Source organism: Falco biarmicus, chromosome 2, assembly GCF_023638135.1.
Source record: "Falco biarmicus isolate bFalBia1 chromosome 2, bFalBia1.pri, whole genome shotgun sequence".
Classification (NCBI taxonomy): domain Eukaryota; kingdom Metazoa; phylum Chordata; class Aves; order Falconiformes; family Falconidae; genus Falco; species Falco biarmicus.
The window spans coordinates 29,765,325-29,909,503 of record NC_079289.1 but is presented as its reverse complement, the minus strand read 5'-3'; the positions used below and the strand labels follow the sequence as shown (position 1 = coordinate 29,909,503).

The 144,179-nt window shown below is 41.6% G+C and overlaps 3 protein-coding genes across 7 annotated transcripts in view; 2 read left to right on the top strand and 1 right to left on the bottom strand.

Annotated features, from left to right (window-relative positions):
- Positions 1 to 48,608, top strand: part of FAM124A (family with sequence similarity 124 member A) — a 56,034-nt gene extending 7,426 nt beyond the window's left edge. The window contains exons 1-4 of one of the 2 annotated variants that reach the window (XM_056329661.1): positions 2,587 to 2,713; positions 13,312 to 13,343; positions 31,777 to 32,516; positions 44,547 to 48,608. In XM_056329661.1, coding sequence (XP_056185636.1) covers positions 2,655 to 2,713; positions 13,312 to 13,343; positions 31,777 to 32,516; positions 44,547 to 45,350 — 1,635 coding nt within the window. In that variant the 5' untranslated portion in view covers positions 2,587 to 2,654 and the 3' untranslated portion in view covers positions 45,351 to 48,608. Of the gene's footprint in view, positions 1 to 2,586; positions 2,714 to 13,311; positions 13,344 to 31,776; positions 32,517 to 44,546 lie in introns of those variants that run through there. The other variant, XM_056329662.1, reaches the window with a different exon arrangement.
- A 24,774-nt stretch (positions 48,609 to 73,382) lies between these two features.
- On the top strand, positions 73,383 to 95,818 carry SERPINE3 (serpin family E member 3). The gene is made up of 8 exons (XM_056327586.1): positions 73,383 to 73,656; positions 77,942 to 78,175; positions 79,477 to 79,674; positions 84,841 to 85,039; positions 86,107 to 86,207; positions 89,600 to 89,686; positions 92,052 to 92,135; positions 94,560 to 95,818. The coding sequence occupies exons 1-8, from the start codon at positions 73,398 to 73,400 to the stop codon at positions 94,598 to 94,600; spliced, it is 1,203 nt and encodes a 400-aa protein (XP_056183561.1). The 5' UTR covers positions 73,383 to 73,397; the 3' UTR covers positions 94,601 to 95,818.
- A 133-nt stretch (positions 95,819 to 95,951) lies between these two features.
- On the bottom strand, positions 95,952 to 141,562 carry INTS6 (integrator complex subunit 6). Of its 4 annotated transcripts, none has more exons than XM_056327578.1 (19): positions 141,491 to 141,562; positions 141,014 to 141,174; positions 140,693 to 140,770; positions 139,745 to 139,894; positions 121,259 to 121,348; positions 113,136 to 113,319; positions 112,024 to 112,149; positions 111,007 to 111,161; positions 108,097 to 108,249; positions 107,825 to 107,957; positions 107,236 to 107,330; positions 106,710 to 106,820; positions 104,838 to 105,053; positions 104,603 to 104,729; positions 103,170 to 103,312; positions 102,301 to 102,535; positions 101,212 to 101,583; positions 100,649 to 100,742; positions 95,952 to 96,531 (listed from the first exon to the last, which is right to left on the bottom strand). In XM_056327578.1, exons 2-19 carry the CDS (start codon positions 141,122 to 141,124, stop codon positions 96,438 to 96,440), a joined length of 2,667 nt encoding a protein of 888 aa, XP_056183553.1. In that variant the 5' UTR covers positions 141,125 to 141,174; positions 141,491 to 141,562; the 3' UTR covers positions 95,952 to 96,437. The 4 variants fall into 4 exon arrangements, with proteins under 4 accessions (XP_056183553.1, XP_056183554.1, XP_056183556.1 ...); XM_056327579.1 differs by having other exon boundaries at positions 141,014 to 141,099; positions 141,491 to 141,534; XM_056327580.1 differs by lacking the exon at positions 141,491 to 141,562 and having other exon boundaries at positions 96,388 to 97,834; positions 141,014 to 141,453.
- Positions 141,563 to 144,179: the final 2,617 nt, after the last annotated feature.

Sequence of the window (144,179 nt, the reverse complement as noted above, 5' to 3'; positions counted from 1 at the left end):
AGCACAACTGCAGTAACTAAATAAATGCATGTGTGTAGACTAAGAATCAGAGAGACAGCAAGGTCTGGTAACACAGACTGCTGATACCTCCTCTGGGGGGCTCAGGGTCCTCCATGGCTGTGGCTGTCAATGGAGAATAAATATTTACCCAAAACAGAGGCCCAAGCTGGGAATAAGGACATACTGAATCATTGTCTCAGATTTGCCTCTCTCTAGCCTTGGGCAAATCTCTTAATGACACACCATGTCTGAAAGCACATTAATGCCTCTTACCTGAGGAAGACGATTCAAATATTAGCAGCAGAGAACCAGCTCATGCCACGGTTCCTTTCACAGCCAGGCTCAGCATTTTGGTTCCAGTCCTAAAAGAAATGGTATGCATTTCATTTTGTGAGTAAATGGTTTGGATGGCAGTTTACCAGTTACAAAGGATAGAAGAGTTTGTTTCTGTACGTTCTGAACTGCTGTGTAGGTGTCTGCATAGGACTGTTCCGTTCTATAGAGTACTTTTTATAGCATTTCATCTAAACTAGCTTTTAGTAATTTGCTGGGGGAAAGATGGAAGAAGGATTGGTATTAAAGGGGTTTATTCGATACCTAAAGCCTTAGATTTGTGAGAATGTCTATGTGAAATCTTCAACATAAACTGAAAAATCTGCTTTCAAAATGACACCCATGCAAACCTAGCTAGATATTCAAAACAGATTAAATACCAGCTTTCCTATCCAATGATTTTTTTTTCCCAATTCTTGATGAATAGTAAAGTCTGCAAATTTCTTCTGAAGATCATTGAAGACACACAGTGGACTGACCTGTGATGCTGAGCAGCTGCAGGACTGCATGCAAGCCCGGTGTCTTTCCATGGTAGAGCAGCAGGAATTCACTGGTTTCACAATAAGCATTTCTGTGTTTGGTGCCTGCTCGATGTTCCTACAGTATGCTAACGCCACCCTGACAGCTCCTCCCAAGGTGTTCTCTCCTTTCTTTTGATTTCACAGCAGTCCTGCCTACATCCAGCTTATTTTAGAGAACCAGAGCCATATACTATTGGAGACAACAGTGGCATGAGCTACACCCAGCATAAGCCTCTTAAACAACGTTAGATGTTACTATGAATTCGTGCTGCTATACACAGCTGTACTACTGTCTGGCAAGCATGGGTATCCTGAAATGAAGGACGTCAATGCCATGCAATGTAGACTACCTAAAAAAGTGTTGGTGGCAAGCTAAACCAGTTTAGCAGTTTTTATGCCAGTGTAAGATTGTCTTGTGCAGTATATTTTTATGGTTTTCTCTATTTTATGTCTCAAATGTTGAGATTTTCTCTATTTTTCTTCTTTCTTGTAAGGCACAGATAATGAAAGAAAATATTAAAAAAAACCAAACAAACAAACCACAACCTTTTTTTTTCACTTCTGATCACTTTCTACAAGTGGCCATCTCCTGCAGCTGGTAGAAACTTGGTGGATGGTAGAGATTTTTGAAGAGAAAATTCCAATTCATCAAAGATCACATTTGCCATAAAATATTAATGGAAGAGGTTCCCCAGTTCTGTGGTAGATTTATTTTTTTAAATTGTCCCACAGTACCTAGATTGTAGGGAACAGAGAACACATTGCAGTTTTGTGCCTGAACCAGATCCAGAAGAGACAGAGAGCTGGTCTGCCAGCTCAGAGGCACAAGCTAACAACATATCAGTGCTGCCCTCTCCTCTTGTAACCCACCACAGCCTGAATGACCAAGTGGATAAAGGAAAGACTGACTTTTATCTTTTATTTTTTAGCAAAGTGAGATCTCGGTTCAGACTTACGTGAGCGAATATCTGCATTTATGTAGGCAATGGAGAGGTGTTCACCTCCAAATCCAAACCAGTCAGACACGCCTGCCACGTGCAACGTACAGGAGCTAGCCCACAACTTTTCCCTGCACTCCCATCTTACTGAACACGACTGCCCCGCTACCAGTAGGTTTCCCTACATCAGCATTTCTTCACAGGCAGCATTCAAAATGCTCTTTTTGCATCACATCGGTTTTTGTCATCGTTACAGAAATTCTCAGGGGGCTGGGAAACCATACCCTACCCGCTTCTGTGTGCAGTTTCAAAATAATCGTGTTCGGTGTAATGAGCAAGTGCCAAGCAGCGCTAAGGGAGACCACAGGGCTGTAATAGCGGATACTCCAAAGCCAGGTGGAGAGTGAGGATGTCCCTCCAGCAGGCTCTCGTAACGTTCACTGGATATGGGGCACCGCACCTTCCAGCCCTTCTTCCTGCTGGAAACCCAAAAGTGATACACTGAAGGTGCTGAAGTAGTTTCTAAGACAGGAGCCCCCCACCACGGCGGCCCGCCGGCGAGCGCGGAGGAAAGGTGTCCCCTGCGGGCCGGGGGTAGCCGGAGGGGACCGGCGGCCCCTGCCCCTCCCAGCGGGCTGCCCCGGCGCGGGGCGGCGGGAGAGGGGAAGGGGGGCCCGGCGCCCGCCACGGTGGGGGGGGGGAGGCCGGGCGGGGGAGCGGCTCCGAGCCCCGGGCAGGCGGGCCGGGGCGGGCCGGGCGGCAGCCGCTGCCTGTCGCACACGGCGGAGCGGCAGCGGCAGAGGCAGGTCGCGGCAGCCGCCGCTCCCCCGCGGGAGGGCGGCCGTGGAGCCCCGCCGCCGCCATGGAGAAGCCGCCCGGCGGCGAGGACGACTGCGTGGACTCGGGAGCCGAGACGGGCGGGTGAGTGGCGGGGGGCCCTTACCGCCCCCCCGGGCCGCGCCGGCGCTGGGGGCGAAGCCGCCCCCGGGCCCCAGGGGCTGCACTTGTTGCCGGCGGCCGCCGCCGAGCGCGTCCCGGCAGCGGCGGGGCTGGGGCTGGGGCGGCTCCGTGCCCTGGGCAGAGCCTGCCTGCGGCTGCCGGCCCTGCACCCTGGGGAGCCCCCCGCTCGGCACCCCGCTCAGCGCCGGGTGCCCCTTCCCCCTCCCGCCGGGCTGGGGGCCCGGGCGGGCGCGAGCGGCGGCACCGCGCTCGGAGCGCCCCGCCGCCTTTACCTGCTCCTCCGGGCTGAGCGGGGGAAGGCTCCCCATCATCCTCCTCCGCCGTGCGGGGAGGAAGATACTAAGAGACCCTGGCCGGGGGCTGTAAGTTTGAGCTCCGAAGCACGTTGTGCTGCCTCAGCGGTGGGGCCCAGCGCGGGGCTGGACGGGCTGTAGACAACATTAGTCAGGGCTTGGTGCCGCATCATCCCTGTATCCCAGGATAACTTGTGTCCAGGATGGTCTGGAAGCATGCCCAGCTACCTGTACTGTCCCTGTGGCAGTGACACCGGTGGACAGCATCAGGCAGGTGGAGCTGGCTCCTTGGACTGTCAGAGAGCCACCCGCAAAAGCAGGTTAGATTTTTAGGCACCCTGAAATGGGTCGCTGTTGGCACGGTGCTGGCAGGGCTGACCTGGGAAGTGCCATAAAGTTTGCTAGTAGTTGTCCAGCTTGTGTCATACCAAAGTCAAGGAGAATGACTTTATTTTCTGACTTCATAACCCCACTGCGAGGCATGGACTGTGTTCATTAGTTGAATGGATGACTTCTCTTCAGATCGTGGAGCTGCAGGGATGATCCATGGGATCCCCCATTCAGCTCCCACCTTCAGCCCCTCTCTGCGGGAAAGAGAGTGAAGTGTTTTCCAGCCCAGCCTACACGTTGCTGCTGTGGCATCTTGTTGGGAACGACAGGGAGCCTTTGCTCCTTCTCTGGCTCCAGAAGGGCAAAAGGAGGTTGCCCACTCCTGTAAACACTCTTCTTTCCTAGGTCTTCATTCTCCTCCCTCCTGCTTTCCCAATTGTTTTCCTCCCAGCTCCTTGTCTGGTGTATCTCCTTTGGTCTCTAGTCTGACTGTGGCAAAATTGTAATGCTAATTCTTCTTTGCAAAGTGGTATCAGGGCCGCAGCACCAAAACTGAAGTAGCATTATTAGAAATTTTAAAAGAGATGGAAATGGAATATGGTAGTCTTTTTCATGCATCCAGATATTAATTAAAATTACTTTTTTTATCTCTTCTGTGGTCTGAGAAGTTAAGGACATTTTCCATCACTTTGTATTGTGGGCACACCTAACGATTAAAGTTTGAAAATATTTGATGTGACATGAGCTTGAAGGAAAAAAATCCAGGCCTCCTTTCCAGATATTGGGAAAACAGGGTTTTAGTCTTCTTTGGGGAACGTAGATAAAAGGAAAACAAAATAACCAGTGGATTCACGACCGGTTCAAAGCTCAAAAACTCCTTGTCAAGTCACTCTTAATTTGCTGTGTTTATCTAGAATAGAAAAAGGGGTTTCCTTGGGAGGGACACTTGGAAGGATTTGACCCCAACTGGTGACATTAGCCTTTGGACCTCAGTGACCAGCATGACAGCTGCCTGTGTCCAGTGTCAATGAGGTGCCAAAGCTGATGATTTTATGAAGCATCCCTGTCCCAGACTTGACACTGGAGAGCGTAGGTTAGTGGGAGAGTCTATCTGAGGAATCTGAACAATGACATATGGCAATTAATAACTACAGTGCTTTGCACCGAAGTTTATTTTGAAAAGCAATGGGTCTCTGCATTTCAATTATTATTTTTAGTTCTGTTTAGCAGCTATTTTAGTCTGATAAACACGTTGCGTATGTCTCTTTCACAATGTTTATATTTCAGCTTTCTCACCAAACCAACTGTTCACAGCACTTGCTTTTCCCTCTTACAAGAAGATCTGCTTTTTGCTTTGTCTTGTAGTCTCATCATAGCTAAACTGAGCTGTTTTCTCGATTCTCCGATTACTCAACAGTAAATAAAGAAGAAAAAAAAAGTAACTGTTTTGAAGTTCAACTGTCATCCTCTGAAAGCATGGAGACAACTCTAAGAGTAATTCAGTTACAGTTTTACACCAAGTGGTTCCTTTTCTGTTACACAGGGAGCAATAGTGGATAGTGACTGTGGTAAATCCAAGCGCTGCAAGCCTTTGACATCTTGATGATCATATGTAATGATGTGTGAGCTCTTATATGGAGCCTGTACCGCTGAAGCTGCTTATAGCAGCTACCTAATCAAATACATACAGTACTCGATGGGGCATATGTTCCTTAAGGTTTTGCTGCAGCTTCCAGCTACAAAAGCAGGCAAAATTCTGTGCTACAGGCAAGATCAGTTACAGTTTGAAGACTTAATTTTCCTAATCTGTTGGAAAATATGTTACTCTCTCTGTATTTGCCTCAGTAAATAGGGTTGGCAAAGAGGCTGCTAAACAAAAACAGTGTATTTCAAGCTCCTGAATCCAATCAGAATGGATTGAGCTGGTGTTGTCAAGTTCCTAAATAAAGGGAGCAGAACATATAAGCCAATTAATTTATACTATTTATTAATGAGATTTGAAATAGTTTGACCATCCTTGGTCTGAGAGACTTTCCCTGTACAAATTGTATCTTCTCAGGAAACGTATTTTTGGGCTTATCAGTAAATAAAAAACTTATTTCATCTGCTGCTGAAACCTTTTAGCCCAGAAGTATGGGAGACAGAGAGCTTTCTCTGGTAATAATTTTAGTAGTGGATTTGTGCTATAAAACCTGAGATTTTAGGAAGAAGAAAATGATCTTTCTTTGGTCTTTGATAAGAAAGCAAACAGAGGGAAAAACAAGAGGTGGAAAGATATTGAAGGGAGGACAAATAGGTATGTTTAAAGAACTGTAGACAAATTGTAAAGAAAGCAAAAAAATACAGAATTTAATACTAAGTTACTTAAAATGAGTTGTAGAAATGTTCATTTTCAAGTTTTATTGGTTTTACAAGCCATGCAAATGCTTGCTATTTCACTATCCTTACTCTGAATAGCAAAGCAAAGATTTTTGGGGCTAAAACACCCAAAAAGACAAACTAAGACAATTTTAGAAGTTTTTAGGCATTTAATTTTTAAGCAATGAGACAGATTATTGCTGCCACTGATGTTAAGGGCAAAGCATCAGCTGAATTCATTGTATTCAGGACTGATATCCCAAGTGACGCATGACAAATGTGGAAAACAGGTAGTTTCTCAGACCTAAAGTCTTGAATTTTTTATTCCTAAACTTTTTTTTGATCATTGTAGCTGTGTTCAAGGATTACTGCTATGCTGTCTCCTATCTATCAAGCATATATGCCTTAACTGAGCATAACACTTCAGTGAGACAGCTGGCATTAGTGAATATTTCAATATATGTGACAACTCCCAGCAGAACTTCACTTGTTCCCTTAGACAGCTGTAAGAGCCCACGTCTTCAAGGGTTCACACCTTCATCGTTAGCTTACTAATAGCACCAAAGTTTGCCTAAACCCTTAGTTTTCTCCTTCCTCACTTAAAAGTCATGTAAAGTTTTGAAGAGTTATAACTTTTAACTTCAATTATTTGAATTTGCAAATTTTCCACTTATATATTTCAAATAATTTATTAGTATTTTAAGAGAAAGTGGGGAGACATTATCAAACTACAAGGGGTTTTTTTTCCATATAAGTTTAAAATCTAAATATTGATGATGTAAACTGAATTAATTAGTAGTTAACTGCTGAGTGTTTGATGAATTTTAGGTAGAAGGAAAATTATAGTGTTTCTTTGGTAGCAGGCAACTGTGAAGGAACAGTTCAACGATATATAGAGAAATCCATTGTAAAACAGAAAAAGAAAAGATATTTGAAGCTTAGGACACTGTACCATACAGCAGCTATTTTTACCGTACTTTTAGAAAAATCCATTACTGTCTTGTTTGTTATTATTCAGGGGGGTTGTTTCCCCCTTTACATTTTCTCTGGTGATGCTGTCCCTCAAATTAATTTTTCAGAAGTTATGTTAATTTTTTGACTGTGCTATACTTGTTTGTTGGTTTTCCTTGTGGCTCTCACTAGCTGCATGTGTGATCCTGGCCAAAACACAAATTATTTGAGCCTCTGTTAAGTAATCTGTTAAGCAGATAAAACCCCCCTTTCTCTACTTGCTGCAGTTCTGTAAAATGTGTGAGATTCCTAAGCAGAAAATACAGTTGTTAACAAGAGACAAGGCAGCCCATAAAAAAGACGGTGTACCCCACTTAAAGGTAAAAGTTTTAGGAATATCATAATTCATGTGTGTCCTCGGTCGGATGGGTTGCCTAAATTATCGAATGAATAGCTAAATGGTTTGTTGTGGTGAGAAGTTGCTTTCATGTCACACGTTTCTGGCTTAAAGGGATTCAACACTTATGACTGTGTCATTTGTATGGTTGTTCTTCAATATGACATGTCAGCCTCTTGTCACATATTTCATCGATCTATGAGAAACTCTCAGAAATACATATCACTCACTGCTGCTGAAACCTATTTTAAGGCCTATTTTTACCTTGGGGGTTCTTTTTTTTTTTTTTTTTTCTGGGACTTTCACTTCCTATATATCCATCATTCCAGATGTGTCAAGGTAGAGAGCTTGTCTCTAATTTGACATTCAGATAACATAAAGTTGAGCTATTTGTCACCAACTGGGGTTGAGGCACCATTTGTAACCAGATTTACTTGGTGTTTGTTGTTGAACTTCAGGGTTTGGTGGAACTTCAGGGTAGGCAGGCCTGCCGGCACATGGCACTGGGACTAGGCACTGAAAGCAAGATTGAAACATTCCAGTGGCCAGGAGGTCTGTGCTGACACCTGTGACAACTAGGTCCCAGCAGGCAGTGAGGGTCACCTCAGCTAACTGTGTGAAGGTTAGACGTTTGGTATAAATTAGCTTCTCCTGTTGTTAGTTGAGAGCGCCATGCCCTCAGGAGGGTGATTAACTCGCTGGCTTTGGATGGGTAGGTACATGCCACCTGAGTCCTGATGCATCCCTCCGGGGAGTGCTTTGAGAGTGAGTAGTGAGCGGGATGTGCAGGCAGGTGTGCTCACTACAGCCCTGTGGTCCTGCTTCAACAGGTGCTTTTTGGAAGATTACAAACAACCTTTCATCCTTATACAAGAATGATGATGGTGATATCTCTCCCATGGGGCCTCAAACACTACTGTTGGCAATAAGGTCCTGAGTGTAGTAGTTATCAAGGTGCGTGATGGGGATCCATCATCTGACTCCATTGCTCCACTAGAAATCCAGAGCAAGGCATTTTGAGACAAGTGGCACTGAGTTATTCCGCTGCAGCCATCTTGACTACACAAATAGAAGTACCGTGAAGGTAATGGATTTGCATTAGACTGATATTAGTGAAACAGACTGTAACCTGACTCACGGGGTCTGGTGAGAAGAAACCCAGGAAAGAGCTACAAAGCTAAATCTTCTGACTCGCCCATTGTGCTTACGCTGCTATAAAATCCTTCTGTGTGCCCTGTGGAGTGCTTTCTAGGGGAGAGAAGGCAAAGAAGCTGTTAAATACAGTTCTTAATACAAAACAATGAAATCTGAAACAACACTGGGTAGAGAAGGCAGGGGAAAAGTGAATCCAGCAGGTGCCATTCTGGCAGTCTTACACAACAGAAGGATGCAGACAGCAGAAGAGCTAGTAAACTTTACACGATTTTATTTTTTGGGGTGGGGGCAGGGTCCTGGCAATGGAGACCTTGGGCATATCGTGGTGTAGTATTGTGTTAGACTAACTTGAGAGATGTGTGTTCATTTTACACAGCAGACTGCCTTGTGGAGGTGCTGTCTGGCTCAGAAACCCTAGTTACAGCCATGCCAGTGCATTAAACAGCATATGGGGGTGTCCCTGAGCACTGTTGTCCATATTGTTGAATACTTAAATGGCTGATGGCATCAGTTTGGGTGGGGCCATCTAGCTCTTTGCCATGTGGTTCTTGGGTGTGTTTTACCGTGGGCCAGGGGACTTGTTTTACCACATTACTGTGGCCCAGGGACCGTTCCCAGTAGACCACTTGCCAGCGTGTTTTGGAATGCAAGATGTTTTAATGGTACAGGTGCAGACTGTTTCATGGCAGTTGGCCTTGCTCCCAGACAGTTCTCTTTAGCGTATTTGTTTATTACTGTAGAAATCACTGCTGTAGCTATGTTATCGTGATGCTGTGCCATGGCTGATCAGCGTGCCAAAGTAACCCAAGCACAGTGCGACGCTGGTGTAGCTACATTGGTTGTGTGATTCAGAGATGTAACGTAGCTTACCCAAAGAAACAGGTTTAGTGTCCTTACATACTGTATTCAGTAACTGCAAGTCGCACTAGCAGCTACTTACTGGTATTCCGTGGGCTATTTCCCTGTCCTGGGTATTTTGAGGCTCTGCATTACCCATCAGCAATGAGTATAGCGCATGCTGATCTCAGAGGATTGCTCAGGATCTTTTGTGCTTCTGATGGTCTTATGATGTCTGGTAACACACCGTCTTGATTCTTCAACAGTGCTAATGGGAATCGAGGTCCCACATTTATCTCAAGCTTCTACATTCCTATTTTAATGTCTCTTGACATCTTCACAGCTTCTCTTTGCTGGTGGGCTGACCATTGAGCACAAATTCTTTGCAGACTGGTGTGCCTTTTGACTGAGCAATGAGCCTTCCTTTTCAGTACCTCCAACTGCTTCAGTACCCTTTTTGATCATTTTTTTCTTCATTATGTGCCTATAAAGGGAACAGTCCTCCATTTGTTCAGTTTCTGTCCTGAATGTCTCTTTCCTTTTATCTATAATATAATATCTATCAGAGGAAATAGCTTGCTGCAAGACCATGTAATTGGTCTGGAAACTCTAAGCCCCAGTATGGCCTCAGTCTGTCACCATTAAAGCCCATGAGTGCTTTACTCTTGAGTTATCCTAATGGGGAAAACCTCTTCCAAGGGAACTGATAACAGCTGATACTCGGGGATGTTGAAAACAGGGATGGAAAGCATGGGAAGGAATAAAGTTGCTTGATGTCCAGAGAATCTACAGGAGATGTTTATTTCGGTACTTATTTTTTCTAATGCATGATCTTGTCAAAGGGAATATTCGTTGTATATACTAGTCTAAAAAGCTTAGAAGACTTACAGAAACTTCAGAATTTAGTATCCTAAATAGCTGACTACAAGGAAAAAAATATATATTTTATAAACCACTTACCAGAGTGTGTCATGAATCTGAATCTTTTGCGCTAATGTTTTGAAAATGTTAAGGATTTTCCTAACACTGTTGTTTTTGTTCTTAAGGACTAGATTCAAGACAAAGAAATTCTAAGAAAGAAAGTAGTCAGAGGGAGGACAAAAGGTGTTTTAGGTTGGCCCTCAGAGCACGTAGAGAGACTCATATTCATCCCATTTAGTTTGAGGCATGTAGCCGAGAGTCCTGCATTAGGAATGTGGTTTCTGTAGGCTGCATCTCTAGACAACAGCTAGAGAGAGGCCCACTTCAGACCTCAGGGTTTTTTTTCATTATAGAGGGAGCTTAGGGAGGGTACAGTCCTCAATTCGGCATCTGAGGTTGACATAAGCCTTTGAGTTTAATTATCCTTTTTTTAATTCTGTGTATGCCAGTTGTGCAACAAACATGAATTAAATATTAGCTTGAACCATATTAGAATTACAAAAAAAACCCCAATACAATTCTAAAGCCTATTAAAATGTGTCTGTGCAATTAGTCTCCAAGCACTCTGTCGTCTCCTCCTTTCTCACTCCCTATCTTTTTATTTTTCCTCTTGTCTCATTTTTCATGTCCTGCCTGTACATAGACTGCCACTTCCTCAGTTCAGGACTCATTAATTCTCCATGTCCTATAATGTGCCTGCAGCACTTTGGGATAATAAAATAACAGTGTGAAGTAATAGAAAGCTGCCTCTACTTGCAGTAAGCAAAAGGCAAAATGTTGTCTCGCTTCCATCCGAAACACAAGCAGTGCAGATTCATATTGAATTAGCCACCAGCTGCCGAAGACAGATACACTGAAGGACAGCCCCAGGCTGTTTTCAAACAGAAGTGCAGCCTAAATGAGTCCTTGCCTGGGATGCTTGGAGGCAGCTGGATGTATATTGCTTGCCTCTGGGCTTGTGAAGAGTGACATGATACACAGTTTTCACACCCTTCCAAATATACATGGTGCCAAATGATAGCGGCATGATCTGCTGGTGAAAATGCCATGCAGCTTTATGGCCTGCACAGCACTACTTAGCCAGCCCCTGGGGTCGCTTCCCCTTGGTCCCTGCCCAGAGGTGGGCCAGCGGTGCGTATGTGGCCCAGCAGTAGGAAGGAGGAGGTGTCCTTCTCAGCTCATGTCATCGCTGCCTTTACCATTCCCAGCTACACAAGGGTCCTGGGGGAGGTTGGTTGAGGGACAGCAATTTATTCATGGAGGAAGTGCTATGTAGTGTAGAGGAATTCTAGAGGACTGTATGAAAAATTTATTTGTAAAAGGTTGTAATGTTTGTTAAAAACATAAGAAAAAAAGTGGGGGCGGGGAAGTGCAGTGGAATGAAGCTGTGTTAATTACCATTGATAATATACAACTGTGGGTTGGCCAATGTAGATAAGGTGCAGCTGTGGCTGGTGAAGTAGTTGAGAGCCAAGGAAGAGAGAGTAGCTGAGGAAGAAGCAGAGAGAACACGTGCCCTGGATGAGGTGAGACAAGGAGAAGGCAGCAGAGGGACTGGCATGAAGAGTATGTTGGTATGAGATGGTAAAGCCCTTGTTGCAGCTTGATGGTTTTGAGAGTGCTGTGACAATGTAGCAGGTACATATGAGGTGACTGAGGGGGGGTTACTAATGACCTGATCCTGTGGTCTCTGCCATGTGTGATAAAGATATGCCCTTGCTCCTTGTTGTTATTGAAGTGGTTGGGGGTGCAGGTTTTAGCAAAGGAGAAAGCAAGAGAGAGATGCAAGCCCCCATCCGCAACTCTCTCCCCAGAACTGCACAGACCTTTTTCCAAAACTACAATAACCTCATAGTACTTGACAGTATTTGTGGCAATATTTCCATAGTATTGTGAAAAATTCAGTTTGTGTCATCTTTCACTAGTCCAGCAGGATTGGCAAGAAGAGTTGAGGGTAGTTTCTCATGGTCTGTTTCACCTAAAGTAGCAGTCTTAGCATATGATCTGCAGAACACTGAGTGCTAAGCACGGGGTTGTGAAATACGGGGATGACTGTAATTGCTTAAGCTTCTTCTGCAGAGAGATATCCATATTAAAATCAAAAGTGGCCGCTACAGTTATATGGAGTTGATGTCCTTTATTCCCTTGGATGCCTGAGAGCCTAGAGTATGAAGCATCCTGAGAACATGCTTAGGATGGTATCTATTTCCAGACCAATATCTTGGGAGTCAAGGCTCACATGTTTTGTTTGGTTTTTATTTAAAGCAATATTGCAAACTTGTTGCAATTATTTATATAAAACAAGCATTTAGGTTTGGATCCAAGAACTGTTACGGCTCCCTGAATGGTTTGCCTGTTATATTCAGGGCACTGCAGGGCTTACATGTGAGTCATTAATTGTGGCAGAGAGCTCCGTTGAGTGGGGTCTGTTCTGGGGAGCCAGCACGTGGAGGGGTGGGGGCTGTGTGACTGTGAGCTCCAAACCCAAACACTCAGAAGTCAGACATAGGGCCTCAGAAGTGGAAATTATTATTTTTTTTTTTAATATTCAGTGAGGGCATATTTGTTTTACCTTAGTATTTCTGAGCCTTTAGGATGTAAACGGGCCATGTCTTAATCAGCCCAGAATCAGGTTTTCAGGAGTTTGGGCTTATATGCAACTGCAAAGTTAATTGCACTGTTGCTGAAAATACTTAACTGCTCTGTATTTCTCATGGGTTATCCAGAATGCTCTGTAGTAGAACCAGTTTTACTGAGAGTTGTCTTGAAGAGGAAAAGTCATTCCTAAAGCAAAAAGCTTTGTCATCTAGATGTTTATATTTGGTAGTCATTTTGTGTCTTCACTGCTAGATGTGACCAAAGAACAATAAAAGCTCTGCTCTTTGAGTAGGGTTCTCTTAAAAAAAAAAAAAAAAAAAAAAAAAAAAGTCTGCAAAACAGCATTTAGAGGACATGAAGTGGGGAAGATGAGGAGCAGAGTCAAAATGTAGTAATTTCTGCTCCTAACCTATGTCTGAAGCAGCCTGTTTTGTTCTTGTAGAGAGCATTCTGAGGTTTAATTTTTACACCTAAAGTTAGGTAGCCTGAATATCGCTTAAATAAAACCCTAATTGCTTTACTCACTCTATGTAGGTGTTTTCAAAATCCATGAGATGCCGGGTTTTCTCTTCAAAACCTGTTCCAGTTATTATCTTAGCACAAAAATAATGCTAAATGGTTGTTGAACTGTTTTAATATGCAATGTGAGTTAGATTTGGTATGTTTTTCATTATCTCTTTTAGATTTAATATGGTCTAACTGAAATCTTTGTCTTGCAGGTCTGAGTACAGCCGTATGTCCTCTACCAGCAGTGAGTATAACTTTGAGAATTTTTTTGAAATTGATTTTCATATTTTCTTTTTTCTAGCTGCTAATATTTATTAACATCAACCTAGTGTTATGATGGAGTTCACTCTGACACAGTAAAGCCCCTGTTCATTCTTTTCTTGGATCTATGTCTAGGAACAGTATGGAAAATTAAACTGGTTGGATGTTTATGACCAAAATACAAGACACGTGTAAAGTCACAAATATTGGAGCTCACAAGAATGCAAGGCAAAATGAGAACAAAATCTGTAAACACGTGGCCAATGTAAATGGGTCCTCCAGCCAAATGAGTTTGCAGTGATGAATGTCATTAGAGCTGGGGGATGCAGGAATACTTGAACACTTATTGTAAGTTGATGCCAAGGAAGCACTTGAGTGCAAATTCTGTGAAGCATTTCTTTGATTTCAGATATGATAGATGCTCTAGTAAATGTCATAATCTTTCTAGATGTTTACTATAGCCAGTTGAATTTCAGGTTATCCAACTGATAAAATGTGAATCCTGGTGTCTGGATTATTTTTTTCTTTTTTTCAGCAATGCAAAATGGCAGTTTTTTAAGGAACAAGGAGTGCTTTTTCAGTCCTTTATCTACCCACTCCAACCATCTTCTCAGTTGTAGGACATACTGTATCCAATGCACTTGGAAATGCAATAGTGCTTATTCATGCACAGCTACTAGTATCTCTGTCTCGTCAAAGTGCAAGGTGATGCCTGTCTCCCTGATTCACATGTAGACGTGAGCTTTATTTATGCCAAGCAGGCAGATCAAAAATTCACAGATGACAAATTGTGTTTTATAATCTGGATCTTTAAGCGCCATGAAAATCAGAGGGGAAGAAAGCTGTCAGTTTTTTCCTCATTCACACATTCTGGCTGAAGCGTGGAGAGGGTTATTTTCCATCTCCCATGGTCTTCAGCGGTGGGCTTTTATTGATTTCAACAAGAGCTGAATCAGACAGTGTTCGTAATGTCTGGCTCCTGAGCTGATGTGACTAGCAGGGAGCTCGCTGTCTTTCCTCCATCTGCTCAGAGTGTGTGTGTGTCTGAGAAAGGAAAATGCTGAACTAAATTCTCTATGAATTCTGTTGTTCAAATAGATTTCTGGATTCCCACTGTCAGACATAATTTTTTAAATGATTGGGAGGCAAAATCCAGGCAATCGACTTTTCTGGGATAGTAAAAGCATATTGGATTTCACTGGTTACACCAGATGTGTGCCCCACCACGCCCTCAGCTCGCAATTTTGGGTGATGGCTTGTGGAGTACGCTGCCAGCTTCCTGTGTTTTTTGGGTGGGGACCCGTAGTTATTTTCCTAGTAGAAATGCTTATTTGGCAGAGAAGTTCAGAAGACAAGGTGTAAGTAGAGTATTTCTCATCTAAAAATCTGGTTTTGGTCCCTTACCAACTTTGCATGACTACTGCCTTCACCTTTTACAAATAAAGGTAACAAATTACATTTGTAAGTCTTTGTTTTTATTACATGAACTGTTTGTAAGCGTAAATTTGGGTTGTGTGGCAGCTACACTGTGTCACATTAACTGTGGTCACCTCAGTGTCTTGCTGACCAGGGCTGTCCAGAATATGTGGGGGTTACAGGGGTATTTCAGCACCAGTAATTTGTCAGTACAAGGAGGTATTATCATTCCAGCAAAGACACAGAAGTTCAGGGGGCAGGACAGTCATCTTCTTTCTCTTTTCTGCTTCCAAGGCAAGTTATATTGATACAGCTTCACAAGTGGCAGCATTTAACTTTGCATTTTGTGGGGTTTGCGTGGTTGGTTTGGTTAGACAGTGCAAGATAACAGAAACAGCTGCGTAAAAGAATTTCAGCAAAATAGAAATGCTTTCGTGTTGGAGGCTGACAGTCAGGGGGTGCATAATGCATTTGAAGAAAATATTGTTGGGGAAGAGATACTAGGGGGGAAAAAAGGTGATTTGGCCATTTTAATTTCTCTGAGGGAAAGATTCAGCAAGTGATATCATCCATAATACAGAAAGCAGTCTAATCAATGATGCTGTTAGTCCCTAATATAATACAAAGTAAGCTGTTGTAAATTACAAAGCAAAGAATCTCTGTTACCTACAGCTGCTTCATCTGAAGCTCCTGTTCTAATGAAGTGGAGTTTATCTAAACCAGAGGGATCATGGGCTAATTTGGTTTTATAGGGGTCTTATTCAGTGGTATCGATGAGGCTTCAATTTCAGCTTTTAATAAAAGAACAACCTTCTAAATTTCTGGATGAACTCCACCGGACGATGGTTTTCCATAGACATGCCAAGAAAATGATAAGAGAGATTTCACAGGTGAATTAAATACAGCTGCCTATATCACTTGCTGCGATGCCAACAGCCGAACAAACTGCAGGAATTTACACCACTGCAAAAGTAGACGGGAATTCTAGACCCCCCCCAGTCAGAAGTAAAATCTTATTGGGTGCTTTAGGGCTGTCATGGGTTAACCCCAGATGACAATTAAGCACCACACAGCCCCTTGCTCGCTCCCCACCCCCCTCCCTGCAGCAGGGTGGGGGACACAATCGAAAAAGTAAAACTGAGCAAACACATGGCTTGAGATAATGACAGTTTAATGGGACAGAAAAGGAGGAAAACAATAGCTATGATCAAAGATTTAGAATATAGAGACAAGTGATGCACAATGCAGTTGCCCACCACCCGCTGACCGATGCCCGGCCAGCTTTGCCCCTGGTTTATATGCTGAGCATGGCACCGTATGGTATGGAATAGCCCTGGGGTCAGCTGGGGCCAGCTGTCCTGGCTGTGTCCCCTCCCAGCTTCTTGTGCCCCCCAGCATGCTCACTGGCAGGGCATGACAAACTGAAAAGTCTTTGACTTATAAAATAACACTTTCTAGCAACAACTAAAAACATCAGTGTGTTATCAACGTGACTGTGCTACTAAATCACTATACCAGCTACTAGGAAGAAATTTAACCCTCTCCCAGCCAAAACCAGGGCAATGCCAATGGAAGGATCATTTTGTACATGCGTTATTTCTAGTACTTATTTTCCCTAAGCATGTGGCAGCAGTTATCATGGGCAGCGTATGCTTCAGCAGTTCAAAGCCCTGCCTGGTGGGTTGATTGGACCTTGGGTCTTATGCCGCATCTCAATTCTTTTCTTCTTTGCTTTTGTGTCCTGGCTGTGGGTAATCCAAAAATGTTTTTTCCTGGCAGCGTTCATCTAATGTTTGTGGCTTTATACAGCAAGTACTTTGAGAGAGAGTACCAAAGTTTGCTGAGTGTGTTTATTTCTGCAAGAAAATGCAGTGGCTATCTGCTGTGAGGGCTCTGCCTATTGTCAGGGTGACTGTGTGCCATTTTGCCTTTTCATATTGGGCAGAGTAAGCAGGCCATGCAAACCTGTCTGCTGGATGCTGGGGTCTGAGGTGGTACATTTTGAAAGGTTCAGCAGTGTGATTCCAAGGAAGAGAAACGCTAAATTTATTTTGACTTCCCCGCCCCGCCTCCCCTGAATTCTGTTGCGTATAGCCACTTTTCCCTTTGTTCTTTAGCAGGAGGTGTGCTTTGTCTTACTAGGATGTTTTGCCTGTTGGTGTGCTCCTCATTAATCTAGGAAATGTATTAAGCTTCTTTTTGCTCATGTTCTCAATTACATTTTCAATTACAGTTTTCAATTACTATTAGGGATCCCTGTTCATACATGAGAGGGAATTGTGCTAGGCACTTTACACACACAGAAGAGACCTTTACCCAAAGTACATAATCCCAAAATATAAAGACCATAGGTGGCATATGGATACAGGCAGTTGGAATCACAAAGAAATAATTAATTGGTGTTGGTCAGCACAATAAGCAACAGTCTCTGCATATCAACATTTTAATTATCTTCAAATTGCTTTGAGCTATGTATTTCAAGGATGATTTTCGACCAGGGAGGAGGAGTTTTAATGGGGACTGCTTATTTCCGCCTCTGCATAATCTTTGCATTTATGATAATGGCTCTTCAGAAAGGCTCAAACCAGGAGTGGGCATTGTGAAGCAAGACTTTTGTGATTTGTAACATTTGAAATATTCCGTACTTTGTTAGGCTCCATACCTCTGGAGCCAGTTGAACCAGGTTGTCTTAGAAATGGTTGTGGAGGTGATTATTCTGCCACCCCCACCCCCCCGACACTTTTCAGCTAGGCAATCAGTAGGGAGCTGTCTAGATACATGTTCGTACCATTCCAGCTACATTGGTAAATGAAACATAAAAGTGGCATTATGGGATAAGATACAAGTTTGTGGCAGACTTTAGAGCATTTGAGACAGTAAAAGTGTGTAGCTTGTAGTGGTTCATGTTGTGCTTCTCAATGAAGTAAAGGGCTTGTCACTCACCTGCTTTGCAGTCGGAAAGCTGGTAATTCGCCTTCCCCTGCTCCCCTGCCTTTCATTTAGCAGCTGGGAAACGATCGAGTCCTGCTAGGGTGCTTTTAAGTTGTTTGTATTCTTCGATGGTAAACCTGAGAGCTGGGATATTAAGATTTTTGTGCATGCTTCCTAACCCATGGAATTTTACCCACTTTCTGGTTCTAAAAATGAAGCGCAAGACAGTTTCTTTTGGCAGATTTAAAAATATGTGAGTTACGGAGCATGTTTCTTTTTAATACATTTTTTTCAGTTTGGCATTCCGTTCCTGTGCTAGTATAAACTCAGATCTTTGTTTTGGGATTTGGTCAGTGTTTTGTCAGTGTTATCTGCATCAGCTCCCTGGGCTGGTTTCGGACTCTGTTTTCTCTGCCAGCGTTAAGAGCCCTCATGTGCAAAACTTGCAGTCTTTATGGAGGGCTAGTAAGGGCAAAGTTTCTCTTATTCTTGATTCCAGAAGCAGGGTGAGGTACTAAGGCTGCATCTTACCTCCATGCACTAGCTGTGTGTTGAAATAGGCTGCCCTAATGGCTCTTTGGATGGTAGATTTTATATCCTGAGTGGTGTTTGCTCTTTGTGATGGATCTGGCCATGGGGAATGGGAAATCACCAGCACTACAGTACTTGCTGCTTATGAAAAGCCCCTTGAAACCTGGTGTTTGTGTATGCACCCTGAACTAGTCCAAGATGACATACCCTAATCGATGTCCTTTTTCTTTCAGAGTTATTCCCACTCTTTTTTTAGACGCCTAGCAATCCTCATTAAAGACAGTTAGGGTAAGTTAATGGCATGTAGCCAAGTGACAATATTCAAATAAGAAAAAAACCGTTGCCCAAAACCTAGTGCTGTCCTGAACTTGAGGTAAATCTTTGTTTTCTTGGAGCTGCATTACCTTTCTTTGCTGATTCAGTGCTGTATTTACCTGCTCTCATTTTGAGTAACTGTGTTTACTTTGAAGCCAGCTGTGAAATTAAGGCCTCATTAGAAGTAGAGATTATGTTTTTGTATGCACTGTCATTTTGAGGACCCATCAAAAGCTACTTGAGTACCAATGCAGTCCATCAGGTAGGTTGGGAGGGGTCAGCATTAGGCCACCTTGCCCATTGATGCTCAGAGCTTGCCAAGGCACAGTTACATGACAGTTTTCACACCACTTCCATGCTGTGTGCATGTGACAATGTGCTGCTGCTCTCTTTTGCTCTGTTTTGTCTCTTTTTTTTTTCTCTCTCTCTTTTTTTCCCTCTCACCATGGCATCTGCTTCTTGATGTTACCTGCCAAGAGTCTTCCTCTTCCCTCTTGTTAGATTGTAAGTGTTGTTGGAGGGAAATGTGAAAAGGAAAATGTATCCGTGAATAAAAGAGTCAGATCCAGCCTGAGCACTAGGTCCTTTATAGAGGGGAGCAAAGTCAGTGTCTCTAGAAGTTCTCCCATTTCTAACTTGTAAGAATTTTTGTTACCAAACACTCAGAGATTGAGGGATTGTGTCTCAGAATGAGCACTAACGGAGGTTTTGACAAAAAACAGAAGATGAAGCCTTCCTGGTTGCAGAGGTAATGGGAGCTACTGGAGTGTAAGGATCTATAGTATTAAGCAGACTTATAGGTGCCTTGTAACAATAGCATATGGAAAAATTGCTTCCTGTTACTTGTGTATCATTTCAAAATCTGGCTGCCTTCCCTTTACTGTTAAAGGTGATGGAAACTAACCAGGAGCAGGAAGGGGGCTGGGTTTGATTTGGGCTTTTAAAAATCTGTCAAAAAGCTAAAATTTTGTAATACAATCACCTACTTTAAGTTAGTTTAGTTAAAACTGGTTCTGACCCAGGCACTGCTGGACTGGGTGTCATCTAAGTATATTTCTCCAAACAATGTAATTTAATAAGTGCAAGGATATATTTATATTCTTTTACTGCAATACAAAGGTATAGTGTAGTTTATTGTTTCTTATTTCCACAGAGAACTGAGATGCTTTTACAATGGCTGGCAACAAGCTGTATTAAATACAATTGTAAAAACAATTTACAGTGGGCTTGCCAGCATCATGCTATATTTCCAGAAGGTGTTATTATAAAAGGGAGACTAATTAAAGTATGAGGAAAAATGGAAGAGGAAATTGGACCCAAATCATGTGGAGCTCTTAGCCTGCAGCATCTGTCAATGTTGCAAATTCGGGTATTTTTTATAGCAGTGAAATCTAAAGTGTCAGCTCCTGTGGAAAATACAGTAAACATCTTCTGTATATCTTGCCTGGCCTGTGTTATGCTGCTAGAGGTAAAGAGCAGTGCTGTTTCCTACTGTGGCTGTGTGAAGAAGGAAAATGTTATTGATACATACCGCCCAGCAGTCTTTGGCTGTGCAAAACATGTTTACGGAGCTGCTTGTGATCATGCTGCACCGTGATGAAGGAGCAAAGCTTGCGTACAGGATAGAAAAGTATAGTACCGAACCACAGAAAGTTGAGGTTGGAAGGCACCTTTGGAGACTGTCTAGTCCCAAAAGCTCTGCTGAAAGCAGGGGCAGTGAGAGTGGGTTGCTCAGGGCGATATCCCATTCTGTTCTGAATATCCCCACCGCCTGTCTGGGCAACCTCTTCCAGTAAGTGACCAGCCTCACAGTAAAAAAGGCATTTTCTTGTTTAAAAAGAATTTCCTGTATTTCAGTTTGAATCATCAGCCGAGAGCAACATCAGCAGGCCTTGCTGCTTTCCAGTCCCTAATTTCTCTCTAGGTTGAAGAATTTTTATTCAACTTCCTCCTGTTTCACTATGGTATTTGATCACACAGCACCATTCCCTCTCCCAGCCCCATCAGCATCCCAGTCTAATCCACAAGCATCCACAGATGATGCATCCTGATTTTCAGGAGCTGATTTTCAGGACCCTTGCCTATGTCAGGAACAGCACGGAGTTATCACTGCTGACAAGCACCATTGCCTGGAAACTGTGCTAGAGAGCTTGATAGTGAGTTGACATTGTTATTTGCACTTTTACCTTTCAAGAAGTTGAGGTTAGGATGCTGTTCTAGTAGGGAGACAGTGTGTTGAGGTTGGTCTTGCTGCATATGGTTGCCCAGGAGCATAAATGTAGAGAGGAAATATCTCCCTAAAGACATGACTAAAGATGGCCAGTGGCCAGAAAGAGAAGATAAAAAAGAAATGAAGCACAGACATGTGTAAGGACATGCACAAATGAATGTGTAACTGTGCTTGAAATCAAATTTAGGTTTGATTTTTGCATGTCAAGTGCGTGGCATTAACCACAAACATGCCCTTCCCCTTGTGAAGGCTGAAGTTCCTGTTTAAATGTATTGTAGCCCACGTTTCTGTTCTTTGTTAAAATCAGAGTTTCACTCTTCGGGATCATTTAGCCTGCACCAAACTGTGTCCCCTATGGTTAAATTACTTCCTACTGGCTTAGTGCTAGCTTGGCATTTCTGTATCAAAGGGGTGTAACTGTACTCTAAACGGTTACTGGATCAGAACTATCAAAAATCTGGGCTTGTTGTTTTGTATATTGTTTTCTGACCACATGCGGTCAGGGTTTTTTCCTGTTATGTAGACAAAGCAGGTAAAAACTGGAATAGTAATTAAAAAAAAATAATTGTGTATGAATGACAATCTGAATGCTTTTCTAGCTCCTTTTTAAAGCACACATAGTCATAATCAAAACCACAGAGGGCAAATATTTCATCTCTCTCATTACCAAACAGATTCAGAAACAGGAAAACTTTGGTAGACACTGAGCTATCGAGTCCCACAGAATTGTAGCAAAAATTTACAGGAAAGATTTTAGAGAAAGTTAAATTGGATTATTAGGTGATGTGGATTGAATTTCCCTCTGTGGAAGTATTATTGCTGCTGTCCCAGAAAACCACAAGGAGCTAGGCAGTCATTTAGTGGGTCTTCTACTTTAGGCAGTAGATTGCAGGAAAGATGTTGGCATTCCAAGTTCAGCTGGTACAGTGACGAGAATGATGTGGAAAGTGTTGAGACGTCTGTCTGAATTGTTAAAGGCCAGACAGCAAAGCTAAAAAAAAACCTGTCCCATGGCAACTCCTGACTTGGAGGCAGTAGTTGTGGTAGAATGGGAAAAGCCATCTGACTCACTGAGTCAAACGACAAAACACTTGTAAAGGCTGAAGCTATTAAGGCAGTTTCTACTAAATGCATGCTGTCTTGACAGTGCCGACAATTAGTTTCCTCACTTTATGGCTGCAGTACATTATGGTGGTGCATTTTCTTTAGTTTCAACTTTTAAAAATAAATAAATAGAATTTATTTATGCAAGCTCAGTGGGGAACTGGGACATTTAATAGTTGGTGTGTGCCACATTTTAGAGCAATAGATGTCCACTGCCTGCTTCATTTTTGTTGGTACCACATATTTTTTGATCAGTAGTTTAGGAAAAAAATCTTGCATCTGTAATTTCTAAAAGGTTCAGGAAATGTTTACCAGGCAGCTTCTGTCTGCCACCTTATGGGATCAGGATGAAGCACCAAAGACAAAGCATGCTTTCTATTACCACTTCCCTTTTCCATCAGCTGGGGTGAGGTGGGTCTTTTGAACCACACACTTCTGTCAGCTGAAAGGATTATGAGATACAAAATAGTGTTCCACTACGGTCAAGTCCAAGTGGGTCCTTTGCTGTGTGTTTTTAATTGTCTACAGAGAAACAACCAGGGCAATGCTTGACCATCCCTCATGGTTTGATCCCATTTTTTCTTCAGATGTGTCGAGTATGGATGCTTTGTTGTGGCTTCAGTGTTCCCTCTGGCTGGGTTTCCCTGCCACCTCTTCGTGATACCAGGAAGGTTTGTGCAAAAGTGCAAACTGATTAAAAGAAGTCTACCTGAAAATTAACGTTTTTAGCCAGATCAGTTCTCTGACTGCCACCAGAAGTCACAATCCTTCTCTGAGGGCTTCTTTTCAGCCTGTTCAGCAAGCGGTTTCAACTTGCCCCTAGACCTGACACATGGGAAGCACTGGAAACACTTAGCTGGGAATACTAGGGGGGAAGAGTGCCAGCAATGAAGCCTTGAATTGTCTTAAGCCCATCATAAAATCACACTCTCGGTTGAGTATATTGTGTGAGGTATGGACCATTGCTGGACCAAATTTGTCAGCTGCTCAAGTGTACAATGTTTCTTGGTTTCTTTTAAGGCAATGTTCTTTCTGCCCTTTTATAAAAAATGCATTTTTTAGAATCTCAGTTTTACAAGGACAAGGTTCAAAGGTCTTTGAACAGTATGGTGGTGGATGCAGTTTGAATGCTGACACACGTTGTACAGCTTTTGATTTACTGGTGATTGCTGATAGCAGTTTTACTGAGTCACTACACATTGCAACTGTACAATATGATGTTAATAGCAAAGAATGGTATCTAGGTTCTTGCCAAGTACAATGATCCACGTCTGTCTTTACGAAAATTTTATGATTGGGAAGGGCATGCAACTTGGCAAAGCTTAAACTCTTCTAAAGTGGAAATCTGCAGCCATTTGGAATACTGCTCTGTCAGTGTTTCAGTTTCAGGTCCTCTTGTCTTCCTTACCCTCCCTAAAAGGTAAGGCAACTTTTTTTTTTTTTTTAATTCTACATACAATACAAAGCAACGATAAAGCAAATTAATCTAGTAGTTGAGCATTAATAATTAATGCACCTTCCCTGTTTTTCTCTGCTGGACTGAATTTAGCTGCAATATAGGCTGTTATACAAAGTCCTGTGCCTTACCCTGATGGCCCAGGCTAATTCATGCCAGTAGCTTCACTAAACTCACCAAGGCAAATCCTGCAAGCAGCAGCTCACCATTGTGCTTCAGTTCCCTGCTCAGGGGGCTGTGATTACTCTGTCTTCCGAAAGACACAGAATGACAGTTGCCGACTGTTTTCCACAGATCAGGAATATTTTTCATGGCATCAAAAAAAAAAAAAGTCCTTACTGTTTCTCTTATGGGTATTGGGTTTCCCGTGAAAATTAATCTCCATGCGAAGAAGCCATTTGGGCCTCTAGATGGCAAATAGAGGTAGATTGTGGCTTTTGAGTGAAAGCAGGTGGGACAGCGAAGGCAGTTTGAAGATACCAAATGATGTGGGTCTGTTTCATTTAGGGACACATGCAGACTGAGAATCAAGACAGTTCTTGAATTGTGGTGAACTGTGTGGGAGGGAAGAGAGGACATGAGAACAGCTGACATCCAGAAGAGTATCCCTGAAGGGTGTAGGATCACACCAGCATTTGGGGGTTCTTGCTTTTCAGCAAATCAGTAGCTAAATCTGTGGTTGAGGAGAGTATTGAAGTAAGACTTCAGCACTCTCTGGAGGGTAAGTAGATTATAAGGAATCTTTTTTTTTAATTTGAAATTCTGATTGTTTTTAACACTTCAAGAGCACCATGCAGCAAGACTAAAGAGCTCATGGAGAAGACCACAGCACTGATGGAAAAATCCATATCATCGGGGGTGTTTGTGAGGAGTTGCCAAACAGTTTGCTTGCTTGTAACCATGGTGTAAAAGCACCCACCATGGGTTCCTACAGTTTGTCTGCATGAAGATTCCATATACCTTCTTCTCAGACATGGGTGTCTTTTTTTTTTTTTTTTTCTGGGTGCTTAATATACAGTAGAGCACAGCCCCTGCTTTGGCATGTCTACAGGCTTCATAAAGCCAAGATAGAACACACAGACACAGCAAGAAGGCTCTCCTGTCAGGGACATGGAATTGCACAGCCAGAAACACAATGTGGTGCTCCCATCCCTTTCTTTTTAGCATTTTTTTTTTTTTTTTTTGAAGGGAAACATGAAGTGAATGTGTCCCGTCTTTCTTTACAGAGACACTAACTTCACACAGGTTTCATCAGAGCTGGGTGAAAGGCAGCAGGACAAACTGTTGTCTCCATGGAGAAAAAAGGCTGTAATGTGAGTTCAAGTTACCTCTTCTCCTGACCTACAGCTGGACAGTCAGCCCACAGGCAACGCACCCAGACCTTTACACCAAGTGTGAACTACTTCTTGTCAGCCATGCAGTTAGGGGATAAGTAAGAAAGCTGCAGTACTGCGAATGAGGAGATGAGGGAAATAGGGATGGAGAGTTTATCTACGACCTAAGGAGTCCGTGACTCTTTGCCTTGCTATGGGCAGTCAGCAGCCTGACTAAAGAATTCAAAGAAGTTGGTTTTCTAGGGTGTAATGGAAAACATGGCAACTTTCTTCCGTAATGCACATCACAAAAGCACGCCTCGTTTGTTGACAAGGTGGTACAGTAAGATACTAGAACAAGAATAATCTTCATGATAAGCATGTAGGCCCGCAAACTTTACCTCCAGTTTTAGTTGCATAGCTGAAGTGCCCAAGATGGAAGTGGAGTTGCTTGGTTCCCACTACACTTGTGGACAGTGGAGAGTGATGTGCCTTATCTGAGGTTTGATTCTGTCTCTCACCATGGACTACAAAAGGAGCCCAGGACAGCTAGCCTCCAGGACAGACAGGAGGGACATCTGTCAGGTACCTAACTTTCTGTGGGATGAATCTGGGCCACAATAGCTTTTGTGTTTCCTATGAAGATGATGTGGGTCCGTCATATGTTTCTGAAAGCAAGCCAAGATGGCAATCTTGGCACCATAGACTATATGACTGCAAATGGGAGAGCGAGGGTCAGGGTGCAGTGGCATGATCAGCTTAAGATGTGTAGCTACACGAGTACCCAGGCCAGCGTAAGGGAGTGGCCAGGAGTGCATGGAGAGGTAAAGGATGTGAAATGGAGTGAGATGGCCCCTTTCAACAGCAGCTTAAGCTGATCATGAAAGGCTACCCTTGGGCAGGTCATGGGAATGTAGCTAGTGGGGGAGGGATGAGAGTTCACTTTGGGCTGTAGCACAGTGGGGAGTTTCAGCAATCACTGCACCATCTAACAGCAAAGGTACCACATGATGAGATCTGCCATTGCCTTTGCTTGATCATGCAAGGCCTCTGTGGGCATTAAGTATCACTTTTTGATAAGATTCATTCTCGCAGGGTTGGCTGCGTGCTGTATACTAAGGGCAATGACACCTCGTTAGACTGTTCATATGAATATACCAAAGAAAGCTTTTTATCTCTGTCAGGCAGATAATGGGCTTCATTTCCCAGCTTTATTTTTCACTCAATACTTTTTTTTTTTTGGTTCTTCAGCAACTGAATAACAGCACAGAGAGCCTGTATCATGTGCCTGTCTGGAAGAGCAGGTTGACCGTTTTGCCACACTTGTCAGTATGCTGGTCTGCTGTGTCTATACTATCTTAGCACGGATGGAGGAGTGGGCATCCTGGCACCATTATCTCCATTCAACTGCAGCACCACAGGAAAATGCTGCTCTGATGGGAGTGTGAAAGAGGTTTCTCTTGTCGCTGTGCTGTGCAGAATATCCCCTTTCTTATTGCTTCTGAACACCCTTCATAAGTTTGAGGTGGTGTGCAAAGCAGGGCATGCTGAGAAGCACATTATCCTGCAGCCCTGCATTTGTCAGATGCTATTAAACAGCAGGGAAAGAGAATGGAGGAGCTGGTGAATCTGTCACATCCTGCTTGTTCAAAAGTTTATTGATGCTGCATAATTCATCAAAGCATGACCTGGCAGTGGGTTCTGCTGTCAGAGGTGTCCAGTTACGGCTGCTGTTGCAGCTGCCCATAAGTTGATGCTCCTTGTTTATGAAAATAGCTTTGTCTTTGTGTCTGCCCATGAGCCATTCAGTTAATATACCTAAAATGGTTGGTCTTGCCTTGGACTCGGATGAAATGTGAAGGTCCTGTTCAGTGAGAAATGCTACCATTTTGACATTTCTTTGTGTTTTGTAATGGGACTGAAATAGGGAAATATTGACATTTTCTGCGCAACAGAAATCCCAGGAAGTTTCAACTGGGAAATCTTATAGTGCTTTTTTTCTGACGTTATTTATACAGTGATTTTTTTATATAGATACTTTTTTTTTTTTACGTTCCCGCAGTTGAAATATTTTGACTTATGAACAGTGAACAAAATATGCTGATCTGTAATGTTTGGGTTTGAATTATTTCATTAGTCCCTGATAGCAAGTATTTCCTGATAATGAACTCGATGGGAGCTGCAGTTCAGAAGCTTGGTGCGCTCACTCTGACCCTCTCCCGTTGCCTGATTTACATCTCCTGCAGGGCATTGTGCAGTTTGGTCAGGCTGAAATGTGAAATCTTACTGCCTGATGTAGTGATAAAGGAATCTAGTCTGTACAGTGTATAAGACAGGTTCAGGCGCTGGTTCCCATGGAGCAGCGTACCGCAGCAGGAAAATGGAAGTTCACGTTCCAGTGTTCAGTTTCTCAATGCAATATTATGGGTCAGCTAAAAAAGTGATTTATGTCAAGTATTTATGGGTTGAATACTTTCTCTGAGTTTCCTGGATAGAAGATTGAAAATGTAGGTGGCTGGAAAATTGAAAATATCTGCCACAGTTTGGAAATGCACTTTCCCATGCACAAATTGGGGCCAGGGTCCAGTCTGCCTAAAATCTCTCTTTGCCACAGACTCCATCCTAGCTCGCATGCTTACCGGGTTTGCCTAACCCCATAGGCAACTCTTCATTAAATATCTCCTGGTGAGTTTGAGAGGTCTTTAGGTCCATATCTTGATTCACCAGCACAGGGTTAGGAGAGACATTTCAGGGAAGCGGGTACTTACCTCCTTCCTAAGTTCTGCTACAGGTTGGTTTTAGGCAGTCGGTGGATTTCCAGCCAAGTCCCTTGGAGAAGCCTGGAAAATCAGATGTTATCAGGACTGCTGAAGGTGGTGACTTCTCCTGAGATAAAAACGTGGTTGGAACACTGCCCTGAACAGGGACAGGTCTTTGTGCAGGGCAGCTGTGGGTGGAATGCAACCTGGGCCTCTCATAGCATGAAGGAGGGACCAGACTGCCAGGTCATGGCCAGAGAACCCAGTAACCACCCTGCTGGAGCCAGGGGTGCAAGAGTCCTGGGCCAAAAAGCAAATGCAAGAGGGAGACTATTCTAACCTAAGGTTATTCAGGTGCCATGGGAGAAAACTCTTGCTCAGTTTTTCTAGGGATGTTTTGCCTCCGGTGTGGTTTGATGAGAAATGTATACATACTCCAGGGAGAAGGAGCTGTAGCTCCAGTTCCCGGTACCTCCAGGTGAGGCTAGCTGCTTCCCAGCTGCTAGGGTTGCTGAGCTGAAGTCATACCTGCTTGTGCCTGCTTTGGGCCAGGAGCCCTGCCCTCCTGGCCAGCTGCAACAAGGGTGGTGTTACCAGATACCCCAGTCTTTATGGCACCTCTCAGGGGTGGTGGCTAGCCCCCCAACCCTCCACCCCAAGGAGGCAGAGCACCATTGCCTCCCACATCAGCCGTGGGTCTTCGTGTCACTAGGTGGCCACTGTTGTCACAGGTGTCCAGTTAGGACCTCTGGCCAGGGGAGGGCTGGGCAGCTCTGGGGCCAAGAGGATTGTCCTCTGCAGGCACCACTGTTCCCTGCAGAGTGAGGAGGGAGGAAACCCAGGGAGGTGGTGGAATCACCATCATGGATGCGGTGCTTGGGGACTAGTTTAGTGGTGACCTTGGCAGTTCTGTATTAACGGCTGGACTTTATGATCTTAAAGGTCTTTTCCAACCTGAATGATTCTATGAAAGGAATTAGGAAGGCAAGATCATCCTCTGCAGGTTTTTCAGAGCCAGCAGCCCCTCTCTCCATGCACTCAGCAGGGGACACAGGCGACCAGGCTAGACAGACAGGTACCTGTCCCATCTGTCCCCAAGACAAGGCAGCTTGAACTTAAGTGAAGTTGTACTGAAATGAGGCAGCTGGCACAGACGGACTTGACAGCACCCACTGCTTTCTGTCAGATTGTCTTTCTGATGAAAAAATACTGGTTTCTGGGCAGGGAAAGGAGGGGAGGAAGAACCACAGGGCAAGACTGCCATTCTGCTTTGCAGGGGTTTCTTTTTTTCTCCATTCAGCAACACTGCATCAGCAACAAAATAAAAATAATACATAGAGAAGGACCCATCCAAAGCTCAATCATAAAATATCAGGCGACCTTTAGCTCCTAGCTTTAGGACATCAAGTGTGACAGTCCCGCAGCATTTGGGCTGGGTGTTTGCTTTAACCTCTCGTGGACAGTTAATGCTACCTAACAGAGGAGTAAAAAGTTTAGAATTGTAAAATACTCTTTAAATCCTGGTAGTAATTACCTCTTAGCAATATTAGAGCTTTGCCAACTCGAAGAGAACTAATCCCCTTCTGTCACAGGAAAGAAAAAAAATGTAATAGCTGTGAGAACTGTGGAGCTTATTTCCAAATAGATGCCTCAGCATTTTGATATTTTCTGTGGGATTAACTAGTAACACAGGAAGGGTAATACATATGCAGAGCTTTCATTTGCTTCTGTGACAATTTGCCGGGGGCAAATTGAACTGTGTCATGAGAAATGCTGTCGTTTCCTTCCCTTCCTTGCCAGTTGAAGCAAAAAAATCTTGTTAGTAACATAGAAACAATTTGCAACTTATCATCAGTTCAGGGGAAGTTTCTCCTAGCTCCTTGCCTCATATTTCTGCTTTTCTTATGTTTCTCTTTCACTTACCAAAACAGAAATGGCTGCCACTTCATAAACACAGAAGCCTCGTAATGGAAGGTGTAAAGGTGTTGCAGTAAAAGCATCGTTGCTGGCATAAAACAGATACTGAAGCTCTCTGTACTGATTTGTTAGGTTTCCCCCCTTCAGCATAGTTGCTTCTAGCTCAAAAAAAGGTGATATGCTCTGCTGTATGTATAATCCTAGCTCCTAATGATGGCTTTGTGCCGTGCTTTGGTGGTCTTCTGAGGCAGGCGCTGCGAGCATCTGGTGCTGATGGGCACAGGCAGTGATGGCTGCAGAATACTAATGCTGGGGCTGGCTCCCACAAGGCTCCACTTCTGAAAAATGCTTTAGCCATTCAGCATCCATGCACCATGCTGAGCAACAGGAGGGCAGAAAAGCCATGCTCAGAGATATTTTTTTTTTCAATGCAGAGCAAGAAGCCGACAGGAATGATAGCTCTTTGCTTCACATTGTTGTGCCCAGGCTTCTTTCAGAGCTGCAGTCATTTACATGCATAAATATCAAGCCTTTCACTTGTTGCAGGCTTTGCTAGCATTTGTGTAACAAAGGAAACAGAGGGAGAAAAGAGCTGAACATCTTCTATTCCAGTCTTAGAAAATGAATGACTGCGTAGCTATGGTGATTACTTTTTTCTGGTTTTATTAGATCACTGTCCTCTGCAATTTGTTTTCCTTCCTGTCCTGCTGCCACATGTAAAGGACCATGAGAGGACCTCCCCCCACCCCCCCTTTGTCTTTCTCCCACACTGTGACTATCCATAGGGGATATCTCAAAAAATTACCTACCAGTAACAATTGTCACAGCAAAGCCTCTTGCCATGTACTGACACAGATATTTTTCTTTTTTTGCTTCATATTTTTTTCTTCCATTAAGCATCTGACAAAGCCACTCCACATCACCCATTTCTTGCAGAGGTATGAGAACTCTGCTGTAATTGTATTTTTTGGTTTTTTACTTGATTTTTCTATATCTCCCCCAGGCAAAATGTATGCTTGCTATTTGCTCTGCATACCATATCTTTCTGCAGCTTCTAAACTGAGGCTGGTGGTGTATTTACCAGTCATGTCTGGAAAATGATGCAGTTGCATCCAGCTTTTCTCAGGGTCCTGCAGCTACTGTGTATTGAAAGACAACTAAAATGCACTAATTGAGTAATACTGCTTTTCCATTAAAGCAATTGCTGAAGTATCACAGGAATGTTATTCTGATGCCAGGAGGGAGGAGGGAGAGGTTAGTACTGATTACCAATAGGAGGGGAAGCAGCCTGTGAGACAGTCTCCCTATTAAATGTAGTCTGCACAATGAAAAGCTTGGGAAGCCTTTCTAAGGCTTCACACATTTAGGCTTTGTGCCCAGGCTCAGGGTCACAGACATGGAGGTGGTTTCAGAACACCGCACAGGGGGAACCATTTCTGCAAAAGTATCCAGATTACCTGGATAATTTATTAAATTGTCTTGGATCTTCATTCACATGCATCTCTGTTGGCATGCAACTCCAGCAAAGCAGAAGTGACAGTTTCTCCCCAGCCCTCCAACCAGCCCTTGCTGCGTTTCTGAGCTTTCAAGGAGGTTTCAGGGATAACAACAGATAGAGCCCCTGTGAAGATTCCCAAGGCTAACTACAGGTTTCTTTTTTCCCCCTGAGTTAGTGTAATTTTTTGTGCTTCCTTCTCTTACCACTCTTCCCTAATCTTATAAAAACCTTGAAGCAGTAGTATTATGGTCTTGATGGTCTGAAGATATAAACAGTGCAGGATTTGTAGGGACAAGTAATATCTTTTCCTGAAGAAGGACTTGTGTGCCTGAAGGCTTGTCTGGTTTTTTTCACAACTATATCAGTTGGTCTAATAAAAGATATTACCTCTCCCTACAAACTTTGCCTTTACTTATTAAAACAGTTGCCTCCAGGACACAGAACACTCTTAACTGGGTGAAAAACTCCAACGTCAAGGTGATGGAGTGGAGTTCAATGGTGTGATTTCCATGCCCTGAGCCAACTGGCACAAATTAAAACAAGATGGGATGAACACTCTCCACCCTGATCATTCTGCACATCATTAGTGCCACTTTCACCCCTACTCTATGTCCATACTTTTGTCTTTCCTACCTCTCAGCTGTATGGGGCAGCTCTTACCGAACACAGAAACACATGTTGGGTAATGTCTTTCGGATTCTACCTCAGTAGAAACAGCAACCCTTATGGTATGCTCGATGGAACTTCTCTGTCTTCTGGTTATTTTCTTGGCTGCTATATCTCTGTACATCAGTTCTAGTTTGTTGTAGGTTAGCTTGAAAGAGATGGGGGGGGGGGGGGGGGAAGCCCAGTGTGACTGAGTAGACTGTTCCTCCTTTAAGGATCACCTAAATATTGACAACCTGGTTACAAATCTTAAAGGTTGCTTTTCTTTTTATACTTTCAGGTGAACTTTCTGTGGAAGGCATACAAGACCCATTCCTTGTTAGTGTACATATTATCACAGATCCGGGTGAATCCAAGACTCTTCAGCAAGCCATTGATAAGCTTCTAGCCTGGATCCATCCAGACCTCCAGCTGTTTCGAGTCTCAGAAAGGCGAGTGCCCAAGGAGCGCAGGAAGCCAAGTAAGGCTGGTGTTTCTCAGCCAGCCCTTGCCATCATTCTGTTTCTGCAGGAAGAATATGGAGAAGAACCCATCTTGCAGCTCCACGAAACCTTTCAGCGGCCACCTTGGCATTACCACCACACGGAGCGAGTGCATGGGAAGTTCCTCCCTTACATGCCATGCAGCCAGGACTTTTACACCTTGGCTCCAGAGACTCCTCTCTGGGCCATTCGCCCAGTGCACTACGGGAAAGAAATTATCCGCTTCACTATATACTGCAGGAGTGAAAACTTTGTTGACATTCTGAAACTGTACGAATTAATACTGAAAAGACCAGTATGTCAGAAAAAAGTGGATTTCTGTGTTTTTCCTGTCTATTCTAACATGGAAATAGACATTCAGTTTTCTTTAAAAAAACTTCCGAAGGGCCAGGTGCCAATGCCAACAGAGTCAGCAGTGCTGGAGTTCAGAGTGAAAGATGTGGGGCAGCTTGTGCCTCTCTTGCCCAACCCTTGCAGCCCCATCAGTGAAGGCAGGTGGCAGACGGAAGACCACGATGGAAATAGGATACTTTTGCAGGTAAGTTCAGTACCCAGAGAAACAGAAACACATTTACTGGTTTTGTGCAGGAGAGCTTAAGCTGCAATGGCAGCCAGGAGAGGAGGCTTTTCTTTTTGCTCTATCCTAGATGAAAGAGCCAGGACAGTACTGCTAAAGAAAGAACCTGAAACCCCTTGCTGTGTGTATAACTGATCAGGAAAGCAGTTGGTGATACTCACCAGATACCCGTCAACCTCAGCTTATGCAAAGAGCAGTGCGAGATGAGGTAGCTGTTTAAAACAATGAGGAGGCAAGGAATTATGAGCCTGAGTGGAGAAATGATGGCTAGTGGGTGTAGTGTTATAAGAAATACAGGCACAGAACCAACAGAGGTTTATAAGATAGCTCTCTGTTATTAGGTTTTTATGGAAGACAAACAGAATTTCTGATGGTACTCATTATTTTATATATGTGATAGTACTCATATATATGTAGCATCACAGGGTGACAAACTGATTCTCTTTCGCACAGTGATTGTCAGGTGGTGAAGGAAAAGAAATGCACCCTGAAGAGCAGCCCGAGAGAGACATTCCCACAGACGCTCTTCTTGAACTAATCTCAAGTGCTTGTAACCAAGTGCTGAAAGAGAGTTTATTCGTTAGGACATCCGTAGGCACGATATCTGGGCAATGTATCAGCATGCTCTGCTTCACTACGCCATATCCAAGGGAGATAAAGGGGATAACAACCAGCAAGCTTTTAATAGCTGCCTGCCCTGCAAAGGGGGTATCTGTGGCAATCCAGAGCCAGGCTAATGTGCATTCCTGCGCTGCAGAGGTATTTACTGCTGCTTAACATTTGAATCATGTTGCACCTTTGGAAAGTTGTTGTTCAGATTTCAAAGAAGAGTGTTTTGTTAGAGTGAATTGCATTTATGAAGCTTATCAAATTGCCTGACCTTGTTTCTGTGTGCCATCCTTCCACTGTACAGACCTCCCGGTGTGCACAGAGGTATGTACCACCCCACCCCCAGCACAGTGCCTCTGGGTTTGTAGCTCCTGGGACTGAAAATCCAGGTACATGGGGCTTCTGTGTGCTGGTAAGTCACGTCCAGGTGGTGGTAAAAACTTTTGTGCCACTTTGCAGATGCCACCCGCAGAGGAACCCCATGCCAGAGGTGAACAGAATGTGTCCAGGACTCGGGAGGCAATTCAGCTTCCCTGCCCATCTGCCAAGACAGTCACCGGTTTGTCACGGTTGTTGCTCGCACTGTAGGCATACCTGTGCTAGCCTGAGATAACCTGTAAACTCAAGCTTACAAGAGCCATCACAAACCTTTTACAGAGAAACCACATGCACTTGTGGCCTTTTTCCCTGTTCTTTTTCAGGAGGTTTCTGCTATGTTATATAACTTTGGTTTATGGCATCTTGCATTGGCTTCAAGTAAATTGAAGGGAAGGGTAAAAAAAAATAAATAAATAGGGCTTCTAAATAAGGCTTTCAATTTCAAAACAGGGAATTTTCAGAAATAACAGGTGCCAGACAGTAGGGAGGTGAAACAAGACTTGCTGAACAGCAGGCTGAAGTAAACCCTTCAAAGAAAATTGGAATAAGATTTTAGCCATATGCACTAAAAGAGTGAAAGCCTGCTAAGCATGACCTCCAAGTGAAATTAATTTTTACTTCTGTTTTCGCTGAGGATGTTGATGCTGAACAGGAAGGCAAAATGGCAAATGGGAATGAAGTTACAGAAGTGGAAATTATCACACTGGAAGTGTGGCAGAGCAAAAGAAGTTTAATGTATGCAAAATGGGGGGAAACCAGAAACTTTGGATCTAACTTATGCTATTGTAAGTCATGAAGACTAGGTCTTGGTATACAGGTTTTAAACAAGTCTGTACAGTCAGAAGTAGAGCTCTGTAACTAAACCAAAGGGAAAATGTCCTGTTTGTACTCAGATGACTACAAGCCACCAGTGCAATATGGACATGAAAAGAGATGTGCAGTCTCTGGTGTGTTAGTATCCCTTAAGGAGTATGGGAAGTGCTTGTGCTATTGCACAAGGTCCCACAGGCCTCACCTGTCTTCAGCCCTGGGCTCCAGAGAGGGGTGGGTGCAGGGAAAGGCTCTCCCCCCATGCAGAGGAACGGAGAGACAGTCTTACAAATGGAAACTGGAAGATAGGGTCATCTGAGCCTAACCAAAGGAAGTCTGCAGGGAGCTCTGACTGTGCTTGGAAACTATACCAGAAGGCAAATGACAGGAATGAGAAAAAACGGTCGTTTCACTAAATGATTCTTCTGGCACAGGAACAAAAAGCTGTGGATAAACAGATCTGAGTTGGCAGTTGTACATACTGATGGCCAACTACGTAACAGCCTCCCAGCAGATGCAAACAGGTTAATACCTAATTCAAGACAGGATGGTCACTTAAGGAAAAGGGATTATACAGCAGAGCACAGGTGTAAGAAACACTGGATTTGGTGATCCATGGACTCATATTCTTTTAACTTGTTCTGAGTTCAAAACAATTATAGTAGCTACCTTTTAAAGTAACAGGACTACCTTTTCACTTCTCACAGAGTTCTGCTATTAACAGTGTCATCACTGCCACAGCATTGGTCATAACTTTCACTTCTTCCCAGTTATATGAAACCACACAATGTCCTCCTAGTATTTTTCAGCCTGCACATCAGTGCTTAGTAATGATCCCAATATTTCTATTTGCTTCATATGGATACTGCAGCTTTTTACAGACTAAAATTATCAATTATACCCAAAATGGTAGATTAACATCCCTGTTAAATTACAGGCAGTTTAATGTCTGAAGTTTGAATATACCTCCATGGTTAGACTGATAAGATGTGACCTCTTTATTTTTCTTGGTGTGTTTACAAGGACTTGGATACTTGCCAGCCAGATTGATCCATGCTCTTAACCCATTTTACAAATGCAATTACCAAGGGGCTTAGATAAAGTCAGTGCAAGAGAAAAAGTTATTCATGGGCAGGATAAATCTGTTTAATGCCACAGAAACTATTTGTTCATTTGCAAGGAAGCCTTTCAAAATTATTCTGTCACAGTAGCTTTTCCACATTGGCACGTTAGCTCCAAGGGTGCAGCTATATACCAGCTGAGGCAAAGGGTAAGCTTCAGTTGGCTTTAGCAGGAGCAAGGCTTAAGGGCACGTTTGCATCCTGTGGGAAGACACCCAGACTGCTTCACCAGTGCTATGCCCAGAAGCAGGACCTCTGGGAAGCTCTTGTCAGTGCAGTGGGAAGAATATGTAAATAATGTAACTAAGAATATACCATATACCGGTATACCGAATATACTGCCAGTTTTATAGGTCACGTCCATATTCCTGGCAGCCTCTGGGTATAATCCGCACAGAGACAGCTGAAGTGCTAATGAACTTGCACTCCTGGCAGCGCAATGCGGGAAGCAGGAGAGGTTAATAACTATGAGACCAGCTTGGCCGTGTGTGTTTGGGAAGCACGGATAGTGAGCAGAGAGAAGAAGGTGCACAGATGGCTTCTTTAAGTTATGAGAATGTCTTTGGAGAGGGTAGGAAAGGCAACATAACATTTTGGCAGAATTTCCTAGCTGCTCTACGTGGGGGAGTGGGGGGACACAACATGCAGACATACCTGGGAGGAAGACAGGTGACAGTAAATGAGTAATCTCACCTAGGTAGTGGCTTGGTGTTTAAGCGTAAGACCTACTGCCATTTTACATGCCAAAGGGTGCCTCAGCTGCCCAGAAGGGGTGTCTTGGCAGATTAGTCTCAGGACCTACAGGAGGGCTGTGTCCTCCTGGAATGCCAGGCGGGCACCCTAGGAGATACCAGAATGGACCAAGCGTCTATGTTCAGGTACCTGATTCACCCTGTAATAACCAATTTCTTGCTGAAAGCCCTCCTCCTCCCCCATCTTCAGCACCAAGAAGCAAACAACATTGTCGGAAAGCCAAGACAAATAAAAATCCTGAGAAATGCATGGTTTGTTACCAGTCTATGCTAATCCTGCCTGAAACAAGGTAGCCAGATAGTAGTTGTAAGGCTTTTATGCCAGTTATTGTGTTAATGAACCTATACGGTTTATGGGGTGGCTATTTTCTGTCTAGTGTTGCTATATAAACCATTGAAGTAACAGTGCAAATGTTAACTGATCACAGCTTTCTTTAGAGGGGGGTTTATAGCTGATTTACTGAGTTAATCGGCCAATGCTCTTCTTACCTATACCAGGCAACCATGACATTGAGTTCAGGAGTGGTATAATCATATTTAGGAAATATGGTTTATTACCTGAAGCCTTGGTTCTGAGAAAAGATTGCTTGTGGACCCAACCATTAAAAAATATGAACCTGTTGCTGTGCTACCTGCAAGCTCAGGTGTCTGCTGCCTTGGAGATTTCTCCCTCACTGGGTGTACAAAACAAGTACTCGAGATCTGCAGTCAGGCAGTAGTTACCCCCCTATTGGTTTTGTGAAGTCAGCTGCAGTTGTTTATGTACAAGGTCAGTATGTTACTGTTGAATACATCCTTGGAGTTGCCAGAAGTCAGCCTGGCGGTGCAGGTGTCTGCCAGCTGCATACATAAAGGCATTCTGTGCTGGGCATTTGCAGTGCAAAATGCCTGAAGATGGGAAGCAGCATGAGGGTTACATGCATGCATGGACAACAGCAAATATGTTATACAGCAAAAAGAATCAATATCTTATAGCTAAAACCTCTGTGTTTATTCAGTGTATTATATAATACGGGTGTCTGTGAGACTCGTGAACACATCTCTTTATGCCCTTTTATCTGAGGCCATGAGGAGGAGAAAAGGGCCTATATTTGCCTCAGCTTATTTAAAACATGTACGTTATCTGCATGAAAAAGTATGGTTGTAGTTGGACTTCACACTCAAGATAGCTGAACGCAGAAATCTGGAAGAGAGATTTTTCTATGATGCATAACTGACCCAATGGGTATTGGGGAGCAGAGACAGTGCCTTCTTACAGGGTGCTGGAGACCAGCTGCACCTGAAGCAAGGAGCTGGGAATGCAGAAAATACCCTGTCTTAGATATATGGGTAGCAAGGATGGGTGTTACTGAGCTGCTGAGTCAAAATAATTACAGGATCTGAGGTTAGGACAAAGTTTTTCCTTTTCCCCTTCCAGCCCCAACTCAGATGAAAAGAAACATTTTCTCTGCAGCATGAGGACTGGTTTGCCTTTCAAACTTATCTTGGCCAAGGAGAGTCAAATCTTGGAGGCTCAGGGTTCGCTTCTGTTTTTGCTGAGAGGTTTAGGACGCAGATCAGTGTGGTCATGGTCACTTCAGCTGACCCAGCAAATGCATCTGGATCTGCATTTCCTCTCGCCAGCACAAAGCAGTGTTCCTTCTCCTTCCCATAGTTTCCAGTTTGGGTACCTTGTTGGTCATCCAGTGTTCATATGATCTTGATAAAACATGTAAATAGTCCAGGAGCATTAATCTGCTACCATTTTAGGGGCCTTGGGCTTAGTGGGACCTCTGTCTGATGCCCCTGCCTGAAGCATACGGCAATTTAGTCTCCTGAAAATTGAAATGCTTTTGTCTGCCTAAAGTGTCAGCAGGCTCAGTAAAGAAATGGCTTAATGATTTGTAAAATGGTGAACACAAGGTCAGACTGGGTGATATAATGTACCCCTGTAGTCTTAAATGTAGTTAAATCATCTGGTCTCTGGTACTCAAAGCATTACTAACTGCAAATTCTGGGAAATAAAGGAAAGAAAGCACAGTCCCACTGCTACAGTCAAGTCACTACGGTTAAGTACAAATAGAAGAAAGATGAGCACGTAAACCAGGAAGCAGAGAAGGCAAAAAGGAAAGACAGAACAAGCAAAGAGAGGACACTTTTGCAGGGAACAGTTTAGTCTGCAGGAAGGAAAATGGAGGTGAGAAAAGAGCTTCAAGCTTGCTTGAATTAATAATGCAGGTAGAGCAGATCTGAACATAAAAAGGAAGAAAGGCAAAGAAAAGCATCAAGTACAGGCAAGGATGTAGACTGGGAACCTTTACAAAAATTGCTTTTAGTTTCTGTTGAAACTGGTGAAAGGGAGACTTTTGGAGTAAAAATTGACTTGGTCAAGGAGGTGTCATAAGCTGATTTAATTAATCTGGAAGTCTAATACTAGCCTCCTGTTTTTAAAGATATTCTACTCTATTTTTCCTTTCATTTTAGTGCCATAGCTGTTTGGTTCTTCTTAGTGCTTCTAATTGGTTTGGGGGGGAACACAGCAAATCGGTCACTAACTCAGATAGGAGGAGATATTGTAGTTGTTCTTCTTCATTCTAAGGTACTTTGTCTTTTCTGTTAGTGCAGTTATGTTTCATGGCATAGTAAGATCCCTGATGACTCTATACACCATACAGCAAAAAGTCTTGAGAGTGAATATATTTAGTGTTACAAGGCACCCGCCTGTTCTAGTTTTGTGTACACAGTACATGCCACTTTTCAAATATGTTCAATTTTAAGTCAAATTTGTCCATTTTGCCTTTTGATATGCTGTCCTTCTGAAGACATTTTGCTTTTCAAGTAAGACTTATTATGATAATACTGAGGACTAACCTCTGCCGCTTTTTCATGTTTTGTTTTGTTTTGTTTCCCTGGACCAATCCCACTGGTTTTAATACAATTAAACAAACACCGTTGCACTCCTATTGAGCACACCAGGCAAAATCTGGGCTCGAGATGGTGATGTCATTGCCATGCTGGCTGGGTTCTGACCTCAGCGGAGCCTTGCTGGCAGTGCTTAATACAGATAATGCGTAATGAGATCACTATCTGCTTTCTTAAAAAGATTACTTAAAATAGACTGCAGGAACACTGATGGATTTTTTGTGTCAGGTATAAGCAGCCCAAGTGAATTCAAAAGTGCATTTCTGCGAGGTTCACCCCAAGTTGTTTATGGCATTCCCAGATATTCATCATTAAATTCTTCTGCAGCCCATTGTAATACACAAAGACTCTAAATCCCTCCAGGCTTCACAAAGATCTGTGCAGAGATTATATATGAGCAGCAGATTAGCACCAGATGAAAAAATCTGTCCTGTTAGAGAGCTAATCTGTTCAGTCAATGGCCGGGTTTGTTGTGCATCTTTGTGGCGAGGTCTGACAAATCTCTTTCCCTGTATTTGGAATTTCAGTCATAATCAGCGTGTCAGTTTGGATCAAGTCTTTGTCCTCTCAGATGGCTGACCCACTCGCTGGCATCTCTGCTGTGCTTGGGCCTGATGCAGACAGCATGGCCGTACCAGGCAGGGCTCTGCCAGGCTGCAGCAAGCTAACAGGTGATGCAGAAAGCAAGCTGTGAGAAGGCTGAAAATAAGGACTTAAAAAAGAAAGGAATTCAGAAATTAAAGCAGATGCAACTGCTTCCAAAGCCAAGGGCAGTGTTGAGGAGGCGGGGGAAGGCTGTTCTGCAGAAAAGAGTAGCTGCATCTGCTTCACACTGTCCTCAAGGTACAAAAATAGGGTTTGCTGTTTTCAGCATCCCATGGCATGAAGGGCAGTGGAAGACTGGCGTCTCCTTGCTTGTCGTGGTTTCTCCTGCGAGCAATCACACCTGGAAATCCAGTTTGAACTTTGTGGGACTGTTAGGTGCTGTAAGGTTAAAACAAAGAGGCGCAATCACATGAACACACAGGCTGCATGCAGGTCTCCGTATGGCATGACAGGGGTGGTGCAAGGGAGCACAGTCAATGGCCTTGGAATGGGACTAGGAACTAGTTTTGCCTGAATTTTAATCCTGACTAAATCATGGAATCCTCTCTGTGATCTCTGAAAGTTACAGAATGTAGATATAGAAAAGTCTTATTAGTCCACATAATCCAGTTCTCTACAATATAGGATTAGTCTGTAATCTTTATTCACTAGTGTTTCATAAGATGGAGCTTGTGACGCTCTACCTGTAGCACAGTTGTGCAGTCCAGTATTCTCACAGTCAAGAAAGTCTTCGGATATGTTGCTTTAAGATGAAAGTATTAAAAAAAATCTCCTCCTATTATTTCCTCCTTTTGCCCATATCATGAAGAGCAGCATTGGAAAACAGGTCTTCTAAATCATAACACATCTGAAAAAAAGATTGAGGTCAACAATTCCTCCTGTAAACAGAGCTGTTCAGAAATGAGCTGTGTTAATGACATCTCTTGGCATGCCCTGCAGGCAGCCATCCTAAGGGCAGACTGTACTTGTCCCCTTCTCCTTGTTGATCCACCATTGCCTCCTGCCAGGTCAGCTGGGCTTCACCAGGAGCTGTGACCCAGTCGCAGAAATAACAGCAAATACCTTGTATAAAATGAAATGCTCTTATTTGTCCACAGAAACATGAAAATAGCTAGGAAAAAATGTTTAAAATAACAAACCCCTAAAAGTAATGCCTTACCTAAAGTAGATTTTTCTTGTTAGTGTAAGCATGTTCCAGTTACACCAGGTACTTAAAGCTGTTCAGCTGCACGGGCCAGGCTGCCCCCTCCAAGTGGTCCCACTTAGAAGGGCACGTCTCCTTTCCTTTGAGTTTCTACTTTTTTGTCTGTATTTCGGTTAGAAAGTTTTTATGTGAGAGCCCCAGCGTTTCTAGCAGGGATGTTTAATCCCACCCCATCCACTTACTCTGGTGTTGCCCTCCAGCCCATACCCTTGTGGGTGATACCTGGGGTAAGCATCCTTTTGAGTACTGGCAATTTGGTTGCAGCTGTAGTCATTGTCTACATCCTACATATGTCTACATATCTACAATCCAAAACTAACACAAGCTGATTTAAACTGGAGAGTTTGTAAATATTGGAAGGAGCTCAAAACAGCTATTCTTGTGCCTGTGCTTTATTCCCAAAATGCTTAAGACTTTACCTGTATCAATAAATTAAACATGCCTGGGAACATTCCCAGGCGCTGAAATCCCTGGTGTGGAGTGGCCTGTGCTTGCAGGCCAGGCAGGATCCAGCCGATACCTGCAATTACACAACTGAAACAGACACAGTGACTCTCACTAATGGTGACCTGAGAGACCAAATTAAATTACTTTTTCTTTGGAACATGTGTCAAAAGTTATGTCAACAAATAAGTATAACAAATTATTACCGTCATCTAAATGCATGAAACTTCTACTAGTGTGCGAAATAGCTCCTCTATACACCAAAGAAAAATTAACACATGGGAGTTATCTCTGCAGGATTAGGTTCAGCTCCAGATTGTACGTACCTAAAACAGACATCTAACTGCAAGTATTTTTGTGTGAGCTACAGCCTGTGTTCTCACTGTAGTCGATGGGTATGTACTCAGTGCAGCCCAAGGACCTAGAAAGCAATTCAGCTAACAAGACACAGGAATTTTCTGCAGGGAAAGCCGCATGGCTCTCTATACTCCATGAGCTGTATTAACTAGGCAATTAAATCCTACCTGTGATGTCTGAGGGCTCTGTCTTATATGCGTATAGACAGATGGTGTGGGCTGTGCAAGGTAAAGGCTAGGCTTTCATACTGCCCACAGAACTCTCCCTGGTGCAAGTGTCAGATCTGTTCCAAAAATCCTTGTTTCCAGGTGCATCTTTGTCCTAGTTGTTATCAGTGCTTGTGGGGCCAAAGACCTCCTTTCCTTTTCACAAGTAAGACCACTGCACTCGCTTGGATCCTTGGTTTCTTTGGATGCTTGATCTGCCAAATTATCAGTTAAGTCTACAAAAACACAAGAATACAGCATAAAACCAAGCTGTGGTCAGGCAGTTCGTGATTTTCCCCCTGAGCAGTAGGAAAAGTGTTCTGGACTTCTGTTGGCTCACCAGGCGTGGTGGTTGAGTCCATGTAGTGTAGCTGATATCGGAGCTACTGCAGAGAAAAAAAGAGTAACTTTGGTTAATGCAAACAAAATATAATGAGGAGTGTTTTCTTGGACAAACCCATCAAAAGAGTGCAGTGATTTGGTTGTGGACTTTCAGCGTGTCAGATTGTTATTGCTGGGTTTCCCAAAAAGGTCTTCAGTTAAGAAACAGATGGTATTTTCTTCATAGGCACAAGCCTTTTATCTTGCTGAGTAATTTTTTAAACAAATTAACTCACATGTTGCGTAAATAAAATAATGTTGTGTGTAGAGGTCTAAACTGATTTCTGGTTAATGTTTTGTTGACAACTTGACTCCTTTTATTTGATTCTCTCGTACTCATTTTCTTACCAGTTAATGAAACTGCTACACTACTGTGGTTAATTTCCCCATTACTTCATTTAATTCTTTATGGCATTAAGGAAAACAGCTTATTATATTATACAGAAATAGGTTGTGAATTAACATACCTCATTACGGATACATTTGTACCTATATTCATCTACAATGCCTAAGTGAACCCCTATGATCTAGCTGTCCTGTAAATCACCTCTAGCCATGCAGTCACAAATAAACAAACCATTTTTTGCAAATGTAAAAATCCTTTTTTGCCTATAAAATCACTGCAATAAAACCCAGAAGATGGTTATGACAGATCTGGGTCACTAAGACAATGTGACGTGCACTAGCAAGATGTTAGAAGCAGCAATGTATGGAGTTCTTTCAGAGACAGGGGATACAAAGGACCTCCTTGGCTGCCAGGTCTTATCCCTTTCTGTCATGTCATATAATCTCTTTGGTCAAATGATTGAGCTCCATCTCCATCCATTAGTCACCCCAGAAGACTCTTCTACTTCTGTTGTGATTAGAAACCTTTTATTAGCTTGTGGTTCAGGTTTTTTAATGGACAGTTAATCTTATGGTGGGTTTTTTTTCCTTGTGGCTGCATCATTTTCAGTTTGGTTTTATTCTTTTTCACATAGGCATGATTTGAGTCACGTGCAGCATGCTGGATGAGGCCTTAGCAGTGTTGTCCGCAATGCATTAATACTTTTTTAACTCGCTTGAGACTGCCCAGGGTCATGGTTGTCACAGCCTTGCCATTTTAGTAGCACATACTGGCCAAGATACCTAGTCCTTTCTTCTCTGTTGTTTCCAACTGGCAAGTCCCATAGCTAAGATCATTGTTTATTCTGAAGGCTATGATCTTGCACTTTGTCCCATTAGTCCCTGTCCCTTTTGGGACAGAAATCTAGCCTTTTGTATTATGCAAGAAACTACAGTAAGAATTTAAATTAAACTTTTAAAAATGCAAACCTCTGAAAGCCTTACTGAGATAAGTGGGATGATGAAAATCCTTGATTGCTCAAACACTAGGGCCTCAGTTCAGTTACCCACGCAACAGTGTCTAATCCCATAGGAAGGCCACCTGCCCTCCAGCTGCTTTTTGAGAAGGATGTTGGCTCCCCATTTGTCACAGCTGCTGTTCCTGTTCAAATGCTCGAGTATCTGGCAGGTAGGCAACTGAATCCTGCCGTGGGGCTGAGGTTCAGGTCCAGATTCAGATCGTAACCATCAGGTTAGGTCTTCAGTCTAGGTGTCTACAAGCGAATTAGATGTCTGTGCTTAAAGTCATTTGGAACCAGTTAATAGAGCAAGCGGGTTCCAGAGCATACTGCTCAGCTAACCAGAGATGAAAAAGAAAATGTGAAAGAGTTGAAAGAAGTAGTAAATTCCCACTGAGAAGACTAGAGAATGACGTTGCTTGCTAAAGGCATTTTGATGTTTCAGAGGAAAAAACCAAAAATATTTGCAACACACAGTAAGGAAGAAATGAGAAATAATAATGATGGCAGCATACATCTCCCATTTTTTCAGTTTTATTCTTTGGCTGTCCACTAAGGCAGTAACTCTGGAAGACAGAATATGAATGAATCTCAACAAGTCAATAGGAAGTGAGGATTCTGAGCTAGTGTAATTTAGCCCACAAGGCAGGGCTCCTTTACCATTTATACTTGTTGTCTTCAAGGCTCCTTATGTAAATATTTGGGATTTTGGCAGGGCATGCTTTCTTTGTTATTGAAGTGAAACATTTGCTGCAAGCATACTGAATGAAGTCTGCTTCATAATTATTTGCAGTAACAACTCAGCAACAGAGGCTTACATTTGTAAGACTGCCAATTCTGTATTAATGTGATCTTCTTTCCTCCCTTTCCCGGCTGCAGCAAGCACGCAGTTGGTGTAGGAAGTCTGCAAAGCAGAACAAGCAACCATATCCATCTGTGTCAACATATTCCCGCTCCACCACTCTGCCAGCCTTTCTTCCTCAGAGCCACCGATCTGTTCCTGAGCAACCAAAAGAAATGGATCAAAACAAGGTACATCAGGCAAATGGCCTTGGTCATTATCTTGGTTTCTCCCAGCAGGACTTGAGACACAATGATCGAGGAGACTTCACACGCAGATCCAGCAGCGCCTCCAGCATTTCACGGTCGTTTCAACGAAGCAAGTCTCTGTTCTGCTTGCCCACAGTGAACTGCTCTTCAGCCTCAGAGACTTCTCATTTCAGTGAACCATCTCAGTTTTTTAATACTGGGTCACCTGCAACCAGGTTAAAAACATGGAGATGCAGCCCCAGGCTTAACATTGATGACTTGGAGGGTGCCCAGGAGACTGATGTAGACACGGGGATGAAGCTGTCCTTCTCAGACTTGTCTGTGGTCTCTGCGTATTCTGCCCTTAATGGATTTTGCAGTGACTTGGAAGCTTCTCTTCCCCCCCAGAAACAAACTGTTGGTAAGGCTAAACAGGCAGCCACCGGCGCGAGGCCTGTACCAGCCATGTGCAATACCTTTGAGTCAGTTGATGGTTCACTGCCTTCTCTTTCCGAATGGTCTTCCAGCTCATTCACATCAGCATCTCTCTCCAAGCAGCACAAACAGTCCTCGAGAGCAGCTCCTTGTTCTCTGGATGATCATGGTAGTGTTTGCCCAGCTTTACCAGTTAATGAAGAAGAGTTTTACATCTGAGGTTTCTCTGTCTTACACCTTCCAGGGCAAACATGTTCTCCTTGTGAATGACAGCAGTGGGCCCACTTTGAGTGTGCAGAAGGTTCCTCGCTGGGGAGAAGGTGATGCAGCAGAGCATGCTAAATATTTGAAGAGAACAGTCAGATCCCTCAGAAATGGGTGCCCCCAAATTATGTACAGTAAAGCGGTCTAGGTTTGCACCCGTTACCTTTGCACTGGAGAAGGTGACCAGCACAGAGACATTTCCACTGCAGCGCAAGGTGGATGGTTTCTATGACTGACCCTTGGACTGGTGGTGAAGGAAATTCTGGAAGAGGCACATAATAACCTGTTTTTCTTTGGCAGACAATGAAGAGTAATTTGTGACACTAAACTGCTTTAACTTTTCTGAGAAACACCCTTAACTCAGGAAAGATGGGAAGAGCAAGGGGTCTTCTTTCCCTTTCACAAGTTCCAAAGGCAGCTCTAAGCACAGCAGGTCCGGGTAGCATGGTTACAGTGAAGTCAACCAAGAATTTTCCTGTGAGGACACACGTGGTTCCTTGTAACCTCTGAGAGCTGGCAGTGGTGAGGTGGGGGAAAAGCTTCACTCCTTCCCCAGGGAAGAGGAGGCTCCACTGTATCTCTTACTCTGATAGTCCAGGATTCAGAAAGTGCCAAAAGGGAAACCTTACAGAACATTTTCAACCCGTTCCCTCAAAAAGCCCATCCTTTCCCATTGGAAAGAAGCCATCCAGGCTGCTGTCCAAACCACTTGTGTAGACAGTGGTAACCCAAGTAAACCATGTTTGCGACTTCTAACTCAGGCAATACAGGGCTTACCTTTTTGGAATACAAAACAAGGAAGATTACCCAGCATTTTTATATATTGCTACACCACTAGTTCCAAATGCATGGCAGCTCCCTATTTTTTAAGGGGTCATTATTTTTCTGTTAAAAATAAATAATGCAGAAACTTACTCTTCATATTTCCAGTGCAAGCATACTTCTCTCTGGGGAAAACACATTTCTTCTCAAATACCTCTCTCCAAAGGGAGAACAAGTCAAATTTTACCGGCTTTTCAAGCAATGTTTTTAAAAAATGCATACTTGATACCCTGTTTTGCTCCAACTAATTTGTTACTTTTTAAAAAAAAAAAAGGTAAGAAGCTGATAGTACGACAGCCAAGTACCTTCACCAGATTTAAGTCATGTGAACAGGTTGCATCATGCATGTTCTGAAAAGTTACATTTTTGGCAGAGAAGTAGTACTGATTGCAGCTCTGATCTAGCCAGTGAGAAAATGACCATGTTAAAATGTGTATGTATAATGCTCAATGTAATCTATACACAGGTACAGATGCTGAAGACCTACCATGATGGCATTGTGGTGGATGGAATAAAAATACATTTGTGGAGAAAAATGTTTGCTATATTATCAGGTAGTTTTAATCAGAAGAATTGCTGCTTTGAGGGGGGGGGGGAGGGGGGAGAGGGGAAGCACACAAAAAAAAAAGAAAAAGTACACACACACTCCAAATAAGAGTTATTATAAAAAGTGGATCAGCTTCCCTGGCCCATTTAAGTAAACGCACAGTTTATACAAACAATTCTGGGAGAAAGCCTGGGAAATTTGAGTATAGATTTATAGGGGAGGGGGGAGATTCCATTAAACCTGCACCCCCAAGCCAGAAGAGGCAAGAGGGATAGTCAAGAGTCAGGATGCTACTCCTCAAGGCTTTTTCCATTTGCCGTCATTTTCTCCACACAGGGAAAGAGGCATCCAGCTGAAGTCCGAGTCTGCTCTCTGTGAGATGCTATCATAGCACATACCAGAGGTAGACCTTTTCTTCTGTGCTAAACACCATGTATATATAAATAGGAAAATCTGTCCAAGCTCTGAGAGTGCAGGAGATTATCAGACTTCTCCTGCCCTCCAAAACTATTTAGGCTTACTGAAGTCTTGGGTAAACTGTTCTCTTAAGAAATGTCTGGGGCCAGAAATAGTGCCAATGAAGGATTTGTCATGGTGTGCATGTGTTTACCTACTCTGTACTCCTTCAGAGTCCACACAGTCTTTGCTCTGACTTCTGTGGCCTTTATAGCAAACCCACTCTGAACGCAGTGGACCCGATTTATCCACAGCTGTGCTTTATGTTATTGTTTGCACACTGTCAAAATACATGTAAAACACTGTGAGGTCAGACCACCTTTTTTTTTCCATCAGCTTGCATTTCACCATACGAGCAGTGATGCCTAGGACAGTCAGGCTCCACAAGTTTAAACTTATGATTCGTTATATTCTGTCATATTTGTTGCAGTACAAAAATAAATGATGAAATAGCGTTGTATGTTTATGGGACAGCCATTGTATCAACACTAGCCATTTCCAGATATGACAACCAACAGGACAAATTTGGTTCAAATCTGTTAACAATTTTAGTATTCATTATTTGAAACAGGAAAAAAAAAGGGGGCCTTTTCACAATATTTTAATAACATAGATAACATTTGATCTGAACGTGAAATCAAAAACTGGTTTGAGCTGATGTGTCTGCCTGATCCTGGATTCATGCCGACATCCAGACTCCTGACAAGAGCTGACTGGGGCTTTTAACGAAGAGGAGGCTTTGAAATGTCTTTCCAGTTAGGATGTTCCTCTGCAAGAAAGGGGTTCAGCGCATCTGGGGTCCATCTCCCGATGTGGCAGGAGCCACTGGTACTGGAGCTCTGCAAACAAGCACAGGACAGCTCAGGTGCCAGTCGCGAGGCTCATGCGTGGCATTAACTGGCAGTTCCTTGAGCAGCTCAGCTCCAGATTTTACCACGTTAATCTTAATGGGCACAAAGCCAAACGACCTTCCGTGGATTCTGAACTTACGCTGTCTCCACTGGTTCTGTCTCCAAGTATTTCTGTTCTGTTTACTGATTCTTAACTAGAAATGAAAGATTCAAGTGTTTACATTGATGGTGCTTGTAACCAAATTCTGGAATATCTGAGTGTCCTACTGTCAGGAAAAAGAGATGGTAGTGTACAGAAAACTTTTTGTCTGTAATAAAGAAAGCCAGATTTTGTTTCACTGGAGGTAGGCTTCATTAATTAAGAAGGGGCTGATCTCTTCAGAGAGTTGAATATGCACAAGTGTCACGGCATTTACTTATTGTTTTGGTTAAATTATGAAAAATGTCATTTAAGAACTGCAGGTTTCCCCTGAACTTTCTCTCCTTCTTACCCCAGAATTCATTGCTTCTGTGAAATAAAATAGAGATGAAAAGTCAGTTGTGCTTAACCTTCTGCGTGTTCGTTTATGAAGTATTGCAAACTCACTGACTGGTTTAACTAGGCTTCAAAATGATGGCAGTGACACAAGCTCTCCCGCTCTTGGCAGTGTGTGTCAGTGGGATGATGACAAAATAAACATAGCAAAAATATTTTTATGTTGGACTCAGCTTTGCCTCTGCAGACCGGATCTTTTAATTCTCATTGTGGTGTTGTAAATCATTTGCTTCAGTAAAGCTGAATGATAAAGTAGGAACTGTGACACATATTGGTAATCTTGCAGGCTTAAATCCCATCTTGGTTTGTTTCATGTACGTTGGTCTTCATAATAGTCTTTCCCTCTTATTTCCATCAGTGTGTTGTGTTACCTATTAAACATTTCTTTATTCTTGATAGGACATGTCTGCATGTCAAGATTACATTGTATATGCAAAGCTATGTATGTTTGGCTTTGTTTAGTTTTTATGGTTTTATGGTTTAACATTGTGGGTTTTATATGTATTTATGTGGCAGTTATAGAGTCATAGAAACATCAGGAGGTGGAAGAGGCCTCTGGAGGTTGTCTAGTCCAAAGTGTCTGCTGAAAGCAGGCATAAAGCTGCTCAGACCTCGGAGCTTTCAAGTTAAATCAGATTGTTCAGGACCTTGTCCAGTCAGGTTTGAAAATATCCAAATGTGACAACTTCACGGTGTCTCTGGACAATGTGTGCCAGTGCTTAACCCCCATCATGGTGAAGAATTACTTCCTAATCTGCAGTCAGAATTTCCCACATTCAAACTTGTGATCTTTCCATCTTTTTTTCTCAGTGTACCTCTGAGAAACTCTGGTTCTGTCTTCTCTATAATACTCCTTTATGTGATGGAAGACTGCAGTTGCTTCTGCACTCTTCTTGCACATTGTATGCTCTAGCTCCCTGACCACCTGAACTCTCTCCAGTTTGTCAATATCTCTTTTGTACTGGGGAGCCCCAAACCGTACGCACCCCTCTGGATGTGGTTTGAGGAATGCTTAGCAGGCAGGAAGAATTATTTCCGTCAACCTGATGGCAAATCCCTGGCTTATACCCACCCAGTATGCTGCTGGCCTTATCACTGCAAGGGTGGCCTGCTTAATCACGCTCAGCTTGCTATTCACTGGGACGCCACGAGCCTTTTCTGCAGAGCTGCTCCTTAGCCAGCAGGTGCTTAGCCTGTGCTGGCATACCAGATTAGTCCTTGACAGGTGCAGGACTTACGTTTGTCTTCACTGAACTTTATGAGGTTCTCGTTGGCACCTTCCTCCAGCTAGTAAAGGTCTCTCAATGGTAGCTCTCCCCTTCAGTGTATCAGTCACTTCCCCCTAGTTGGGGGTCATCTGCAAACTCACTGAGGGTACATTTCATCCCTTTATGCAAGGCATAGATGAAAATGTTAAACAGCACTGGACCCAGTGTTGACCTCAGAAGATTGCCACTTGCAGTGGCTACCAGTTAGACTTTAAACTGTTGTCCAGTACTCTTTGAGCCTGGCAGTCCAGTTAGTTATTCACCCACACTGTAGTTCACCCATCTAATCCATGTTTCCTTGATTTGACTACAAGGGTACTGTGGGAGACTATGTTGAAAGCCTTGCTAAAGTCAAGGAAAATTGCTTTCACTGTTCTTTCTCCATCCACCAGGAACTCATCTCATCAAAGGTATCAATCAGGTTAGTTAGGCATGATTGACAGTTGGTAAATACCTGCTGGCTTTTCCAAATCACCTTCTTGTCCATCTTGAGCATGGATTTGAGGGTTTCTTAATAATCTTCCAGGGGACGGGACTGAGATGAGACTGCTCAGACTGTAGCTCACCAGATCACCCTCCTTGCCCTTCTTGAAGTGGGTTATGACATTTTCTTTTTTCCAGCCATCTGGAACTTCACCAGTCACCGCAGCCTTTCAAAACTGATAGAGAGCAGTTTCACAATGACATCAGCCATTTCCTTTAGCACTGTCAGACGCAGCCCATTCAGCCCCATGGACTTGTGTATGTCCCGCTTATTGCATCCCTGACTCAGTCTTCTAGTGTTATTAGTAATTTTCTCCTCCAAACTTTTCTGCTAGATACAGACATGTAGCAGGCCTGACAGCACACCTTGTGAGTGAAGCCAGAGGTTTTTCCAGTTACAGAAGACAGGAACTGATGTAGCCTGTTACGAACTGGTTTCCAGTTGTTCAAAGGCTTTGTCTATCTTCTCTTCTTGATTGAGTGGGTTGTAAGAGACGCCCACAACAATAACCCTTTCGTTAGCTTCTCCTGACCCATCAGCTCTTGACTGTCTCGTCCTCTGTTCCCTCGCAAATGTGCATTAATTCATGCCCCTCAGTTGACTAGAGCACAAACTCCACCACCCTCTCAAACCACACCACCATCTGTCGTCCTTTCCTAAAGAACCTGTGTCCAGCCACAGCAGCTCTAGTTATGCAACCGTCCCATCACAGCTCTAATTACCTGGGTTTATATCCTGAGTGCTGAGGTCTTTCAGGAGTGATTTTCAGGTTCAGCAGCCTGAGCATTGGCACTGGCCTTCCCATCTGCCCAGCAGAATGGAGCTACCCTAGTCTTGGTAAGACAGTCCCATCTCACAAAGGGCTTTGAAAACAGAGTAAAATCGTGGATGCATTAACTATTGAAGAAATCAGAATACTGGAAAAAGAAAAAAAAGGGGGAATTATAGAGGACTGTATGAAGTTTATTTGCAAAAAAAAAAGAAAAAAAAGACAAGGGGGAATTGTAGAGGAATTATAGAGGATTGTATGAAAAGTTTATTTGTAAAAAGTTTGTGATGATTGGTAAAAACGAGGTATGAAATATTAAAAAGAAAAAAAAAAAGGGGGGGGAATTGTAGAAAAATAAAGCTGAGTTAATTAGCAATGATAATATACAGCTGTGGGCTGGCTTCAGGGGCGGTGGGTTGGCCGATGTAGATAAGGTGCAGCTGTGGCTACTTCCTGCTAAGGGGTTGGGCAGCCAAGGAAGGGAGAGCAGCCAAGGAAGAGAGATGAGGAAGAAGCAGAGAGAAGAGAAGAGAGAGCATGCCCCGGATGGGGAGAGACACTAGGAGAAGGCATCAGAGGGACTGGCATGAAGAGTATGTTGGTATGAGATGGTAAAAGACCTTGTTGCAGCTTGATAGTTTGGGGAGTGCTGCGACACTGGAACACATCTGTGTTTTCAGTGGCTGGTGTCAGCAAGAAGATGAGCTTTTGTGATCCTGTACAGAAGCTTTTTGAAGCCTGCGGTTTCATGCCTAGGTAGCAAGCACTGCAGTTGCTTAGCTTGGACACCTGAGCTGCCTTCAGAAGAACATATCAAAAGGCTATACAAATGACTGTGTGGCTCAAGAAGGCCTGAGGTGCTATAGATGGCACTTCCATAAATGGTTTTCCTCTCTTTAATTTGTTCATTTGCTTTCTGAGCCCATTTATCATCTGCAGTGTCCTGTGGCAGGGAGTTTCATTGCTACACGTGGAACTGTGACATGTTGTACAGGAAGGGTTATATGCCAAACCTGCCACCTACTAACTCCATTTCATACACCCTAGGTTTGCTCTAGGGAGAGACAGTCAATAACCTTTTCTTGTTCACTATTTTCAGACCACTCATGGTTTTATAGACTTCTATATAACTTCCCTCTGTTCTGTTTTTCTCTTTCAAGCTGAGAGGTTGTAATCTAGTTATTCTTCATAGGAAAACCATTCCATGGGTTTGTTCATTCTTGTTACCCTTCTGCATTTTCTTCTATTCTGCTATGTGCTTTCTGAGCTAGGGGGTCCAAAAGCACACATGGAGATGTAGATGCACTGTGAATTTACAGAATGGCTTGAAGGTGTTATCCATTTTATTCTCTTGTTCCTTTCCTAGTAATGTGACTTGCTGGTTTGGTTGTGGCTAAGCACTGACCTACCCCTTTCATAGGTCTTTAAATAGCCCCAAGATCCAATTCCCAGGCAGTACAAGTCAGTTCAGGGCCTACTATCAGTATGTATGTAAAATTAGATTTATTTTTTGATGTAATTATTTTTAGAATTAACTACATTGAATTTCATCTGCCTCTTTATTGCCCAGTTGCTGTGTATTGTGAGACTCTTCTGTAACTTCCCCAGTCGTCTGTCATTTTTACTATCTTGGAAGCTTAATAACCTCAACAAACTCCCATCCTACAAAGCCCTCCTTTTTCCAGATTTAAGTCATGCTGAACAATATAAGCTTGAGTACAAATCCCTGCATGACTCCACTGCCAGCCCCCTTCCACTGTCAGAACTGGCTATTTATTTCCACCTTCTGTTTCCTGCCTTTTAATCGGTCCTTTATTCACATAACCTTACCTCTGAAACCATCACAGCGTGGCTTCTTTAGGAAGCTTTGATGAAGGGCTTTGGAAAACCATCCTTAGCTGTACACCTATTTGTTGATGCCTTCTGAAGCCTCTAATAGATTTATAAGGTGTGATTTCCCTTTATAAAACCATGTTGACTCTTCTCCAAACTAACTCAAAATTATTTCTGTTCAGATAACGTGTTGTCTCTCATCTGAACCTAAATGTCATTCTAGTACAGAGCAATCCTCCCTGTGGCATCCTTGCCCAGCTTCCAGGACTCAGTGTAGTGTAAATTGTTAAATTCTCACAGATTCCAGACTTCCTGAGCCAAAAACTGTGTTCAGATCACTGTGTGACCAACTGCTACCTTGTGCTAACAATGGATTTATCCTCTGTCCACTTGTCAAACTCCTCGTTGAATTGCTTTTCTTTCCTTGCATTTCCGCAGCAGTTCATGGCAATGAACATCACTGAATTCATGCCCTACAGAAGACAGTCACTTTTACGTGCAGCCTTCACCCAGCTGATTTCACTGAGTGCTTCCTGTTCCAGGAGAGGTCACAGCAGAGTACGGGACAATGTACCCGGTAAACATTGCTTCGCCCTGAGCCAGGGAGGAATGGGTTGAACAAGTAACTGGGAGGAAATGTCCTGCACATGCGCGTGTGTGGGAGCAATCCGACTGCTCAATGTGGAAAGCCTGGCAAGGTCTTGTAAGTCCTGTGATGGGAAACGTCTACAGTGTCGAACGGAAGAGGGACAGGGAGAAGGTTCAGACACTGGGTCATGTGGTTGCTTGTTGGCTCTGGTTTGGAGCTCTTCAAGATTTCTCCAAGATGCTGCTTGGTGCCCTTCACCCCAAGGACTGTTCCTGCTATGGAAGAGTCTACATCAAGCCTGGGCCCCTCTGTCTCCAACACTGTCCCACCAGACACTGCATCCTCCTGTCCTCCCACAGGGCTTGAAACTCAGCCCCTCAGGGTCATGCTGTAAGAACACCTCTCAGCTGGGCTCCAAGGCAGTCCTTGCTTTATATTGGATAACAACCTCCCTTGCAAAATGGGATAATTGCGTCCTAGAGCTGGAAGGATCCCCCAGCATCCCAGAAGGGAAGCTGGGCCAGCTGCTGTGTGGCATGTCTGTGACCGATGGGACAGCTGTGAAGGGTGTGGACACCAGTCAAACAGGGCTGGCCTGGGCTGGGAGCTGGAGATCAGTGTCCAGCCTGCTTTTATTTAGCAGTTTACAGATAGACAGTGTTGCTTCAATTTGGCCACAAAAAAGGCATCTGGAGTTTTAGAGAGCCTCACAACTGAACAGGCGCACCCTGTCTCTGCTTTGACTCAGCCTTCTGCATTAAGCACTGTTCGCTTTAGAATCAGCTGTCATTTTTAATCACTTCTCCTGAATATACGAGGCATAAAATGCAAAATATCTTGGTAGGTGGAGGCCATTAATCCAATCTGCCTATTAGAAAGAAAAACTGCTGACCATTAGTACGTAATGAAATGGATTTAGCTAAGCTGACCAGTCAGTAAGAGAAATGTCCCTCTCGCATCTCTGTGACTGCAGAGCACCTGTATTTTGACGGGAGCATAGCAATGCAGTGTGCTAATATTTTTGTGTTGCTCACTGGGAAGCCACCAGCCTGCAAAAGTTGCTAGTGCCATCTCGTGGTTTTCATGCACACGAGTGTCAGCGCAAGGAGCTGCCAGCCCGGGCGGGTGAGACCTTGCAGGGCATCGGGCGGGGGACCCGGGGACCCTGCCCTCTGTACCCTGCAGCACTGCCTGGCACGGCTAGAGACCTGTCCCCGTCCCCATGGGCCACCGGGCGCTTTGCAGCAGGCACCCCCGAAGGGAATGGGGTGAAGGCCGTGGTGTTCGCTTTACAGCGCGGCAGAAAGCAAGCGTTGCTCCAGCCGTCTTTGCCAACGAGACGTGCCTGCCCTCCCACCTTCCGTGCCCTGCATTTCAGCATTAGCTGCTGGCACCGCCTGCCCTGGGCTCCCACCCCACTGCTGGGCTTTACCGCCCTCCCTTCCACCAGAAAGCTGGGGAGCAGAAGAACCCAGACCCAAATGGTTCTGCCATCTCTTTTTGCTGCACCGCAGCAGCTCAGGGCTGTGCTGGGGACAGAGCCAAGTGTCCGCTGCAAACAAGCCCTGGAGCACAGCACAGTAAGCTGGCTGGCTGTCACAAATTCCACTATTTACTTGGACGAAAATTTTTGCCCTCCTGGTACGGAGATAATCTGCTAAGTATGACCCAAGTCCTGCCAAGACAATGCTTCTTGTGAGGTTAGGAGTGCCACCAGGGTGCTCCTGCTTCTTAGGTGTAATGAACTCGGGGACAGGGCCTCCCACAACAGATACAGTTTAAGAATGCAATGCATAATACCAATTTTATAATTCCTTCTACTCTGGTAAATTAACAAGCGTCTTTTTGCAATTCACATGTGCTATTGCATGGAAAGATTTTTTTTTTTTAACTGGATTGTGATTAGGGGCAGGTGTTTGTTTCACATGGTTTGCCATGACATGGATGTGAGTCCCACTTTTTCCTACTCTTGTTTGGGTTTTTTTGGTTGCAAGAAATCAAAGCTTTAATTAATTAATCTGTGGCTCTGCTCATGGATTTTCACTAGTTGCCAGTGTTCCCTTGTGCTACATAAAGCCACAGAAACGCAGCCTCTGCCTTTAAGTTTCTCTCCCCAGCACTTTGCTGCCTTGCTTTCTTTCAAGAGCTGATTGCTCTGTGGCTTTCCCACAGGAAGGGTGAGGATGCTCGTTCCCATCCTGCCACGTGTGTAAAGACTGTGCAGAAATGTTGAAGATAGGAGGTGTGTGCCTGCCTATGGCAGCAATAGGAACAACCACTGCTGGGGCTGCTGCTGCTGCCACCCACCTGGGCGGGAGATGGGGAAGTGAGAACAGGCAATGAGATCAGGGGAGTGCTGGGATGAGTCAAAGGGCAGGAAAGGAGCAGAAAAATAGGATCCAGCTGTGATCTTCCTCCCTTTTTCTAGCCCCAGATGGTGCACCAGCTCCAGGCATACAGGGCCATGCAAAACCCTGCTCTTCAAGGCATTGGGGTGAGATATGGGGATGGTGGGGGGTCACTGTCAGCCCCGAGGGCTAAGGATGCTGAAGCTGCCAGGTTGCCAACAGGGCCCGAGTGCACAGAGTGTTTTCCAGGTTTCCAGGACGACCTTTGCTCTGAACTAATGGGCTGATTTGCTGTTTCAGCCCCTTCCTTTGCAAATGAGTTTCCTTGGATTCAGTGCTGCCTGTTCCCACAGACACGCCTCTTCTCTGTCCTTCCCTTCTTTCCCTTAATCTTCCCTTTTCTTTTCTTTCTCTTCCCATGCAGCTCATCCCTCTCCTTCACAAAATCCTAGACCCATAAAAATCACACTCAGTCAGTGCAGCACTAACCCCTGCTTGGCCAACATGAGCCTGGCGTGCTCCTGCCCTGCCGGCTCCCCCAGTTTCCCAGCACATGCCACGTCTCATCTCTTCAGGCAGGGCTCAAGTCTGGGGCTGCACCTGCAGCTCTGTGCCCAGAACAAAGCAGGGCAGCGCCCGGGCTCCTCTCCTCTTGCCCACTCCTATCTCCAGTGTCTCCTGATGAAATCAATGGGATTCAGTTCTTACCTTATCCCTAGCACACTGCAGGGTACAAAACTCTGCTTTCAGCTGAAGTGGGAATTGTTCAGTGACACCAGAAGGATGCAGCTGCAGGTGTTCTCTGCTCTTCTCTGTGCGTGGAGGTTCATTGGCCGTTAGCCATGCCAGGACACCAGAACCTTTTCTGATGCTGTGATTTTTGGTAGATGGCCCAAAGGAAACCTGGCTGCAGTCTGGAGTGACAGCTAGCTTGCAGCCTGACACGAATGAAGAGCATAGCAAGATGGAACAGATTTTTGCCCCAGGCCTTCTCCACTGATGTGTTAGGTTTGGCAGCATCATTTAGAGAAGTAGTGAATTAATCTTACTGGAGCTGTGTACAAGAGACTGGGAGGGGGCAGGGGGGAAGGAGAAAAAACAAGGATATGTGAATCCATGTTGATTATTTTCAAGTCATAAACAAGTGCCATCAGAAAAGAATTTGACAACCATATGGACTTTCAGAAGTGTGAAATCTTCTGAAAATGATATGCAATCATGTAAGGACTGGCATGAAAAAAAAAAAGACAAGATATGGATAGATGAGAAGTAAAGACAGGGGACTGCAATCTATGATACAGGAGTTAAGAATCTGGGTACATTGCAAGAATGCTATATAAAAATATATATATAAATTAAACAATTACATAAGAGAATTGTCCCAAAGGTGATAGGAATAGCAATCAGTCCTACTTCTTATTGCTGGTTCTTAGAACTAGACTTTTTGGGGAATTGCAGTCTCAGAGGCTGAGCAACAACTTATCTATTAAAATAATCTTGTTTTCCTGGGAAGCTTCACTGAAGAAGCCACATGCAATCTGGATTTTACACAGGGCAAAAAAAACATGTACAAGAGTGCAGGTCCTGCTGAAGGGCATCAGCTGCTTCTGCTGAGTTCAGTAACTAATATGACAGTGCTAGGTTTCTCCCCTGATGTCCCTAGGGGGACACTACTCATCCCAGAGCTTGGGAGGTGCTGGCATTGCCCCTGAGAGGCAAGTAGGATGACAGGAAAGCAGATTTTTAAATTTTGTACGTTCAGTGTAGCACATCTTCATATGTACTATATGTTCATATGGCAGGGACAACTCCATGGGCCACAGGGCCTGAGAGATGAAGGTGCATGATATGAAGTCATTCATCACCAGGAAAGGGGTTAAGTGCTGCTCTGCTGTCTTGGGGAGATGGGGACTACTGGCAGGGGCAACTCATCAGATGTGGAAAAGGGCCACCACACCACGTGAGGTCTTACCTGCCAAGAGGAAAGAAACTTGAGAAGTCTGGACTCTGGGGGACTAATGCTGACACTCTGAGCCTCTTTACAACCTGCATGTTTGATGCCTTTACCCTTCAAGTTATCACAGTGCACAATACTGTGAGAGACAAATTGCAGCAAAAATCTATTCAGGTTTGATTTATAAATGGCTCTGAGTTGCCTCTGATTTCCAGGTTCCCCTTTGGCAGCAGTTCAGGTCCGCATACTGGTATGTAATGCTCAACACACTGTAGGAGAATGGGAAAAGCGGGTGAACGGTGAAAAACTGAAAGTGGAAAACCAACCAGCTGTGCCATCCTAAAAAAGCAGGAACAAAAGTAGGCTGAATGCTCAGAGGAGAAATGATCTATCATGAGAAAACACAGATCAGGGCAAAAGCTGTCTTTCATGTATCAGTGGAGATGTATGATGGGATGTACGTGAAATATATCTATTGGCATAGTTTGGACATTGGATCTGATACATCAGCAGAACTTTGGCTGTGAAGTTACTGTTGTTTGGAAAGAGGAAAATGGTGTTACCCTTGCACACTGCAATGCACGTTACTGCAGCTCACCAAAACACTGGGGTCTTGAACCAAAGAAATGCAAAGATGGCCCATAGAGGGGAACCCAGAAGCAACTTATAGGTCCTAGCTGACCTCTCAAGCGAGCACTTGGGTGATTTTGGAAGCCCTGTAAAATGTGTGTTTGTTTAGCTCAGCAAAGGTGCGTGAAAGTTAGTAATGATCGTCTCTTCCCCCTTCCAGCTGACAATGGCTTCTTACCTGCGTTGCAGTGACTGCTCTTTCTCCATCAGCAACAGATATTCCCTGAGCTGCAGAGAAAGCAAAACGCCCCTCTGTGATGTGATGTATAACCAGACACTCCATATGGCAGCTCCAGGATGCAGATCTCCAAGAAGCAGTTAAAAATTTCTGAAGCAGAAATTTTTTGTTCATTGCTACAGCCACCGCAGTCCGAAAAGGGCTGGTGTGCCCAGCAGCCCCTCTTGGCTGCATCCATTAACAGATACCCTGCCTCCCTACAGACTTCACTGGTCTCGCACATCGGAATTTTCAGCAGGAGGACTTCAAAACAAAAAAGCTGCCCAGGGAAAGTGGTGGGAGGCAGAGGAGGAGCTCCTGGAAGGTCCAGGCTTTACGACTGCACAGCAGATCAGACAGGGGAGGGGGGGCGTGTGTGTCCCTCATAGCCCAGCTAGGGTGTCCCATCACAGGAAACCTGGCTTGGAAGAAGCTGAAGAGCAGTGAGGGGAATCCCAGCCTTGTTCTGTCATTGCACGGGGTCAGTGTTGAGGAGACCACGTGAGTCATGCTGAGCACTGAGAGAGCAGCTGGGACGTGGGGGGTCGGACAGGTTGTTCCACACCGAGCACCAGTAACAAGGTGGTGGTGGCGGGGAATATCTTAACTTTTTTTAGCCTTCAAGCCATTTCCCGTCTCAGCCATGATGCTCAAAGGCATTTTCTGCTTTTCTCCAGCGTGGTTTGTATCTCAGCAGGGTCCACACTCCAGAATTGCCTACCTCTTCTTTCCTTTGCACCCATAATGAAGAAAGCACAGAATCTGGGGTGTACACTGCTGTAGTCTGATATTATGACTCACTCTTTCCATTTTGCAATATACCAATTAGACCAAAATGTCTTTAAGAAGTCAGTACACACACAAAAATATTCACACATCTTACATGTTTCCATATGTGTCTGCTAATTACACCCTTTCTCTCCCCTTGCCTTTCCACTAGGCCATTGCAACACCCAACAGTCTGTTGTTGCTTGGTGACATTAGCACAGTCACCAGTAAATTTAATGTCCTGTGGTCTCCTTCCACTGCTGAAGGTGATGCTTGAAGCTAGTCCTAAGAGGGACCAGCAAGAAAGCATCACTGATGAGAATGTGATGAACCATATGAAGAAACATAAGGATCTTTTGTTATTTAAAAATGAAACTCCTAAGAATTCTTTAAGATGCCATGATTTGTATTTTCAGAGAGTGGACTGACAAGCCTAAAGAAAAGCATATCAAAACCCTCCTTATTTCGTTATTTAACGAGGTACGGGGTTTAGTTGAGGAATTTAAATGATTGACTGATAAGTATTTGGAATTCTTGAGCGTCATAAAGATCAAGGCAAATGGATCAATCCAAAATAATTAATTTCGACACTCTGACAACCGCTAGCTGTTTCTTTTTTCCTCTAAACAAACTATGAATATTTTTTCTCTTCTTGAAACACCAAAGTAAAAGAAGAGCTATTTTCCAGGGAACTGCAATATTAAATGTCCCCATATTTGACAAGAACACTTTCAGACAGATGTAGTTGTTCTCTTTCTAAAAGAAAAAAACATTGAAAACCAGCAATTTCTTAATTTCATGATTCATTCATTCATCAGCTGCTCCTTTGACACTTTTTCTTAATTAATAGAGTTGTTATGAGACAAAGCAGCAACAGAGACACATTAAGCAAGAAGAAAAAAATCCATTGAGAAATAAATGTTTTACATTTAATTACAACAGTCACGCAGTGAGCATATGTGCTATGCCACATCTCAAGCAGAATCAGCGCATCCTTGTGTCCTTGAAGAACTGACCTTCAGGAAGAGCAATTAGCTTTTTAACACTTTTTCTTTTCTATTACTAGTTATGTTTCTGATGAAACAAGATAATTTAACAGTTTCATTTTGTCTTCTTCCAAACACAGATTTGCCATTTTCAAACAAAGAAACTCAAGGGCTGAGAATATAACAGCGCTGAGGGTCCTGGCTTGAAAGGTATCTCGGGACAAAAGTGCACAGAGATCAACTCCTGATGAAACACCAGCAGCCCTCCTGTAGTGAACGGCTCATGCCTCTGTATGGCTTCACACAAGACCCTCAACCATGTGCTGCCCCGGTCTTCCCAAAGGAAAATTGAGAATAATATTGTGTTACCAAACCAAGGCCTAATGTTGTGCTACTTACTACAGAGAAACCTAAACAAAACAATATTTTTTTGTTAGATGGCTATTCAAGAGGAGTTCAGTTTAAAGGAGGAGAAGGCAGTGCATGTTTTCTGTAAGAGCTAGTCTTGCATCAGAGCCCTGAAAGCTCAGCTTGGAGCCAGCTTTCTTCTCCTGCCAGGCTCCGACTGCGTCAGAAAGAGCTCATGGCTAGATACGTAGCAGGCTGCACGCTGATATAAGAGAGGGCAGCTTCCCAAAATTACTGCCACTCTGAGGATTATTTAACTCTCTTGATCTCCAGGAACTGCTGTGGCTCAGAAAGGAATGGTTCAGAGTTAAGGGGAAAAAAGAATGAGTACAGAAAGCAAACAAACTGTGCTGGAAACCAGCGCTTGTTCAGGCGAGTACGTGCTCACCTACATCTATGGCCTGAGCTGGCTTTTGGCTCTCCCATCTGGAGCAGTCTGAGCAAAGGCAAACCCCACGCAGTGGATCACACTGTGCTCAGAGGATTGGAGGTGCCGCGGTCACTATGGTGTCTGAAGAAGGTCCAGGTAGCTCCTTGGTGAATTTGTCTAACATTAGCCACTTCAGGATCAGCAAGTTACTTTTCAGGATCCTGTTCCTGGGAGATTCTTCTCCCCTGACCTTTGTTCCAGTGCTTCCTCCCTTTTTCCATCTGTAGAAACATTTGCAGCAATATAGAAAAAAATTTTCAATATTAAAGTTCAGCAGGGCTGTGGGTCTGTGAAGAGCCTGCAGGCAGCAAACCCTGGAGTGCCCTTCTGAGAAAAATATTTTAATGTCTTGGCTTCTTATTCAAGTGCTGATCTGGCCATGCCACTGTAACAAAGATGAAGAGCCAAAGCTGCTAACATCCAGCATTAACTGGGTAGGGCTCAGTTTGGCTCTGCAGCAAGCTTTTCCTTTCACCTCACGTACCCAGTTTTCTCTGTTGCCTTAGCAGACAGTGACCAACCCTGGCAGAACTGAACACTACCACCTCCTGACACCAGCGGGTTGGAGGGGGCAACTGCAAATTTCCACTTATTCCTGTTCCTGTGGGACTGAGATCCATGAGACAGCTTCAGCTCTCACCTTGCATTGCACATTCACCCTTGCATCCTCTTTCACGCCTGGGAGCGGAGAAATGCAGCTGCCGTGGGCAAGATCTGGATGCTGGAGCCTGAGACAGCTGCCCAAGGCTCCAGGTTGTGGTAGGGGTGGGAGGGAGCAGATCTGGGGAACGGGGAACAGCCAGCAGACAGCTCCAGGCCATCACAGGAGAGGGGAAATGGGTGACACAGGGCTAGCCCCTGGCAGGGGAACCAGGTGGGTGATCTCCAGAGCTCTTCCCTGAAGAGTAATCTGCTTTGCCTCCTAGTGGGAAACCCCCCCTGGCTTATTCTTAGCAGCTAGCTCACTCTCAAGCACAGTGGAGAGAGATGGGAGACTTCCTTCCAGAAGACCAATGGTACCCCCAGGTACTCCATCAGGAAAGAAAGGACAATCTGGCCTCAGCTGCTGTACCTCCTATTTCAGGAACCAAATGCCAGGTCCAGGTCTGAGTTGGAAGGCTTGCTCAGGCCTGTGAAGGATATATGCTATGGCATTTTCCTTGTTGGAAAAAGAAAAAAAAGACGTGCTGTAAATGCATACATTTTTGCAGAAGACTGTCAGCAGGATAACAATGGTGCATAACTGGGGGGAACATGTTCACACAAAATCGTCCATTTCTGAGCCAAATCAGCCAGGCCACATAACTGGACATCAGCAACAAATGCAGTTCATCCACCCTGTTGTAAATCAACCCCTTAATGCTCTCTTCTGCACTGACTTTGACTAATTTCAATTACCATATCCTCATGCTACTATGAATGTATTTATTGATTCATCTTTGGATCTCCTGCTTTCCCCCTGCCCTTATCCTTACCGCTGTAAACTAACCTTGCATATATTCTCCAGCAGGATCTTTCATCCCTGTGCATGGCTGTCCCTTCAGGTCTCCTTAGCTGTCGCTCACAGCAGTCACAAGGAGGGGATGAGCCTGTCATCTGGACCGCTACGTAGGAGTACTTGACATAGTTCTTCTACAGGGATAGTAAGCCAAAGGCTTTGCTTTTCCTGGTGCAGGACACCGAGGGCTATGCTCGATCCCGCATCAGGGGGGAGAGGAGAGCAGGAGTCTCATCTCAGGGAGGTTGTTTTGAGCTTTTGGGTTGCACCAGGACACCTGGACCATGGCAGCCTGAGAGCTTTGTTGTGGTCTCTGTGCTTCCCACGTGTCTCTGTTGTATGTCCTCCTCAAGCACCATGAGCAGACACATCCCTCTCCCCCCAGGTGCTTTATGGGCTACCAGGAGTTGGGGAAGACCTTCAGTGCTTTGCTTGCTGTGTGGCGTGAGGAGGGCAGTGCTCAGCTGCTGGCTAAGGGAAGACAAGAGCCACAGTGGGCAGCGTGCAAGTAAAGACACACACAGGCTTGCTTGCGCCTTGCTGAGGCTCCGTCAGACATCGGTGCTTGAACATAGGAAAGAAAGAGAGAGAGAGAACTTGCATCCACAAAACCAGCTCCTTTGCTGCTGACAAAGAAGAAACTGCCCTGCTCTTTGGATTTTCATGCTTTTCACTTTCTGCCCTGTTGTAGTGCTGCACTGACATATGCTATCTGTAAAAAGGAAACCTCGACAGAGAGCCATTAGGAAGAGGCCTTCTAACTAGTGTTTTCCCCTCTCCTTACAACTCCAGCTTCATCCAGCAGTCTCCCCACGGTGTTTAAAGCTGTATCTGCCTGTAACTCACCCGCAACGCAGAGCACTAGACCTCCCTCAGTGAAGCACATGCACCAGCAGATAATCCAGATCAGTTTACCTCTGTGTACCTGGTAGCATGCTACTGTGCAGTGACCAAATATCAGAAGAGTTTGTGGTTAATTAGGATCAGATTAATCCCTGCTGACTGCCTGTCTCTGTGTAAAAAGGGCACTAGAGGTTAGAAAGTATTAAGTATCTTAAATGTCTACTTGCATAATGTGAAAACTTGCTGAAGATCCAGACTTTGTGCTTGAAAGTGTTGATGTGAAATTATTTACCCCAGAGGCATTTAATCATGCTTCTTATCCTATCAAAGCAAGAAAATCCATTTAAAAATTTCCAGAAGGAAATGTAACAAATATTTGGCCATTGAAAATAATAAACCGGCAGCACAATGGAGACAAGACATCTACAAAAAAAAAAGCCTTAAAGATTCTGAACATTATTTCCAACTTCCAAGAATTCAGTTCAGCATATGAAGTATATTTTTTATAGCTGCAATAAAGCTTTTCCTGAGATACAATTATACCTATTTTTCCATTTTATTAGTTCCTATTTGTAATAAAAATACAACAGCTAATAATCAGATAGCTTCAGATTTACTCCCAGTCTATGGCATTCCCCACAGAGCCCAGGGGGCTTCACAGAAGACACATTTCCTTGCTGTTCTATGTTCAAATTATTCAATGCATTCTTGACACTACAATGTAGATTATATTTTGTTGAGATGCATAGCATCCCTAAGAATGTAAGTGGCTACTGGACACATCAAAATATGGAGAACTGTAGTGCTTTTCTCTTAATTTTAAATGTAATAGTATTTTTAAGTTGGGAAAGCGCCTGAGGTTCATTTGAAAAGCTGAGCAGCTATGAAATGGAGATAACAGTAGAAAGATTTTTAGAGGCAAGACAGACTAATAAAGGACCTACAGGTCTGTGAGAAAATGCTAAATTTACACACATCTTCACATACACTGATAGACCACCAGGCCTTTTTTCATTATTGGCACATTTATATAAGTATTAGGGACATTTATGTAATAACAGGATATTGGATCTTTTTGAGGTCATCTGTTCTTGTGACTTATTCCCCATTTACAGTCATGCTTCTCATTGTGACATCACCTTGGCGGCCACAGCAATACCTGTGATGTCACCAATGGAGATTATAACCTGAAGTGGGGAGTAAGCTGCAAGAGCAGATCAGCTCCTAAGGAATAAAAGTTTTGGTTTGCCCTGCTAGTAGAGGAACAAGGAAGCACCCCACCCACTCTTTCTCCTCCACCTGTCATGGTGGAGCAGGACCATTTTTCCACACACTGATGGCGAGACACTGGCAGGAGTGGCCCAGAGAAGCTGTGGATGCCCCATCCCTGGCAGTGCTCAAGGCCAGGCTGGATGGAGCTTTGAGCAACCTGGTCTAGTGGAAGGTGTCCCTGCCCACAGGGGGCAGGGTGGGTTGGGAGTAGATGGTCTTTAAGGTCCCTTCCAGCCCAAACCACTCTATGACTCTATGACCCTTGCTGCTGCCACCAAACCCCCCCAAGGTTCTGCCATGAGCTCTGGTGAAGCAAGGCTGGTGAGGGAGCTAGACCAGGCCCTCCAGAGCTGGGACCCCCACCTACACTGCCGCTCTTCGGTGCTGCTATGCCAGTGTTGGGATAGCACAAATACAGAAATCCGCTTAGGAAAGAAGCAGCCAAGATTGTCAGGGGAAATGTCTGACAGTAGGGACATCTGTGAACTGCATTTGAACTTTCCCACAACTATTTATGTGTGGGACACTCTGGTGAAGAAGCATTGAATACCAGGGAGCAAAATCCTCCAGGGAGGGAGATTGGGACTGGCTGGGTAGGAGGCTTGGTTAGCTTTGGTGACCTTTGGTGCAGCAAAGCTGGTGCATGAGAAAGTATGCGCAACATGTGCAAATACATGCACCCTTGCTTCTCTGCCCAGCTCAGGGGTACATCACAAGCTGGGATGAGAGGGTAGGACAACAGCTCACTGCAAAACTGCAGCAAGCACAGGGAGGTACACATGAAATCCACAACGGGACACATTGCAGATCTGCTGTTCCTGCTGCATGGGCCCAGTGGTCCCAGAGGTCAGTCACATGTAGCTCACTCAGGCCCAGTTGGTTTTCTAACCCAATCCCCCGGCTGAAGGAAAGGTATTTATGGGATGACAGGCAGGATATAAAAGCTGTGGCTCAGTACTAAGCCAGTTTGGCAATGTGGCTTTCAGTGCGGATCCACCTGGTCGGTTCAGGCCACAGGAGAGGTAAAACTGCAGCTGATGAGCTGCTCTGTAAACAACATTTTTCCATGTTTTTCACTCTGTAAGTTTCCATTTGATCTCACCTCATTTGATCTCACCTCTCTTGCCTACGCAGCCAGATCCCTCTTTCTGAAAACCAGGCTTCTTCCAGGAAGTCAGCTCTGCCACTTCATAAACATCTTCATGTTTTCATCTTCTGTTTGGTTCCCTGTCATTACAGCCAGATCAGTAGCAGAAATTGCAGCTGGCAACTTGCTCATATGAGGACCTCTTCCAATGTCACTTACTTGGCATCATTTCTCTGGTACTGTAGGAGACTGTGATAGTCAGTTAGGTAAGCATTTGGGGGGGTAGCTGAATTAAAATCAGTTTTTAACATACTTTATATTCCCTGTCAACAGTAGATGTATTTAAATTGTCAGTTCATGTAGTCATCTGAGAGGAAAATGTGTTGCCACAGAGCTGCTCCCCACTCATGCTTTTGGCTCACTGGTGTGCCTTGCCTGAGTGTGAATTTCCATCAGGCAGGGTACTGACTCTCTCCCAGAAGCATTTTAAATCTGCAGAATCCAAAAGGGTGATTTTTTGGGGCAGAGGTGGCATTTCACAGACCAGCTAGTCAACTCTGAACGTGCTGATGCAGCACCTCTAAGCTACTGCAGGCAGCAAAGTAGCTGATCTGTGACACCAGCTGTCACAGGTCAGCTGTGCACCGAGGAAGGCTCTTATCGTACATTCAGAGTTCACAGGGAAGAGGCTTTACTGTTAAGTTCTTCATATAACACTGCAGGAAATAGATACACAGCTGAGATTATCTCTTTGGAGCTCATGCATCATTTTTCCTGGAGTTTTTTAAGCCCCTACGAGACATGCATAGGAGAACTAGTTGGATTACAATGAGGATGTACAAAATCTACACTCTCCTCAATAAGCTTTTCTTCCTTTTTTTTTTTTTTTAATTCAGGTAAGTTTCATCAACCTAAAAAAAGAAGTCATCTTGTCCTTTTGGTTTCTCAGCCCATTTGAATTCTGTCTATTGAAAACTGTACCATGAGAATGGTCACCATCAGTTAGAAGACCAACGTAATTTGGGCTCTTATTCAGCCCACACTTCTGCACGTGGAAACATGTTGCTTCATCAGTGTTATAATGTTAACTTCATCCAGTGAAAGTGGAATTCCTGTTTGCTTTGCTTTCCACCAAAGAAAGGCACCGTTCTGCCCTCTGCAGAAGACAACACACAACACATTAGAAATATCTACCCTGCAACTTGAAAAAATACATGATCCCAGCACTGGTATCACACTGCTTGTTAACTTACTGCCTCACTAAGGTTGGGATTGTTCCTGCTACCTGTCTCCAAAACTGCCCCGGGTGCAGTTCAGGGCTCGTTTATTCCAGAACTCACCCCAAAAGCCCCCATGGCAGATCCTGGCCCAAGCCTGTGCCCCACACAGTCCTCCAACACCAGCCCATAAGCCCTTGCATCCCCATGGATGCCCATGGGCCCTTGGGCATCTCACAGGGCAGGAAACACTGATTCCCAGTGTGATGCTGTAAAATCACTGCTCTGCTATTCCACTTGCAGCATTAGACATACGCAAAAACATTACAGTCATGTTTTAGAGCCATGGGGGCTGAAGGGGATGGAGGACCAAGCGCTGCACAGTTTTGTCACAGCCAGCCTGGGCTACTGGGCTACCTCCAGCTGTCAAAAAGCCTTTACCGCTGCTAACAGCAATTCTTTCCACCTGGATCTGGCCAGGAGGGTGTGAGGGAAGTGGTCTGGGGGCTCCTGCAGGATGGAGCTCCATTGTCATCCCCAGCAGGTCCCAGCTGGCTAGGCACTGGCAACTAAGCCCATCTGTTCAGCGAGGCTGTGCCCTGTGGAGGAGTTTGTTGCCACACCAGCACATTGAGTTTGGTTTGAGACACCCTCACAAGGTCAGCTGGCTGGTTTTTCTTTTAATAAAGCCCTACAGAAATTACTCACTTCACCGGACTTCTTTGAAGGTGATCCTCTACAATGGTCAGCCTTTGAAGAATGAGATTTTGTCCTCGCGCCCCAGCAGGAGGCAGAGGCAGTGGTGATTTTTACATGGCATGTGGATAGCAAGTAAGCAAATTCGCTTGAACTTGCTCAGCTGGGTGTTTTGCTGCTCCACAGCCAACTGCCTCCCCCGCAGAATAAGCTCTGTATGAAATGATGATGCCAATTTTTCTTATCCTGAAATTTAGCAGAACCACCTTCCTGACTGAGCAAATGTGCTGGTATCTTGCAGTGCGGGCTCTCTCCTGGTGGAGAGATGTAAGCAGGAAGGAAGCTGGTTTGGATTCAGTTTAATTTCCCCAGGGTTATATATGTTAAAGAGAGCAAGCAAACAAAACCCAGATGCAAATAGAAGGTTAAATTCTCTTCTCATTTTTGAAGGGGTAAATGTACAGTAATCCTGCTGACAACAGGGCTGTTCTCGGGTAAAAGGAAGATTGCTGGAAACCAACCTGACACAGGAAAGCAAACAAGAGGGTTCTGAAGAGGAAAACCTGCTTCATAACTCTCCTCTCACCTTTTTCTCTTCCAGCCTTTCCCTGGGCCAAATTCTGCTCCAGATTGCTGCTGTAAAGTTCATGCAGCCGGAGCCCAAACTGGCCAGAGCCTAAAAGCAAAACTGTTCCCCCTCTCCTCTCAGCAGCCACACCAAACCAGGGCTTACTTTTATTAAAACACAGATAAATAAATGGGAGAAAGCTCCAATCTCCTGAAAGAAATATTTGCGGGGAAGAAAGGTTTCCAAAGAAATCTCCCTCTCCCCACAGGCTGTGCCTTTCCCTCTGGCTTCTGATGTCAGTTCTGTCACTTCTAGCTGCTTCCAGGACTGACAAGCTCCTCACCTTCCTCCCCAATGCCACCACCGTGGAGACTCAACCCTAAGTCTGTTTTCCACAGTCAGGGAGTACCCTGTCCCCCAGAGCAGCCTCCCGGCCCATATGCCCCCAGCAGCTCCCCATTTGCTCCAGGACCCAAGCTGATGTCGATGGTTTGCATTCACAGTTCTGTACCTGAAAGCAGAATCTGGCGCATGAAGAGCTTGAAGATGAAGTTCTGGAGAACAGCTGCCTCTGACCATTTCTCTTTCCCTCATCTCTCCTTTCTGCTCCTGCATATTTTTCACACCTGGCATTGCAGAGCCACCTATGGTGGCATCTGTCAGTGCTGAGCAGCAGGGGATGCTCCATCAGCCTGTCCCCTTGCCCACCACAATGGTCACACAGGAGAACATCGAGGGCCCATACCGCAACAGCACTTGGCACGCTGCAGGCGCAGACAGGATCTAATCCCTTGGTGAAAACAGCCACCACTTACTGCTTCTCTACAGCGCTTTCCACCAGTTTTGCTCCCTGTTTGAAGGTTTGCTCACACATCAGGAAGCTCTTTGCTGTTTTCCTTCCCAGAGTGTAGAGGAATGAAGCTGGGTTAATTGTCATTGATAATATAGAGCTGTGGGCTGGCTTCAGGGGCGGTGGGTTGGCTGATGTGGATAAGGTGCAGCTGTGCCTGGTTCTGTTAAGTGGTTGAGAGCCAGTAAAGAGAGAGCAGCCGAGGAAGAAGCAAAAGAAGCAGCAGCAGCAGCAAGAGAAGAGAGAGCAGGCCCTGGATGAGGTGAGGAGAAGGCAGCAGAGGGACTAGGTTGAAGAGTGTGCTGGTATGAGATGGTAAAATACCTTGTTGCAGCCTGATAGTTTGGAGAGTGCTGTGATATTAGAGTGGTGGCTTCCTCTACTCAGTGAGGGGACAGAGAGGTTGGACTCCCTCTGAAGTTTCTAGAGCTGCTCCTGTAGATGTCTAGAGGAGCTCTGTGGAGACACAGCACTCTGTGCTCCAGCCTCCTACCCACACACCCCTGTACAGTATTTTCTCCAGACATCCTTGGGTTTTGCCTTTCCTCACTTCCCTCACAGACAGGCAAAGTTATCTCAATGTCAAGGAGCATTTCCCAAAATGCAGCTTCTACCTCTGCCCCTTTCTGTCTTTGAAGAGTTATCTTGAGGACCAATCAGTTGCATTCCTTTTAAAATGCATTTCCAATGTGTCTGAAAAATAAAATGATTGCCAACAAATTTATCAGTACTTTCCTCGCTACCTTGTGATGCATAGCCAGATTAAGACCCAACAAAGGATGTGATGCCTAAACTAGGACACAGGCAAGTATAAAGGCTCTTACAAAAAAAAAAAAAAATCTTAGAAAAAGAGCCAGAAACTTTCTTTCTCCACAGCGGCTCAATTCTAACACTTTGGTAGGTCCAGGGTACCTCTTTTGTTCCTGGAATTTCTGTAATTGACCTATTTGGTTTGCAGCCCCTGGGTTATGTTCCAAGCTACCCTCACTTGGACAATCCAGCTCCTGGGGCTCACTGGGCAGGCTCATTTTCCAACTCACCCCCACGTGGCACCAGCTTCTCCTTGGACACTCAGTTCTTGGCTTTGGATCCCAGTTTGGGGAAGAGAAACTTAAAAGTTAAGCTGCTAAACTGAAGGGGTGTGAATATTTTGGGTCTGTCCTTCACTATGATAAATGTTCATACTCTCCCCCAGTATTTTATCGCTTGTTTTTTAGCCACAGCTGGTTTCACTGGCTGTTACTTCTTTCTTACTCTACTGGCTTTTATCTTTCTAATCATTCACTAATGGATTTTCTTTTCTATTCATTATTTGTAACACACATTTCTTATTCCCCATGGCTGCTTTCGACACCATTGATTCATTTTTAGTTTTCTGATGTCCTCTCTCCTTGTCTGCAAACACTGCTTTTGCTGCTAAGATTCTGCCACAGCTTTCCTTTCTTAAATCAGAGGCAGAGGGAGGGTTTGAAACAGACACCCCAATTTCTAAGTCCTCTCTGTGATAAGACATGACCCGGAATGTTTTTTCCCCCCTTTCCCACAGAAGCTATGCTGTCCTACACCACATTTATACTAGGTCCAATTTTTAATTACATCTTCCATAAGTACTTACCCTGAATCAGAATAGCAACTTTTTTGCCAGGTGGGAATTGAATGTCAGTTTTTGACAGTAATGCCCAAAACCTTCAGGGGTTCCCTATCTTTCTTCCAAATCTTAATAAATCCACAGGAAAGTATCAAGCGGAGCACAGAGAAAGTGTCTTATCAGGTCTGGAGGCCCTGGGAACATCACATCAAATCCAGCTGTACAGTCCTCACCAGTGACCAGAGTTAATTTTTCTATCGACAGCTCTGAGCCCTTCGAGAAATCCCTTGGTGGCCTCCATTTCATTCCCTCTGCATACGTCTTCAGTCCAGTGGACACTGTTAATGATAACTTCAGCAGAGAGGTTCTCATTCTGCAAAGCACTTAAGCCCAAATGTAATTTTCAGTGTGAGGATACTGCCATTAAAATCCACGGCAAAAGGTACATCCCTGCCTGTTGTACTAGACTGGGGGTGACCAAACTCTCACCTTTCATCTACCTGTCCTAGCAGGAACCCCAGGATCCTGAGAGGGGGACCCAGTATCAGTGTCTGTCGTCTTCTCAAAACAGCAGAACATGAGGAACAGCACAAGTGCAGATGAAGGGAGGCCCGTTGCCTCATTCTCTTCTGGGCCCTAATTCCATTGTGTGGCTGCTCCTTCCCTGCACGGGAGGAAACAGCAGCACCTAAACACTACTGCTTGATCATAGTGACCTTTTTTTCCCCTCTGTCTTCTTTCCCAGTTGCAACAGGAATGTATGCTGTAAAATAACTAAGTTTATATATAATGTGAGACTCTATGAAGACCAATAAGCTGCAGTTTTACACTCACTTTGAAGCCAAAACCTTGCTTGCCATTGTGAAGCTGGCGAGGCTTAAACAGGTGAATACGATGGGCAGGGTTTGATCCTGTCACATGGAGAAAGCCATGAACGGCTGCAACTGCTTTTAAAGCGGTCACAACCACAGCTCTTCTGCCTCTGGCTCACTCAAAATGACCTCTTCCCCATCTGATCTCCTTTAAGTGCACCACTTTATTTTTTCTTTCCTACTGGAAACTAAAGAGTGAATGAAAACCTTGCTATTTGGGATGGCATTAAAAAAAAAAAAAAGGCAAATAAAGACATTTTAATTACATGGGATTTCTGAATAAGGTTTCAAAGTGGGGGGGAAAAAGTAGCTGTGTGCCTGGTACACAGAGAGCTCTTTCTCTTCCCCTTTGTGGCAGAGGAATCAATGGAATTCATATAAAAGAAGGAGGAGGGGTGGGAAGAGAGATAGGAGATGCCTTGCTCGGTACCAGCAGGTCACAAGTCTCATGAGTCTCAAGCAGGGCTTGCAAGGAAGTTGCTGACTGTATCTCCATGTGTACCTTTTTGTTCTTTGCCTTGGATTTGCTGGTCAGTGGCATGCTGCTTTGCCTGGCTCTCCATAGAGCTTGTAGCCTACAGGAATTTGGACAGAGTGGTACAGACATCGCCGACAGAGACTCTGATCACTGACTATCCCTTTAAACGCAGTCTCATGACTTAGTCTTTACTCCACTACCTATTAAAGAAGGAGACGAGACGTACATAGGCAGCTTCCATTCAGACACCCAGAAGGACACAGAAAGGCAAGACAATTTAACAGAGCTAACTGTGAGTAAATAAGAGGCATTAGAGGTGCTCTCTAGAGCAAAGGGCATGGAGAAAGATTTGTAGGAAATCCTGCAGTGAAAGAAGGTGCAGTATTTTTTTTAAATATACTTGCATACAATGTTCAAAAGGCGAAATTCTGTAAGGAAATGTCATTTTAGCATTATACCTTTAAATATGAATCTAAGTGTCTCTTAATATAACGTTGACCAATGCCTGATTTCCCATAAAAATCCGCAGCACTGATTTTGTGCTGCAAGCACTGGTGCCTTTTGCAAATACAACCTTTTTTCACTGGGATAAATTTCATAGAAGGAAAATCTGGGGGGAAATTTGAAGCCAGCCTTTTGCAAATTTGGATCTAAAGCCCAGCCCGGAGCCTCCAGTTAGACACCTGCACTTCACGAGGGGTGGCCTTCCTTCTGAGAGTGACGGATGTGATCCCCTTTCTGCTGGGGACAGAAGGGGGCTGTGGGTGCTCAGCAGCATGGAGACTGCACTAAGGTGTCCCAGCATGCATGCGGGGAGCTAACTTTTTAACCAAGGGGCTCTGTGGCTCCATGCATTGTAATGGCCAGTCATCCTATATGGTACAGCATTTGGAAAACTCAGCCCTTGTTAGTCAACAGAGTCATCAGCATGTCCCTACATCTTTTTTTTTTAAATGACAATAGCTACTGGGTAGACCTGGACAAGTATTTTAACAGTGATCATTACTATTGCAAGTGATATCTTAAACTGATGGGAAGAGGAAGTTCCTCTGTCAGCTCAGCCTGTTGCTTTCCTAAATATCTCTGTATTATTAATCTCAGGTGTGATCAGCTGGTGGAGTGTTCCCAGTGTGCCTTCATGTTGCCCATTTCCTTCCCTGCACTGATCCTGTTTGCTTGCTGCTTAACCAAAGGAAACTGCATCTCCTATGATGAGCTGAAAGAGCTGAAGACTGAATTTGCTATCAATCTCTACCGGCATGTGTCCGAAGCAGAGAACAGAACCAATGTGGTAGTCTCTCCAGCAAGCGTGGCTGTCTCCTTGGAGCTGCTGCAGTTTGGAGCTCAAGGAAATACCTTTATGGAGCTGCGGGATGCCCTAGGATACAACATTCACGGTAATGTACTGCTTAAAGAAAATACTTCTCGTCTTACATTTTGCACTGAATTCACAGATTTACTAAGGAGGCAGCAACTGCACACATCATACTAAACTTCTGTCTCACTTGCAAGATGTAGTTTAGGAGTGTTTTCTCCATCTTCGATAGCCAGGTATCAGCTGGACAAAGGAAACTCAAGGGAGTAGTTGATACACATGTTGTTATTGTTCCTTTTTTCTGGATCAGTGCTTATGCTTTTACTGCACTGAAATACAACCATATCTAGAAAAGCTACTTCCACAAACAGCAGAATTGCTCCTGGTTTCCCAGAGGTTCATTGTGTCCTGGCCTCCCCTGTGTCCTCTGCAAGGAGGTGCCAGGCAGAGGAAAAATTTTACGAGGCCTATAGAAATAGAATTATCTTTAAGACTTTGCACCTTTTTCTAATGTTTTTACAACTGGCCAAAAAGATGCAAAGTTATTAGAAGCAGGCTGGCAGAGATATACATTGACAGATGGATGGTGCAATTGCATCTTTCCCTGAAAGCAGGCTAAAATAAAACTCAATGGGAATCTGGAAGGGATATGGAAAAGGCAGATGTCTTAAAATCCAGCATTAAGTCAGCTGAATCTAAGGATGCTGTTTTCATTTTAGCTCTGGATTATCCTACCATCTCACATCACACGTCAAAAACTATTTTACACTATGGGCACAATGTTTATGAAAAGCAGATGCCTGCCTCATCTTCAAAATTTGCAGCTTACATACAAGACTTTTGTATAGAGATGACACCGCTATTTCTCAGCATAAAATTTACTTTCAGTGTATGAACACTAAAAATAAAACACTACAGCAATTTAATCATCCTGCGCGGTAACCTGCCTTCGTCACCATTACCATTCTCTGTAGCATTGATATTCAGAACCATCACAGCAGTAAGGGCTCACTCTGGCTGATACATACAGATACAGCTGCAGGTACTGGCATAAGGACAGTGCATCTATATTATAAGCAGCTGATACAATGAAGTCTTGCCTACAAGGCTCCTGTTCCTGTAATTCCAGTAGGGTAATTTTAAACAACATTAATTCATACAAGGATTATACTTTGTTTGACGCTTCTGGTCATTAGGGGCTCAGTTATTAAGAACCAACCTTAAGAACAGTATTGCGCAGTGACATTCAGGCACAGATCTCCACACAAAACACAGCCAAGCGCAGAGGTTGTTAAGGACCTGGTAGCTATTTTGCACTGCCTTACTTCTCACGTGGCACATCATATTAAGCAGACATTTTATCTGCATTTCAGTTGTCTGTGGCACAAGCCACATGAGCTTTGACTTTCAGTAATATTAATGCATGAATGTGAAAATAAAGTAGGATGGGATCTACTGCTATAGGTTACAACAGTGCATTTCCAGTGGTGGAGAAGGAAACCACTTCCTCAAATGGTTTAAATCAAATAAATAAATCAAATACTTAGATCAAATTTCCTATTAGACAAGTAAAACCAAATCACATATGTATGCATATATGATAAAATTCCTTTTTTCCATTAGACGTTTGCATTAATATTTCTGTTGGTCTGTCTTAAACAATAATGAAGGATGTGGTTAAAACCTTAGAAGGCTGAAAACAATGAAAACATTGATGGTTCGTTCACTATTCACAGAGAACCTGCACTTGTAATCTTCTTTTAATGTTTGGAAGATTTATTCACCTTTATTCTAGTACTAAGAAAAACAATGTATAAAGGGATGTCTCTCTAGACAGCACAGACAAAATTACGTGCTTTAAAATGCTTTCTTCTTGCTGTTTTATCAACAGTAGAGTATTTTAAAGTAAATTCGAACTGCTCTCCAAGTACAAATTCAGGACTTTGGTTAGCTAAGCACTTTGAGATGACTGAAGTTATAGGCTCAGGGTACCACACCTTACATTAACATCTGCTTCCAATTTACATCTTTGATTTCTCACATCCTCCAGAGCGCTTGCCAAACGCTCCCACACTAATGCAAAACACACAAGAAAAGCACTTTACACTTCAGACCGCATGAGTTTTCTTGACATCTGTTCTGGGAGTTCAATATTTCATACCTTAGAAAGTAACAGATCTAAATTTTAATACCAAACTTGCCATAGGTTATTAGTCTTACTGCAGGTTATTGAAGGAGCACTATTAGGTCAGAAAACGCCCTGGATTCTCAGGTGGTCAAAATCGGTAGATGTGAAACTCTCCCTTTACTCCATCAAGAATCTGAACTGATGCAGTAAAAGTCTCCTGATAGCCTGGCTGGCAGCTGGAGGCTCACCAGTATCCTGCCCTTGACCTGACACTCAGCCTGGGACAGGTCAGTGCAGGCAGGATGGTCTTCCCCAGTTAGCCGCCCCAAATTACCCGTGTCCCAGGTGGCAGCCCACCCTCTCTTCTCTCCAGCGCTGCCTACACCCACAGCTGTCTGTAGAAACTTGGGGGTTCTTCCCTTTATCTAAGGTTTCCTTTGAGTCAAAACAAAGATTTCTAGCCAGCCCACAATGGTGAGCCCAGCCACGGCCATGGGGAGCCAGATACCTGTGAGCTGCCTGGGGCATCCCAGGGTTTCAGGCCAAGGCAGAGGAATACCTGTGCCAAATTCAGCAGCCCAGAGAAGGAAAGGGCACGATATTGAACCCTCCCTTGGAGATGGTGGCCAGCAATTTGTATACAACAGTGAGCTGCTGAGATTTCACACAGAAATATAGGGACACTTGGTAGGGAAACCAGAAAGGTCCTGGTGGTCCTGCAGAGCCAAGAGACACTGATATCTTGTTGAAGAACAGCAGTGCTCCAGACTTTTCTCAGTCCTTATGGAAAATTTACTTATAAAAGGAGGAACCAGCTGAAAACGTCTCAAAGGCAAGTAACAATCTCAATAAGACTTTTAATGGCTAGGCATAGGCAAGCCTCCTTCAAAGCACAACAAGGGATATGGGAAAGGGGCCGAACTGTGAACACCGGAAGTTTGAGATTTGACCCAGCGCCCATCAGCACTGTTCAGACATGGTGCAAGTCCCAGGCCTCAGGAGGTCACCTCAGCATGAACCACGCCATCACAAACCATTATAGTGTGCGACATAATGACAGCCAGAAATGGCTGCTAAATCACACCTCAGGGGAGCCTACTGAAAACTTCGTGATTTTAAAATCACGAGATCCTCTATGTTTGCAGTACTTCTGTTCCTGTTGGGCCCACATCTCATCCCTGCATCCATCACAGAAGCTGCCGCCATTGACCTACCACGAGCTCCCCAGGAGCAAGAGACCAAGGCACTATTCAACAATTTTCATTAGTAGACAACAAGCTAGAGAATACAATACTGAATTTTTGAATGGTATTGAGCTTGTAATTGGTGTAAGCATTTTGGAAGACCAGAACAGCATTTAAAAGGATCCTGGAAGATCAGAGAAATGCGTGAAATGAATAGGACACAATTTAATAAGGGCAGGTACGTAATTCTACATTTAGAAGGAATAATCAGCTGTTCAAATCGAGGAACAATGAGCCAAAGAATAGTGTTTTTAGGAAAGGATCTGAGGGCTCTTAGGAATTAAAACAAGGAATATTGAATGGGAAATAAAATCGTACTTCAAAAAAAAGGAGACACTGTTGTGGCTTGTATAAAGAGTTGCTTGTAACACACATGAAGTAACTATCAGCTCTATTTAGCATTGCCAGAGCTGATCTGCAATACTGGGCCAGTTTGGGGCACCATCCTTTCAAGAAACAAAACACCACATAAAGGCCAAGGGTAGAAGAGACAGGCCTGGGGCAGTCAGGAAGAAGCCTTTCCTGGAATGGGTGGCATTGATAATGGCAGGAGAAGGAGACGGCGGTACTGTGGCATATGCAGCTCAGCCAGTCATAGAATCATAGAATCATTTAGGTTGGAAAGACCTTTAAGATCAAGTCCAACCTCACTACCGGGAACTCAGAGAGTGCCCAAGAAAAAATAATGTACCTTATGAACTGTAAGAGCTGTGTTTGCACAGAGGTGTGAACCTGATGTGACACCAGCCTCTTGACATATCTGTGCTAGTGATTTCTACAGCAATATGAAGAGTACTTTCCTATGCCCAGAGCATCACCGGTCCTTGAGAGTAGTGCTTGACAGTAATACCCCATAAAGTCAAGAGTGCTTCAGCTCTTATAGCGCATTAACTTTCAGAGGACACCAGTGTTAGCACTGGAGTTGAGAGCTGCAGAGCCCGGTGCTATCCTTAGCCTCCACATGGTAATTGCAGTTTCTCCCTCTTGCCTGGCAGATCAAAGTGTGCAGGATTTCTTGCATGCAGTGTACGAAGGAGTGTCCGACTCCAGCCAAGGCACCGTGGTTCAGCTGGCATGTTCCTTCTTTGTGGACGCCGGCGTGCAGCTTTTGCCCCACTTCACTGCACATGCTGCACGCTGGGCAAACAGCAGCCTGCAGCAAACCAACTTCACTGACCCCAACAGAACCGCAGCCCAAATACAGGAATGGATCACCGGTAACCTTGGAGGTAACATAACAACCCATGAGAATGATTGCACATGAATATAATGTAAAATAAGAGCAATGAGAAAAATTGCATTTCACCAAACATAATTTTTTTTGCCCCACTCTGTGTTGTACAAACCAAGGTTGAGAGCCAGGAAATCAAGTTCTTGTGCTGATGCTCATTTCTAACATGAAAAGCGAGCTGGAATAGGTCTGAATCTGTGAGTGTGAGTTTGCAGTGTCAAGCTGGCAACCGCTTGGCCTTGTTCCTCTAATTTTTAAAATAGCAATCTTTTGCAGCATTTTCAGTTTTAATGAGGAGCAGCCAAGTTCCCCAGGGACTTAGTTTTCTGCATTGAATGCTTTCATGCTGCTGTGGGGAATACACAGGGCCATAATCTCAGCAGTCAGACTCTGAGTTTAAAAAGTCAAAATGGGAAGTAAAAAGAATTTACTTTCCACACAAGCAAGAAAAGTAATGAAATTAAATTCTGTGTTAATGAAAAAAAAATATTGAAACAGCAAGTCCTTAGAAGCAGCAGAGCAAACCAGTCCCTGATTTGCTCCACCAGTTTAAGTTACATGAGTGTTAAATTGGCCATCAACATGTGAGGCGATGTTAAAGACACACATTAAAGATACTACTGAAAAAAAAGATTTCTGTCCTTCTCATATGAACTGCAATAAGTGATCCAGTTTCATGTTAGAAAAATATCGTCCTAGAAGCAGATACTGAAATGGGAGTTCATATTGCGGGGCTCACACGCGTATCGATGAATTAAAAATGGGTCACATTTTCAAAAATCTTTGAGGTACCCAAAGCAGGGTCAGCTGAACTGCCAAGTAATCAGGAGATGGGGAGAATTAGGATATGAGTTAGTTGACTTAGTTACTTCATAAAGTGGTCTGTAATAGTGAATCCATTTCATGTGGGATTTCTGGTGCTAACAATGAACCGCTCCAAGATATGTGTAGGCAAATTTAATCCAGAAAACCACTTGGACCCAGGGCATGGTGCCAAGAACTGGGCTGCTGTCATCCATGCGGTTCAGTGAGTAGCGTAGTCCTGGCACAGCTTGGGCCTTCAACATTCACCAACTCGAGCTCAGTTCTGGAGAGAGCATGGACCAACAGGCAACCCCGACGAGGTCCACGTACAGGTGGGGAGGGAAAGGCAGACAGCTTAACAGTGCCTTTTGTGCCTCTTGCCCTTAGGGATGGAGAGTGGTTGTGATTTGCTTTATTTACTCACACAGACCTGGCCTTTAGGCCTGGGCAAGTAGAGTGGTGTGTGTCCTCCTCCCTGCCTCTTTTTCCATGCAGATGGGGATGTGCTTGGCATGCTGTTGGAGAACGTTGGGTCACCGCTTAGCCAGGTCGCCTTGGTGAGCACCATGTACTTCAAAAGCACGTGGCAAAAGAAGTTTTCCTTTTTGGATACCCAGATGTTGCCTTTCACCACAGCAGAGGGCTCAACCCTGAAAGTGCCCACAATGCATCACACAGCTGAAGTTAACTACGGTAACTGTCCTTGATCCAGATTTGCTCTGTTGTAGAACATGGAACAGTTTCATTTATTTACTTTCCACAGATACCACACTAAGATATGTTGCTTTGCCAGCTTAGAGAAGTCTCGGAAGGAATCCCATCACATGAAGAGACCACCTGAGTGACCGAATTGACTCCATATAATCCCAGGCAATCACGAAACAGAACCTGGGTTCAAAACGGTTCCTAAAATGTCTGCTGTCCATGCCCCATCCCTAAAAGACCAACACTGCCCAGCACTCCATAATGAACTTGTCAGCTGTAGCAAACAACCGAAAGGCACCAAAATAACACTCCAGGAGAAGGGAACAGGAGAAACTGCGGGTACCACAGCATACAAAGTCCATTGCAATCACATGGAGCTTGTTAAATAAAGCTGCCTAGGAAGGGAGGGCTGTAAGAAACACATCTGACCTCATGACAGAGGGGCAGTTAAGAAAAGAAACTATATCAAGCCCCTACTGATTTGATTTGTGAGATGGGTGAGAAATTTCTTGGTCCTCAGCCTAATCACTCTTTGGCTCTTGAGTGCATAAACACCAGACAGAGGATAGTATGACTGGTCACACCAGCACTGCGCACCCATCCCTCCTGCCTGTGGTCACAGCCTGTCTCCAAGGCTTTAGGGTAAAACTGCAAATCTTCGGGGCCAAATTCTGAAACAAAGGGGAGATATTTTTTTAATGGCCTTTATATCAAATCAGTGGATGGTCTCAGCATGGGCTTAAAATTATAAATACAGGTTAAACTTTTATTTGTATAACATATGAACACAGTGTATGTTCCTTTCAAAGGCTTGGAGTATGTGGGTTGCTGACAGAAGGACTCCTGCTGCAGGCTTAATTTTTTACCACCACGAATTCTGCCAATTAGCTCTTTCAAAAATATAAAAAGCTCCTTTCCCTTCTACCTTAAATTTCAGAACTGCACTTGGGTAAAAACCTTCCTAATTCAAAGGCTAATTTTTTTTGAGACCGATTTATATCTCTTTTCATCACACCAGCTTTATCCTTTAAGTAAATAGTTTCTCTTCAGCTCTGATATTTACTCACAATACAGTCGGTACTGGCGATTTACCAAGCTGCCTCTCAGTTTCCTCTTAACTAAGCTGAAGACACCAGGCTCTTCTAAACTATTTAAAAAACATACTCCAAAACACTATTAGTCCTTTCCTGCACTTTTCCAATTCAAATTAATCTTTCTTGAAAATAAATGACCAGGAACGTACATAAGGCTTCTGATGAGGCCATATACCTGCTCAATAAAACGCTCTTCGTATTTCTATGACTTGCTAAAAACACCTTGTGTAGTGCACTGCAGAATCAGCTCAGGGTAGTTGCCCAAGGTTGAATCCACCTGGGCCTTTTTTCTTTCTCCATTTTTTTCCAGCTGATGAGTCCCAGGTAAACCAAGGGGAAGGAAATCCCCACAGGGACATGACTTTTTGAACTGTCAGTTTCCACCACTCCAGTCATCACGGTAACCTCACTGCTCGACTTTCTTCGATGGAAGCTTTGAGTGTTGGCCATACTTTGGAAAGCCCCTGGAAACCTCTTTTCAGTCTGGGAGCCCCTCTTCTAACTTGGCTCATTGTAGTTTTGCCTTCAAGCGGCTGCTTGCTGCCTTCAATTTCTCACTTTAATTGCCATTGCTTCTACCTGTAAATAATGCCACAGTAAAGCTATGCTTAACATTTTACTTAAAACTAGATTGTTGGATCTATCCCTTTTTATCGAATTAGCTATTAAGTAAAAAAAGCTTAGAGATTTGTTTGTTAGGGTCTACCTGATATTGCAGTTTATCTCACTTCCTATTTCTCTCTGTGGCTTGATTATTCTTTTCTCCAGAGTATGTTCTCTCAAGCAAAGACCTAAAATTTCCCAGATTACTTTCTTTTTCTTATAAATGTACTACTGTTTTCCAGTCATGGGAAACAACTGAATCCACAGTCCATTAAAAATCTTTGCTGACCCATTTGCAATTCCACATCCAAGTTCTTTTCATGTTCTGGTGTGGTGATCATCCAGATCCCCATATTACTATTTGTCTCTTTCAAGCAGTGTAAACTCTGTTTCTGTCTCTGGTGTTGTAATACCTCGTGTTCTTTCCTCATTTCCATTAGGAAGCTCACCATTATCCTTTGCTATATCATCAGATTCTTTCTTTCCCAGCAGTTCCAGAAAATAATTGGGATGAATCTAAAAAAAAATTTAATTCACAGTGTTCAGCAGCACCAGTCTTTGTCTTTCTCTTGTTTATATGGCTAAAACTTTTTCCTTTTCTGTGCAGGTCACATCAAGCAGGCAGTTGGCAGCTTGTTATTTCTATGCCTTTTTATATCTGAACCATAATTCACCTGGCTAAGGAATTACATTTTCCTGCTTTTTGCAAGTTTGTCTTTACATCTTTCTTTGTGGTGTTTCCTCTTCCAGGACATCCATGGTGTGTCTGCCACGCTTCTTCCTCCTGCTGGGACTGCCAGCTCCTAAGTGCATTCACACCTCTCACTTGGAGCCCTCCCATCCTCCTTACGCTTCAATCTTTTATAAGTTAATTGACTTTACTAAGGAGTGCAGTTTCCCTTTCCAAAACCCAACACCTCATCAACCTCATTGTTGAGCAACATAAATCACTACATCAACCCGTGATCTTTCAGCCCTAGGTGATTTTGTACCGCCAGCTCACTGCGGGGGCTTTGCTACTCCTGGTGTCTGGGATAGCTTCACCTTTCCTTGCTTCGCAAGCTATTCAGGCAAACAAACAGGTTTCTTGGGACTAACATACACCTGTTAGTTCAGGAACAGAACTTTTCTCTGAGCTTTCTCTTTTAGTAGAATGAGATAAAGAAACGAGAGGTCTAACATGATGGAAGGCAGGAAGGAAAGGGGCTGCCAGTGCTTCTACAAGTGAAGTTCTCAGGTAAAAACCAGTGACCAGAAATTTAGCAGCTGAGTTGCATTGACTGACCATATGTTTTTGCTCCCGATCCCTTGCAAACTTGATGAAATCAAGTTAGTTGTGCTTGTCTGACCACTTGGCTAAACACAAGAACTCCACCCTATCATCCTTAAGTAGGCAGCTGAAGCATTAAGTATTTGCCCAGAAAAATAAAGTTAGCCAAAATACTGGGGTTACCTTCTCATCCAGTCTGAAATGTGTGAGTTCTCCACAGCTAGAGAGAGACTTATGAAGAAAGTTGAAATTAAAAAGACCATTTAAAGATTGATGATTGTCAGATTTGATAGGACCAACTCAGTTTTTATCACTAGAAATGCTAGAAACTCTTCTAACAAATCAGTTATAAATCAATATAAAAGATTGGTTCAGTACAACAAAACAGAGGCATGAGATAACTTTCCTTCATTATTAAATGATAGCAGCTGTCTCCCATCGGGATACAACACACAGAGTGAGAAAGAGTCGCTGTGGTCTGCTATCAATTGCAACATTTACAACATTTGTTATCTTTTTAATATCACTACAGAGAACAAATCAGCCTGGGGACAATTAACACTGCTCTAAGAAAATGTCAACATTACTGTTTACACATGCCTTTTAAACACTGCGGCTATTTTACATATTCATTTTTCCAAGCAATTTGTTAACTATACTTGAATACTGATTTAGCATATATATAATCCTTATGGGATGCTCAAATTCAGTTCAAGTAAGTAACACTAAATGTTATGAGTCAATAATCTCAAATTTTATTATTTTTTTCTAATTAACAAATAAGGACTGTATAACCTTTGTGCAGAATGTGCTGACTTCAAAATATCAGCGTGCCCCCAAATTAAACCATTCACGACCAGTCCATCTTTCCTGCTTGCCCATTATAAACCAGAAGGTCTTATCCCAGCAAATGATCCACAAGCTGGAAGGTGTTTTTAACAGCATAATTCCCTCCCCACATTGCATGGTGGGAGGGCTAATCTAAGAGCCTAAAATTGAATCTAGCAGAATAATCAACACTTAATGAATCCTATATAGTCCATATCTGCAAAATTAATGAATGTTGTGGACTACACAGTTGAGACACCCTATTACTATATATTTATTGGCAAATATTTAGATATTATGAACATGAGCTACCTATATTCTGTTGTTTATAACCCTTGACTCAAAAAGAGTATCTACCCTTGAAGATACAACTACCACAGCTGGATGAAGGAGCAGATTCAGTATTTGGATGGCCTGCAGCAAAGGCACCAAGTCGTTGGCTTGCAACTTGTATTTAACTCCTGGCCTGCTAGGTATTGCTGAGTGTTCCTGAAATGCTATTTATTGGATTAACAGTTAAAAAAAAAAAAAGTAAAATTATAATAATTGAATCTGTTCTACTGTATAACAGAGTGCATTAGAAATGCCTGGATTAATTTTTCTTTGAAATATGGAACTAAAAGGGTACTTTTAAATAGCTATTACAAACCATTGCAAACCTAATTATGAGTTTGGAAGCCGACCAGCTTGTACTTTTGAGACTAGTTTTTCTAACTTTCATCTGATTTTGCTAAATCTTTGTGCCTAGATTTTAAAAAATAAGGAATTTGGTGCTTAAATAAGCATAAACCTAACTAATATATTGTTTAATGTAACTTTGTTTCTTTAAACAAAGTTTAAACTGATTTTTAAAGGTAGTGAAGATGGAAACATGAGGCAAAGTACACTTCAGTTAATTAAATAGGACACTCAATTTTGGTTTTGTAATTTCTATCAGCAGCAAATTTTTAATGAGAGATATTAGAAAACTGTAAGTTTATTCCAAAAACACGCATTAGAGGAACAGTTGCCATAAAGCTACTGTCGTTACCTCAATAATGTTTTTAAACTCTGAGCAAGGACTACAGCTATATGAGAAAGCAATAAAATATCCGTGCTCTGCTGAGACAGTACTTCAGGTACTATTACTAGCATTTTTCTGACGAGGAATTTATAATCACACAATCAGTTCTGTTCGGAGGAGCCGCTGCTGCAAGTTAATAACCCGAGCTGGCTGCAAGAGCCCATGTGTTAGAGACAACCCCTTATATCCCATCCCTGCCGTTTTGAACCACCTGCTGACCCAGGGTTGGGTTGTGCGTTTGGGGCTTTTTTCCCCACTTGAATGATGAAATCAGATCTGCATCTGCCCACCCACAGGCCAGTTCCAGACTGCAGCTCTAGAGGCTTTCAGCGTGGTTGAGTTACCCTACCTGGGGGAGAAACTCAGCATGTTCCTAGTGCTTCCCAGCCACAAAAGAACATCTTTGTCCCAGATTGAGTCTCACCTTTCTGCCAAAACCATAACCCTCTGGGCCAACAGCTTAAAGAGAATGAAGATGGACATTTTTCTGCCTAGGTAAGCAATCTTAGAACTCCAAGATGGCTTCACTACTTCAGTTGCCAGAATTCTGTGTGATAGTGCTGACATGAGCAATATGTGAGGCAAAATCCTAATGAGATGCTTTTGTTTCTTTTATTCATCACATGACCAGAAAAGCTCTAACCCTTTCTTAAGTCATGAAGAGGTGGGCTGAGAACACCAAAACTTTCTGGTATGCTCTGTAGTATTTTAAAAACACAAGTATTTCTGTTGATCCTACAGCTTTTACTTAAAATTTATTTGGGGTATAACAATTCTTGAAGGATCTAAAACAGAAAAGTTTCTGGCCCTTTCCCACACTCAATTTTTCCTCTTTGCTTAAGAAAGAATAAAAATATAACCTTTAAAAAAATTAAGACACAATAGCTTATTTTTACAACTTGCTAGCATACTACAAAAGTACTCTACAAAGAACTTGGGTCCCCCAGCAGTCATACCCATCTTTCTGTGCACAAAGCAAGTTTCAGCCATCCATTTTCCACATTAGTCATTTGCCATTGCTAGCAAATGCACTTGTCCTGGAGGTGTTTTCTATCATCTATTTAAATAAAATTGCACAGCAGGAGGAATTAGGTGCAGAAGGGCCTTTTGCGGCTGTACCTATTGTATGGATCAGCACAGAAGGGCTTCATTACACATCTCTTACAACACATTCCTTGTGTTAACGAAGCACTGAAAAACAATTTGTACATTCATAATTTTTTCTCCAAGCTAATCTTTGGCAAATATTTCAAGAGGCCCTTTGTTACAGCCAAAAAGATTGTTAAAAAGAGGACAATTGGGGAAACACAGAGTTCATGTGTCAAGAAGACTGAGAGGCAGTCTGATTGCAATAGATGGAGGCAAGGGATTCCTTCTGTTAAGGTCTTCACATGAAGAGAAGTTGCTTTTCTGCAAAGTACACTTAATCAGATGGAACATATTGTGCTCATACAGAAATAGATGGCTGAAATGCAAAGGCTTGAAATAAATTGCATCTGTTCCACTTTTTAGCTCTGTGAGACTACAAATCCTGCATTTAAATAAAATCTGTCTTATTTCAGGTTCAGTATTCAAAGCCTTTTTGACCTAAAGACAGTTTTTTCTGCCTTGGGAATTAGAGATGCATTTGATCCCATCACTGCTAATTTTAAAGGCATTTCAGGTAAGAGGCTTGACTGACAGAAAAACGATCACTAACCCAATAGTTGTAGACTCTTACAAGTGAAGGATTCAATAGAGCTGGATCTTCTGCACTGATCACACTTCTTCCTCTGTGAAACTCTAAAACACAATTCACACCCAACTGTTCTAATTTATTATTGGCAATTGTATTTTGAACTGCTGTTTTATAGGAAAAAGGAATCTGAAAGGGACAGGGTTAGTTTTGGTCTTGCTTTTTCCACCCTCCTTTCTTTAAGATTAAAATCATGAAGTCAGTGTAGGCCTGGGAAATGGATATTTATTCAGAAACCTGGGATGCTTTAGTACAACTTGGATTCATATTTGTGTTTTTAAAAGTCATTTCACAGTTAGGGATGCTGGCCTAACAAGTCTGTAATTCCAGCTCCTGACGCCACAAACAATATTGACATATGCCCATGCTACATTGTCTTGTTAATCCAGTGACCAGTGGACTAAATTATACTTTTTCTTTGCTAAAATACTAGTGCTATGATTGTAACCTGTCGCTATTTTGGAAGTTTGAAATTATTCTGTTCTCTGGAAAATTTTTATTCTTATTTAATATTAAATAAAAAACCCTCAAAATTATCTATTTTCTTTTGACTACTTCCAGCAATACAAATTATTTAAACTTAAGTAATTTCTACTCATAGCAAAGAGTCAGAGGGGAAGTTGCCCAGAGAGATGCAGAGTACATGCAATTCTTGTGCATGTGATTGAATAAAATGAAATTCCTCCAATTCAGACAAATCTCCTTTTACAGAAAAGTTGCTTTCCTGGAATGAACCTCAGAAGGCACGTTACTCAGGGTTTTTTTGATTCTGCTTTTAAAATTGAATACAGCGTAGTTCTATTGCAATATATATCTCAAACTGCAGAAATGCACATTAAAATAATTTGTTACTGCCCACTCTTTTGTTAAAGCCTGTTGCTTTGTTGCAAACAATTGTTGATATACCGATAAAGTGCATAAGGATGTATTTTATAAATTTAACATCTTTTTAAACAAGATAAACACTCTGAGAAAATGAACTCCACCATAAACATTATCATTTAGCAGCTTCTTTCCTACGTAGGCAACTTTGTGGCTTTTGTCGTACAGGGTAAGGCTTGTAGAAGTATTTGACCCTGCCTGTGGCCGTTATGGATTACACGATATGTTGAGGCCCTTCTGAGTTCTACTCTTATACTACTCAGTTGTGTCATAGTAGTAGGGTTAAAGCTATGACAGTCTAAGTTACACGAAGCAGAGTTTATAAGGAAGGTTTATCTTCTATTTAACCAATAGATACAGTTGGGAAAAGAACAGGCAAGTTTTCAGTTCCTCCTCCATATGAAGCAGAAGCCATAATCTTCAGAATATTTATTCTCCAATCACATTTAGCAAACAAATGTGTTACTCCATTTTAAACCTGGAATAGCTTCCTTATGCCTGAAAGCTTCTATTTTTTTCCCCTCCAAAGTATGTTAGATATATCTAATTTAAAAAATTCTGCCTCTCCCCAGTTGTGTCTTGTTTCCATCCCAGATTTTTGACTGGACAAAATTCAGATAGAAACAGATAAAATGCTCTTTCAGTATTTCCTTGTTTTCACCTATATGTCAGATTCTATTCCCAGATTCAGACAAGAAAGAAAAAAACTCTCAATCTTGCTGATTTCTGCCCTCCGCAGTCAGCCGGGAAGAAGGAGACTTGTGACACTTCTTAGTGTCTTGCTGAAATTCTTTCCAAGTTCCATTTTATGTCACAGTCCCATCATTTCTTCCTGAAGAGAATTTTTTTCTACAATTTGCCTTCCAATGGTTCCTCAATTCATACATTGTCCTATCTTAGTTTCTACTCTCACCATGTAGCCTTGCTTTCCACTACAGCCTGGAAACTTCTCCAGGTAGCAATTCTCATTCAGCACTCAGTTGTTCGTATAGTGGGAAAACAGTCATAAAAATGAAAAAATAGGTAAATGTGGGTAGAACTGAGGGAAAAGAGGATATTAAAATTGGCGACTTAAGGTTCCCTCTGTAGTCAGGGCCAGTCAGATGTGTGCATTCATACGCTCACTCTCCAGGGACCTGCTTCCCTCTGGCAGCAGTACAGAGAGGCAGCATGCTGTCTTCCCTGAAGTAACCCAATTTTCCCTTTCTCATGCATTATCTCACTCTAAAGATGTTCCCGCATTGTGGCAAAGAGATGCTCTTCTGTAGCCTGACCCCAAATCCCACCGTTGGACATCAGTGGAAATGGGCCAGATTGTAGTGGGCACCATTAGCAAAAATATGAAGACACCTCACAGCTCTTCCAGGTTTACACTGATACATTTGCAGTCAAAATTTTGTTGTTTCCCCTCCCTCAGACTAGAAAGAAAATCTGAATGAGTAGCCAATAGCAGAAATGCCCTTACGCAGAAAAATACCTCGACTTTGCATTCACAGTAGTCAACCTTTAAGAATTTCACTGCTTGCCTGAAAGCAGTCTCACATGAAAGTCAAGAGGCATTTGGGCCACCAAGCAAGCTGTGCTCTGTGACAGAGGAAATGTTTAGGCAGGTAAGTTCAAGGCACACGAGTGTTTTAGCTTATTCTCCAAGTTCCCTGCATATAAGAACATGCTGTTACAAGAACAAAGTAGTCATACTATCTCAGCTACATGCTGAGCTAAAAAGCCCATAACATTAAGACAGCTTAGGTGTTCAGGCTGTCTATGCTCATTCATATCAGGCACAGGTATGAAAAAAATCTGTATTTGCATCAGAACTAGAACTGAGGATCTTCTAACATGGAAGCCAGATACAGAAAGAGCAACTAAAAGGCAGGTTTATACTGTGCTGTCTTTCTGAACGTGATGTGCTGAGGATACCAATGGAATGAATTTGACAGAAGAAAAGCTAATAACATGACATGTATTGTTTTCAGCATCAGTTCACATGTAGAAAGGTGCAAAGCATGTACTCCATATTATTGAAGCAAATTCCTGGAATGCTACACAGTCTAAAATTATATCCTTTCTAAGAATTAAGTATTTTGTAGCAGTGCTAGCTTAAGAATAATATTTTAGAAAATGTAGATTCATTTTTTTAAAATGGAATAGAGTAGGGGCCAGGCATACACTGCTATTTGTCTAGCAACATCAGGTGATGATGCAATTACTGCTGCTCCAGCTAAATGCCAAGGGACTGGAATTCTTTGGCCTAGCCAACCTGCAGGGCAGTTCACTTTCAGCCATTTAATTAGTTGCCCCTCTGAAACATCTAACAGTTATGTGATCCTTAGATTCTCAGAAAAAAGTAAAAGCATTCTGGATCAAAAAAATTAAAAAGGCATTCACAATGAAATTCAGAAAATAACTATTAATATTAATTTCTGTTTTTTTTGAAGAGCAAGACAGTCTTTATATTTCAGAAGCTATTCACAAAGCAGAGATTGAAATAACAGAAGATGGTACAAAGGCATCAGGAGCTACAGGTAAATCAAATATACAGACTTTATTTCTCACTTCTGGAGTTTATCACTACAGAAACTACCACCAGCCTTTTATCTAAAAAAAAAAAAAAAGCATGGTAGTGTTTAAATGCATGCCTAACCTAAATTTAAATGTTTATATTTAACACAGTTTCACTTTACCTTTCTATTTGTTTATAAGAACCTGATGAATCTTTTTATCTCAGACTAACATGCAAAGGCTCAAGTGAAAACCAGCTCTGCCAGCCCATGGAAAATCCAGTTTGAGAAAATAAACCACTTATTTTTCTGTTGGATAAGTCTGGTTGCTCAGATCATAAAAGCAAAGAATGAAAAGAGAATTACTAACCTATCTATAGCTCCTGAAATCTTACAGTGGTTGTTTTTTGAAGATGATCTCTTTGATAGTATTAAAGGTAATTATGGGAAAGTTTTGTCTTCATGAAGACGAAGACAGGCTTGTTTCTTACATACCTCAAAGCGTGACCTCTGTGTACAGGCGCTTCTGCCGACATCGTTTCTCCACAAGCAGCTGGGGCTGGCTGAGTGGGGAGATTCAGAGTAAAATCTCAGCTGTGGACTAGAAAGTCAATAAATGACCTTCATAAACTAACTGCATGACATGCCAATAGAAATCCTCAATCACAATTTACATAAAACAGGGGGACTAAAATTATTGAGTCACGCAATCCCCATTTTTCTGTCACTTGAACCTTATCAAAGGTTGGCCCTGCTTTTTTTATTTCCCTTTTGGAAGCCTCAGATGCTCCAGAGATGCTACAAATCGGTGTGAAAGGCAACAGCAACCCTAGAACCCTGCATGGATTTCATAGGCATTACTGCCACTTGGTTGCTTCTCTTGAGAGGCTGAACATGTCCTCAAGCTGTTCAAACATAGCACAGAAGGGTGATCATTACCCACATCTTGCCTTTCTGCTTCTCTGGGCTGTGCCAGCTGTAGATGTGCTCCACATGCACATTGCAAATGCTGCTGGTCCTTGACTGCAGATCAGGTCAAGATCTGGGTGTCTCTCATATCTCGCCCTTCCCCTCCTTGCTTCCAGGAAGAAATCCAAGGGGCATGTAAGGAGAACACTTCTGTGCATCTCACTGCGGTGCCCACGATGTTGGGCTGCTCTGCCAGGTGTACCTCCCCTCACTCCAGACATCCCACCACCACAATGCCAAAAGAAACCTGAGCACACCTGATTTGGTGTAGTACTCCTCCAGCAACAACTTTAAATAAGACACATGCTGTACATATGTGGGTGTACAGTGAAAATTTGATGTAACTAAGTTAATCTTTCTGCAGAGCTGTACATTTTTAAATTTTAGGACCATTTTCTTCTCTATTGAGGTATTAGTATTTTTGGTAATTTTTCTGCTAATTCCCATACAGAATAAAAATTTTAGATGGCTTCAATTACATACCAACAACTAAAGAGTGATAGTAATCAGACATCAGACCTTTACCTCATTGAAACAAATGCCCAAACTCCCCCTAACTCCAGTCAGATCAAGCTAAGCAGCTGATTTTAAAAGATATCATTATGTTTATTGTTTGCTTTAAGAGATCTGGCTCTAGTCACATGGTGGCTTGAAAGCTAAAGTGGCAATTTTTTTAAGGAGTACTGAAATATTGCCACTCAAACTAGTTTTACTGAGTTACTTGACTTTTCAAGTGAATTCCATTGTTTTAACTGCTCATTAAAAAAATAATCCAAATCTGGAGGGCTTAGATGTTGTGGGGTTTTTTGACAATGTATTGTTAATACTATATAGCTTCAAGGCAGAATTTATTTAAACAAGATGTATTTTAGTGATAGCTGAGCTGTCGTAATTCTTAAGGACTCTATTTAATCTAATTAACCCACAACCAGAGAGGGGACAGACAGTCATAAATTGAGATCAAGGATACTTAGGTTTTGATGAGATCTCCGACAAAGAAATTCCAGGACAACGTAGATAGTTCTCTGCTCTTTGTCTCCCATTTAGAAAAGCGATTACATTGTGCCTTTTTATCTTTTTTACCAGAACAGCATAGCTAGGAATAGCAAACAGGGATAGCATGGTGTGACTTCAGCAGATAGGGCTGTGATAACAACAAAAATTACATTACCTTTGAAATCCAGACAGACCCACTTGAGCAATGTGAAATACACACAAATCACCTGCACGTAGTCTCACAACACTTCAGTTGTTCACTCATCAAGACTGATTTCACTGTTGGATAAAATTGTTGTTTTATTCTTAAAGCAGAAGAGCAACTCAAAACTCAAGGTACTAAACATCAAAGCTTGAGGGCACAGTACAGAAGATGGGGAAAAAATGGGCACATTTTACTAATGTTTTCTTTGTTGCATTACAGTAATGGTATTACTAAAAAGATCTCGAACACCTATTTTCAAAGCAGACAGACCTTTCACATTTTTCCTGAGACAAGCTAATACAGGTACGCATGCTTTATGTTTCAGTAGCAGAATTCTTCACAAGCACCACTGAAATCAGTAACAAGTTCTTTGTAATCAGCATGCCATTCTTCAGTCCAGGAAATTTCAACCACCACGGAAACAGCGAGTTTAGGGTTTTTAAAGCATAAAGAATACAGTTCAGTTCTTTAAAAAGAATGCATAATAGTCATAGAAGTCGGGGAAGCCCGATTAGCCTCTCCTACATATATGCAGTACGTGCTCAAATAGATTTCTACCATAATTACAGGCACTAGAAAAATTTTCTAGATCTTAAATGTCCCAGGCTTAGGAACCAACCTCTACAGGACAATTCAAATTACAAATGGGCTGGATCAGCTAGATTAATAGGAAGGAAGTTAAGACAGAAATCTTTCCCTGTAAATGAAATTCACTCATGCCCCCACAGATGGCACACAGCAAACAGCCCTCTGCCTGTAGGCACCAGGACTCCAGGGCCTGAAACTGTGGTGTTAATTCCTACCTCAGCAGTTTCCAGGGGGATAGCTCAGAAATTCTGAAGACCAACAATCTTTTGCCCAGCTACAGCTTGGAATATGCAGAAGCAAGTTTCTCCTCTCTCTTATCTTGAATATCCACACCTTCAAGGAGCCAGTTTTACACATCTGGACCCTTCACCACTTAGTATCCTCGGAGACATTCAGGTTATCAAAAGCCATGGATATTCACTGTATGTCATCAGGTAACTCAGCTCTGCAAAAAGCCCGACCCTGTATCTTCGCTTCTGCAAAGAACTGCCAAGAAATGCATGTTTCTTTTGAAAGTAAACTTTTTTTTCTTGCAAATTAAACCCACCCACCCCCCCCAGCCTTCAAAACAAAACCCACAAAAAAGCGAACAAAATTGCTGAACATGTCTGAAAGAGTGAAGCACCACAGGGCTCCTTTGGCTTCAGTATTAAGACTATACATCTCATTTCAGATATCCAATCACGGAAGTTACTGCAGAATCTCTGCCAAAGGAAACCACCACATAGCTCATTAGCAATAATAAAGAAATACATTATGCACCATCTAGCAGGTTTGCTCCTTAGAAGCATCAGGCCACCTCCAACAACTCTTATCATTCTTCACAGTGCAGTACATTTGCACCTTAAGCATTTTCCTAAAAATCCTTCAAACCACCAAATTTCTCTCGTAACCGGGGTCACGTGTAGTTCAATTTCCAGGGAACATACAGCCATGTATAGAGTTCAGTAAAACACTGGGGCCTGGCATGAAGACAGAAGAGAAATCTTTTTCATTATCTGCTTCCAAGCAACACACACTGTTCTTAGCTGGTGAATACCTGCATATGTAACATTTTGCTTTAAAACCCTGTATCTTACATTTTGACCAAAATGCAAACACATCTTTAAAAAGATAAAAGCTCTAACTTGGTGGGGGTTTTATTTTAAATATGCTTTGGCAACCATTACCATTCAATAAATAGAAGTATTTTTACTTGGCAAACACAGAATTAAAAAAATTAAAAAGGCACTAAAAGCTGATCTGTGAAACCTGAGCCACAGACTCTTCAGGATTAAGAACTGATTTCAGTGAATAAAATTGCTTAGCTTACGGTTTGTATATATATATAGGAAGGAAATCAGATTGCAGAACAGAGCATAGCAAAATACATACATTCCAATGCACTCAAAATCAGAAGTACATTTCTGTAACTTAAGCTTTTTAATGCAAAAAGTGAAAACACTTAGTCATTTTGTTTGCTCAGACTTAGTGACTGAAGTTGTTCAGGTATGCAAAGGGGAAAGGGTAAACAAGATCTGCTTTTTATATATTTTATTCACCTAACTAGAGGTACATAAAAATTAGTATCCCCATAAAATTCACAATGAATATTTATTTAGAACAAAAGCCTTCATAGCATCAGTCCTCTAGTAACAGCAGAAATATATTTACCAAGACTTAAAATTTAAAATTAAAAAGTTTGGGGTTGTTTTAATCTGAACTTCAGGTTTGAATGCATCCCATTTGAAGGGCAGGCAAGGTAACAGCAATACAAACAACTGAAACAAATTCAAAGAATCTGAGGCAGTGATTTAATTCAAGAGGTTGTAATAATCTGTTCTGTAACTACATCGTCAACACAAAGGAATGAATTTAGGCTCTGTTTCGCTTAGTTCAAAAGTGATTCTTTAGCCAATAGTGTGGATAAGTTTTAGGTTTTGGCAAATTTTTGGTCTGGGCTACCAACTATTTGGAAAGGCCTTTTTGTTTTTAATATAATAATTTAGACACTTCTGTTTAAGCAGGCAATTGCAGTCGATTTTTCCATACAAGCAATGAATGATCACAAACCTTTTAGTTCTGTGCTCAATTAGCGTATTTAAACTGCACTATTTGAAAATGTTGTCCTGACTCAAATAATATTGTTTTCATTTACAGGTTCAGTACTCTTTATAGGAAGAGTTACAAACCCTTCATAATAAACATTAGAGCAATACACTGTCTTCTATTCCTCCTATGGTGAACTTTCCTTCAATGAAATTAAAGGCTACATTATGTGTATTTATTAAAACACTGTTTTAAACAACATCACTTTTGCAAGAATACAAGTAAGGAAGCCCTCCGCTCTCTTACTACATTGTATACACTGTTGGAAACTTACAGCTCTCTAGGAATCATGAGCACCACAACCACAAAGACAGTAAGCATATAAACATTTGAGGAAAAAACCCAGATTTTGCCACCTAAATGTTTAAGAATATGGACCAACAGCTTCTGCTTAACTTCATCAAGGCTAAAGTCAGTTTGACTGATGCCAAGCATCCCACAAGAAAGCTTTGTGATACATGTTATTTTTCAAGCACAACTTTACTTCCCTGTCCTGAAGTCAAAAACTTAAGAACACAACTGAAATTCAGTCTGGTCCCAGATTCAGATACAATCCAGCTGAGAACATAAAATAACAAGCAAACAGCAAAATGCTTTTAAAAGGAAATCAAATTGAGAGGCTGTTTCAAAACTGATGGAACAAATAGGAAGCAGAAATACCTGCTCAGTGACCAAACATTATTGCCAAGAGGTAGTAGCACAACCTTTACTACCTTTTATTTTACTTTAAGTGAACACAATATAGAATGGACAATTCCTGAAGAACACTGAATGAGGCTAAAAGCATCCAGAAAAACGCTTTCCTTCAGCACCCTGACAAAAGTTGGGATACAGCGAGTTTTTAGTACAAGATTCAGCAACTCATCACACAAGCACCAGTAACTCAGGCCCATAAAGATTTTGGGTGAGGACTGCAAGCCACCAACTCCTAGGAAAAGCACCAGAGGGGAGCTGCTCCCACTGAATCAAAGTTTTCCAGAAGTTACAAGTATCTAGTACAGATGAAAGACATGGCTAATAAAGCATTCAGTAATACTTTGTGTCCACGCAGCAGCGCCTTCTGGCTGTTCCCGCATTTGTAAACATGTAAAAAACAGCACACAAAAACTTTGGTCAGCTTTCCTCAAAGGCTGCTGACCTCTGCTTCTTACTATACTGTATCCTCATAAAACCGGGGGTTTGCCATTGCTGTGGATGTGCATATAGGACACCAGTCTATCATGCTAGTCACCAGATGAAGTACAACGTACACAAGGCCACGAGGTATCATTCTACCACAGATGTGATTCAGTATTAGTTTCCTTTCACTTGTTTTCTGACTAAGAATATCCAGTGATACAAAACCACTCTTCGTTCTGTAACACTGATACTAGAACATATAAAGCTCTGGAAGGGGAAGGCATAGTGAACCATTCCAATAAAAACTGTACTCAATCCTACACAAAGATTAAAATAGAGCTTTTATTGATGGAATAACAAAAGTGCTTTTCTTAAATATTTTTCAAAATACATTTATACAACTTACAATAATATATCCAAAATAACTGTATATACAAAACATTACCTTGTTTAATGTATGTGCTTTTTTCTTTTGAAAATTACAAAGCAACTTTTTGGCAAAGTTCAACCTTAAGAGGTGATAGTTTTGAAGGTTGGATTAAGAAAATAGAACCTGAGGGAAAGTGACACTTAAGTCCATGACAAGCAAGAAGTTCTCCATTTAGTTAAATAAAAATGTTTTTGCAATATTTTTCACATTACAAAAATAACAGAAGTGAAAAAAAAATGATGGATATTTTTCTCATCATTTTATAGAGCAGCTTCTCATTCTTTCAGGTACAAGAACTTGAGATAAGAGTGCATGTCAAAAATGAATGCAAGTAAGGACAGCAGTGCCCTGCTGTGGCTTTCTCTTCTGTGCAGTGTTTCTTAGCTGCTGTTGATATGGTTGACCTGATTGGATCTGCGATGGATTTCTTCCAGAAAGCTCTCAAGCTGTTCTATCAGCATTCGTTTTTTAAACCTGCATTTAAAAGAAAGCATAATAATGGATGTAAACAGTAATACATCAATCGTTGTTCACAAAACTTTTACTGAACCCTGGACATTTCAGTTATTTTAGGTCCAGTGCATGATGAGGTGATATATACCTCATATGTATATGCTGTCTCCTAAAGTTCTGGTAAACTACTAACTTGGTTTTCCATTTCATGAAAAGAATACAAAACTATGCTTACTACAGTCTATTCTAGCATGCTGCTGAACATCACTTAGCCCTCAGAAAGCCAGGAAAAAGGAAGTTGCTGTTTCCAGAAGTAAAGTTCTGAAGTACAGAAATAAAATACATGTCAAAAGAACTATACTCCTGAAGCTGGCAACAGCATTTACGAATTATTTGCATGACTTCATGATGTATTCACAAAAGTTAAGTGTAGTTGGTACTGGTGCCATTACACATGCAGAAGAGTTTTCCTGACAAGAAAATAAAAAAATCATGTAAGTTTGAGAAAGAAATGCAAGAAAATTCAAGCAGTATTCCATACCTGGAGTCTCTGCAGTTCTATTCCGTTTTGATTAAATAAATTTGAACAGCAGACCATTTTGTCACCTTTGCTTACACCCCAGCCTCAGTGCACACAGCTCCTTGCTGTTTCCAGCTAGCCCTCCCCCCCTTGCAACACTCCTGCACCTGAAAGGTCACTTCTGACCAATGCTTTGGCAGCTGCACACCTGCTCAAAAGTAAGCAGCAATTAAAAGATCACACACTTTCTTAACCCAGTGCTATGATGAACTATACACCCAGTTCAGTCCTCTGAGCTTACTAAAGCCCGGCAAAGTCCTCTAGTCCTGGCCAGGCCTCCCACTCCATGTACTTGGCTCATGGAAACATGGCATCTGCCCTAACTCCTGGACCACAGACCGCCCCACAATCCCAGTCTGACTACGGGGGAATCAGCTCCCATTCCCAACCATTCACTATCTCTTTGAATACCCATGCTTTGGGCCCTTACCCATCCTTCTCATCACAGTTCTCAGTAACCCCACAATTCAAGTACTGCTTCCTCTCCACTCTTCCTCATTGCTTTCACAACTGCTCCCAGCTTGCTTAAAAGTATTAAGTGAGAAATAATTATTCCTTCTCATTCCCTCTAGTAAAAGTCTAATTATTTAAGTTAATAGCTAAGTACTTTACTATAATACAATGCTAGTGAAAATTTAACGTGCTTATTGTTCTGTGCAAGTGACTGGCCAATGTTACTTTCCAGAATACCTTCAAGCCCCTCTGAACAGCTGTACAAGTAAACAGCAGACATTTCCTAGAAACCTGGTAGAAGGGGCAGAAAAAACACATTGCTAACTAATCTCGCATTACTGTTGACACAAGAATTCAGGTTAACAGTGCACTGTGTTAAGCCCTTCAGTACATCTCACTAAAAGTTCTTTTCCAAATGCTAAGCCCTACAGCAAGCAATTCTTTTCAAGGCAACAGAAACAATTTACCACATTAGCTAATATTGTAATTAACAGCAATAAGCATTGACTTAATTAAACTGTTCACTCTGCTAGGAATATTAGTACCTTTATTAATAAAACTTCTTTGAGTAGTTCTAGCTACTGAGCTTCAAGCTTCATTAGGATTTTGAAATTGGTTGTATTAATTCTTGCCAGCATTGGATATCACTCATCATTTTGTCAGGCACACGCTTTGGGCTTTGCTATGTGTATTAATAGCTTAAAGCTCCTGATTTGGAGAATAACTAAAAGGGAATTGAATTTCTCATACTGAGAAGTTGGTTGATATGGAGAATGTTGATCTGTCTTTTGTCAGCTTTTGCTCTAAACTCCTTAGCAAAGAAAAAAACTTAGTGCTAGGACCATAAATAGATTGCTAAGCCAACTCCAGAAATATTGAAGACCTCTCTACTACATAGGAAAGGGCTGAAAGGAATTTGCTTAAGTAACTCTTCATTTTGTGCATCAAAGTTGTAGCCACCTATTGGGAAGTCATGTCTCTTCTGTTCAGTAAGGTCTCCTTATAAGCACTAATACTACCTACCAAGGCTGAGCCAAATGTGTATCACTACATATAAGAAAAGACTTCGTCAGGATAGAATTAGCTAAGGATTTAAAATTGAAATGTGGCATCTCTTCATCCTTAGTATTTTCACAACTGACTGGAAGAAAAAAAAAGAAATCCACTATCTACTCCATCTTGATTTCTGCCTCTCAAAAGTGATAGCTTTTCTGCTATCAGAAGAGGAACTGTGGGGCAGTCATTTTCCAAAGGAAGCTGAAAACTGTGGATTATTTTAGAAATCTTCCTCTCCCCTCAAGCTCTGGTGGATTAACCTCTGGAATTGAATGGGGACTGTTTTTAAACACACACACTTTGCTGCTGAAATGCTCAAAAGCTTTCTGAAGTCTGTGATCAGAATCAGAGCTCCCTGGAGTAGGGAAAGAGCAGGCATCCAAAATTTGAATTGCATTCCATGGCATTGCAAAGGTCAGCTATTGGTTAACAAAACAAGACTCTCTCGACAGCTCTAGAGACCCTAGAGATGTTCCCTGCAGGGAGCAGGGACCCTTGGTTAAATGTGATAGCTTGCCTGGACAAGAAAAGAAGCAGAGAACTGCATAGGGATTATAGACAGTGTTATCCAGGTGGATAAAATTACCACACTAGAAAAATCTAACCTAGGAGAGAAGAGGAAGGAGAGATTAAGCTGTTTCTCCACCCAAACCAGTAAAAATTAAATTTTACTCGTCAAGAGAAACAGAATTGCCAGTCTTTTCCACCAGTAGATACAGAAACCTGTTGGCTAAGGTGGGAGACGGGATTAAATTCTGATGCATCCAACAACACTCAACAACTGCCAAATTTTGCAAAGAAAGAGTCAACTCAAGATAACTAGAATAGAGAGGCTGTGCAACAGAATTGAGAATTACAGATGATCTGAAAAGCCTCGTTTTAGAGGTACAAATATTCCAATCCCACTAAGGGCTGCCACGGATACCAGGAGCAACATTATTGCTTTGGTGTGCTGAAACAGTGAGGAAGCATGTATAATTTACAGGAACAACTATGACAGGTGATATAAAGGTAGACCAAACAAAAGCATGATAAAGAAATTGTTGCTATACGACGAGCATGATCTATATAAGTCTGCATGCCCCACTGTGCTGGAAGTAGAAGGCTAGAGGAGTTGTATGAATGTCCAACATTCAGTATCACTTTAAACTCTCAGCACTGTTTTATCAAAGAATGAATTTGCTTTTTCTTTAATTCTAAAATTTGTTTGATAATGCCACAGGAAAAAAGCTAACTACTATAAAAACAGATTAGAGAAAAATATTCAATTACTCTGAGGCATCTGAAATAAGCCTCAAAGTTAGTCACATTTATGATCCAAGCAAGATGCTAGAATTATTAGTTCACTTCAGAACACTGTCGGTTCCAATCATAATTTCATGTTTCTCCTTTCTTTCCTCTTAGAAAACATGCAGAAACCTAAGTATGGTCAGTCCAAGGATGCTGTAACAGTTTCTACCTGGATTAACAACACTGGATTTAAATCATCAGCAAGTATCTCTACTCCAGTAACAATGATCTCCCATTTCCACTGCCTCAGACATATTTGAGACTGTGGAAGTAACTCTGAAGGAAATAAATCCAAAGGGCAAAACCATATCTTTATGGAACATACCTGAATCTCAAAACTATTTTTAGGACAAGATTTTGAATTTATGTGGAATAAGGAATTTCAACTTTCTGAAAGCCTAATTCACAGTAACATGCCATTCTGTCCGTTTTTCAGATTATACTCACACCTGAACTTTGGAACCTGTATGATTTTCTGAAGTTACCTTCTCCTTCTATACCATTGTTCATCAAATTTATGGTGATCTGGCAGTTACAGCTGCTAACATTTTTAAGAGAAAATCTGAGGCAAAAAGGTAAGCTTGTGCAAACAACACACATCAGGAAGTTTATGTGCTTGTTCTTTTCTAGGGAATTATTTACTTGCAGTACAAAGCATTGTGTGGCAAGTTTCAAACAAAGAACTGCATGGCTGTCAAGCAATTATGTATGGCAGTATATGTTGCAGTTTTCTAAGACTAATACAATTCAGTTACTTACCTTGAAGCTTCTTTAATAACATTTTGTAAAAATATCAGTCGGGTTTGTAAGCTTCCTTGTACATGCTTCAGCAAAAAGAAGATTCTTTCATATTCTTAGAGAAGAGCAAAATCACAGTTACTGAAGAAATGCCTATACAGATTTTTGTTGTAATAGAGCTGAGTGAAATCTGAGTGAAATTAAAGATTTCATTCAGCTTTTGTAAGCTTTTGAGATATATCTTTTAACAACCAAGCCTGTAGCAATGACATACTGTTTAATGAACACTAACATTAAAAAAACACATGATACTGCAGTTTAGGATATCACTAGAACACCTAACAATTTAATTCTAACACTGATAATATAAAAATCATGACTTCCATGAACATTGATAGGTATATCAATGCTTTAATCATTGATTCAGGGAATTTTCAGCAGAGGTTTTCAAGTAAGTCTTTTCAGCTTTACATTTATTTTGCTTCAGTCTCATGGATCAGTACATTCCTAAAATAGTGATCCAATGTAAATTCTTTGTCTAGCTGTCATGCCAATCATCTGTAAGAGAGATCTGGTATACTTACTCCTTCCAGGTTTTCGGATCTCTTTCATAATTTGTGCTTTTAGCTCTATATTAATCTCTCTTGAACTTCTGCAATGCATTGTTTTTTTCCCTTTGCTGGGTGAAGAGATTGGCAAGTTCTCTTCGGTGCTTTGTTCTTTACTATCCAATTCCTCGTGATTCTCCAAAAACCCATCAACATTCAAGTTATTCCCTAAATGTTCATGGCCTACATCCTCTGTATGAGATGCCGATCCATCCAATGAATTGAATGGAGAAGAGGACATTGAAAACTCTGAATCCACAGTATTTGGGAAAACATCTGACGAAAGTGGGTCTGTAACATGATTCTCAACCACATCATCCATTGTAGCCTCATTATTTGTTTCCGATGCTGAAAAAAACAAAAATTACATTTGCCAGTTTCACATTAACATCTGATATGTCAATGAGTCAGTTCAGTATTAAACTTTGTAAAGCTGTTCTCCAGCTTGTATAATCAACGGTACATGCCAGACACAAGAAAACGTGTTTGTGGGTTGCAACACTGAGCACATCACTACCTCCTGGCAATTAATGGCTTAAAAAAACATCACATGTATATTTATATGATAAGGAAAATTGCTACACGGACTACCAAACAAAAGAAAAATCACCTGTAAAATGAGCTTTTATAACATGCTTCATTTTCCCCATTAAATTGAACCAACAAAGTTTACTTTAGTGTTCAACAGTGAGCAAGGATGTCACACAGCACTTCAGCTCCACAATAAGGGAAGTGAAATCACTACACTACAGCAAAATTTAAATTAACTTCATGTTGTGATATTTTGGAGCATCTGAATTCCAGGCAAAGGAAGAACACCCTTCTGACTGTTTACATTGTCTCCTCATTTAATACAGGAAACACATTGTTTATACTGGGAAGTTCATAAGAAAGAGATTTCTGTCTGACAGACTTTATTAACCCCAGATGCACATTTAAATACTTTCATTTTCAAAAAAGGAGGGATAAAATATTTGGGAAATCAGCCAGTGGTATTTTCACATAAACAAGATTTTTGCACAAATTAGAAAGAAAACCCTCTAAAGATGATGAAGAGTCACTTACTTTTGTGAATAGGAATAGGTTTAACAAGGTCAGGCTGTGCTTGTGTGATTGGTGTCGGTGGCCCTTTTCCTCCAATGTGGTTATTCACAACTGGAGGAGTTTGTGGTCGACCTCTGAGCAGCGGGGACATACAGCGTCGTCTTTTTGGAATCCCTTGCATATTTGGTTCTCCAGGTCTTTTATGTTTATTTTGAGGTCCTGATACAAATTCATCTGCTTCATCTATCATCATTCCCTGCAATTAATTTAATGGGGAGAATTCTTAAACTTTACACCAAAAGCACATATAAAATACAATGAACGCTTTGGCATCATGATGTTTACCATATAAAGGCACCTATGTACAACATGTCATTATGCACTAAATTCATGTCAACCTAATCCTTCCTAGACTACATCAATGTGCTTAAGGCCCTTATCCAACAGTCTGCCAAGTAAGACGCCCAGGCAGGCTGTCAAACTTTTCAGTAATTGCAAAAGGACTCAAACATTTTAAAAAAAAGCTCTAAGTTACATTGGCAAATTGGTCAAGTCCAAGACAGATTTGGACAGAAGGGACAGCCCATGCTCTCAAAGTTATGGGAAGCTTTTTATGGGAGCAGTTTGGTAAAGGAAACATGATTAGGCAGTGGCTATAGTACAGTCACAAACATATTTGATTTATAATACAATGCAGAGGCATAATACTGGTTTTCCAATGAAGACTGCCCTCCATAGGATACTACTGATGGAAAAACATCTGAGACTTTCTTGTAAGCAGTACTTTTCTGAATACTTGAAAGTTTCTCCAATACATTGCTCTTTGAGTGGTCTAATCAGCAATGCACACAAAACAGCACATTTTTTAAAAGGCTTTACAGAAAAGTCACCTTTTTGTCCAATTTGAATGGATTGCCAAATGTATGAAGCCTTCGTGGTTGATCAGGATCAAGCTCTCGGAGTGGAGAAGGTATTTGTTTTAGATACTCCTGGTAGTTTCCCATTTGTGCTATAGGTACGCTGTGAACTTGGTCTGTCACAACAAAAGGGTATATTAATATATGACACTGCTCACCTTACAAGAATTTAGTCTGTATCTACTTCACACCTCCAGTTTTCAGTCTTTAATCAAATGCATCAACGAAAGAGATTTGCAAAACTCACCATTATTCTTTCCTAACTGGTATTTATAACATCTTGTTTTGAGTGCAGGAAACTTGCTTAAATGAATCAGCACATCTCACGTATTTATCATTATGACAGGGAAATAAGCAACAGTTGTCATGCATGGATGTTAGCTTTCCAGTGTGTCCCAGAACTTTTCAATGGGGTAGATGGGTGAAAAACTGGAACTGGGAAATTATAACTAAAACATTACTACAAATAAAAGATTCATTAATGCAAAGTAGTAATGCCACGCTGCACACAGCTTTCACATAACTCTACCCAGTTTTAGCCACTCAAAATTTATTTGTTGAGACTAGCATTTTCCCAAAGCAATAGTATTTTTTGACTACTGGAATCAACAAATTCTTAAAATCCATAGGACCTGATTCTAAACTTGTTATGGATTTAAAGCTCCCAAGCCTTTAATCAAGCAAAACATACGCTAGCAAAAATCCTGGAAAAAATAACATTAGTTTTTATGTGGTTTAACCTGCTTTCCAAAAAGCAACTTCTCTACATTTCATATTACATTATCACTTGATCACAGATATTAATCTGACCTAAGCAGTGGCAGGACTAATGTAACACTTTCACTTGCATTGCCCTTCTCATTTTCTCCATTTATTTCATCATCTTCTGTTAGATGCCATAAAGCAGTGCCAGAAGACACAGTAGAAAGATGAAGGAATAAACTAGCAACTACTGAACTTTTTGCTGTTGGCCTAAAGGGGGAAAAAAAAATTAAAAAATTTAAAATAAAAAATCACACTGGCAGCAGCCAGTGAGCAAGCTTACTTTTCCACTGTTCACAATCCACTTCTATGGAGAGATACCATAAAGTTCAGAACCGCCCTGTGATTTTTGACTCAGAAACACCAGGAAAGTCAGGAAAAAACAGTGAACCAAGAATCTTATGTCAAAGCCCAAGTCTCCTCATACAGACTAAAGGACAGAGCAGTGAATCTGCAGTCTTCTCTATCCTCACCAATTTTTCTTCCAGTAAGTTATTTAAGGAGAAAAAATATCTAAAAACCATGCAGTTTAATGACAGTACCAGACATTCATTAAATTTTAAATAACTACGCTATTTGTTAAAGTCTTCATTTTTTTAGTACCAATCATATCACAGGGTAGACAAAATATTATATTATCTAACCTTCATCTTGTCCTTTGAGGAACTTGCGAGTACTCTTCAGTAAATTAGATCTCATTCGCGTTAACTGATCCAAAAGATTTCTTCTGGGTATGTCATAAGCATTTCTAAAAGTCTGAGGTTTCAAATCCTACAGTTCCAGTAAATAAAGTTCCAATTAATACCATATATGAAACAATATCTAGCATTTCAATGGAAGTATATTGAAAATAACAACATTACACACAGTGGTGCTTACCTTATTCAGCAAAGCTATTTGGAACCCAGCATACTCCTTCATATTGAGGTCTAGAGGTCTATGAGGAATTTCCCCAGTAATCCCCTGTAGCAGATGTTGAAAATCGTTCCTATGTGCCATAGACAGGTTGTGTGATCTGCTTCTGACCTTAATTCCAGTCTCTTGCGCTACCTTTTTGCCTACAGAGCCAATGACTCTATCGGACTCTATTTTGGCCTTAATTTGAAATAAATAAATAAATAAAATTGACAATATGCTCTTAAAAGGATTAGTCAGACTTATTCATTTTAAATTCCTACCTAGAAGATTCAACAATGTGCTAATACACTATGACGACCATAACCAGGATGAGTGCTTAAGGAGTGTTTAATACATAACCACTTAATGATTACTACAATTTTAAATATAGCGAACAGTTTGTGCCTAGGTCTTCTGCATATTTCTCCTCTGCTGCCCATTATGGTATCTAAGCACCAATATGCATGCAATGCTTTTATTTTCATAAAATGCCGTAATTTGACTAGTAATTCCCTGCAAAACTATCTATTCACAGACTATTTTCTACAGTAACAGCTTAACACTAACCTTCAAAAGACTGATTCTCTCGCAACTATAGTTGTGATCAGTCACACAATGGTATCAACTTTTTAAAGCTCAATACAAATAGTCATAATATTAATATGAAATACATGAAAATACCAAATTCTGATTGACTAGACAGACCTAACCCCCAATAATACATATTAGATTTGTACCAAAATTAAACATGTTCATAAATGCAATCTTTTTGGCAGAACAGTTGAACGAAGAGCCAAAAGTAATTTATTAATACACATGCCAATGTTGGTTTTGCAGTTTCACATAAATTTATATACTACTCAAGATTTGAACATGTACTTGTTAACACTGAGTCTCTACTGGCAGTGCCTTTCAGAAGTTAGAAAAGCTTTAAGTATAATTTGCAGTGCATGTCACTGCATTTTAGGAGTCTCAGATGTCTAGGTTGAATCATCAGTTCACAGAATACCGAGCAATACAACTATGATTTAATAAGATATACTGTAAACCTGAAGAGGTTTACTTCCTCAACTAATCATTTATAACAATGTTTTAAGAAAAATTTTAAGCAAAAGCTGTGAGAACTCACTAGTTCACATGTTTGTCACATACAAGTTCTTACATACAAGTATGTAACTAAGTTACAAGTACTTGTAATATTGTTTCTTGAAGTTTCAAGCTTAGTGCATTATTACCTTGAACAAAAAAGCTTAACATGCACAGTTTAACAAAATGAAAGCGGAGGTAGCAGGGCAGAAATGCTTTAGCTGGTGCAGGAGACTACTCAAAGATACGGGCACTATTCTGAACAGTCAACAGTTTCAAAATTCACTTGCCACTTATACATCTGTATCCTTATTTGAAATTCTGGATTATATCAGTTTATATTTACTGAACTCTTTCCATTTCATTTCACAAACCAAAGAAAGGATACTTTCTGATTCAGAAGCACAAAGTAGAAATCTCTATTTTCTGAAAAAATGCCAAAACATTTTTAAAATTTAAATAAGACAACATGTTTTCTTTTGGACAAAAGTATGTTACTGTCTGTACAAGTAAAAATGCTGCTTAAATAAAAAAACTCAATCTGTACCTCCTTATTTATCCTTATAGTCCAGTCTAAAGCCTATATTTTTTTCCTTCAATTTAAAAAAAAACAAAACAAAACACAAAATGCTTTTTTACTAATTACTTTTGGGAAAGTATTAACTTCATCTTTCTGCTCTTTTTTCCCTCAAAGCCATTGAACTTGAGTATTTTAAGATTATCTTGATATTAGAATGAGTTTTTACTGCTCTTCTGCTTCAACATTACCTGCTGACTCAACTTTTTGAGATATGAAATGACACTGTAACTAAGTCCATATTCCACATTGTCAGCTATAAGGTTTGGTGCTCCCATCATTCTCACAGCTTTCTTCAAAGGCTGAAACAGAATATGTTGTATAGTCATATTTAACTTTGTAAGTGTTGTATACATACTTCAACTAACTGTATACATTTCAAATAGAACCAGAGATCCTCAAAGTTTGAAAATAAAACCAAAGACTCTCAGGGCAGCACTTGGTTGTTGTTTTAAAGCATTGCTCCATTCATACAGAATGATTTATTAACAGAGCTGTCATTTATGTACAAGTCACAGTTGATGAAATTTTCCTAACATTCAGGTCGCAAGTCTTTCACAGGACTCCAGTGAAAACATTAAGTACCACTACGCATGAAGTTCAGCTATTGTCTCAAATTGATACTTATTCTACTTTAAACAGGGAATACACACATAGTGGAAAGATAACTAGAGTTACATCATAAAATAGAAATTTTAGCACAGTAAGTCATCTTACCCCGAGATAATAAGGGGGCATTGTCTTCAAATAGCTTTCAAATGACTGTCGCCATTTCAACGTAGGTTTTGCCTTGTGTACTTTAAACAAGTCATCTGATGGTTTATAAAAGAGACAAAATGAAAAGCACATCTAGACACATTGCTTTTCTTCTAATAAAAGCAGCTCTCAAAGAAATGCAAATTCTTCAATGCTTAAATATATGCATTTTAACATATACACAACTAAATATACACACAAGATGATTGCTGCAGCCAAAAGATGGAGCCTGATAAATTATTTATCAAATTGAATTGATAATTGAGACAACAGATTGAGAAAAATGGCTCCCAAAATAATGAAAGAAGCAAGCCCAAAGCACATCTGAAAGAATGATGATTAAGAAAATCTTACACATGGGAGTCTGAGTCATGAAGGTCAGCCAACTGGTGACAACTGAAACAAGTTATTCATGACAAATGCAATGTTCAACATTCTACCTTTCTACAGGTGTGTGATTAATACTGGCATTAATTGCAGTAATCATTTAGATGAGATCAATTTTTCAATTGCCTAGCACCTAAGAAAATTTTTATGAAGTGGTATTTACCTAGCAGTGGAAGGAGGACTGGATAATTGTAAGGCATCACAAACAAATTCACACAATTCAGCGCTGTACTAGCTTTCAAGTAACCAAAAGGATGACCAAGTTCACTGTATTTTGCACTATTGCTCACATATACCTGCAATAAAACACATCATATTGTATGTAAATCCAAAGTATTGTGTGCTGATGTTTTACATCCTATTTTGATTAGAGAATAAAATCTATGAAAAACAGTATTCTGTAAACAACTTCAATTCAGCATGCATTCTACTTGCCTGCCAGCAGGTCTGAGGGGATTTTCTTTCCAGGATAAACTGGGTCAGTGGTGAAGGTTCTAACTCATACTTATCAAAAGGCAGTTTGTCAATGACCATCGGTTCACAGTCAGTACAGGAAAACTTCACCACAGGATGAGATGTGCGAGGTGGCTAAACATAAGCATTCCACTGTTAGTAAGTTTGCACAACAATTAAAATGCAATTGTGCTATGACAATTGAAGTAATACAGGTTCTTTGAAAACAGACACATTTGAGGAGCCTCAATACACAATTTGAGTCTTAAGTGATTATGTTAGCACTGTCTTAAAATCTGAAGAAATCTTGTTTTCCAAATAAATGCCAATTATCTTGCCCAGTAAGTCTAGAACAGCATGCAAGTAAAACTTTTTGCATATACACAAAAATTTTCCAAGTGGAAATAAATGCCAGTACAGACAAAAAAACTATCTTTAATGCTACTCTGGGGCATGCCTATTTTTATTCCTCACAGAAGCAGGCACTGTACTTTTGCATTTGCTGACTCCTCCAGCACTTTTCCTTCTTGGCAAATTCAACACTTACAAAATTCTAACTGAATTATAATAACCAAGCGGAGCATGAATACAGAAAAAAACAAGGTTTAGAACTCATTTTATCTAGGCCTCTGAAAAATTATTTCAAGCAATGAAAGTGTTTGGATTTTAATCTTTTCATTAGTCACAGGGAAAAGGCCTTCGAGCCTCAAGTTTCAATTATAAGTTAACAACATATTTGAAATCTCTTTCGCTGAAAGGGAAAGCTGATTTTTTGTGTGTGATGAAAACTGGAGCTGTATGCCTTCCACTGGAAGGTTTTCAGGAGAGCAATGTAAGCTCTTACACTTACACCCTGAGCTTCCTCCAAGGCCACTAGAATCTGGGAAGGAGCTCAACTGGGAAGCCTCCTTTTATTTACTCTCTTTAAAAGGTAACAAATATGTAAGATGAACTAGGGAAACACAGGGTTTCTTGGACCTTCCTACCACCTCACCTTGAAAGTCATTTTTCTACATCTATAAGCTTTAGCCTCTTGCTTTTAAGATGAGCCACCCAAATGTCATCTGCCTTAAGTGTCTCCACTCCAAAGAGGGTGTACAGTCCCAGTACACACAAAACAGGAGGCCCAGCCAACTGAAGGAACTGCAATTCTCATCAAAGAAGATGCCTTCAATAAATATTTGTGGTGGAGTTTTTGACCAAGCCATGAAGCAGTTACACTACAAGTAAAAAGGCTGCAAAAGAAGTCAAATAATCCTTGGCTGGACAGAAGAACTGTTTTTACCTCAGAGCAGCCATTTACATGTTGATCTGCGAACATAAATATTAGCAGACTTTCATATACATTTAGGAAACCCTTGATAGCATCGTTACCTACAGTACACGTAACAGTTGTTCAGGTAGGACTGTTTGAGACAACTCCACTGTGGATCAGGTAACAGGAAGGAAGTGAAAAATACCCAACTATGGACTTTTTAAGTAGACAAGAGTTACAAGTTAAGTTTTAACACTATACTTCCAGAACAGTAAGGAAATCCAAGTCTTGAAGCACTATCAGCAAACATAGCTCTCCAACACTGCATAGGGAAGGTTCAATGTGGAATTCAAACTGACAAACAGGAATTTAGCTGTACATGCAATAATCCAATGCTTTATGCTGTTATGAGAGCTATACATGCTACAACTGAGAGAAGAATTTTTTCTCATCTTCTCACCACTTGGGTAAGGCAGCCTCACATTTTTAGCATTTAGTTAACAATTCTTCACTTGGCAAAACGTATTTTAATAATCTCAACCAAGACCTGCAGTAGCAAACTATACTGACTCTATACAGTCAGTGGAGGCAGATGTCATTGATAGTGATGACAAGGAGTACACAGGACAGTTTTCCTACAGAGCAGCTTTTAAACATCCAGTACACAATGACTTTTTTTTTTTAATTACTACGAAGATTTACTTTTATTCATATATGCTAGCTTGTTTACAGTTCAAAAGGGCACCCACATCCTTCAATGACCATGGCCAAGATGCCAGCAATATCAAACCTGTAAATATAACTAGAATTTCATACTTTTATTACTCAACAACGTGTATCTCAAAGGACTTTATATTTTTCTCAAACAAAGGAGAATTTATGAGAAGTTCAATGAGTTTGTTAGCACACTAGTTTCAGATCAAAAAACCCCACAGAACTTCAAGAAAAATCATCATGAAATGGGAACAATCATAGAACTTAATTATTTCTACTTTAATGATTTTCAAAGATCAGCAGAAATGCAAAAATACATTATCTTACTAACAATTAGTTCTCAGACCCAACAAAAGGCAGTGGCATATATTTTTATGGAAAAAAAAATATAATTACTTTTGTGAGTAGTATTTTAAAAAACCAGGGTGAGTTTCTCTACTTGGGATAAATTGAAGGTATGGCTATACTGCACAACAGCAGATGAAATTACATTTACCTGCTAGAATGAAGACAGAACTATCACACAGATTCAAACCCAGGAAGATCATACCATCTTCTATTAATACCATCTGCAAGGCAACAGACTTTGATAGGCTATTATCAAAGTGCCACCTTATTTCTGGTTTGATATTTTAACAGAGTCCAAACAAATACTACGTGCATGTACTAGGTCGACCAATCTGTTACAGGCAGTTTCTTAATGAATGCTTCAAAGCTACTAAAAACCAAAAACCATAGTATTATTTTCTCATTAGTAATTTATCTGAGAACTGCAACACAGGTTTACATGTGTCGTTACTTCTTGGGTCACACTGCTTTTACAGTTTCTCCAATGCAGTACATATCTGAAGGTTTAAAAACAGTGAAGAAATCCTGAAATATTCCCCCCTATACAAACCCTTCACTTTAACTTCAGTACGTACCAGTGTTGGAGAATTTTGATCTGGCCAGAAGGATTCAGGAACAGGCCAATGACCTATAGGAACCCCAGTTTTAGGGTTTGGTCTGACATAAATAAGTTTGTGACAGCTGTGCCAAGGTTGGGGTCCAAAGGGTCTAGATATATCCGCCTGCCCATCTACAGAAGAAAAAGGTTTTATGAGTCAAAACAGTGTTAAAACTCAAAAAGAGTATTAAACAACTTCTGTGAAGAGTTTAAGAATTACACCCCCAGGGAAACTTTTCCTGCAGTTAATATCACTTCTAAGAATAGCAGATAGTTGTCAGTAAGCATTTCTGCAAAAACCCAGAAACTATGAGAAACCAAATAAGCATTGAATGTTTACAGGATCAGAGCTGAGAAAGCCAATTATCTGGAGCCTTTCATACTAATCAGTTTCTTTCTCTTCCCATTGTTATTAACAGATAATCTTCAAATCTCCATGCATAAGAAAAATTGATACACAGAACTAATACTGCTGAACTTTTTATTGCAGCAAAGCAGGATTAAAAAAATCCTACAAACGCTTCCAGTAACATCCTAAGAAGGACCTAGCTAAGTCATTTAGAAAGAGAAGCTAAGACTGCACTGTCATATTTGCTAGCTTAACTCTTAATGCAGCCACTTTACTACACTAAACAAAAGAAGATAATGTGTATAAACCCACAGTATTTCCATATCAAGCTATTTACATTTCTAGCTGGCTGAAAACTGCTGCTTAAAACTCATGAACCCATTTAACCATGCTTGATGTGAATAACTGCATTTAAGGCTACCTAACCAAACGTAGTTTTACATAGTATCTAGCAGCTATAGCCAGTATTTCGGAAAAGTACAACAGAATTTCAGACATTAACAGGTCCTTCTTGTAGTAATGTCTTAAAATGCAACAGTTTTCCTTTTGTTTTGGTAACTATTATGATGTTAAGTTCACTAAATTACATTGATAGTCATCTCTGCCATTTGATATCACAGTGTAAAAATAAAAAGTTTCAAGTACCATCAATGGGTGAGGGATCAGGTCCAGCTTTTTCAAAATTTATAACAACTCCACTTTGCACTTTTTGCACCAATGACTCAAGACACTGATTCAGCATTCTTGGAGAACACACACAATATGATCGACCTAGAACAATACAGTCAAGGTTAAGGTTGTTCAGTGTTTCTGCCCTTGTTTTAACTTGCAGTATTTAAAACTGTTCACCCACCACACACATTGATTTATGTATGGATCACTGATTTAAGGCTTCTCCCAAACACTCCCTCTTTGTTTAAGCAGCAAGGCAGCCTAGCGAAGCAGTGACAGTGTTACATGCACATCATTGGAAACGTTTGCGTTTTAGCCCCTTAATGACTTTAACGCAAATTCTTGGTTGCATTCATGGAAAATGGGCTCCCCCTTGTGACAGACATCAGCACTTAAATGGTCAAGAATTTCAGTCAAAACACTGTTAGTATAGCCCATATGACAGTCAGAAAGTAGTTGAATCAAACCCTTTTGGAATGCTTTTTACATCCCTTTGTTTGCTCTCTATCACATCCCCTCCAATGCATCAGAAGAATCATCATGTTTTAATATATGATAATTTTTTTACAAACAAATTTAATGTCAGAGTTTGAACGGGAATGTCATTTCTAAAAGATTAAAAATATGGGTTATGATGGAGAAAAAATTATCAGTTTTGCAGAATTACTATGCATTCTGCATTACAGAAATTCTACATTGCAATCTGCATGCTCTGGAGGGGAAAAAACCAAAACAATCTATTTCCTTCACTTTTGGCTTTTTTACATCAGAGTATGACAGGAATTTCGCAAAGCTATACTGCAGAACAGATTCAAGTCTTACAATTTCTAATTGCAATACCAAGGTGCATTAGGAAAAAAATAAGTTTTCTCTTCTAAAGAACTGCTGTAGATTCACACTTTTCCAAGACAGGTTACATTAAATTGTCTGTTGCTTTAATGCAATAAGGATCTTTAGTTTTACTGTATCAGAGTTCTGAGTTCTTACAAGTAATGTAAGAACTTAGAAATACATATTCCATGATATGTACATGATTAATAGAGCTAAATTGAATTCATTTTCAGAAATATTGACTTGTCACTTGCCTCCTGTGACTTCGCACATAGGTGTGATTGCAGAGTCATCCACCGGTACCCCTGTCATCTGCTCTGATTCTGGTGCAGTAATACCAGGCAAACGGAGAACTAAAGCAAATAACCTCTGATCCCATCGAAAGGGTTCCTTAGTCAACTCACTTCCAGGTAGAGGGGAATTGAGAGGTAAATGGAGCTGAAAAGTAATTTAAAATCTGTGAATAAACTGCTTTTAAAACAAAAATTAATTCAGTTATACAGCAATGGCAATTCACTCTATATAAACATATCTGTAACCTCTCCATAGGATATCTGTAATTTGATTCAGGTACTGTACATTACAAGCAAGACACCCATCATTTAATCAACGCTTCAAACACTTCAAGGCAACATGATGCACGAAGTTGAGAGTTACAAAACCAAGTGGGAACAGCCACTTTTTAAAACTGATCTAAGCTTCACTCAATAGAATATTTTCTTTAGAATCTCAGCACTAAAAACTGCTTCACTGCAGCATTCTTGTTCAAACCATTTTCTGCAGAACAGGCCCACTCTCATCTCATTCTTTTCCTCCGTCCTTCAAGATAAAAAGCACACCTGAATGAAAAGGTAATGTTAATCTAGGACTCCTGTGGAAGAAATATAACTTGGGTATAGTTGCTCAAAAATATCTAACTGCCAGGATCACCTACTCTAAATAACTTCTAAAAGTGAACTAATGTGGTAGTTATGTTATAGAATCAGAAGGCAGAGATTTTACATAACTTGGGTATATCCCACAGCCAAACTCATGCCTGTGCTTTAAGTGAAAAGCAGAGATTAAGATTCAAATCAACACTGAAATGCAAAATGAATTCTCACTTTTAGGTAACAGTAGCCACAGCTACCCATACAAGGAAGAATTACTTGCTGTGTGCCATTGTGTGGCCTCTGGGAAGAACTACACAGAAGTTTTAGTTGAAAATATTGAAGATACTATCCAGGGACATAAAATACATGAGGACATTCTTTTTCACTTTAATTCTCAGAAGAGACAGTTAAAACATTCAAGTTTCAGACTTCAAACATGCTGCGCTGAAGACACAGCAATGGTCAGGGTATCATTTACTACCCATTAACAGCTACAGCCAGAGAAACTAACAGAACGTCTAAAATACCCAGAGTTAGCAGCAGTTTTATAACTAGCTAACAAAAAAAGAAAAAAAAAATCAATACATTAGCTTCTAAGGGACAGCACAAGGCATTCAGAATACTCTAACCTCTCTTTTTGCATCCAGATACCTCACACAGAGATTAGTGGGGAAAAAGAAAGCTTACCAAAACATCCAACTACAGAAGCCCTGAACAGATAGACTAGAGTTATAACAATTACAAGTTTCAGAAAAATGTGATAGATCCCTGGCTGATGATACTACTGTCAGCAGTACAAGCAAAATTCTCATTTCACCTGGAGCACTGCAGCCGTAAAGGAGAAGAAAAATAATCCTGACTGCAACAACTGAAGTGGTGCAAACAGTTCCATTATCTAGCTAAATACAAAGGTTAAGCCCAAGAGCTGAAGCAAACTCAGCACTTCCTCAAACACTTCTCATGTAGCATTCAAAAAAATCCCAATTCTCAATCTCAAATCAACATTAGCAAAGGAAACTACTAGTCTGTTTCAAAATCTGGTGCAAGTCCACAAAAGCACCTATTGCAAGTTGCCTTCATTTTTAGTTCATAGTAGTTAGTTAAGGAGTTTGCAACAAGCTGTTGAAAAATTTTTCTTGTTTGCTTATTTTTAAGAGATTAACTTGAAAGCATTAAACCTAATCTCCAATCTGGAAACCTCAGCTATTTCTATTTACGTAATAGCAAGCATCTCATATCAGGAAAAACACATGTCTTCGTGTTTGAAAATTAATCAATTTATTGCCATATCAAAGACAGGAAGAAACACAACAAACCCACTCATAACAAATGAGCAAGAATCAGAACACCTTGGGCTTTTCAGCATACCTGATGCTCCCTCCTCAATTTCTGCTTTTGTTGATGCAAGCAAAGGGCACATATGAGAAAAGCACTATTTTCCCCAAATGTCTGACATGAAATTGGTCAAATGGCACTCAGCTATGGCCCTAGTTTATTACTGATTCACACGCATGTCTTTTCCCCTTTTCACACAAAGGGACAGCAATGCCTGCCTGGCAAAGAAAACTCAGTTAAAAGAATAGCCACATTCTTAGTAAACAGCCTAGAATCTTGACTCACCTGCAAGCACTACAGCATCCTCACTTGGGGCTATTTTAAGAAACACCATTCACCAAACTTTCCTACTTAGATATGACTGAACAGAAGATTTACTAGTTCTGAAGAATACATTTCGTCTGCAAAACATACCTATGTAACAGCACTGTTTTTCTTCAGGCAGCATATATACATATTCTTAAATATATTTACATATATTAAGTATCCCATTGGACCCTGCACCAACACTATCCTGAGTTCAGTTTATCTCAAACTACAAAACCTTTATTTGGCTCAGCTAGTTATATTGAGAGAATCCCAAAATCAAACAGTTCTCAGGAGCAGGCCATTGCGTTATATACATATTACTATGAGAAATATTTTCAAACTGTAAGACAACATGCAACACCATCAGCATCAAGTCAAATGTCCTCACTTTCCAACAGTTTAATTCCAGTTAAATTTAACATCCATGATACTGGAGGAGTTACAGATTCAAACCAGGCCTCATTCTCCACAGTCATTAGTAACTTGGTCTTCTCACCTCCAGTAACTTCATTTTTTTCTAAGTTGGTATTGTATTACCATAGCAACCGCATACCTAGCAGAAAATAAGATCAGCCTAGAAATGTACATCGTGCATTTCATTTCTCTTTCCCCACACACATTTCAACACGAATGTATGCACATCTTTCCCTCTTTGTCCTTCATATTGGTTTGCGAGAAAAAGACAGACCAAACCTTACTAGCAGTGGTCTTCAACATGTCTCTACATAACCACATACAAGTGTCCTCCCAGCAGCTGCTTTGTCTCAACACTAGTTTGTAGGAGCACACACAAACCCTACCATTCCCAAATGCTTTAATGCTACAATAATACAGCAGTGTGCACCTTATGCCCCTCTTCCACGCCTTTAAACTCACTTAAACCAACCACTGAATAACCAAGAGGACTTGGAGGACAGACTTTTACTGAAGAGATCTTAAAGAACCCTGTTATTGGTGAGCAGGTCTTTTATTTATTAGGAGTCCTTGTTTCTGTATACATTTACGCAATCATAAGAAGCAGCACCATCTGAAATTCTAAAAAAAAAAATAAAATCTGAGGATCCCAGAGACCCTAGGTTGAATAAAAGCTAGATAAGCACTACAGAACTCTGCAGTACCAAGGTAGCTGGTGAAAGAGAGTCATGCTCTTCTGGCAATGACTGCATGTACAGGCTCAAACATTATGGTGGGCAGCACTAGCACTGCTTAAGCTTTAGTGTCCCGGTAATTACAGGCAGCTCCATCTCGGGAAATCTCATAAAAGGTTGTTACATGACTAGGTACTCAAAAATATCCATACAGGTACAGTCAACTTTGTCTTTTCGTATCTAAAAAGTCTTTAAAAAATAATCTATCAGCAAGTAACCTTCCTTGCAAGCTTTTCTGGTGCCCATAAAAAGATATCCAACATTCCAAGCAAATGCAGCATTTAATTATTACAGAACTGAAGGACTAAAGATGGGCAATAAGATTCAAGCCCAGCTGAGAAATCAAGTCCTTGATAGACTGAGAAACTCTGCTTAAAGAGTTAACTGCAGCATTACGTTTTCCTATCTTTTTCCATCCAATCACATTTAGTTATAACACAGAGATAGGAAGCCACAAATTGTTATTCCATAGAAAATAACTTCAGATCACAGAGAGGCACCAGGTCCAACTGACACATGTCAACAATATCATATACTCAGCCATTCTGATGCTAGAGTTAGCCACAAGCAAGTACACACTGAGCTGATAGTTACACAGAATTCACATGTCAAGAGCTCTGGGCCTCGCTGCCAAATGCTGTGATCCTGGCAACTGCTGCGAACAGGAATAACATGGGTGAGGAAGGACAGGACTACACATCTAATGAGATCTGCCACATATTTCTTGCAGAATTTGTTTAGAAATCAAGATCTTTAGCTGGAGGTACTTGAATTAAAAATATTACAGAGTGTCTACAGTTCCCAATTACTATTGAAAGCAAGCAGGATTTCACACTTGTAACAGTTACTACAGCAGGGATACAAGTTGATCAGCCCTGGGAAGGATCAATATGACAATGCCAAACCACTCCGGGATGAGGAGTCAAGAAAATCACTAATTCCTCCTGTAAGAGTCTCCTACAACTGGTAGATCAGAATGACAACATACAGAAGCCAAGCAGCATTGCTCATGCTTTTGGTTTGTATAATCATTCATCAGAATGTATCAATAGGTCAATAACCCACTTTGTCTTGCAAACAAGAGTTTAATGCTTCATCTCAAAACAAGGGAGCTTGTAGAAGGAAGGAAACATTGCTCAGCAGCTGCAAAACTGGAGAAGTATGACATTTCATCACAAAGAAAAGTAAGAGAAATCCCCTCAAGCAATTAAAAAATTGTAAAGGAAAGATCAGAAAAGGGGTAAGACCAGATGTGAGGGATCAGGCCAGCAGTGAAAGCCACTCCAAGAGGAATCCATAGCATGAGACCAATAATTAATAATGCTATTCCAACAGTATGAGCCTATGTCTTTCTCAAGTATGACTGGGACAAGTGAACCCAGGGAAGAATCTGGTCAACATGTTATGCTGAATGCAATACTGATGAGTGCCAGTTCATCAGCACTGACGCATTAAAGTCAGTGCCAGAAGGGACAGTACTAAAAATCCTACTAACGTGGGCTGGTGAAGATGATGATTGCACAGACTGCATCATTCCTGTCTTCAGTCCGATGAACCACATCCATGAGACACAAAGTAGCACTGAATGGGTAAGGCTCTTCATCTTCAAAACCCATATTAAATTCCACAAAGGAACAGGACATCTGAAGAATTCAGCAAGAGCTCCGAAACAGTGTTTAAGCTTGACTGCTTCACACTGGGGCAAATGACAGTGTTCCCACAGCGATAAAGCTGATTTCATTGGTAAAAATGCAAATGTTCACCTGAATGACAAAGCTTTGAGAAAACTTGCCTCCAGGTTCCATGCTGGCTTCACAGGCATTCCAAAAACAATGTTCTGTCAGTTCTCTTGTACATAAGTTTTAAAGGAACTAAAAATATACTACCTTAGTCCATGATAAGAACTTTACACAAGAAGTAAAGACACTGTTGTCATAACCGGTGGGATATGATCACTTCCAACACCAACTCTGAAAAGCCGCTCCAAAGTCAAACCCAAAGAACAGAAGGCACATTTGAAAGTGACCAAAAAGCTTTGTTATCGAACAGAAGAGCAACAACAGACTTCTGTATCTCCAGGGTGGTATATTAATTCTACTTCATTTCTGCATGTCCAGCTTAGAGGTAACTGTAAAGGTCGCTCAGGCTACAGTAAGAAAAATTTCTGATCAATAGGACACATGTTGACAAAAGCAAAAGACCATCCCAGAAAGACAGAAGCAACCCTGAATGCTTTGTTCCTCTGCTCTTTGACAGTGTTAAGGATGTTCCTACCAGTACAGCTATGGCACACACACACAAAAAAAAAAAATCACATCCATTGCTGGGTATATATACCTTGTAAATACATATGGAAGAGCACTCCAAGCAACTTGCATTTTGCCTTGCAGGATGTAAAAGTAGTGCTCGCTTTCAGTTCCTCCAGAAGGCAATGTGTTTAAATTTGCTCATTTACCAAGAAATCATTAGTAGAGCAGATTCTGCATCTCTAGAATGTAGTTTAGCAATCATTAAATCATGTAAGTGTATCTGACCCAATGTCACTATCATAACACAAACTCTGGGTGTGGCACACACTTATCAGTCAGCACCACTTATAAGCCAAGCCTAAATTTGGTAGATTCAAGTAGCCTCCAGAAAACCCATTTTCTCAACTTGTTACAACAATTTAAAGATGTGAACATGTGACCAAATAGTTGCCTGATCATAAGAAAATGTCATTGTGTGAAGACTAAGGTGAAAAAGTTGAAGGAAAAGGAACAGAAAAAAACCCTCACTGGCTATAGAAAATCCTGACTCCTGCCATAAGGAAAAAAAAAAACCTCACGACAGCCAATAGCTTTCTTTCTGAAATTATTTTGGATAAATGAACAAGATGAAAAGAAATGTAATGTAGAACCACAGAACTGTGTATGTTAGAAGGGACATGTGAAGGTTACACAGTCCAAAGCCTTCTGACTGGCTCATGGCCTTGTCCAACTCAGTTTTGAGCATCTCCAGTAATGAAGATGACACAACCACTGGACAATCTACACTAGTGCTCTATCACCCAGTTAAAATTTCTGATAATCCAATCAGAATTTCCCAAGATGCAGTTTGCAGCTGTTGCCTTCTCATCTCAGCCCTGTGCACCTCCAAGAAAAGACTGGCTCCCCCCACAATTAAGTTGTGTATGGTGGTAAAAAAAAAACCCTCACCCCATAGCCTTCTCCTCTAAAAGCTGGACAAACCCAGTTCTCAGCCTCTACCCAGATGTCATTTGCTTCACCTTCCCAGCATCTTGGGTGTCCACACTCCAGGATGTCGATGTCAGATTTTGCAAGTTAGTTATCTGAGAGCAGAGAGGTTGCTTCTCCTCAAGAAAGGACTTACACAGCTAAGTGATTACCTAATTTGCTCTTAAAAAACAACAGTATTCTGCTGTTAATAGCACTACATGTTGTAGAAGGCTCTAAAATAGTGTCACACTACCCTCTGTTTAATTAATACTTCCTCAGTGACAATCACTGTAAATATGAGGCTGCTATTCTACTCCGTATTTTGGACCACACCCAATCAATCACTGGACAAAGCTAAAAATAGCGTATTGGGCAAAAAAGTATGATGAAAATGAGGTTTTAGACAGACAACCTATTTGGTATCGTGAATTCAGGCACTCCCTTTCAGTTACTGGCTATGGCTGTTTGTTAGTAGTCCACATAAAATTATGAGGTCGTTCAACTTTCTTCCTCTAAGTCAGATAAATTATAAAAACATTCAAATACCACTTTCCATACAAACAACTTCTGTAAGTGCTGTAAGGACACAATATAACAGAGTATTAGGATAAATTCAAATAACTAATGAACAGCTATGTAAGTATGACAAATTAACCTTTATAGTCAGAAGTGGTGTACCACATGGAAAAGTCTGAATCCTCCCCTCAAGCTTTAGGACAGACCTTCAGATATTAACCTTTTCCCTGCAAAGGGAATGATCTTAGGGATTTTTTTGTTGTCATTGTTTGGGGTTTTTTACTACTTCATGGAACGGGCACTGAGCTAGTCAGACCAACCCTATACCCAGTGACATCTCCCATCTTTTTAAGGAAAGAATTCAAAATGGCCAGCAAGTCAAAATAGTTCAGTGCCTCAGCATTTTCTATAGCTCTGAGTTTGCCAGATGTGAGCAGGTACTTCAGCATATGAAGATCTGGTGTTTTAAACTGCTCTACAGATCTAATCCGAAATAAATTTATTCAGCCTTTATCTTGGATAAGGACACTACTGATATTATTATAATCACTTTAAGAGACTAGTGTGAAAGAAATATATATTTCACATACTCCCTAGTGGCCACATCCTTTGAGAAATCACTACATTGATCTGGGTCTATACACAAAGAACTCCTATCTAGACCAACTGCAGACATAGATGCTTTACAGAAATTGATTTCTTCTGTTAATATATCTGAAAAGCCATGAACTCCTTGGATAAAAATGGCAAATTAAGTCTACCAACAGCTGTACTACATGCTTGTCACATGTGATAAGGAAAAAGAGCTACTCAGATTTTTGTAGTGCTATTGCATAAAATTACCTCAAATTAAAGGAAAAAATATACAAGCTTAAACTGTTATAAGCATACTTTTGAGAAGTCATTTATGCTCCTACTGTAAACAGTAGCTTAACACAACATTTAGTATGCATCATTGTAAACATAGGGCAGATCTTACCTCTTCCTGTATCCCACTGGTAGTAGTTAATTTACTTCCATCAGTAACAGTTATAATTATTGCTGGCTCCAGAAAAAAGGGGTTTCGTCCCTAAGGGAAAAAAAGCAATTTTAAATAAAATGGTGTCACAAATTCATAATCTTCTGTTCAATCATTAAATGGCCACTGATACCTACCAAGAAAACCATGAGGCTCAAGGTAGTTATTGTCATGTACTATATAGTACAGTGCTATGGGTTTCTGTGTCTTTTTGCTGTTAGGCCATGTAAAGCTAGACACTAAATATATCTGTATACAATAAATGCATATAAAAACACAGCAAAAATGGTTAATATAGGACTTTAAGAACAATGTGCACTGCAGTATTCTGGCAAACTAGCAGCTGCTTAGAGGAGCAACTGTTTCTTCAAAGCAGAGATACTTGCAATTCCTCCTATTACACAGCTGATTTTATGTGTGATTTAATTACTGTGACCATCTAAAGCATTTGTGTAGTACTCTGATCACCATCCCTGAGTTAAGAACTAATACTCTTCTTATTAAGGAAAACTGACATTAATAGTACCAGTTACATTTTGACCAAAGTGGTTCAACCATGAACATGAGACTTCTCAGAAACAAGTACTTGAAAAGTAGATAAGCTTTCTATATGAATCAATTAAGGCAGAAACATAAACAAGGCAAGACATTCTGTAATCCCACCAAGACATTCAACTAGTCTAACTGTAACAAAAAAACCTTGGTTTGCTATTGGCACTTTCTTTTCCTAATGCTATTGGGCTAGCAGCCTTCTGGCCCCCTGAAAAAAGAGGAACCCAAAGTAATCCATGCACATGTCAACTCCAAGCCCAGGCAGCACATTCTACTCCAGCTAGGGTTAAAGACGAACTGGATAAAAGCCGCCATCACCACCTTTTGTTTAGTAGGTCCTACTCTTCTACTGCCAAGCTTAAGGCATCATTTTTCTTCTTCAGAAAAGAACAAAGAAAAATACATGTAGACCCACAGCCTAGTTCTACTTATAAAGGCAAACTATCTCATGAATGCTTACAATTTACTCTAAAAATATGGAGAGAAAACTAATAGGTTTTAGAAAAAGAGCTTTTAATTTTTTTTTAGAACACATTTAATACAAAGTATCATCTACTGATTGCATGCTTCGAACAGAAACATCACCTAACAATCTGAAATGTATTTGGTGAGGAATGTCCAGTTTGAAATGGCAACACCACATTTACAGCGGTCAATTATACACCAACAGAAAAATTAGATTTGCTCAGCATTTTCTCAAACCTTAGTGAAAATACTAATTTTTTTAGAAAATAGCATACCATTACTACAGACAAAAAATATTAAAAAGTAAAGATAAATCTCTCCCAGAAAAGCTAAGCTAGTTCATAATTCAATTTAAACAATTACTCAAGAATTTAAAGTACTCTCAAACTACACTCAATTTTAATTAAAATAACTTCCTAAGAATATTTAGCCTCATTTAATTCTGAAGAACAGTTATGGTATGTTATTCTACCAACTAATAGTTCACCACAACTGCAAAACATCAGCTGGAAGCTAATTACATTGCACTGAAATAATATTGAAAGCAGGGTTTCAAACTAGAGGAAAAGGATATTGTTCTCATGAACACTGAACATAAAAATACTTTAATCCTACTGCTAATAAATGATTGTAAATATAAATCAACAATTGATAAAAATAACAAGACTTTATATTTAGAATGTCATAAGCAACACTTTAGGTCAATTTTCTGGTCCAATTTGAAATATAAGTATTAAAAATTTAGTCTCTGACAACCCCTATTATCCATGCATCCTCATTATCTTAACACTGGTGTACTTCAACTACAATCTTTCTCAATTTTACCCATGTAAAATTTAAGCCTTAAATTTAAACCCTATAGGCTTAGAATTATTATGAAATCATAAGGAAGGAAACAAGAAATTCTAAGCTTGAGCTCCCCCAGGAAAAATGTCTAAGGGAGAAATTAGTTCATCCTCAGTATCTTTCATAATTTCACGTGCATTTTGCCTGTACGATGGATGATCACCAACATACTAAGTCAAAAATCAACTCATATAGCAACATATTTACAACAACAAGAATCTCTTTACCAGAACAAAACCAACATTCACTTGTAGCCAGGGTAACAGCTACACTGAGAATCACTGACCCCAAAGACAAGGTAACTCGCAACTCCACAGGTATCACCTACAGGATAACTCGTATGGAAATATGAGCAGTGCACTGCTGCAGAGTACTTCATACCTCTAAGCAAAAATGGAAAGTTTCCCCTTGAAATCTTTTCTTCACTACCTGGATGTGAAAAATGCAGTAATCTCAAGTTCATCAACTCATCAATACAGCTATAAGTATTATCCTTTCTAGAGAAAGAATTTATGAAATCAAGTCAGAGTACACAATTCACCACTGAATTATTTAAAGACAAGCGAACAGAGCTGAGTTCACTTAGCTGCACTTAGGTTCACAGCTCCGTGAAATTCAGAAACATGAACTAAGTATCCACATTCCACCTAAAAGAGCAGAAACAACATTAGATTATATTCAAGGAAGAATGTCAGATAAAATGCCTGTTATTGAGGTTCACTATTTTTGACTAAAAATTTACATGTCATTAATTCTTAAAGAATACCACTGACTCTTCTGACCCCACCTCTCACCTTAGCTATATGAAGGCACACAACACCAGTATTAAGTCAGATATTCCTAAAAAAACACCAAAACACCCCATTTACATAAGCTCTCAGAGATGTTTCAGTAGATTTAGTGAAATGAAATTCCAGAGGACTTGGTTACCAGTTTTTTAACAAAACCACAGTTTTGTCAATTGCTGGTTTAGAACTTTATTTCTATCTAATGAATCCAATTCCATGATAATGAAATTAGATTCTATTGCTTTTTCCTTTAAAATATACTATTAAAACACTTTGAATTTACTTTGAATTCTGAGAAATACCATATTCTTCAAAATACATTGTAACACCATTGACTGAATGCATAGGAAATCAATTCAGCAGAGCTCAATTATTTTAGTTACACAGTGAAACAGTGGGTGACAGAGCATGTTGCCAGCTCTTTGGCAGCTTACAGGTATGCTGAAATGCATTCAAAATCAGCTCAGCATACCAAGGTGTAAATAATAAGCCTGTTTACAACTTACTCTGACAACTAACTAATTGCCAAGAGGTTTTGTTCATTTCAAAAGCAAAAATAATCCACAGCAGCTAACTTTAGTATCATCTTACATTCCCACACAGGAAAGTGAAGCAGAGGAAGTGTGAAATGCTGAGTTCTTAAAGTGACTAGGGTAAAGATCAATGTGGCCTCAGCACCAATACCCTGGGAAACATAAGGTCATCGCTCACAATTTAAGCTAGCATTATACAGGTCTATTCTAACAAGCACACAAGCAAAGCTACTTCTGTTCTTGTGATATCTGTTTTCAGACAGCTTATAACCACTGATAGTGGATAAACATCTTAAGAGTCTAGAAACTCAACTGCTATATTTAAACTGCGGCAGTTTGAATGCCAATTTACTACTCAGGCTACAGTAAACTGAAAAGTATTTTCAACTTTTATTTTAAGCTCTTCTTTTTAAATAGATTTGCTTATAAACAAGTATTTTGGAAAAACTAAATATTACTTATTTTTCTAGCTGAAAATTCAGCAGCAACTAGCTCCCACTGGGATTTCAGCTAATTGCCTCATGTAGGCAAATTGGCTCATTTGGTATCCTTTTCAGTCTAAATAGCTGCTAGAGTAATTGACTGCAAATTATTTTCAATAATACACTTTTCCCTCTGAAGGTTCCTAACAGTGGTGAAAGAAGTACTAAGGAAGAAGCACCTAAGGTTTTAAGGACTGATCAACCTGTTCAACCACCAAGTTATGTGGTATACAAGAGGGCTTTATTCGTTTACCCAAAATCCACATTTTCAAGGACATATATGCACAAAGATGACAAAAAAACCCCACAGACCTCTTTTTGGAATAGAGTTACTTAAAAATCAGCATCAATACCAGGGCAAGCTTGCTACGCTAAAAAAGAACAAGCAAGAATATCAAAGCCTTAAAACCTACCTGTTACACAACACACATCTTCTAAACAATGACAGCTTCACAACTACTTGATCCGAAACAAAGCAACTCAGTTAACACTGGTTGCCATTTCATCAGTCTCCAGCTGAACTAGCTCTGTGCTCAGATAATACAAAAAAACCCTAAAAACAAAAAAAAACCCAAACCAAATACAGAGCTGTGAGCATCACTGAGCTCCACAGCACTCACATGGGGTCACAGTAAGAGGCACAGCCAGCCCACCCCAGCTTGTGTGATGCTCTCAGATGGAGCCTCAGATCAAGCCAGAAGTATACCAAATTATCAAGACACATTATTATCTGGTTAAGACTCTCAAAACTAAGAATTCAGTTTGACAAGTAATCTTAGCAATGAGTTTCAGCATGACTAATACATTCATGGATTATTTTTTATTCTTCAAAGTGTACAGGTAAAGCAATTCAAGGGCTATTGAGACCTTTAGATGTGCAAGTACACAATATTATACATGCAGTAAGAGAAGATCGATTTAAGACTACTGTTATCTCAATGCACACATTTAAATATTAATTTCAGAGTCAGAAGTGTTGAAAATCTGAAGAAATAGCTGAGGTAGAAACATGACCAAAAAAATGCCAAGTCAGAGACTAAGAATGACATGTTCAACAAGCAACTACTATAAAAAGAAATATGTAGTACAAAAGCTTCATGCCCAAGAAAGGCTAGAAGTTGCAAATAAGTGTCAACTGAAATAAAGTGCATATTTTTAACAGAACACATTAGTAATCACTGGGAAAACCTCATTTTCAGTTCATGATCAAATGTTAAAAGGTATGCTTTCATTTTAGTAAATCACGAAATTTAACCAAAGTTGTATTGCACATCCATCACACATCCTATTACCTCAGCAAAGCCTTTTTATCTTCACAAGTTATCAGCCTTAACTGCCAGTAAATTTAGCTATCTGACCAGGAAATACAAAAGTGCACTATAATTTTTTTCAGAATTTAAAAGGTGAAGATTCTCATAAATGCTCTTAAGAGTGTGAGCAACCACTGTTGAAAAACAATAGTTTAAAATTAAATCTAAGTCGTCAAAATTATAGCAAAATTATTAGCTTTAAAGGTACTTTTTAAAAACTGGTAACATTTTAAAAACTACCAAACCAATGAGCTTGAATTGCAACAAACTAAAATGGATGGTCCAGATCCATTGTAGTTTTCACTTTTTGTATGTTAGGAACTTCAGTTACGCTTTAGCAACATCATGAAAAGTTGAAAACATTAATTTAACATTTATTAGAGACTTTCCCCTTCATTGCTTAAGGCAGATGACTATCAGTCAAATACACAGATCTTTATCTATGCTCTGTTTGTCAGCTGCATAAAAACTGTAGCATCTTGTGCAGCTTACTTGTCCCACTTGCATTTTTCAGCAACTTTGACTATTTTTATTATCGCTGCAGAACCAATCAATACAGCTGTGAAGACCCATAGAATCAATTGTATTTTATGTACTTCTACTACTTGGTAAGAAGCAAAATATTTTTAAATGGAAGCTTTCCCAGATAAAGCTACACTGCATATCACCTAATTAATACTTAGCAGAAACACACCATAAAACATTGATCTACCGGAACGCAAAAAAAAGTATGCTGGGAGGAAGTGCACAAAGGGCAGTCAGGTTCTACCAGAATATCTGCTTTGATAAAACCAACTTCTCACAGGATATGCCATAGAAGTCCATGATTCTGTGGCCAGACTGAAAAGTACAGCACCTCTGAACTGCATCATAGCATGATCAAAGTGACTGAACATGCATGATAAAAAACAGCTTTGAAACCATATTTATTTGTTACGGCTGTTTTAGAATAGAAACTGACCCCACGAATGGGAACCACTGAAGTGTCAGAGAGACTTCTGTGATTTCAGCCTGAGTAAGTAAGAGCTGAGGAACATACTGGAACTCTGTATGGGCTTAAGATCTCTGACAAGCCAGGCTTCACGCACAAAGAAAATCGTTAACTCATCTGTTTTGCTGTCTGTAAGACTTTTATATATTCCCTCGATGCTGTTGATTATGCAACAGATAATGCAGTTTTGCAGTATTAGCAATTCTGCCTTACTAGTAGATGACCAGATACTGCACAGTGGATGTACTTCAAGATCACTCTCAGAAGCCTCAGAAGAAAGTTTAATGAAAGCAACACTAAATAGCTTGAGTATTATACAAGTGTTTTGAAGTCTGTTATGAAGTTTAAGTCATAAAAGAAATTTTAATATAAAACAGATATCTCCCTTGATTCCTGATCAATGGCAAAGACAGATGCCAGATCAGTCACAGATCGGAATCTTATAAAACAACCTAATGAAACACTGTTCCAGGAATTACACTACCACTGAGGAAAAATGCCCAGTGTTTTTCTGAAAGGGCTGCAGGTCAGTGGGAAGATTCTTATTACTAATTCCCTCCACAAACATCTCCATTATGGATATACATCCTCTATAATAACATTGAAACCTTTTAGCTCTCCCCGCAGTATCCAAGATGGGAGAACTTACGCTCTACCTCCCCTTCATGCTAGGCAGCCGAGAAGACATCACCTGTTAAAGGTAATTTGAGAGAGCCTCTTACTGCACCCAAAAGCAGAGCACTCTTACAGCTTAAGGAGAAAATGACTGCTACCAGAAATGCAGATGATAGTAGGTTTTAGAAGTTTGAAGTGTAGTCCTCCATAGCCCCCAAGAACCATAGATACTTCTGTTCATTTGTATATGAAAAAATATACACATACAGGGTGGGTAAAAACACCAAATCGTTTCAGCTAATGATGAGGGAAAGAAACAGGTTTGAGAAACACTGAAGGAGTCCTGACTGAGCCCCTGATAATAACTATGCATTATGAAAACACCACCTCTCAACACCACCACTGACACACAGATTAGGACTCATGTGGTTTCTGGTTTAGTTTTACACCCATTAAAGGGACTTTTCTACACTGATGTTCAGCCAAAATAACACGTCAGAGTACCTCACCTACGTAAACTTGAATTTTTACTTTGTAGTTAGAAAAGTAGCCAGCAGAGGGGGCACAAGTTAATAAAATCTATCCTTGTATGAGGTGATGAGTAACAAGAAGATAAACATGAGGCATGCTCTGTTTGAATACTATTTCGAAATACATAGAAACAAGTAAATACTTTTCTAAAACTGTGTATACCAAAAACGTCTAAATTATTGCATAAGCACAAATAAGTAGTAATCAGTCACTGAACCCTAATCTCTTGATCTGACTCTGCATTTAATCCAACAATTCATGGTTTCCCGACACCAGGGACAGCACATACCATCATTCCACTTCTACCTTTTTTGCTGCTGATTGCCCATCTTTTGGTAGGCTCAGCCACAAACATTCAACTATATTAAACACACACTCCCTTTTCTTTTGAAGCTGAAAAATAGTATTCTATGTCAAATTATTTTATGTTTTGGAGAAGACCTTAAAAATAAAGAGTTTTAAGGGAGTCTGCTAGAATTTATATCAAAGTCTGAACTCATGCTTCCACTAACTCACCATCTTTTCCCCCAAGGAAATGGAAAATGCTCTTCAAGCAGTCAATTTCTCCTGCACTCAATTCACACGGAAAGTCTGGGTATCAATGGCAACAGTTTTGCAGTAAGTCTACCAAAAAAGACTTTTCTCCATGAGGTGAGAAGATTCCAAAACCTAAATTCAGCTATGTACAGCTGTCCTTCCCTACAGGCTACAGCAAGGTTATTATAGGCAAAGTAATTTTTCATGTCCTAGACAATTCTTTAGTTAACTATACTACAAATACCTAACAGTTACTACAATGCCCAAGACTGGCACTAATCATGGTTTCTTACACGGAATGTCATGGAGGATTACAAGGTAGTTACATGGGGTTTGCTTCATCCCTTACCAGCACTACAGATTAGCAGTAGATAAAATTATTTTTGCACATGCAGTTAGGACATTGATTTGGTGGTACAACTGAAGCTTTTGGTATTTGACTGGAACAAATGAATCACAGATTTAAACGGGGGGAAAAAAAAAAACCAGTTACCAGAAGATTTTCAAAGCAGAACACAAGTGCAACAGCAGACTCTTCCTAAAGCCAAGCCAGAAATCAAACTCCTCAGCACACCAGTTACAGAATATAAAAATGAAGGGAGCATTTTTGAAACAACCACTATGTCTATAACACAGGCAATGCAAGTTCCATTTAAGAAAAGGAACTTTAAGGTATTAGGGAAAATAAATGGGATGAAAAAAGTAATCTGCTCCTCAGTACTTTGCTCTAAACAATTTTAAAAATAACCATTTATGGCTTCAATTAACTGTTGAAGCTCCAAACTTGTCATCTTATACTTGTCCTTCCCAGTCTGAAAGCCCTACAGCAAAAAAAAAAAAAAAAAAAAAAAAAATCGATGATCCAGTCAGATATCCCTTCTACAATTAAAAATACTACAGGGAAAAAACAGTTATCTGAACTGCATAAAAGACAAATCCTTTGTCTAAAAAAAAATCATAAAAATATATTTAGGCATATCAGCTGCTTGCTTTGCCTGAGCTTGCAAGTTTGTGTTCTATAGGCAATGATTTCATTACATACCCATCTTGAAACATGCAACAAAAATTCTCTATGCTTAGTATCATTTTTATGGATGCCCATAACTTTACACATTCTGGGTTTCCAAGTCTGGCACTCAATGTACTGCTTAAAGACTATTTAATTGCAAAAACTTCAGTCATTTTGGAATTCTACTCAAAGTTTGTGCTAAGAACAAAACCAAAACTAACAGCAAGAAAACCAAAAAAGCTACCCAAAGCAGCCTGAAAAGGAGATTCAATGCAATAAATTATCATTTTGGAATACAGAATCTCCATATTGAATAGCGCATATGTGAAAACACAAGGGATGTGTGCCAAGGAAGCATTTTTAGACTATGTTCATACTGAACAATAAAGGAACAACGAATATATGGTAGAATTTAGGAAGACATCAGATTTAAAATCTCAAGATACAGTGATGTCTTCAGGTGCCTAAATCACAGTTTCCAACATCACTAAGTCACAGTTTCAAAAATGCTGGTTTAGTATAAAGGTTTGCCCCGTTTCTTTCATCTAAGAACAAATTTAATTGAGTTCTAAATAACATATTATATAAGGGATAACTTCTTGATTAACTTCTAAGTGCTCCAATTTAGATAAGGTCCTTGGTAAGTTTCAAAAACAATTCAGTCCTTGAATCTTTCACAATTATGTGACATTCTCAAAATAAAAATGTAGAATAGCTTTCATATATAGTGAACGCCAGCAAGTAATTAAGCGGTGAAGAACAACATTGAAATTAAGAACAAAAAGCCACTGATATTTGAAATGCATAAGCACTGATGTGACAGATACATAACCCCAAGAAGGGAAGAACTTTAACTTTTCCTTACATTAAATTGAAATATACAAGCAGCAAAGCAACAGTGATCACATTTGTACCTTATTTTTAAGGTAACAGAAACCGTCAGTTAAAGATGCACCTTATCAGCCAGTTACAGATTAGTAAATGAATCCCTACTGTTAATCATCTGAAACTGGATAAACAACCAACAAATCCTAGTAGTTTTTGAAGTTATTTAACTGAATATAGTAAATGTAAGCTACTAAAAATAGGTTATATTTGAGCTTTCATAAACTTCAAAAAAGCTAAAACCACCATCCATACCAAAAAATTTTAAAGTCAGCCCCAAAGAATCTGAGTTTAAAGATTATTTCCATTGCATTTCCTAAAAATATTTCTGAATGTTTAATTCCAAAAATAACTGACCTTGTCAAGCCCTGGGTCAAGTCCCTAATTACTGCAGCCTTTCTGCTTCACAGCAATGACTTTACATAGCTGGTCCCAGCTCAGTCACTGCGATTCACAGTGCTAAGCCAGGCCTCTGTTCTCCATATATTGGAGAAGGGTAATGAATCTCACAGCTGGCAGCACACGGGGTAGGGAAAACACACATGAAAACCCCACCAAAAAACAAAGGGGAAAAGCCAAGAAGTTGTATACAAAATTCTTCCCACCTTTTGGGGTGTTACCAATCCAGAGTACTACCAAGCTGACTGAAAATAGCTCAGTGACAGCAATTCTTCTGAACTGCCCCAAGATTCTCCCACAACTCCCTCCCAGAGTTTGTCACCACTACAGCAGGAGCAACTTAGCTGTTTTAAAACAGGTTCCTGAACCACTATAGTTCATAGTCCAGCTTATTAAGGATCTGAATCAATCATTTATTTTACTACATGAAGTCACACTCACAACTTGAAGTAAGTCTTGGCACAACTATGAGCACTTGAGTGGTTGTAAATTCAGGAGCAGAGCAGGCAGCTAGGCTGGTTATGTCTTACATATAGATACATACAATCAAGTCAGTATTCTGGGATTCAAAGCCGGGGGGCGGGGGCAAATATTGATGGAAGAGAGGAAGCCACTTTTTGCTCATATTCTGTATGCTGAGCATCAAAAAAAAATGTCAGTGCCCTAAACTGATTCCAATTAGAAACATTCTGAATTTGTTCAATGTAGCTTTTTGCTCAAGACTACACTGACAAAATACACAGTGTATTCAGGTAATTCAGCCTCAAACGTTATTATTGGATGAAATCAGATTAACACCCTGCTCTCCACAAGCAGTAGCAGTTCCATGTAGATAGAAAAAGCCCTATAAATTACAGGAAATGGGAGTGGCTACACTGAGCAGACACTAAATGTGATTATTCAGGTAAAAGTTTCCTGGCCAAGTCAACAAGATTACATCAAGCATTACTTTCAATACCTTTGTCCTTGAATCACTGTCAAAACCACATACTGGAGACTTCACCTGCACCAGTTACTGCTAGGTAAGTTTCTAAAAGACCTCCAACGTTAAAGCCATGGAACTGTTAGACAAAATCAGCACTTACTTATCTGCTATTCTAGTTATCTACTACTGCAGTGCTGCAAGATCCACACTTGCCACACATATTAGAGTAACTAGAGTAGGACCAGAAAAATCCTCCTGTCTTCTCATACAACCAGAAGTCTTACATATTCAGTGTCCCAGTCACAGTCATTCAACATTCCTACTAAGGTTAGTATCATATCTTGCAGCCAGCAACTTCTTCCCTGTTTTAATTCAGCTGTAGGCATTAACCTAGTTTCCCCACCGGAAAAATTTAGGCTTAAATCTATAGTGACTGTAGATTTATGTAGGCTAGGGCAAATAAATTAACTGAGGCAGCGGCAGTATCCCTAGAACGAAAACAATAGGTGCTTAGATAACAGATACTTGATTTCTCATTAATGCAAGACTGAAATTGCCTATACATTTTTGAAAAATCTAGCCCATTTGGGGTCAACCTTACAGTACCAGAATGACTAAATACATCCCTTTCATTTTTCAATAAAATATACAGGCAATAAAAACCTGAAATCCTGTTTGCTGTCAATATTCAGAATTAAAATAGTAAAAATATGCTGATACATAGAAAACACTTAATGAACATATGATATCCTTCATAGACATCACAAATATACTACAGGATCATCAGAAAACTTACGTAAAAAAAATCAAGTGTGTTCTAATACATATGAAGGATTTATCCTAAATATACATACAATCATTATCTCCTATCTGCAGAATTATTTTTTCTCTACAGAAGACTGGTCTACACTTTGGACAATTCAAATTAGCACCATAATCACACAATGAAAATTGGATGTTTGATATGAGTTCATTCACAAATTAGATGGAATTCCAATCTGTTGCATAAACAACCGGTGAAAGCAGCTTGAAAAAAGGGCCAGATAATACAATGCTAAAAATCACAACATGAAGTGGAAACATTATCATGTTCAAGTGGGAGATGCAGATATAGGTATATTCTATGAACTAAAAAACTCACTGTGTTGTTTGTATTACAAGCAAAAAAAAGCAGCAAGTAAGACTCTCAAGCAACACAATCAGATTCAACTGAGTCTGACTTCAATTAAAATTCAGACATATGCACAAATAACAGTTCTTCCCTACAAGCTTCAGAGATATGGACTGTCTACAACAGAAAACCATGACTGAAGGTAACTATTCTGTAAGAAAAGTGACAATAAAGCTTAAAGAAAATAAACATAAGGATGGTGACACTGAGAAAAAAAAATAAATACTTCTGCTTTACAAGATAACCAAACTTCTGGCTCTTTACATGTATTTGCTTTGCCTCCCTGACAATTAGCTGTGCTGAAGTGCAAATATGTTTCAAAAAGACAAGAATACTCCAACTATGAGACACACCTTCAAGCACATTTCAACAAATAAGAAAGCTAGTACATCTAAGGAGCCTATGATGACCTGAGGCACAAACTGTTCTACATCACAAGTCAAGCCAAGAGATAAAATTTTGGTACTCCTAACTGTCCTCAAGACTTTCTCTGATGACCATTTAGTGAATTCAAGCATCACCTGTATCATCTGCTTAAGCTTTGGCAGTGTGACTCTGCTCACCTGACTGCTAAAAACCAAAGCTACAATGAACATGTTATGGCATTGCCCCTTCCAAATAAAATGTATTGAAATAGCGAGCACTTAAATCTTCAAAGAGATCAAAGCATATCTGTTATTCAGAACATGACAAAGTATCTCACTTCTTTCTGCTAGTGAAACAGATTTGTGAAATCCTTTTCATTGGAAAAAACAAAGTACTCTGTGTAAGCTTGTTTTAACTTTTAAATTCTTCTTTAAATATCTATTAGACTATAACAAGACAAGTGATTTTACAAACACTGAAGTCTGATGTCATTATTATTACTGAGACCTTCAGTGAACTTTGCTGCTCTGGCAAGGCTGAAAGGCATACAGTTGCATCTCACAACATGAAAAAACATTTGCAACAATGCCTGCCACAGTTCTCATTAAAGGATACTGTAAAACAAAACTAACTAAAAACTACAAACATTTAAACATGCCATCTTGTCCACTCTTGAAAGGCTGCAGCCTAAAAAGCATAAATTGGAAGCAATATGCCTAATTTTGTCATGTAGGAGGTGAGAAAGATTGACTTTCATCAGCACTTCACATATAGCTATTTGACATTAACAGGCATACAGGTTTACATTAAAACCATTTCTATCCCACAGAAAACAGGAGACTGAGAAATCCTCTCCTCTTTGCATTTCTGCCATTGCCATGTTTAAGCTTGCTATGTTGTTTTCTACTGTCTGAAATTCTCCCATTTGGTTGGTCGGGGGGGGTGGGTGGGGAGAGAATGGAAAAGCTGGTATAGAAGCGCAAACCTCTGCCTCCACCAACATGAGAAGCAAACTGCCGGTGCAACCGTGCCAGCATGACAAAGCAGGAAATGCTAACCTAAACTTTGGTTCCAAATTTGGATGCACATTCAACACAGGCCATTCCAGTGCAGTGTTTATGACCTCAGAATGCCAAGACAGAAGTCATGCTCAAAGGTTTTTGACTTCTGGAAGCAAGGAAATCCAGTAACAATCCTGAAAAAAACAACTAGAAAACGAAAGTGCTCAAAAATTTAAAGAAAACATAACATAGCACTGCAAAAGCATAATGCATGCAATGTTAGGGGACAATATTTTGTAAGTGTGAGCGGGCTTTTTTTAAGCTCAGCATATCTTAGACACAGAAAAGTATGTAAGCAAGGAGTCAGTCTACAATGTGTGATTTAAAATCAAAGCTGTTGTGTGCCTACAAGCACAATTAGACCTGATCTCCTAGATATGCTATTTACATGTATTTGGAATACTATTTAAGCCATTACGGTAAAACATGCTCATCTCTACAGATCAACACAGTTTTATTGTGTGAACTCATCAGCCATAATGTTACTGTAGCTACAAATGGGTTTAATCACATATTTGAGAAAACTAAAAAGTAACAGTTAACCTAAAATTGAATTGTTTGATGGTGATACAAGGTATGACTAAAACCCTTGGGGAAAAAAAAGAGGTGGCATTCAAAATAAGTGCCATTATACACAGGACACCTTCCAACTTTGAGGTCAGAAATAGGTCTTTCCAGCTCTTAGCATGTTTTTAAGTTCCCAAAATATTCTTAATCCGCTGAATTTCATTCAGATTTCAGTTTGCCTTAAAATTTCTTACTTATGCTTTTGTACATATGTGAAATGCACTGCAGAAAAAAAAAAAGGCTTTCACCAAGACTGCACACGTCCTGGTAAGTCATCAAAACAGTGTTTCTTGCATTAGTCTAAATCCAGAGAGTAACTTATTCATCACTGAATTAAAAATACCTATCCCAAGTCCGCTTGGATTACAGGAGCATTATAGTTGCCTTTTCTGTTTCAAAACAACTAAGTTAGCATGTCTTTTGTTATATCAAATTTGTTTAAAAGTCAAACTCATCTCTAAGCCAGTTTTGCTGTATCAATAATTATTACGATGCTGAAGAACATGTACAAGATACTCCTGTGAGATTAAAAGCTCATAAAAAGCTTACTGTTACAAAAAATGCTGTTTCCAGCCACAATATTGACATGAAATTTCACCCTGAAAAATTTTGGAAAAATACCTTGATATATCAACTCAACTGCTTTGAAAGCCACTGAGGTATGTACATTTTATCCTCTGAAACCTCATTCTATGCAATACTGCTGAAAAAAAATCATCAGAGACGTTCATTATGCAAATAACAATAGGCAAGAAGAAACACAAGGAGTATCACAGAATCAAAGCTTTAGCAATTTCAAACATCCCTCAGATTCAAGTTTTGGTAGGGAGCTGTGTTGGTCCTTTGCACATGAGTATCAAAACACCATTGATACATACTTTACCTACCTTAGATTCAGAGCTCAGTCTTAGAAACTTCACTACAAACTGCAAATAACTGAAGTACATAGATGGTTCAATTCAATCATCTGTTTACATGTGTACTGTATTATAATAGCTACATTTTTCGTGTTTTCTGTTTCCACAGAGAAATGCATCTATTAGTATTTAACCCTTCCATCACCTATAACCAGCTGCATGTTTGCCTCACTCAAAACTACTCAGTTGAATTGTGACTACACCACGTGCTGCTGAACAAGCCATAGCTATAAGATTTAGGAGTGTATTCCAAGACGACAGAAAATCTGCTAGTGAAAGGCTCAGTATTTCAGACTACCTGAAACAATGGAGAAGCTGAACTGGGGAAAACATGATAAAGATAAGTCAATTTGCCAAGTACAAACTGGGTTAATGAACTACAATGTTTTTTTCGATTTGACTTAATGTGTTTAAATTGTTTTCTTCCTGAAGACGTCCAAATCCTCTATTTTTTCCTAAGCTTTCCATAAAAATGCAGAGGTGAAAAGGACCACTATTTTTAATGAACGCTAAAAGTTGACACCGTATTCGAAGGTTCATTCTGCTATCATAATCAGCACAAAGCATACTATGGGGGGGGGAACCCTGTAACTATTCTTGGATTCAAGCAATATAATACACACTATCAATCTGAAGATGCTGTAAAAATTACAGGAATGGTCACCTTAAAATACATGTACTTTCCAAAATCTTTTGTTGCTGACAAAAACCTTCACAAAAACATGGATCTAACAACCCTAGGCAAGACTAAGAGTTTATAAAGCCATACCGTAACATTAATATCAGAAACAGCTTATGAAAAAGTCTTCCAGGTTCTTGACAACCTAAATGTGTTGACAGTGTCCCTTTAAGATCTGAACATGAGATACTGTGATCAGCTAATGCAGCTGTATACTTGGTAACTCAACCTTCACGACCAACTGAGTCAGTATGTATTTACTGAAAAAGTAATATGATAAATTCTCATATTAAAAATCCAAACATTAATATTGCAATAAAATATGAAGCAGGAGATTTTCCTCAATTTCTGAATGACCGTTCAGCCATCACTCTTGTTCAGGAAGTCAGCTGATGGAGAACTCTGGTCTACTTTGAAAGAAATCAAGTATGGTGAGTCACTGCCATTTAAACAAACAGTTCATACGCAGCAGGGAGACAAGACACCATGCTGTTGGATGACATAACCAAACAATCCCATAAGCTTGTATCACGTCTTGTCATTTGTATAGTAAAAATCTCTTTTACAATTCATACATGTGAAACAAGTGGAACTTAGCAAATATCTCAGAAGCTTGTCAATACACCAGAAAACAAGGATGGTAGTCAAAAAATGTTAAGCCAGAGAAAATTCCCAGAGAAAACCTTAATAAAAGTTTGGATTTATTACTTCATGTAACACCACACCTAAGATAATCTAAACGTTGCATTTTTTAAAAAATTCTCTTCTCCTGCTCTAAGATAATCACTCTTCAAACACATTTGCTATATTTTAGTTAACTACTATTTTATGTCTTAGTATTTGTAGTTGCTTCAAAAAAGTGAATCATCAATTCATGTTCTGAGTGAAAACTACTTCAAATGCAACTGAGCATTCTGATCACTTTTATTACCCTGATGAATGTGTAAGTTTCTCATACCATGTACATTTAAATACCCATTTATCGAGCAAATTTTAGGTAGTAGACAGGAACAACAGGAAGTTGTCAGGATAACATGACATAGTGCTCAAAGGCCAAAGTGAATGTGAAGAAAGTTAACTGCCCTGGATCTCATCCTACAAGTGTTGAAGGACCAGTTAAGTACTACAGAATTTTATCCAATATATGAAAACCCACTACTAAATTAGTAGAGCCAAAATGGGAACCTGTGACTTCAGTTACAGATGACATGTCACTTGCAATATATTCTATTTTTGCAGACACTAAAAAGTTAGAATTTCTATTTAGTCACCTGACTGCACATGTGAACACCTCTTCAACAGCCTGCTCCACATGTGGAACAGAGCAAAAAACATGCATAAGCAAGGGTGGTTTCAAGCCCCGATACAGACTTGTAACCAAAACAGATCAAAGTCATTGCTCCACCGACAAAAAGAACAGCTATTTGCAAGTAATGAACACTACAAGTGAGTCAAAACAGTCATGACAACTCAACTACCCACTTGATTGAGTAGCTGAGCACTGCTGGTTCACTTAGAACCAATTATTTGACATGGGTTTAATTAGAATGTTATAATTATCAGTAGCAATGGGAAAGAGCAAGTATTTCATCTGTGCGCCTACTCTGGTGTTTCAAAAAACTTCATATAGCTCATTTAACTAAACAAAAACATCAGAAAATGGGGAAGATTAGCACACAGATGTATAAGAGGACAGCAGATGGTAATAGACAAAAAAAAAAACCTGTGTGTGGAACTAGCAGGTTTTGGGTTTGTTGTTTGGTTGGGGTTTTTTTAATAAGTTTCATCACTAAACTGGCATTTTAAAAATGTTTAGGCTTGCTTGATCTCATCTAGTGGCAAAGCCATAAAATGCAATATGAGAGACTAAAATTTCCTTTCCAAACAAACATGGCATGTTATCACATAGCCTCTGCCTAGACTGGAAAGGGGAGGGGGAGAAAGGGGACTTATTTTCACAACCACATTCCCATGTTAAATACCAAGAGCAGTAACTAATCCTCAGATAGTAGAGGGAACATTACATGAGAACAACAAACAAAAAAGGGGAGATTCAAGCTGGTACATCCCACGTGAAAAATACACTATATACTTTGCCCAATACTAGTAAGGTCCCTTATGCAAAACAAATCCAGGGTTTGATCCAGTGCCAGAAAGAACTGCATAACGCTTCCTAAAGCACACTTTTAACCTAGAGTTGCTGTCTTTTAGCAACTCATACTACTGAGCCCAACCCAAGAAAAAGTCCTGCTTTAAAGTGACAGCTGCAAAACAGACATTAGAAAAGCACAGCTTCTCAAGGCTCTGATACAACAGGCAGGTTTATAAAAATACAGGTATGTAGTAAAAAGTTGTGTTAAGCTCATTGGAAAGAAAGCATTTTGAAAGAGTTGTGCTCCATTCCTACTTTTGGACATGCAGTGTTGTTAGTAAAAAGGCCCATCTCCCAACTGTACTTATTTGATTATATAGTACTGTATTAGATAAAGCAAAGATTTCATGACCTCACCAGGCTCACCAGCTAAGGTTCTGAAACATAGACTGGATACAAAAAAAGAAACAGTTTATATTAGGTGGTCAACTTGAAGGCTACCTCACAGTATAAAAACTGAGGAGTAACTAAAATTACAAAAAAAAAAGGTTGGCTACCAAACTACAGTCATCAACTGCATTTCTTCAAACTATCTGAGCATTGCTTACTTATGAAGAAGACCCCATACTGCATATTTCATGAAGATGCCACTTGGACAACTAGCTAATTGGTGTCTCTAGGTAGTTTGTGGTTTACGATTTTTCTGCCTATTAATAGTCAACCTACCTGCCCATAGTTGTCTATGCCAGTTACTAATCTATTTAAGTTTAATAAATCAAAAGCTGTCCTTAGGGACTGGCCAAGTGTCGTAAGTCCTTCTGCCTGAAGGTTTTTCAGTTCATTCATAAACGTTGCATGGTTTTCCTTCCAGCCAGCCTGAAAAGAAAAATGTGAGAAGACTTATTCTCCAGATATGAGCTCCGCTTTCCTGTTAGGCTACGAAGTGCCTTCCTTGCTGCATGCAGCTCACCACAAATGCTAACAAAACACCTTTGAAGTTACTGATATTTAGTGTCGTTCCATGAAGCCTGAAAAGACGTCCTTCTCTTAAACCTCAGAGCTCCTCATGTATAAAATGAAGATTTTTGATTTGTTCCACGGGGTAAGTTTCTGTGAAGTCACCGATGCACAAACCTTACAGCTATTTACGTAGCTCTCCCACAGCCCTTCCCAGATGGAAGCCAGCTGCACTGCGAAGCGACCTCCAACAGGTTCACCGTCCTGTGTCATGTGGACCACCGCCCCCTCCCCCCCCCCCCGTACGTCCCGTCCCCCCACCCCCACCCCCCCGCGCGGCGGGGCTGAGGGAAGTGCCGTCCCCTTCCGAGTCCGGACTCTCCGGGCTGAAGTCGGTCCTTCCCCCGCTCGCCCCTTCCAAGCTGAACTCTCCTTGGAGTTGCTGTCACTTCTTCCAACTTGAATAAATATCCCCCACAGTTCATTGCTGCTCACACACACCACACAGGGAAAAAATGTCGGCCATGTTGATGTCAGCGCCGCCGCCGCCGCCGCCAGAGCCCGTGTGTGCCGAGCTCCCCCGGCCCGCCGGCAGCCCGGGCGAGGCGGGCGGGGGGGCGGCCGCCGGCAGCGGCCCGCGGCGGCGCGGAAGGGCCGGAAGGAGGCCGGGGGGGGGGGGGGAGCGGCGGGGGTGGGGGGGTGGGGAGCGGGGGTTACCTTGATAGCGTAGGGAGGCTCCTCGAAAGTGACCAGCATGTACCTGTCTCCCCTGCTGGCCGGGTCCCGGGCTCGGAGCTGCGGCGCGGGGGACAAAGCAGAGGGTGAGCCGAGAGGCGGCGGCGGCGCCGGAGCCCCCCCGGCTCGGCTCGGCACGGCCCGGCCCTGCCCACCCCTCCCTGCCCGCACACACACGCACTCCCGCCCGCCCTCGCCCCGCGCCCCCGGCCCAGGCAGCCCCCCGCGCCCTGCCTCCCCCTCCCCTCCCCGCGCAGTCACTCTCGCTCTCTCTCGCCTCCTCTCGCAAGGCAGAGCCGGTACCTTCATGAAAGTCTCTACAGCGCCTTTGGCTATGTCCAGATAGGTGGTGCCCAGATGGGTGCGCTGGTTCATGGAGGCGGACGTGTCTATCAGGAAGAGTAAGATGGGCATAGTGCGGAGGGGCCGGCGGCCGGGCGGCTACATGGACAGCGGGCGGGGGGCTGAGGGGAGCACCGCGGGGCGGGGTGGGAGGAAGGGGGGGAGAAGAAGAGAAGAAGACGGGGGACAGGAGAGGAGTAAGTGGCTGTGAGTGCTCTGCACGGGGAAGGGCGCCTCCCCGCTGCCCCTCTGCCGAGGCGGGGGGGAAGGGGGGGGCAGCCCTGCCTGCCCTGCCCTCCTTTGTGTGAGGGGCCTGCTCAGCCCAACACAGGCTGGTTTATGAGGGAGAGGCGGATAGGGCTGCGCTGCTGCTAACCTTCCCCCCACCACCACCTTCCTCCACCGCCGCCCGCCCTCCCCTCCCCCTGTTGATGTTACTCAGAAGTTTCAGGCGGAGCAGCCGCAGCCCCACCACCCCGGCACTTTCTCTCTCTGACTGAGGCGCTTCCTCGCTCGCCGCCCGCTTTTAAGGCAGCCTGGGCAGGTCGGGGCCCGCCCCTGAAGGACACGTCCCCGCCCCACGTGACCGCCTCCCGGCCCCACCATAGGGCTCTAGCAACCGCCTCATTAGCATATTCAAATTCCCGAGGAGGGGGGAGGGGGGCAGCGGGAGCCGCTGAGGGAGATGGGCGGTGGGGGGAGCGGGCGGCGGAGCGGGCGGCGGAGCGCGGCAGCCGCGCAGGCGCAGTGGCGGCGGGCGGCCGGGGGGCGCGGGGCAGGGCGGGGGGCGCCGCTCCTCAGGCGGGCCGACCCCGCTGCCGCCCTTGCTGGGCTGTTTCCAGGGCGCTGGGGTGAGGCGTCCTGCGGGGGTAGCGCCCTGCCCCAGCCCGCCTGTCTTGGGGCGGCAGTGGGGGGTAACCCGGCCGCTCGGGGAGGGCAGCGGGGGAGGCCCCGCGGGAGCGCGGGCCGCCGCAGGCTTCCCCGCGGTGGCTGGGGCGGCGACTCCGGCGCTGGCGGTTTGTCCCCGCTGGCCGCGGGCGGGCCGGCGGGTGAGTCATGGGGGGAGGGGGCGGGCGCCGCGGCTCGCCTTGAGGCTGCGGGAAGGCCCCCGGGCCGCGGGTCCGTCCCCTCCTGCCCCCACGGGTCCGTCCCCCTCACCCGGGCGGAGGACGCCCTTCGGGGGGCGCTGTGCGCCGCTGAGGGCCGCCGCAGCCCTTCGGCGGGGGGGCGGCTGGGGAGCCCGAGGGCAGTCCGGAACGCGCCGGCCCTGGTGCCGGGGGGGGGCTCGGTGGCCACGGCTACAGCGGCCGCTGGCAGGCGGTGCTTGGCGTCGTCTGTCATCTCCACGGGGCTTAGGATGGGGAAAAGTGTTCGGTACCATTTTGATGGTGAATTCCCAGAGACGTGGTCTAGCCTTTTACTCGATGCTTTCAGGGAGAGAGAAAAAAAAGAAAAAAAAAAAAAGGAAAAAAACCGGCTAGCCCTAGCTGTGACCTTTTCCCCTACGTCCAGGCAGACATTAACACTAATGTTTCTTTGATCCACACTAAGGCACTCCAGATTTGTTTCCTATAAACCATATAATTGTGGAGTGTTTCCAACCAATTAATGAAAAAGGTCTCTGTTCTCAGTTGTTTGGTGCTTTGGGTTCCCCCCCCCGAAAAAAAAAAAAATTGAGTCTCAGCTGTTTCTGCTCCTGTAACCGTGGAGCAGTAACTCCAGAGCCATTTCTTAATATAATCTGTCCAGGAGATTGCTCGGTTTCCCATCTGACTGATTTATTTTTTTTTCCCCATGATCCAGCTGATGTGCTCCCACCACTGCACTAGAAGGTATGAAGCCACTGTGCTCCTTCCTTTTCTCAAGATAAAATTGCCAGTGTCCTGGTTTGATTCATCTTGCTTTTCCAGGCAGGATTTCTGTCTTGTTAGGCAAGAGCTGGTTTGGGCTTTTTTTTTTTTTTTTTTTAAGACTAATGAAAGATTAGCATTTAGTCTCTAGGAAGAGGGAGGGATATAACTGTATTTCCATTACAGATTGGTATGCATTCTTATGCCTGCAAGCAGCTTATTTTGGCTTTCCTGTGGGCGCTGCATCTGCGACCCGTGCCATCCCTTCTCAGGCACTGGGATGAAGTCAGGGCCACTTCTTTTCAGCCCAGTTCATCATTCAAGGCCATTATGGAATCTCCAATCTCAAGGACTTTGTGAGAGCTGGGCAGGAATCTTTGCAATTGGTGCAGACCAAGATACAGCAGCTGGGTTTCTTTGGAAGCAACATCTTTTACTCTTGAGTATTTCTCAGTGTGGATCCTGCTAGTGGTGGGAAGCGTGGCCAAGCTTATGTGCATCCAGTGGCTCTTGAGCTGCTTGTATCTTTCCAGTAGTTCAGTGTTCGAGCTCCAGCAGTGGTGCTGTGTCTTAAGAGCAGAAGCAAGGCTGTTCTGCTCCAGGTTCTGCCAGTGAATCTGAATCCCTGCTGTCAGAGGAAGCAAACTAGCAGGTGCCACAGAGGTCACGTTGCTGGGTTGCCCTGGAATCCAGCTGCATGCCAGCCCCGGTTATGCAGTAGAATATATGGACTATCAGAGAGACTTGGTTTGCAGCCATTTCCTCTCTACAGAGGTGTTTTGGGACACCTTTCTTCCCCTCAGCTCCCCACAGAAAGCTGCAGGTATGTTCTGCAGCTCCTAAGGTCAGCAAGACTGGCTGCTGCTAGAGTAGTCATTTTCTCCCTAAGGTGGTGGGATTCAAGCTGTTAAGTAAAGGCTGCAGTGCTGCTTTAACCAGTCGTGTCTTGGGATTAGTAACTTCATTTGGGAATAATGTTGAGTAAGTGTATGATGTCGGCCTCTAATTGGCTTCCTTTTAAATCTCTGAGATAGGCACATCCTTCAGACATGCCATCTTCTTTCTCGTTTGTATGTTGCTGATGTTTCATTGACTGTCCTAATAAAAACAGCATCACTTTTACATGTCAAGAGTCATGCATCTTCTTGGAGAGCACCCTAAAAATGGGAAGCTTCTGGAATGATTCCTTCTCCAAAGTGCTAGAAAAAACAGCATTTTAGAGTCACTGCTGTAGCAGGAAAGTGTCATGGTGAAAGGCAGCCTGGGCCGTGGAGATT

What these genes read in the sequence shown, in the direction of transcription:
- SERPINE3 (XM_056327586.1), top strand. Translation starts at nt 73,398, where the DNA reads ATGTTGCCCATTTCCTTCCCTGCACTGATCCTGTTTGCTTGCTGCTTA. An exon ending in GATCACCGGTAACCTTGGAG is followed by an intron (nt 78,176 to 79,476) that starts GTAACATAACAA and finishes TTTTCCATGCAG; the next exon opens with ATGGGGATGTGCTTGGCATG. An exon ending in CACAGCTGAAGTTAACTACG is followed by an intron (nt 79,675 to 84,840) that starts GTAACTGTCCTT and finishes GCCCACCCACAG; the next exon opens with GCCAGTTCCAGACTGCAGCT.
- INTS6 (XM_056327578.1), bottom strand. Translation starts at nt 141,124, where the DNA reads ATGCCCATCTTACTCTTCCTGATAGACACGTCCGCCTCCATGAACCAG. An exon ending in CTGTAGAGACTTTCATGAAG is followed by an intron (nt 140,771 to 141,013) that starts GTACCGGCTCTG and finishes CCCGCGCCGCAG; the next exon opens with CTCCGAGCCCGGGACCCGGC. An exon ending in ATCAAAATTCTCCAACACTG is followed by an intron (nt 108,250 to 111,006) that starts GTACGTACTGAA and finishes GCTTATGTTTAG; the next exon opens with CCACCTCGCACATCTCATCC.